Here is a 144,179-nt window from a genome sequence, read left to right as displayed (position 1 = left end):
AGAGATTTGCCAGATTGATCGGTTTTTGACATCTCACTGGGGAGCCGTAACTTCTCTCTGCTACGCACTAATTAATAGCTTATCTCTGTTTTTGTTGCAAAAAGCTGTCCTGGATTTGCATTCTAAAGATACACACAGAAGAGGGATTTCTATTCCAGATTTTTATTTTGAAAAATATTATACTGTTTTGAGACTACTCTCTTTTTGGTCTATTTTATTTTGACGAATCTGTTTCTTGACGATTGCCATTAATTGTTTCGATCCTGGGAACTGCATTTTGTTTACTTAACTATTGGAGAGATAAGGCTGTCTGCTCTGTTTATACTGTGATGTCACCAAGTTTGGAGTATTAACCCAATTGTTGCTGAAATAAGAAGTGGTTTTCCTATATTTTTCTTTTAAAATGGCAATTAAGAAAGTGGCTGAGAATCTGGAAATAACTATGTTTCAGAAAATAATGGATGAGATTGAGATAACGAAAATTGAATTGAGTAAAATGAAGCAGGAGATTAAAGATATAAGGGTCCCTGTGAGAGAGGTGACCCTGGAAGGGGTCCCTGTGAGAGAGGAGACCCCGGAGATTGGAACAGGGGTCCCTGTGAGAGAGGAGACCCTGGAGACTGGAATAGGGGTCCCTGTGAGAGAGGAGATCCCGGAGATTGGAACAAACGTGGAACAGGAACAAGATTTGGAGTCTATGGACTTTAGAAATAAAATCTATTGTTTGGAACTCAATGTTATCTCTGAAGAAATTAATGAAGATTCTAGAGATAAAGTTATCAATGGCATGGATTATCTTCTGGACTGGAATGATGTGATGGAGCCCAATATAGAGAAAATCTATGGAATTAACTGCAGCCATGTGACAATGGAAAAACTTTTAAGAGATGACCCAGTGTATTTTGAAAAAAAGAACAGAGATATGATTTTACAGCAGTATTTCAGCAACCTATTCAGAATGGATGGCAAGAAAATATTTGGGATAGAGGTAATTCCCATCAGACTCTTACTATATGACTATGACTTTGACAGCAAGATTATTATGGAATACTGATAATGGAAGATTGGATATTGAAATTACTGGACTTAACAAGACTACTGAAGATGGAAGATGGAAAATGGAACTAATAGAGATAATAGAACAATGGCTACTGAAATTACTGAACCTAACAGATTCTGATGTGATGGATTAATTGAAATGTTTATTTTGACTATGGTTATGACAATAAGATTATCATAATTAGTAATGAGATGGATTAATCGATATGCTTATCTGGAAAAAAAAAATTGATAGATATATTTCTTAAAGAATTGAAATCTCTCTTTGACTTTTTGTGGAAAGAATAAAGTAATGTTTATGAGATTTGATGATTAAGTAAGATAACTACTGGAGGAAAGTGATTTTATAATATGACTTAAGAGACAGGATTGCTATATATTATAGACTTATAACTGATTTGATCTTTGACAAATGGGAAGTCAATATTTTACTCTTTATTTTTTATTTTTGTTTTTTTTTTCTTTTTTTCTTTTTGTTTAACTATTTTTGATTTTGTTTTTTGTCTTTGAATGTTTTATGATTTTGTCTTGTATGTTTTATGAAAATTTGAATAAAAATTATTGAAAAAAAAAAAAAAAAAGAGAATTGTACTGCACTACTTCCAAAGTTGTTGAGCTGGTCCAATGAGTGAAACTGGGGGGGGGGGAATTAAAAGCCTTTTAATAAATCATTTAATTCATTTTCATTTCTCTTACCTGTTCTCTATAAATGAACACATTGAACTAGGAAGTCTTTGATGAATATTAGAATAATCTAACAAATTAACCTCACAAGCATGACACAGTTAGGCAAAATGAATTGGTGCTTATGATGAACGGAATTCCAGATCTGCTGGCCCCAAGGTATCAAGTGGTGTTTTGTTTTTAAAAAACTCACACTCAGCAGAGCAATGGATGGCTCTCCTTGATCTTCCTTTTGCTGCAATTTATTCTTGGCAAGAGAGTAATTTGGTACACATTTTTTAAAAATTAATTTCACACATAATTTCTTTAAAAGGCAATATTGAGAAAGGACATCTTATTTTCTTTCTTGCAATTTTCATAATATACTATGTTGAGCATGTGTCTGAAAATTTAACCCTTTCTGCTTAATGTCTAAGGAGCTTTGTTCAAAGAAGTTATAAAACACACATCATAGTGATGTGGCCACTGAGTCTAATTGTTAGGCCTCTCACAGTGCTCTATATAATGAGGAGAGAGAGAGATCTTTGACTCTACCAACAGTATTTTACTTTTGTTTTAGTACTTTCTCTGGCCCAATCTCCATGGTAGGACATATGCCTTGCATGCCGAAGGACCTATGTTCAGTCATTGCCATCTCCAGGGCCGGCACCAAAGGGTGTCCAGGTTGGGCCCTGGCTGAGGGCCACAGGGGCCGCTGAAAGGCCCCTCATTAGGGTGGGGGAGTAGCGCTCCTCTGCCACAGATCACAGGGAGGAAGCTGCCCGCCTGCCTGCCTGCTAGCTCACTGGCTGGCCGGCCCACTCACTCACTCACTCACTCACTCACCCTCCTGCTTGCTCACTCACCCTCCTGCTCTCCCTCCTGACCCCCGCCTACTCACCTCCCCCTCACTCTCTTGCCCACCCGCCTGCTCGGTAGGTAGGTAGGTGGGGCATGCGTGAGTGTGGGTGCCAGTGCCCAGGGCAGGCTGATGCCCAAGGGCCCCACATGCCTGGCTCCAATCTCCAGTTAAAGGATCTCAGGCACCAAGGCTGGAGAAGATACCTTGATGAAACACTAATGGTCGAAGGAGACAGTACAGGGCTAGATGGACCAATGGCATGGCTCAGTATACACATAAAGGCACTTTCATCTATACCTATATGTTTATCTTCATACACACACATGCATGCATGCATGCTCACACATACACACAATATTCTACTAAAATCTCTAATAATGGTGCTCACTTTGGAATGACTCATGTTATTCAAAAGAAATATGGTATCTATGTACCAGTTTTCCCCCATAGGCACAGCCTTCCATAGACATATATGAATGTATGTTCTTAGCAGCAAATATGTTCATCATCAGAGGCCAAGCTCTACCCGTGCCATGAATACAATCATACCCTAACATGAATGGAGTGAATGTAAAGGACTATGTAACATCATAAATCATTTTATAATTGCCATTCGCCATCTGGAGAATCAAAGTTTGGCAGTCTGGGCAGAGTAATCCTAAGCAGGGACAGGAGGGTAGAGTGAAGTAGCGGATGATCTGCTATTTCCAAAACCCCACCAGCTTTCACTACTATGGTGGGAGGTAGGGAGATGACAAGTTTCTTTCTTTTTGCCCCAGCAGATCTTGTCCCAGCCTTGGCATGGATGCTGAATTCACCCAGAGTTGTCATCCAAGATTCCTCCAGCACCATGCTCAAGACTGCTGTTGGGCAGCAGGGTGGGTGGTACACAAATAACATCCCTAATCTCTATCTAAGACTCAAAGTCAGGCCCTGTAGTTCTATTCCAAGGCAGAGAGAAATTTCCTGGTGAGGAAGAATGGACTGTGATGAATCATGGCAGCCCTGGCCCTGGCCATGTAGCCTGGATTGGTGCTGCACCAAATACCCAGTAGGGCAGAGCTGGGTAAGATCTGGCCCACCCATCTGTCTGACCCAGGTATTAGTAATCCATGCCAGGTCAGCATAGTCTTATTAGGTACTGACCTGTCATTTGCAACAGTACCACCAGACTACTGGGCACAGTGGAAGAGCATCCATCAGTACCATGGGGCCATGGGGATAGACACCAAATGTAAGGATCTGCTTACACCCCCCCCACACCACCCCTGGCCATGCCTACCTCTTCCCTCAGTCACAGAGATACTTGATATCACAGTATCCCAGCCTTGTTCTGGAACTCCCTCCCTAGGGAGGCAAGAATGGCCTCCTCTGTGCAGTCTTTCCGCCGACAGCTGAAGACTTTTGTCTTCCGGCAGGCGTTTGGAACTGAAGGTTTTAAGGGTAGTGACTGAAGAGGATGCTGTATGTTATTGTTTTACTTGTATGCTCCTAAACTGGGTTGCAGTATTTTAAGAGTAATTGGTTTTAACATCTTAATAGTTTAATCCTGTCTTAATGCTGATTTTATATGTTTATATGTTTTATATTTTTATAGATTCTTAATGATATGTACATATTTTTATCTGGAAGCCGCCGAGTTCCAGTTTGGAAAAAGGGCAGGGTATAAATAAAGATAATAATAATAATAATAATAATAATAATATTGTTCATCTCCTTCCAAACACATGCTACACACCGTCAATCCATCACTCAAAGCAATGCACCACACATGAAGACATTCATAATACAGTTCCCATCCAATAAACCAACCCACCTACGAGAGAGGGGGGGCAGCATGTACAATTTGCCTCTCTTGTAGGGGTGCTGATTCCCACTAGATGCAAATATTTATCAGTCAGCATAACCATAAATAAATATCTACAACAATATCCCAGTAAAAACCATAATGTTAGGGGGTGGCACCCTCATCGCAACCTTGCAGTGGAGACCCCAAAGGGGGGAGGCTTCCTCTTAGTGTCTTCCCTTCCAGGTTGACTCGTTGGGGTCAGCCTATCTGCAGCAGCCCACTGCATTACCACAATGTGCCTTTTAAGTTGTTTCAGGCCATGGAGTCTTCTACCAGGCCAGCCTTCATGCCTTCTGCCCAGCTGAGGCTCATTACTCCAGGAAGGCCAAAATCTCCACCTGCCTGTCCATGCTTACTTTCACCGCTAGTTGCAGAACTCTGTGTTGTAAGTGAAGTTGACTGCCATTGTGCTATGATGAGTACATGCAAAAGTGTGTAAATAAGTTCACAGCTGGGTCTAGTACGGATGCCTTTGCTGCCTTTTCTTGATAACATCCAGATAAGGATATTCTACTGCTAGAATAAACAATACCATCTTAAATCTATTTTCTGACCCTTTGATTTTTGTCTTGTTCTGAATTGATGATGTTGTCTCTTCTTTTTCTGACATCTGTAGAATAATGAAAGTTTGCCAACATGACTGTCCTGAATTTTCCTGTAGTATTTCTGGTACAGCAGACTTTCTTGATATTTCTACTTCCACCCCATTCCAGTGGAAATCCATTCCAGTTTGTGAACAAACTTCTTACAAATGTGACATGCAACGCTGAATGCACTAGTCCAAGTAAGGTCATGCTAGTAAGTGCTACTATTATTCCTTGAAGATTTTATATGATTTTTCTATTAACATAGTTGAACAGGAATATATCTGTATTCACATCTGATGTTATAACTGCTAAATCTGCCAAGGCTGTTGCGTAGCTAATTGCCTCTCATCCTGTATTAGTGGGGGGGGGTTGGGGGGGAAATCTGTAACACATCTGTCCTTATTGTTAATCAGCCCACCATTCCAATTTATTAAGGTAAATTTGAATGTTTACCTTGTCCTCTAGAGGGTTAGCTGTCCTTCCCAGTTTTGTATCAATGTGAATTTAATAAGTGTGGTGCATGTATCCAAGTTGATAATGAAAACGCCAGACTCAGGGATGACCTCAGTGGCATTGCTCCTAATACTTCCTTACAGGTTAATGTTAAGGCATTCATTAGTGCACATTTTTTTAGCTAGCTGTGTCTTCACCTTTTGATTATTATTCTCCTTGCCCATGCTTTGTGCTAAGTAAAGTTTATACAAATAAACAGAAGAATGGCACAGTTCTTCAACCAAAGAATCCATACAAAAATGTGTATATGAGTGAAAAGTGCTTACAATATATGTATATTAGTGAAATTAATGTACACAAGTGCATTCTAACAGAGGGGAAATGCTTGCAAAAAGGCTAGGCAAATTTTGCACCAACAAATTAGTATATTAGGAGAAATGCACATGCAAATGTGTACAAATTTCCATGAGGACTTTTTTTAAAAAAAAAATCACAAACATACATGGTAATTGGGCAAACTGAATTTAAGACTGGAAAAATGAGAAACTTGAGAGAAACAAGAACTGACAGACTGTTGCATCCCTACTCAGAAAAAAGACCCACCATATTCCATGAAGTGTACTCTCAGGTAATTAGTGTAGGATTTATGGCACTGGTTGGCAACCTACACCGTGATCTGTTTTATGCTACCCCCAACACCACCTGAAACTGCTCAAGTCTTTTCTCCTAGCAAAGTATCTTCTTCTTATGTGATTTCTCCTTATTTTTCCTTCCCGATCTCTATGTATCTATGTAAGTTGGACAGTGAAAAAAGTGGATAAGAGAAAAAGCAACTCATTTGAAATGTGGTGATGGAGAGAGAGCTTTGCAGATACCATGGACCGTGAGCAAGACGCATAATTGGGTGTTAGAACAAATTAAACCAGAACTATCACTAGAAGCTAAAATGATAAAACTGAGGTTATCATACTTTGGACACATCATGAGAAGACATGATTCACTAGAAAAAGCAATAATGCTGGGAAAAAGAGAAGGGAGTAGAAAAAGAGGAAGGCCAAACAAGAGATGGATTGATTCCATAAAGGAAGCCACAGACCTGAACTTAGAAGATCTGAACAGGGTGGTTTATAACAGATGCTATTGGAGGTGGCTGATTCATAGGGTCGCCATAAGTCAAAATCGACTTGAAGGCACATAACAACAACAAAGCACTTTATGTAGGGCTGTCCTTGTATCTGGTCCAGAAGCTGCAACTAGTGCAGAATGCAGTGGCCAGACTGCTTAGAGGAGCAGATTACTCACAACATGTTACCCTGCTGCTGAAAGTGCTGCATTGGTTGCCAATTTGCTACTGGGCCAGGTACTTGTGTTAATTCACAAAGCCCTAAACAACTTGGACCCAAAGTACCTTAAGGACCACTTGACTCCCTATGTTCCATCAAGATCACTGAGATCTTCTGAAGGGGCACTTTTGGTGGTTCCCCATACCCCTGAGGTTCGGTTGGCCTCCACCAGGGACCAAGCCTTTAGCATATCTGTGGAACTCCCTACCAATAGAAGTTTATCAGGAACCATCCCTTCTTTCTTTCAGGCATCTCTTGAAAACCAAACTTTTTAGACTGGCCTTTTAACATTATTTTCTTCCTTCCAACTAATGCTGTATTTGTTGATGCTTTTATTATTTTTTTAATGATGTTTTTATTGGTTTTAATTTTATAATGTCTTTGTATGTTGCAAACTGCCTTGATGTACCTTTATGAAAAGTGCAGCTTATAAATACTTTAATAAATATCTAATAGCCAGTGTTCCTAAAATTTCTCCAGCTAGCTCCTCTAGGTAGAATATCATTAGGCCACAATAACTTCAATTTTCAAGTACTTTTTAATATGCTTCTTTGTTATCTTGATCATAGTTCTCTAGTCTTCGTTGTTCCACTAAATTGCTAGTTGTCATCTCAGCTTACTTTGACTGCTTATATACTTTGTATGACAAAAGCAAAAGCCCAATGTCAAATAAATATTCCAAATTCACTGATAACAAAACATAATAATATATGCAGACATTTTTGGCAGTTGTATCCTTGTGTATCTTATAGTGTCAAGCTCTGTCCCTATAAATGCTACCTAAGTAATTTTTGCCAAAGGTAACTCCAGCTATAGGAATTCTATAATTAAACTTCCATTCTTTCCCAAGGCACAGTAGACCAAGGACAGAAATCAGAAGCTGCCTTATACCAGATCAAACAACGTGTCCATTTAGCCCAATATTGCCTCCTCTGGCAGCGAGTCATCAGGATTTCTGACAAAGGTCTTTCCCATTACCTTATACCAGATCCTTTCAACTGGAGATGCCAGTGACTGAACCTGGGACCTTCTACATGCAAAACATGTGTTCTACCACTGTGTTATGGTCCTTCCCTTTAAATACTAACCCCTGGCTCAAAATTAATTTTTAATATTTTTTAAAAATGAATCTTCCAATCAGGAAACTCAAGCTGTTTTTCAATAAACACAGATTAATGACCAAATAGTGGAACATTATGTAGGATTATACCAGAAATATCTGGTGCTGTTTAGACAATATGTGTACACATGTACAGATGTTTGGGTGAAGGACTACTGAATGTTGAATTTAAAAGTCAGCATCACAGACTGAACTCCTCAGAAATGTGGGGTACAGGTGTACTGCTACACACATGTTGAATGTACAGTGTTCTTACTTGAGCATAGGGAGACGTCATCAATGGTCTTCATCAATTTATTTATTCTTTTGTTATATGTGATGACATGTGTTGCAGTCAATGTGAAAAAATGTTCCACCATCCAGTAAATAAATCTCAATAATTTATTTGCAGCCCACCTAGAGCAGCGTATCGTTGGTTCATATTTGAGTGGGACTGAACACTCTAAGGCAGACGGGAAAGTTGTAAAGAGCTCTTGTTTGCTATTTTCCACTTTTCATTCCATTGATATTTAATGAGTTGTGGGCTGGTACAGTTTCAAAATAAAACTGAGCCATGGATCAATATTGTAGCATTGGGGAAAATGTCATGACCTTAGTTAGCACTACAATGCTATATAGCAAGAAAGCTGCAAATATTAAGATACGTGTGAAGAAAAAAGAAACAAATTGCTTGCTGCTAGTGTTGCAACGCATTGAGCAAGCGGGGGGGGTGTCATCATGCCCCATCAATCAGAGCCTGACCCAGAAGAAACATCTTCAGAGGAGGAAGCTGATTTACTATGGACATTGCATCCCAGCATGGACCTTGCAGTCACCACTGTGGATGTGGATCTCAAAAGGAGCTGACACTCTCTGGTGGGTACTCTGGGGAAAAAAGGTTGGGACATCAATTATCCTAGTATAATATATAGTTTGGCCCTGGTTCTCCATTTATTTCTTTGAAGTCCCACCTGAAAATGTGGCAGTCCCATCTTTTGAGTGAAGGAGATTGTGGATGGCCCTGCATGCTTCTTGGGAGAAAATATGAGGTGGTGTCCATAATACCTCTTTTTCATTGAAAAAATTCATCTCTCAACCGCCCAGCGGAGCTTTTTAAAATTGTCCGAGGGCTTTTACACTCTAGTCCTCAGAACATCATAGAACCATCAGAAACCCGCTGTAATGAGTTCACCCGGCACTTCCAAGATAAAATCTTATGCATCCGCCGGGACTTAGACTCCAATATTATGGCAGTTGAACCAAATGAGGTATCCAGAGCTTGGTCTTGTCCACATTTATTGGATGAGTTTCAGTTGGTACAGCTTGAGGACGTTGACAAGGTGCTTGGACTGGTCCGTGCAACCACTTCTGTTCTGGATCCTTGCCCCTCTTGGCTAGTGAAAGCTGGCAGGGCTGGAACAGCCGGTTGGGCCAGGGAAGTGATAAATGCCTCCTTGAGAGAGGGAGTGGTCCCTAGCTGTTTGAAAGAGGTGGTAGTGAGACCACTCCTGAAGAAACCTTCCTTGGACCCAGATAATTTGAACAACTATAGACCGGTGGCAAACGTTCCATTCCTGGGCAAGGTCTTAGAATGTGTGGTTGCCGGCCAGCTCCAGGTGCTCTTGGATGAAACCGATTATCTTGATCCATTTCAATCCGGTTTTAGGCCCGGTTTCGGCACTGAAACAGCCTTGGTCGCCCTGTATGATGACCTATGTCGGGCAAGGGACAGGGGGAGTGTAACTCTGTTGATTCTCCTTGATCTCTCAGCTGCTTTTGATACCATCGACCATGGTATCCTTCTGGGGAGACTCATGGAGTTGGGAGTTGGAGGTACTGCTTGGCAGTGGCTCCGCTCTTACTTGGTGGATTGTCTCCAGAAGGTAGGGCTTGGGGAGCACTGCTCGATACCCTGGACTTTCCATTGTGGAGTCCCGCAGGGATCGGTTCTGTCCCCTATGCTTTTTAACATCTACATGAAGCATCTGGGTGCGGTCATCAGGAGTTTTGGAGTGCGTTGTCACCAGTATGCTGATGACACGCAACTCTATTTCTCCTTTTCATCTTCTTCAGGTGAGGCTGTTAATGTGCTGAACCGTTGCCTGGCCGCGATAATGGACTGGATGAGAGCTAACAAACTTAGGCTCAATCCTGACAAGACTGAGACACTGCTGGTGAATGCCTTCTCGGCCCAGATGGTGGATGTCCAACCTGTTCTGGATGGGGTTACACTCCCCCTGAAGGAACAGGTTCGTAGTCTGGGGGTTCTTTTCGATCCATTCCTGTCCCTCGAGGCTCAGGTAGCCTCGGTGGCACGGAATGCGTTCTACCATCTTCGGATGGTAGCCCAGCTACGCCCCTACCTGGACAGCGACGACCTCGCCTCAGTTGTGCATGCTCTGGTAACCTCTAGATTGGACTACTGCAATGCACTCTACGTGGGGCTGCCTTTGAAGACAGTTCGGAAACTACAGCTAGTGCAAAACGAGGCAGCCAGACTGTTGATGAGGACGAGACGGTCCACACACATAACACCTGTTCTGGCTCGTTTGCACTGGCTACCTGTTTGTTTCTGGGCCAGATTCAAAGTGCTAGTTTTGACTTATAAAGCCTTACATGGCACGGGACCACAGTACCTGGTGGAACGCCTCTCCCGATACGAACCTACCCGTTCACTACATTCAACATCAAAGGACCTCCTCCGAGTTCCGACCCATAGAGAGGCTCGGAGGGTTGTAACAAGATCTAGGGCCTTTTCAGTGGTGGCCTCCGAATTATGGAACAGTCTCCCCGACGAGGTACGCCTGGCGCCTACACTTCTATCTTTCCGGTGCCAGGTCAAAACCTTTTTATTTTCCCAGGCATTTTAATTTTATTTATTTATTTATTTAATTACATTTCTAGACCGCCCTATAGCAGAAAGCTCTCAGGGCGGTGTACAACAAATAATATATATTTTATTAGCTTTTAATATGTACCAGATTGTTTAATTGTTTAATATGTTTGCCTTTTAGTGTTTTTTATGTGATTTTATTGTATTTTACTTACTGTTGTGCACCGCCCAGAGAGCCTTCTGGCTGTGGGCGGTATAAAAATTGATAAAATAAATAAATAAATAAGTAGGGTTAGTTAATTTACATTTGAAACCTGTCTCTCTAAAGCAGCCTTTCCCAACCGGTGTGCCTCCAGATGCTGTTGGACCACAACTCCCATCAGCCTCAGCCAGCATTGCCAATGGTCAGGAAAGATGGGCATTGTGGTCCAACAACATCTGGAGGCACACCAGTTGGGAAAGGCTGCCCTAGAGGGATGGAATGATCTGACAATTTTGTTCTTTCAGCTTCTCATTTTTCTAATCTTAAATTAGGTTCTCCACATTTCTGCAGCAATATGCAAGTTTTTTTAAAGAATCCTCATGAAAATTCTTCAGTATTTTAATTTTAATGTGAATTTCTCCAAATAAACACATTTTTGTATGCAATTTTCTTAATATACATATTTTTGCAAATAAAATTTCTGTCATACAGTACATTTTATGTGTTTTTTTCATTAATATATTCGTTTTTATGCCCACTTTCCCCTAATATATACATTTTTGTAAACATTGCTTGGTTGGAGAACCGTATTGCAAAATTCTGATAACTGCAGATTTCAAAGGATGGCTGTGTTTCAGTTCTCACATTGTTTTGGAAAGTGTGCATTTCATAAATTTTGTTTTAAATATGAACAGAATCAAATTTCTCTCCCATCCCTAATCACAAATATTCCATGTTTTATGTGGTATACTGCACCAACTAGATTAAATAAAATATATCTGGAACTTCCAGATTGCTACTGGAGATGAAAACACCTGGGGCAAACATATTTCATGTTATGTGGTCTTGCACTACAATTCAAACATTTTGGGATATGGTTGCATCAGAAATTAAAAATACATTGGGTTATGAGCTTCCCAAAGATCCAGTGGTGATGCTGTTTGGCTATCTTAAAGACTATAATAATAGAGGATATGGAGATAATTCATTTGTTAGCACCAAGAATGGAAATATGTCAAACTGGAAAACAAGGCAATCACCCTTCCATAGATACTTATTAAAATCTGGGATCTAGCATATATGGTTAAACTAACAAACCTTGTTAGGGTAAGGGAAGGTAGGCAATGTGAAAATCTTTTTATAGAAAAGTGGAGTTTATTTATTTCTTATTGGAACAATAAGGTGCAGGACTCAGTGAATCCATATTTATTGTTGGGAAATATTTAAAAATTCTAAATTAAGAGTTAATTTGTGGCTCTAATAATTAAATTCACTAATAAGCAAAAAACCTTGCAGTTTAAGAACATACCTATAGCCCGCAGGATTTCCGGGAAGGGTTGCTTTGCCTGTGCTGCCTCTGAGCCGAGCTCTTGTCTCAGAAGAAGCTTTTTCAGCTATAAAATTAGTCACAACACTCTTTTTGACTGATAAAGATTTTCTCCCGGGCAGGGAGAAACGTAAGAGATTAACCACAAAGCCTGTTTTTGTGGGGAGGACTGGATTTCATTTATTTATGAGAGAAGGTTCAAACTGCAATGCCGGACGGACTTTCATCAAGCTCTAGCTGATTACAGCGACACGTTTATCTTTTCTTTAAAGAATAACGGACTTTAACAGGCAGATAAGCATCCTTCTTTCTTTTTTCTTTTTTCACTTGATTTAAATTGGTGCAGCAAAATAAAGAGATTTGTCAATGAATCAGCTGTGAAGAACTTTTTAGGTGAGTTATGGCTTTTCTCTTTTACTAACGAAATTAAGGAGGAAAGAAATCGAAAAAGCTTATCTTTGTTTATCGCAAAAAGCTGTCCTGGAGGTGCATTCTAAAGATACCAACGGAAGAGGGATTTCTATTTCGAGGAGAGGGGGAAAATTTTTTTTTTAATTTTATTTTGGTCTATTTCACTTTGACAAATCTGCTTGTTCACGACGCCACCAATTGTTTTGATGTTGGGAACTAAGTTTGTTTTGTATTCCTGAACACATAGAGATAAGGCAGGCTGTATTGTCTACACTGATATAAGCAAGCCTGGAATATTAACCCAATTGTGGCTGAAATAATTTTTGTTTCTGTGGTTTTAAGAATGGCAGCCAGGAAAGTGATTGAGACCATGGAAGAAATTATGTTTCAGAAAATAATGGATGAGATTGAGATAACGAAACAAACCCTGAGACAGGGTAGACAGGAGATGAAAATTGAATTTAATAAAATGACGCAGGAGCTTAAAGAAATAGTGGATTCTGTGAGAGAGGAGTTTGATGGGATAGGGAAGCTACAAGCCCTGGAGACTGGAACAAATGTGAAATTGGAAAAAGATTTGGAGTTTATGGATGATAGAAATAAAGTTTACTGTTTGGAATTCAACGTTGTCTCTGAAGAAATTAATGAAGATAATAGAGATAAAGTTATCAATGTCTTGGATAATTTTCTGGACTGGAATGATGTGATGGAGCTTGACATAGAAAAAATCTATGGAGTTGGCTACAGATATGTGACAGTGGAGAAACTCTTAAGAGATGAGCCAGTGCATTTCGTAAAAAAGAAGAACAGAGATATGACTTTGCAGCAATATTTCAGCAACATATTCAGAATTCTTGACTGGAATGATGTGATGGGGCTTGACATAGAAAAAATTTATGGAATTAACTACAAATATGTGACAGAGCAGAGATGCACCCAGAGCAGAGATGTGACTTTACAACAATATTTCAACAACATATTCAGAATTGATGGCAAGGACATATTTGTGATGGGGGAAATTCCCATCAGACTCTTGTTATATGACTATGGCTATGACAGCAAGATCATCATGGGATACTGATTATGGATGAATGGATACTGAAACCACTGGATTTAACAGGACTATTGAAGATGGAAGATGGAATTAATATTGATAATGGAAGAATGGTTATGGAAATTATTGGACTTAACAGATTTGACTAGATGGATTAATTGATATGTTTACTTGAACTATGGCTATGACAACAAGATTATTATGGGATACTGATAATGGAAGAATGGCTACTGAAATTACTGGACTTAACAGGATTATTGAAGATGGAAGATGGAATTAATATAGATAATGGAAGAATGGCTATTGAAATTATTGGGCCTAACAGATTTGAATTAGATGGATTAAGCGACATGTTTATTTGGAGAAAAATTGAAAGATATATCTCTCAAGGAATTGAAACCTCTCTTTGACTTTTTGTGGAAAGAATAAAATAATGTTTATGAGATTTGAGGATTAATTAAGATAACTACTGGAGGAAAGTGATTTTATAATATAATTTTAGAGATAGGATTGTTATATATTGTAGACTGATAACTGATCTGCGACAAATCGGAAGTCAACATTTTATTTTATTGTTTAATTGTTTTTTTTTTGTCTTTGAAAATTTGAATAAAAATTAATGAAAAAAAAAAGAACGTACCTATAGCCCGCAGATCTTTCTATCAAACTTTAAAAAGCAGGGAAATTGGGCCGCTATAGTGAATGCACCAGGGGAGCAGGAGACCTGACCTCTCTGAGATATTGTACTGCCCTACAAATTGGTCAAAATGCAAACACAATTTGGATTGATCTTTCACAGTCCAATCCACTTCCTGCATAGCTTGGAAGAATTTGGTAACGTGCCTCTGAGCATATGGTGAGTGGTGGCAACACCTGTCATCTCCAAAGATCGAGAATTATATTTTTATATACGTTCTTAAACCGCAAGCTTTTTTGCTGATTAGTGAATTTCCCTGCTTTTTAATCCTGGAGGTAAGAAATGGGATCCTGACCAAGTTTGCTGAGAATGGATTGATCATTTGCTTGCTTATTGAGTTCAGTGGGATTTACTCCCATGCAATCATGCTTAGGATAGGTGAAACTGACCGCAGGGGATGGGGAGGGGAGGAGGAGGGGAGGGAGGGGAGGAAAGGCAGAGGGGATGACTGGGATGGGAGCAGGCAGGAGGGGGAGGGGAGAAGGACAGGTTTGATCATTTGCATGTTTATTGAGTTCAGTGTAATTTACTCCCGTGCAATCATGTTTAGGATAGGTAAAACTGACCGGGGGGAGGGAGGGAGGGCTGGAGTGGGCAGGAGAGAAGGAAGAAGGAAGAGGGGAGGGGAGAAGGAAGGGAGAGGAGAGGGGAAGGAGGGGGAAAACAGGTCTGATCATTTGCATGCTTATTGAGTTCAATGGGATTTACTCCTATGCAATCATGGTTAGGCTAGGAAAAACTGACCATGGGGGAGGAGGAGGGGAGGGGGAAAGGGAAGGAGCGTATTGGAGGGGGGCAAAGGAAGGAGGAGGAGAGGGCAGGGTTGATCATTTGCATGCTTATAGAGTTCAATGGTATTTACTTCCGTGCAATCATGCATAAGATAGGTAAAACTGACCATGGGGAGGAGGAAGGGGAGGGGGAGGGGAAGGGGAAGGAGGGGATGGGGAGAGGCAATGGGGGATGGAGATGGGGAGAAGCAAAGGAAGAGGGAGGGAAGGGGCAAGAGGGAGGAGAGAGGAGAAGGGAGGGTGGGTTTGATCATTTGCATACTTTTTGAGTTCAATGGGATTTATTTCTGTGCAATCATGTTTGAAAATGGAAATGGACTGCCTTTGTAAGAAAATAAGAACAGCCTGCTGGATCAGGCCAGTGGCCCATCTAGTCCAGCATCCTGTTTTCACAGTGGCCAACCTGGTGCCTGGGGGAAGCCCGCAAGCAGGACCCGAGTGCAAGAACACTCTCCCCTCCTGAGGCTTCCAGCAACTGGTTGTCAGAAGCATGCTGCCTCTGACTAGGGTGGCAGAGCACAGCCATCATGGCTAGTAACCATTGATAGCCCTGTCCTCCATGAATTTGTCTAATCTTTGTTTAAAGCCATTCAAGCTGGTGGCCATTACTGCATCTTATGGGAGCAAATTCCATAGTTTAACTATGCGCTGAGTAAAGAAGTACTTCCTTTTGTCTGTCCTGAATCTTCCAACATTCAGCTTCTTTGAATATCCACGAGCTCTAGTATTATGGGAGAGGGAGAAGAACTTTTCTCTATCCACTTTCTCAATGCCACGCATAATTTTATACACTTCTATCATGTCTCCCGCTTTTTCTCTAAACTAAAAAGCCCCAAATGCTGCAACCTTTCCTCGTAAGGGAGTCGCTCCATCCCCTTGATCATTCTGGTTGCCCTCTTCTGAACCTTTTCCAACTCTAGAATATCCTTTTTGAGATGAGGCGACCAGAACTGTACACAGTATTCCAAATGCGGCCGCACCATAGATTTATACAACGGCATTATGATATCAACTTCAATTCGACTGGCAACCCTTTGAATAGGTTTTTCATGGTAAATGGTATTCAGAGGTGGTTTTAACATTGCCTTTCTCTGACGCTGAGAGGTAATGACTGGCCCAAGGCCACCCAGTGAGCATCATGGCTGTGTGGGGATTTGAACCCTGGTTTCCAAGGTCATAGTCCAACACTGACCCAGGGGAGGGGAGGAGATTGGGTGGGTGGGCACTGGGCAGAAGTGAAGCCCCTTTCCTTTCCAAAAGCAAAACATTGTGAACAGTATCATTGCTTTTCAGCATTTCCCCCACATTTTTATTCTACAGCAGGCACATGTAGCCTCCCACACAAATTTAAACCAAAGCTGTCCCTGATGATATCCACAACAGGCCTTTATTTCACTTTGGACAGTCATGGCTTCTCTCAAAGAATCTTGGGAAGTGTAGTTAGTGAAGGGTGCGCAGAGTGGCTAGGAGACGCCTTGGTCCCCTTACAGGCCTTCAATCAGAGTGGCTGACTACTAAACCAGTCTGGCCACTGGAGCTCTATGAGTGGAATAGGAGTCTCCTCTCAGCACCCTTCACAAACTACACTTCCCAGGATTCTCTGAGGGAAGCCATGACTGTCTCAAGTGAAATGAAAGTCTGGTGTGGGCGTGGCCCACTGATTAGCCAAGCCCAGCAGCTGTGAGTCTGGCTTTTAGAACTCTGACAGTTGGTTCTTACTGAGCATGCCTGATGTTATAATTGGTTTCAAGCCAAAATTTCTTCAATTAATTAAAAATCAGCCAGGCATTTTTAACTTTTAAACTGCAGAAGATGAAAGATGATGGTCAGAGTATGGGGCAAGGTCATTAACAGGATTACAGGTACTCTGTGAACATGGCTGATTTTTAATGAATTTCAACAGATTATGAGAACAGAGAAAAAAGTCCAAAAAGGACTCTGGGTTTCCTCCTGCTCTTTTTAGACTTTGAACTCTCTATTCTCTCTGACTGTTTTGTGTATCATCATGAAAATTGACAGTGTTGTTAAGCAAGTGTTTCTGAGTTCACGACTATAGGTTTTGTAAGGTTTTGTTTTGAAATGAGGTTATGGGAAGCATGAGAATGGCATGGGGTTATTTTCAATTTAACATTGCGGGATGTGAAAAATCTACACTGGCTATAGTATACAGCCACTCTTGTGGCTGTATAATGAATGTGTAATAATGTATTGGAACTGTATTGTTATGTTATCAAATTATAAATTCGTGATAATGTATTGGAACTGTATTGTTATAGTAATGTCTTATTTTATATGCTTTTGTATTTTGTCTAATAAAGATTTAATTTAATAATTTTAAAAACAGAAAATTCTTCAGCATTTTAGTACAAATTTCTCATAATACATACATTTTTGTATGCAGTTTTGACTAAAGTACACATTTTGCAAGTAATTTATCCTAATATACTGCATTTGTGTATGTTCTTTTCACCAATATATTCATTTTGCATGCACTTTCCCCTAATATTTGCATTTTTGTAAACAAAGCTTGGTTTCAGAACTGCGTCGCAAAATTCAAATAAGTGCAAATTTCGAAGGATGGCTATGATTAGGTTCTCATAGTGTTTCAGAAAGTGCTAATTTGATAAATTCATCTTTAAATGCAAATTGAATCAAATTTCTCCCCATCCCTACCCTAGATCACCTTAGTGGCCTTATTAAAGGTAGCTTCATATAGCATGCATTATATGGAGGATACCACAATACAGCAAGTGCCACTCTATAAATGACGGTCCTGCCCATTTGGTAGGGGCGGGTTTGCCTACACCCTATTTCTAGGAAGGCTCGGGAAGGTTCCAGAAATTGTGTAAGAGGTCAGGTGGGGTATCTTGACCAATGGGTTAAGGGTTTTGAGCAGCTATATATAGCCTGCTCCGCTTTTAGAGCGTGCCTTTTTTGCCTTGCGGCACCCACCCAACCCTCCCTTGTCAGTATGGGCTCAGCTAGTCGCCTGTGGGGGCTGAGTAGGAATTTTTTTTTGGAGATTCTGATTTCAGAATCTCTTTGGTTTTGCCTACTCCATACTGCTTGGGTTTGATTCGTTTGGCTTGTTCCGGGTGGGTTGTGGTGATTCCGGTTTGGCTGGCGTTGGATTCGGGCAGGTGAGGTAATTGGGGTTAAAAATGGAGGTGGATGAGGCATTTGGGTAAAGGGCACTCCCTGGTGAAACATCAAGGCGTAATGCCTGGTGTGGATCCGGGGGGTGTCCACGTGGAACCGACTTGCGCATCATGGTGAACGCCTGTACGGTGGGGCCAGGATGCGGAGGTTGGAACCACAAACCTGACTCCGATTGCAAGGAGGGAGAAGTTGTCCCACATCCTTGTCTGGGGAGTTGCAGTACGATGTGACTGACTTGCCTCTGGGTTTGGAGGGTCTACACCCTCATAGATAGGTTGGGCCTCACCTGCCCGAAGGATTTGAGATTATTAATTGGCGGATTGGAATTTGATTGATTATGTGTTATATTTTAATAAATATAACATTTCAACCATACATGTGTCACGAGTCTTCCTTGGTGTGCTGGCAAACACTCAGTTGATGAGATGCCACAGCAAACTGCATCTCCCTGGGGCCTGCCCTGTTGAGAGCTCTCCCTTCCAAAGGTCATGGTGATGACACCATGGAAATGCTGGAAACACATTTGCTAAGCTACATTGCTAAGTGGCCCTAGGTTTGAGCAATACCTAAAATTCCCTATCCAGTTATTGAATAAAAATGGATATGCATCTCAGCAGACTGTAAAGAAACTTTTGGATGAATCAGTCCCTGTGAAAAGAGTTTAAATGTCCTTTTTGCAAGGAGAAGCTGCTTATCTTCAATACTATGGAGAATTGTCTTCTACGATATTATCTAAAATGCTACACTTCACCTACATGGGGGGAATATTGTTTTTTCTGTTTAATCAGTAACTTTAAAAGAATGGAAAGATGCCTGAGCAAGGATGGTGCTGAATACAACCTGAGTTATCTAGCTACAAATCAATGGATCAGTCCCCTTTCTTCTAAATTATTTAGGAGGGAAACAAACATAACAAAAGCCCCACTTATCTTTCTGAATGGGTGCATTTCTTTAAATAAACAGCTTTACCAGATAAGGCCATATCTTTTTGGAATTGTAATTTTTCCCCTCATGTGCAGAAAAAGCTGTCAAATATCAGCAAGCCAGATTTTTAATAATAAAGTTTGAGCTTCTCCTGTTTCTGATCTGTTTATTTTTCATATTATCCTTCCAATGATCTCAGGGTAGTGTATTTGAGGGGTACCCCCATTTTATCTTCATAATAATCCGGTGAGGTCGGTGGGCTGAGCAAGTGTCAGGACAGACGAAAGAAAGTACTTCTTCACACAGCACATAGTTAAGCTATGGAATCCTCTCCCACAAGAGGCAGTGATGGACACCAGCTTGGATGGATTTTAAAAAGGATTAGACAAATTCACATAGGAAGAGGCTCTCAATGGTTCCTAGCCATGATGGCTATGTTCTGCTTCCATAGGCAGAGGCCATATGCTTCCGAATACCAGTTGCTGGAAACCACAGGTGAGAGTGCTCTTTGCACTCAAGTCCTGTTTGCAGGCTACCCATGGGCATTTGGCTGGCCACTGTGAGAACAGGATGCTGGACTAGATGGGCTACTGGCCTGATCCAGCAGGCTCGTCTTATGTTCTTATATTAAATGTGACTGGATCAAGACCATTCTGTCATCTTCATGACAAAATTGGAGCTTACACCCTGTTTTTTCCTCTGTTCAAATCTAGCATTTTTTAAAGCAGTACACTATTGGCTCTCCCAGTGCCTTGGTTTTCCCAAAGCACACTTTTCCATTTATGTCAACTCCTGTTTATTTAGTGCAACTCAAAAGACTAGTCTCAAAGTCTTCCTAAAATATCTCCAAGACTCACAGTGGCAGTTCTGGGAAAAAATACTGAGGGACATCACAGAAACGACAAAGTGCATTTCCGGGGAGGTGAGCTTTGTCCCACATGTAAAATTTCTAAATGAAAAATATATGGAGGGGGCAAGTTGGGGGTAAGCTATCTGTTGAGGGTGCTGGCAGCCATCTTCCCCAGTCTGTTATTGCCTATGCATTAAATCCACTTTCCTTGCAAGTTTGTCAATTTCAATTTTATAGAGTCAATTTTATTTTTCATTCTGTTTTAACTTTTAAATGCCTGCTGAAAACTTTTCTGTTCCACCACGCTTATGCAGGCAATTAAGATGTCCTTTCGCAATAGTTGCCCTTTGTTTTGTATTGTATTTTTAATGTTTTTCCTGTATGGTTGTTGTTTGTTTTCTTGTGTTTTTAGCTTGTTGTAAACTGCTTTGATGTTTTTAATGAAATAGCAGCATATAAATATATTTATAAATAAATAAATAAATTTGGGAAATATTGCATTAGTGGGCTTTTTGGTTGGTGGACATTTTTGGGGTTTATGCTGATCCGTTTGCAGGTGGAAAGGATGTTCTGTTGAGTTGTATTATGGATGGTCACTTTTAATGTGTATTACTAATGTTGTTGTATGGTTTTTATTTGCATGAATTTTTATTGTGTAACTTGCCTTGAGACTGCCCGTGTGGAAAGCAACTCGTAAATTAAATTAAATTTAGTTATTTAATTAAAATATGTGGCAAGAGATGGCATTTTTCAAATCAGTTCCGCTTGTATGATAAATAATACTAGCCCCAATTGGAACCTGATTCTTCCAGTCAAATTAAATACGTTATAACATAGATTACTATGTGTGATAAATGACAAGGACTGACAACAACAGTGACAAGGTTTTCAATGTAGTTAGAGAGATAATGTCGCAAAATTAAGAAGAGACAATTAGGAACAACATATTGATCACAGAGAGGCACCCAATGTTTCACCTAAAGCCAAGGAGGGGCAGTGTTCCTCCTCAGGCGATGCATACAAGCAGTTTCAAGTAAAACGGGAAACATGTGATAGGACTACACAGATTTGTCCAGAGCGTTCCATAGAGCTCTAGGTTGTCAATAGATTCACTACAAAGCAAAACTCAAAGCAAGTTTGGAACTCACCTAGGTGAAAACACTTCAGGAATTTAGATGGGAGAAATCAAAAGAGTTTGAAGTGAGATTTGTCATATGTCCCTAATTTTCATGATGGTCAATTTGAGATATTGGTGGGACTTCCAGAAGGAAGCACTGGCTATTTACTTACTATACTTTTCAGACAAATGTTATCACCCAAAGTGGCTCACAATAATAAAGAAAATGAAAGACAGGCTCTGGCATTGGGCTTGCAAACTAAAAAGGCAAGATACACAAGGGGAGGGCAGGGCAGGGAAAGACTGAAGAGGGATATCAGTTTTCCAAGGCCAGAATGAAGTGATAAGCATTAAACAGGCATTTATATCCTGGTCAAGCTAGGCTGATCTTTCCTTGCTGGTGCTCTTGCTTATATAGCAGTTAGTGGCTCCTGTTCCTTTGGCAAATGGATGGGGCTAAAATGCCTTTTCCCTTTGCTTCTGCAGACTCAGGGCCATTGGCAGTTAGAGCAGAGTGTCCTTTTTGACAGAGATGGGGAAAACAAACTCCCTGAAGTTGTTCCTTCTTTGGCCAATGGATAAGGCCATGATGTTCTTCCTGGAAGGAGGGCCCTTATTTCCCTGGCCAGTGGCAGAGGCCAGGGTATGCTGCCCTTCAGCTCTACAGTCTGAGGTCTACAGGTATAGACCACAACAGAAGTTGAATTGTTAGGGGCAGATCAATAGGTTTCATCCTGAAATGACAACCAAAGTCATTAAGGAAAAAACCTGAGATGATTGCATGAAAGAGGGTAAAAGAAGAAAAGAAAAGGGCTAACTGATGCTATGTGGGAGCAGAAGAGATAAGGAAGAGAAGTCACCCAAAGAAAAGATGGCATAGTTTGAAAGACAGGAAGAAAACAAGTAAAGATAGTGTCACAGAGGCCCAAGGACAATGGGATTCAGATATTGCTGATACTGTTGAGGACATCAGAGTGGTCAAGGAGAGTGAAGAGGCCTTTAGAGCTGGGAGAATAAAAAAAACCATATTGAGAGATGCTTTTGTAGTGTGGAATAGGAGAATACCGGATTGGAGACAGTCAAAAGGGTGGCAAATGGCAAGAAACAGAAAAAAAAAATACTAGGCCACTCATTTAAGAAACATGAATCTATGAGAATTGGACACCATAAAAGGCTATGGTGCATATTTGGCTGTGCATGACAAAGGTTTTGAGGAGAAACTGAGGATGCGAGAAAATGAAGGAACCTCTTGAGCCTAACTAATCACTGAATCCTCAAAATTCTGAATAAGATGCTATATTGTTACTCCTTCAATAACCAAATTTCATTTGATGTTTTTAAACAAAAGATAACAATGTACCAGGAATACGATGTTTTCCATATATATTTTGGTACGTGGAATGCTTAATTCAGAATAAAAGCAGCTGGGTTTTTTATCCTTCCAACTCTATATTTATATTCATTGAATGGCAGGATTAAAATTCAAGTAACAGTAGGATTCCCACTTTGATCCATAGATTAGAAAAACAACTATTATTTTTTTAATCTCATAGCACTCTCCAGAACAAAAAAATATTCTGTAATCACTCAGTCACTGTATTTCTATCCAAATGTTGTACATCACTTGTGGTCGACTGTAGGAGAGAGGTGGGAAAATGTTTCTTTGTTTGAGGTACCAAAAGTAATTTTCTTCATTGTCCTTTTGAAGTCTTTGAAAGGTATCTGATAATTTGTATTATTTGTGGCATAAAAAATGAATGGCTTTTGACGGGGGGGAAAGTATGTTATACAAATAAGTCACTTTCTTAAAGATAATTTGAAGTGGAAAAAAACCAGGAAAATGTTACAGGAAGCATGGTTATACCAAATTATGCCCTAGGGTTTTTGGGTTTTTTATGGGGAAGAGCAACCATAAATCTACCCTTTACATCAGGAGTGGGGAACCTTTGGCCCTCCAGATGTTGCTGAATGAACTACAGCTCCATCATCCCTGGCCACTGGCCATGTTTGCTGGAGCTGATAGGGGTTGTAGTTCACCAACATCTGGAGGGGCAAAGGCCCTCCACTCCTGCTTAACATAAATGGTGTACCCCTTGTTAAAGTCAAGAGGGTTAACACTGAATAATAATAATAATAATAATAAACTTTATTTCTACCCCGCCCTTTTTCCAATAGGACTCAGAGCGGCTTTCAACTAAAAACAACACCATTAAAACATACAGAAATATACAATTAAAATAGAATTAAACTATGAAGAAAATTAAAAACCATAAAACATACATTAAAAACAGCGGACAATTTAAAATAATAAAATCATATACTGTAGTCACCAATCCTATGACATTTAATCTTGGTCGTTCTCTATCCCAAATGCCCGTTGAAATAAAACAGTCTTTACTTGTTGCCGGAAAGACGGCAAGGAGAGAGCTAATCGCACCTCACTCGGAAGGGAGTTCCATAGCCTAGGGGCGGCCACTGAATAGGCCCTATCTCGTGTCCTCATCATATGTACTTGCGAAGGTGTGGGGAGCACAAGAAGGGCCTCACCTGAAGATCTCAAATCCTGGACAGGTTCATGTAGGGAGATACGATCTGTCAAATAGCCTGGACATGAGCCGTATAGGGCTTTGTAGGTCAAAATCAGCACTTTGAATTGTGACCGGAAACAAATTGGCAGCCAGTGGAGCTGTTGTAACAGGGGAGTTGTATGGTCCCTGTAACCAGCCCCGGTTAGCACTCTGGCTGCAGCTCTTTGTACCAATTTAAGTTTCCGAACAGTCTTCAAAGGAAGAAGGTGGGTTATAGTGTATATCAAGTTATTGCAGAAATTGTCCCATCTATAGGTAGTCTGCAGATAATGTACATTCTTTTTTTCACATTCTCATAATGAAATATTGGTTTATTCAGAGTTTCAAAGAATATGGGTAAAAAGTTCCATCTTCACAATCCTCATTGTTAATGCCTTGGGAAGTCACAAGAGGCCAGATCTGCTGTCAATAAATGACAGCTGTGATTGCCATTTGATCTTTATCCAAGAGACTATGGTAAAGACAAGGAATACACAAGCTGATCATCTATATTTTCCACTGGGAAAGGAGTTGGAAGCTTGATTACTTCTATGTCACTGCATAACTTCAGGGGCAGCTATTTTCAGGTTACATTGCTGTTGGCAAAGAATGGCGAGAGAAGAGTTCTCATTCCTCTGTGCCCACGAAAGCAGTTTACTTTCTCTCTGGGCTGCTTCTCACATATGTGTTCATCACCGCAACAAGACTGCAACATTAAGTTGCCTGAATGAGTCATCACAGATAGAACACCACAGATAGAACTTTAATTTCACCACATGATATCTCAACTGCAACGCTTTTCAGACGAATCACTTTCACATTCAGCTGTCAGTTATCACAGGCACACAAATAAGTAGAAAGATGTGTTGCACTTTCTTTGCACAGTTTAAAATTGCCCAGACCATACTATGCAAGTATCATAGGAATTGAACACATACAAAGAACACCCCAGTACATCACTGCACTTCCTTTGGAAAGTGTACTCTCCTCCTAAGGAGACTTCCTCCCTCCTTGACTCTACTGCTCTACAAGTATAGTTTCTGCTTTGCCTATTACATTATTCTGGTTGGGGTACATAATAATCTGGATGTGGCGGTGTAATCACTTATGCACTTGTTCATTTGAACTGGCTCATAGAAATACTAATGGGAAATAAGAGAAGAGGTATAGGTTCTACAGAATTAAAAAACAACAAATATCACATGCACATTAAAGCACAGACATTAAATGAGTAATGCAAGTTTATTTTATCCAGCTGCATAATTTCATTTTAGTAAAGAATTTGGATTCTTCCTGTCTGGTGGTCATAGGCATAGCATTCTAACTCAAGAAGAATGTAGGCCCTCCTGGATAATATAAGGTAACTGACACATTACATCAAATCGTGGCTCTTCAAAGACAATTATTCTGTCAGTGTTATGTAGCTAGCCTTAGAGGTGAGCCAAATGAATATGCCCCCAAATTTGAGGTATTCTGGGGACTACTATAGTCTATTCACAGAGGGAATGTGTGTGCAGTTATTTTCTGCTTAAAAATTTAAAAATGAGCTGAAAGTTATTTTTCTCCCATTTTTATTAACCTAACAGAAGTAAAAAGTTAAATACTGAAACCTGAAATAATAACTAGGTAGGCCACCACCACTACCACCCCAAATCTCACCCCTAGATGATCAGTGTGAATAATCTGCATATATTGCCCTGCTTATCAGTGTTCCATTAGGCTATCCATTGGTACAGGTAATAGACCCTGGACTTCAAGGTCTTATGGAGGACCTTCTTTAGATGGTTGTGTATATTACTTTTGTTATGAAGCACAACATTTATCTTCTTCCATCACCGTTCCACTTTTTAATTTTATTTATTTATAAAATTATGTATATGCTGCCTCTTTGGGCATGGTCCACCCAAGGCAGTGGGATAAAACACAATAAAAACAGCGATGTAAAACAATCAGAATTAACATAGAAAGCGGCACCAGGGCTATTGCTAGTATAAAGACTTCACAGTACAGTCCTAACCATGTCTACTCAGTATTAAGTGCTGTTGAATTCAATGGGGTTCACTCTCTCTGTTTCTCTACATGCTTATTTTTAAATGCATAATAGTGCATCATAGTCTTTATATAATCACAACATAAGAATTGCAATTTACTTTAGTATTATGCTTTGAAATAAAATTTTATATAGCTTATCTATTTTATATATTTTTAACATCTCCTGTGTCCATGAACTCCAGAATTATTTATAAGCTGATTGCTTTTGCACCATGTTAAGTGCCCATTAGAGCCAAAAAAAGCATAGTACCACTAAGTGAATATGCGCAACGCTGGATCCAGTCCACCATAGTAACTACATCTAAACTATTACTATATAGCACAGTGCTTAAATGCTAAACCTGGCCAGCACAGACCTTGCTAATGGGCCAGTGTTTCCCAGATGTATCAATATGCTTTTGATACTGAAATGTAATTCCTATTTCCTCCCTCATTTGGTCTTATTCAACAGTAATAGCACCCCACTTCACTCAGAGTTGGTCCAAATATCACTACCTCCACATGTGTGCCACCAAAACACATTTTCTGCACTACACATATCTTGAAGCCAAAGGCAATTGTGTGCAGATGAAATGACCCTTGAGCTGATGCATGTGGTGAGAAGCTTTAAGAGATTACTCCTTCCATGTGGAGCATTGCTACGTGGAATAACTTTTGGACAATGCTCACACAGGAGTGGTAATGTTTGAGCTGGCCCTGGGCCAAGTTGGTGACAGTGCAGCTGTGAAAGTTTTCTCCTACTTCCTGCTACTGCTTCATCCCACCATCATTTTATATGGTGAATACAAAGGCTGAAGAGGCAACAGAAGAAGGGGAGGCAGGAACTTAACCTGGACCCAAACTCTAGTGCTAGCATCAATGCAGGGCACTCACCTGTTCCTGACTTTGCAAGTAGATCCTTTGCAACCTAAACTGGCCTAATTTTGCAGGAGGAGGAGGAGGATTTGGTAAACTACTTGAGCTTAAGCCAATTCATCCCCATTGGCTTAAACAGGTGCAGCAGGACGTCATTTCACTCTGCATTTTGGCACAAACCTTCAAATTTTGTCCCCCTCCAACCCATATGCAGATTGGAACATTGATATTCAGATAAAAACCTTCATCCAGACCAGGGATATATTTGTACACCAATTAGATTTCTGGTAACTTGCTCCCAGAGACCTTTTTGTGTGTGTGTTGTCAGCCCAAGTTTCAGCCCAAAACACCATCTTGTATCCTTTAGCATACCTTTTCATCAATTAGTTCTTTTGCCAGAGTAACCAGTACCAGGTGCCAGTGCATTTCTGGGGTATATTTGGACGCCAATGGCTTTTTACTTCCAGGCAGAAAATTGTATGAGTGACAGTTTGTGACGATTTCCTAGAAGAACAACCTTGTAGGTCTACTCATGTGTGAATTACACAATAAAAATGTGCCTGAGCAGAAATTTCTTTGGATCTTTTTGCTGGGGTATATTTGGACTCCAACTGTTTATTATTTCCAGAAGGAAAACAGTCAGTGGAAACTGGCTGAAATTTGGGGACTTTGTACAGACTAAAATTTGGGACAACTTCCTGGGCTCCTACTGGGAGGAAGGGTGGGATATTAATCTAATAAATCTAGTAAATAAATAGAAGGATATCCCTAAAGGTCTACTTATGTGTAAATTACACAATGAAAACTGCACTTGGGGGCCAAATGTATGCCAGGAAGTTGCATAATCAACAGACTGAACTGCACATGCGTCCATACTGTATTTACAAGGTGGTCTAATGGCATCCTCTTTCTTCCTTCAACCTTTTAAATGTTTTAAGCTGCTTATAGTAGCTCTGTGGACACATGAGGGGTGGATTCCATTTAAAATCTTTCCATGAAGTGACTATACATCATAATGTGAAGTCCCTTGCTGGGGAATTGTATGGGGGAAAAGATGGCGGCCTTCATGGAACTATGGGAGCAGCCATATTGTTTCCGTACAACAGTATTTATTTTTCCTTAAAAACTCCCCATAAACAGAACAAAATGGAGACAGGTTCAGGATGGATATATGGTGATCTCTTTATCCCTAGCTGTGAGTGAAAAATTAGTTAGTTGTGTAGCAGGTATAGGAAATCTGTGACCCTCTAGATCAGCCTTTCCCAACCAGTGTGCCTCCAGATGTTGTTGGACCACAATTCCCATCTTTCCTGACCATTGGCAATGCTGGCTGAGGCTGATGGGAGTTGTGGTCCAACAACATCTAGAGGCACACTGGTTGGGAAAGGCTGCTCTAGATGTTGTTGGACTCCAGCTCCCATCAACCCAACTCCCATGGCTAATGATCAGGGATGATGGGAATTATAATCAAACAGCTCCTTGAAGGCCACAAATTTCCCATCCCTGATATACAGTCATAAACTGTACTGAACTTTGACCACATGCACACTGTATGTTTATTCCACTATAATTCCACTTTAAACAGTCATGGTTTCCCCCAAAGAATCCTGGGAAGTGTTGTTTGTGAAGGGTGCTGAGAGTTGCTAGGAGATCCCTATTCTTCCCACAGAACTACAATTGCCAGAGTGGTTTAACAGTCAATCCTTCTTCCCAGGGAACTCTAGGAACAGTAGGTCTGTAAGGGGAATATGGCTTTCCTAACAACTCTCAGCGCCCTTCACAGACTACACTTTCCAGGATTCTTGGGAGGAAACCATGACTATTTCAAGTGGAATAAATGTACAGTGTGACTGTGGCCTTTGATGGAAATAAATCATTCATTCAGTCATAAACAGATTTATCTGGATATTAATGTAACTGATTATACACAGGCCAATAGTGTCCAGTTTTTGAACAGTTTCACAAGACAATACTGAGAAATAATCTGCAAACATTTGCAGATCAGGAAATAGAATATGGTTTTCAACGGCCTACATTGTCAGTAATTATGTCTAACTCAGGGAAATCATGACAAAATGTTGATGACAAAAGGAGTACTGTATATTTTGACAAGCTGGGATATTCCTGATCCTGATTTATGAAATATATTTAGCCTTAAAGAAACAGGCAACTCACACTTGGAGTCAGAACACACACACGGCAAAAACAGGAAAGGGGTTATATAGACATCAGGTAGATGAAACAGAGAGTCACACAGTGACTTCTGCTCAGTATCAGCTTATTGTCTGAGTCCTCAACAAGACAGGGTGTCCTGACCAGGAAGTGGCAGAGTGTTCAGCCCTTGTGATACAGAAGGAACTCCAATTTTCCAGGAGTGAGGCACAACTTAAATTCACTTTTGCACAATGGAATCTTGATATAGTTTCTTAGCTACAATTGCATACAGAGAACAAAGCCTTGCTTACAGTTACATCTTGATCTGATCATTATCATCTTGTGCAAATTGGTTCAAGAGATTATGAGTGTTATAGGTCATTTGTTATAGGTCATATTGGTAGGAAGGGGCCTAATTTGGCTTCAGGAGTTGAGTAGGTTTTGAGAATTTCCTTCTGGGACAGGGACTGCTTCTGAGTAATTAGGGCCAATTGGAGATGATGAGTCATAGATGTAGCTCTAAGGAGCCAGGTGGGAATGCTCTCCAAGATGATGACTGGTGTTCAAAATGGAACCTGAGAGACTTGACTCATTGTGCTAGTGAGCCAGAGACTAGCAAGCCAAAATTATATTCCATTCTCGGGCAAGGTAGTATCTCAGCTCCAGGCATTCCTGAATGAGGTGAATTATCTATGACCATTTCAATTCAGCTTCCAGCTTAGTTTTGGGATGGACGCTGTTTTGGTCACCATGCTGGAAAATGGACTGGGGGAGTATGTCCCTATTGTTCTGCTGGATTGTTGTGTAGCTCTTGATACTTGATACCACCAACTGGTTTCTTTCTGAGGTGCCTTACAGTAGTTCTAGTTCTTCACGGGGGGCAGCTTCAGAAAGTGATGCTGTCGGACTCAGATGCCTTAGTCATGGCCTATAGTGTCCCTCAAAGTTCCATTTTGTCCCTCCTATTTAATATCTACATGAAGATGCTAGAGAAAGTTCTGCAGGGTTTGGGACTTCAGTGATACCAATATGAGGATGGCAGACAACTCCATTCCCCTTTCCATCTCAATCCAAGGAAGCTGTTCAAGTTTTGAATGAGTGTTTGTTGTAATGGACTAGATGAGGGTGAATAAATTGAAGCTTTATCCAATTAAAGGCAGAGGTGTTCCTGGTCTATCAAAAGGCAGATCATAGAACAAAAGTTCATCATCATCAAATACTTTATTGCTTCTAGCCATTGGCCATCGCAAAACACATTTAAAAACACAACAGTAAAATTTGTACAATAAAATGCAATATGTTCTGTCTTGGGAAATCATGGCTGCTCAGCTTTGTTTGAATTGTCTTTCACTATTTGGGCTCTTAATCTCTTCGCTGCCATGGCAAAGTTTGTAACCGCAATGGTCACCTCCTTAAAATTGTCGGCCAATAGGTCAGTAAGTATAAATTCCTGTACTAGGCCCTCTCTAGGTTTTAGGAAGGGATCTAAAAATTTACGTCTCGGGGAATTGTAGAGAGGACAGTAGAGCATGTAATGGGGGAGGTCCTCAATCATATTATTCCCGCATATACAGAAATGTTGGTTTCTTGGCACTCCCTTATACCTTCCCTCTAAAACTGCTGAGGGCATTCTCTGAAACCTTATTTCTGTAAATGCTCTGCGTTTCTGTGGATAGGAAAGGGTGGAAAAATAAGCGGCGGGAGTGTGGTTTATTTTGAAGAGCGGGAACCAGGTCGAAAACTGAGAACTCGACACTTGGCATCTATCTTGAGACTCATCAAAATTGAGTACCCAGTTGTTCAGCTCTTTTGGGGTGAATAATTTAAGATCATAAGGTGCTAGATTGTAATGCTCAATTAAGAGTTTCATAGATTGTGCCCACCCCCCTTTTTGAATTTGTTCCTGCCAGCAACCTTTGACTAATGCGGAATTGTCCAATAATAGGATTTTCCTCCAGAATCTTAATGCTGCCAAGTCAATTTTTGCAGTTAATGAGTGTATTCCCACTTCCGTCCTTACATGTGCTGAAGGGGAGCTGCGTGGGAGGCCCAGGATCTGTTTTAGAAAAGAGTTTTGTAAAGGCTCTACAGTGCGTTTGAGGGCATGTCCCCACAATTCTGCCCCATATAGTAATTTGGGAATTACTGCAGTTCTATATATTTTTAGGAGGGGAAGGGTTAATTGGCCTCCTCTCGTATAGTAGAACCTTTTTAATTGGCCAAATGTTTTAGCACTGGTTAGTTTGATGGCTTCCTCTTGCGCTTTCCAGGTGAGTGTATTTGTAAAGACTATGCCGAGATACTTGAAGGACTTCACTTGTAGAACAAAAGTTCAACCCTTCTTAGATGGGGTTACACTTCCCTGGAAAATTCAGGTTTGCAGGTCATAGGCTAGATTCAGTCCTGAACCTTCATGGGCAGCTTTCAGTAGTTGCCAGGAACACTTTTATATAGCTAAGACTAGCAATCTAACTGCCCATTCCTGGAAATGTTGGATCTGGCCTCAGTGAAACTTACTTCAGCGGGTTCAGAATACTGCAGCAGGACTATTGGCCATAGTCCACTTACAGGGAGTATGTGCCTCCTTTGTTACAACAGCTTCTGGCAACCAGTCTATTTCTGGGCACAATTCTAAGTGACAGTTATGACCAACAAAGCTCTATATTATTTGGGATCACATTTTCTGAAAGCCCACATTCTTCACTATGAGCCTGCCTGGTTTTTCAGATCCAAGAGAGAGAGAGAGAGAGAGAGAGAGAGACTTATTTCTGTATGCCAACATCTGCAGCCAGGGCTGGTGCCAGAGGCAGCCAGGTTGGGCCCTGGCCAAGGGCCCCTCTTTAGGGTGGGTGGGTAGCGCTCCCTTCAGCAATCAATGGCAGCGTCAGCTCCTGACCCTGCCATAGATCAGAGAAAGGGCACTCCTAGGCACCCTCCTACTACTGCAGAGGCCTGCAACACCGGCCTGCATGCCCCACCTACCTCTCCCTTGAAGTAAATGCTGGCTATGCTGCAGGCGCAAGCCTGCCAGCAACAAAGATGGCAGCCGAGGTTTTCCTAATGCAGTGGCTCCCAACTTGGGGGCTGTGACCCCTGGTGGGCCGTGAACTAATCCAGAGGAGGCCATGAACAGTAAAGGAATGAATTATTTATTAATTTTTTTAAAAAAAGTCTTTACTCCCTGGATGCTTTCTGTCCCCATTGCCACTGCAGATGACACCTCCCCCTCCTCCAAACGAGAGGGGAGGACTTTTGCTGAAGCACCAGAGTGTCTTTCAGGCATGCTGAGAACAAGCATCTGCCTATACCACATATGGCAGATGCCAAAGCAAGCTGAGGGAGGTGCTACCAGGAAGAAGAGGGGATTACTATCCCAACTCCTATCTCCTCGCACTGCCGCTGATGCTGATGCCCTTACTCAGAGTGAGAGGAGAGGGCTTTTCGTGAAGCAAAAAGAAGCAAGGCTGCTTTCCCCCTTCCTTCCTGACAACCACCTGCCTGCCTTTCTTGACTTCTGCTTCACTGCCACCTCCTTTTAAAAATTATTCTTATTTGCAAGGCTGCCCAGATCTCTCCTTCAGCCAAAATGGAGCCAAGGAGCCACAAGGAAGCTCAGGACTTGTTCACCCCCCATCTCTGAGGCTAAGGGTGTATGCCAGTGTCCTCCCTTTCTTCCACCTAGATTCCACCCCCCAACCTCTCTCTCCAAGATGCTGCAGCAGTTGAGGGCTTCCCTCCTCCCCTGTGCCCAAATGCATGCACACCTGCAGGTGCTTGCAGGTGTGCTTGTGTGTGTGTGTGCTGATCTGTCTTCTGCTCCATTCTCATTCTCCAAGTGCAAGCTATTCATGTCATCAATTCTGATGGTAATCCCAAATCCTAAAAGCAGTAACCCCCCTCTTCAATCTATCCACCCTTTTGTCTTCACAATCTAGCATACAAGGACAGGACAGGTGTTTAGGATCAGGATTCCGTGGAGTCTTTCCTTGATGTTCCTCCCCATTCATCCCAGTTTGTACCATAAGGTAGGCAAATGCAAAACAAAACAGAGCTTCTTCACTGTTAAAACCCATGTACATGTGAGCCCCCAGACCCGTGCATACTGCAAGTAACCCAACATGTACTTAGATAACACAACCTTTTACTGGAGTTAAAACCACACGTTGCCCTTAAATGTGTGTGATCCACCCACAGCCCAACAAGAAAGCACACAAAGATAAAATAAAGGTTAATTTTATTCAAAGGAGAAATAGGGGGGGAAATATAGTGTTCATTTACAGTGATATTGCGAGCATGGTCTAACTGAATATATTCACACATTTGATAGAACTGTAGAGGTTATAAAGAGGCCCTGTGTGACTCACATCCAAGATTGCATAGACTTTCACCCAAGAGTAGGAGAAAGAGAGAAATAAAATCTAGAAATGCTGTGACTCAAAGTTAGGACTGAGGTTTTGTACCGAGCTCAGGAACCAAGCTCCACCTGCAATGTAACCTAGAGTGAGATAACAGAGATCTCATCCTTCCTTTGTTTGGTTGCTCTGTGCTATGCTGCAATGTGAATTTGTGGAGGCCCAAACGATGTGTTCCTCACTCCACGGAATCCTGATCCTAAATACCTGTCCTGCCCTTGTAGAGTTATACGTACTTTTGGGAGGGGGAATGAGTGACACTGCCTGCATGACCAGTGGGGAACAAAGAACATCCTGCAATGTGCTTTGAAATGCAAGGGCTGGGGTCCTGGTTACGCCAGGTGTGAGACAAATACATTTAGTTAATTTTCCTGTTGTTTGCAAGATGCTCAGTGCAAAGTCCTGTCATCATGGCCAGATACGTAATGTAAAAATCTTGTTCTTAAGAAATCTTATGGCAAAGTACTTAACCTAATTAACCTAATCCTATCATTGGGAGGACATATCATTATCCTCTGTATTTCAAAAGGCTATAGATCTACCTGGATGGCAGTGTTATTAGTGTGAAGCTCTTTTCCTCTGGAGATGTTAAAGATTGGAATTTTAGAGCCAGGAAGTCTGTGCTAGCCCCTGCCTGTCACATAAAACTCTTAACTATAAGGGGAGGCTGGTTTCCCCGAATGCGTTGCTAATTTTGCTCTCATGCCAAGGTCCTGTAGCGCACTGCGTGTGTAGGTGAGACGTGGTATGAGTCCAAGAGCCGTTTAGAACAGGAATAATACAGGCCAGGCAAGTTTCATGTAAGAGTCTTTACTAGGCAAAGGCATTAGAGACATCTTCCCCCACACTCGAGATCCTGCCAGTTCCCAGCTTATCACACCCTCAGCTAGCCACACTGACCTTGATTGTCTGGAACTCTGTTCTCACAGTTTAACCCTTCTGCTTCAGGTTTCTCTCTCTCTGCTAAAAACCTTGTCTGTGAGTCTCACAACCTGCGTCACTGACCAACAGGTCCACTGTAATGGATCAAGGAATAAGAAATCCAAAAATCATAGCTATTGCTGTAACATCACTTTTAATGGTTGTGTAGAAAAGGAATTTTCAGCAGTCATGTTTATTTTATTATTTATTTATTGACTAGATTTATATTCCACTCTTCCTTCCAGTAGGAGCCCAGGGCGGCATGTTTATCAAGTTCAGGTTTCAATAGATAAAACAAAGGTAATCTTGGACAAAGTGAAGTTTCAGCAATGTTAACTTTTTGGCACTTTGGATAGCTCCTTGAAAGTTCAGACTAAAGTGGATTCCCTGCCTCACTATCAGAGCCACCAATCTCCACGGCCTAGAAATGTACAAGTGGAAGATCAGCTTGCCCAACTCCCAGCTCCAAGGCAGAATAAAGGAAGATAACAGATAATTTCATCCTTCATTCAGTATGCCACCAAGATTTGTCACCACAGACCTTTATAGAGAGATTTCTTGCCACTTAGGTTGTTTTAAAGCTGTGAGAATGACACACATCTGCTTGCTTAAAAATGATCACAAAGTTAGTTTGCAAGAGCATAATCATCTTCTTAGTTGTCTCTTCTTATGTGACAGCCAGTTCACCTGCTCTTCAGCTAAACTTAAAATGTTTTTTGTTTACATATCTGAAAACACTGAAAGATAATAATATTTAGAAATGAAGGACTGTGAAGTCTGTGTTCAGATGCATTATTTATATAATTATCACGTAATTGAAGTAATTACAGATTGTAGGGATAAAACTTGTCTTTATATCTTGAGGGGAAGTAACTATGTTTGTCATACAAAAGCATGTAAAAAACAAAAAGTTGGAGATGGTGTCATTTCTGGAAAAGAATATAAGTTTCATGGAGAAAAGAAACATTGATGCTTTAAATTTTCATGGGAAACAAAGAAGCACTCTAAACATGGCTTGTCTGGGCTACATTGATCTTAAAAATGAATTAAGCAAAATTTAAGATTTTTATTCAATGTAATTTAAACCATTAGAACCACTCTTTGATGGTCTCATGTAAGTTTGAACGAATGACTTTCAGTCTTGCTAATGCAGCAGTTGCTAAACCTTTTGGGCAGGGAGCACATTTGGAACTTTGAGACTGTGTCATGGACACCATTCACAAACTGGCTGGTGTGGATATGAAGTATAACACGAACTGCTGCAACATCTAAAAGAGCAGAAAAAGAGATAGGGTCACAAAATAATGTGGGCATGCCCCCCCATCAGCCCCCTCCCCATCAATGGGAAAAGGCACTTACATCAGCCATCATGGTGTTCACTCACAGAGAGAAGTTCTTTCCATACTCTGAACAGTTCAGAACTGAAGGAAGAGAGGGTGGATGTTCTATCCTAGCATCCAATGAAACATGGGTATATTTAATGGGGGTGTTCCATGTAGGAGAGGCTGAGCCAATTCAAACAGAAACAGGAAGAGCAAACAGTCTCTTGTGCCCTTTGGATTTTTGAGGGGATCTTTAGTGAGATCTTTTGCGAGCACTGACCTGAGGTCCTGGCAGGTACACTGGTGCCCACAGGCACTGTGTTGGTGACCCCTGTTGGTATTTACTACTACTTTTACTACTAACATGCTCACACCATGTGATTCTGTGCATGTTTACTCAGAAGTAAGTCTCACTAAGTTCATTGAGGCTTACTCTCAGAATTGCAGCCTTGGTGGACCAGATTTTGTTCAAGGTGAAAAGCAGCAAGAGAGGAAAACAAGATGAGGTCAAAGTGTGAGACTGACAATGCCATCTTATAATAGAAGAAATATCCAATGAGTTTATGTATTTATTTCAACAATTTATATACCACTTAACACTTTAGTCTCTGAGTGGCATTCAATAAGCTTAGTCGGTTTAAACTATCCATAAAATCAGTAAATTTGCTTAAAATGTCAGCTGAAATTTACTAGGCACGGGAAGTTCAGTGGGACTGACTCTCAAGTATGTGTTATATGGGGTTGCCAGGTTCAGGCCCTGAGACTGATCCTGTATCTTTAGGAGAAGAGAAAGTCAGCCAAGTGCAGGTGTTCTTGCAACCCTGTAATGGGAAAAACCACAAGGTGGAATTCTCCCTCCCCCCTGCACAACTTTTAAAGATACAGAAGACCTCTTGGTTGCCAGGGCCAGCAATTACAAGGGGCGAGAAGATCAAGACAGTGGCCCTGCTCTGGGGGCTCCCCAATCAGTATTTGCCCTAACTTCCCTTTAACACTTGTAGATTTTGTTTCTTTTTTGAGAAGCTTTTGTGGGGAGCATGAAGCTGAAAAAAAGACACAGCTCACTCAGTGACCTGACGTCTGAACCATGCCTAAAGCAGTGTAGACTTTATGAGTTTACATTTCTTCAAACTGTTCCAAAAGACAATCTGCTTTTTTCTATCCCAGTAACCAATAGATTCTCCGCGCTGGCTGAGGCTGAGACCTTCAATCTTCCCCCCGAACCCAAAGATGTTCCTTCCCCTCCTTCCCTTCCTTCTGATGATAAGATTGCAGCTGAATTAACTCCCCCTGATACATTTTCCCTTGAGCTCATGGCAAAGCAGTGCTTAAATTACACTGGTCAACACTAATTTTATTGCCAATGAAGTTTGATCAATTTTAGGGTAACTTTGTGTTGCTGATTCCGAATATGGCATCGGTTTTGCTAGATTGGCTCTAATCTTTGAGATAATGGATGACCCCATTGAAAAACATAACAAATTCAAAAAATGTAATGGTCAGGCATAGCCTACCCACAAATGACATGGAAACCTGCCATCATGTATCTGTCCCATCTGCCTTGATACCTTTCCTCCATCACCTTTATATCCTGATGGAACCTCTCCCCTTGTTCCTCACTAAAATCACCAAGATTATCCGGAAATCTGTCTAAGTGGCTATGGAGATAGTGTACCTTTATGCTCATATTAGTACCCAAATGTTTAAAGTTAGCGAGCATGTTTTGCACCAATTCTTCATCATTGTCTGCTTTGTGGTTACCCAAGAAGTTCTTGACAACTGAGACATAACTGCACCAAGCAGAAGCTTCAACATAATTTATAAATTTAGTGAAATTCAAATCATTGATGAGTTTACGAATTTTAGGACAATCAAAGATTCCTGCTTTTCGTTTTTCCATAGTCAGTCCAAGGAACGATCTACAAACGTATTTGAAGCAATCACCATCTTTGTCCAAGGCCTTAACAAATTGCTTCATCAGTCCAAGCTTGATATGGAGTGGTGGGAGAATGATTTTTTTCTCTGTCAACCAATGGCTTGTTAATGATGTTCACTGCACCTACAGTCATGTGTTCCCTTGAAGGCCATGTCACTTTTTTCCAGTGATCTCGCTTTGCCCTACTATCCCACAAGCAGATGAAACAAAGGGTACTTCGTGTATCCACTTTGCTGCCCAAGCAAGAAGTTCACCATCTTTAGATCAACACAAATAGACCACTGGTGCTCATGATAGCAGAGCTTCTGCAAGACCATTTTGATATTTTCATATTCTTCTTTAAGTTTGGTTAAGTGAGCAATTGGAAGAGATGCATAGCGGTTACCATTGTGCAATAAAACACATTTCAAGCTTCTGGTGGAGCTGTCTATGAAAAGCCGCCAATCTTCTGGTCGATATTCTGGTAGTCCCATTTGGAGAAGAAGTCCAGGAATGTTATTGCAGTATACAAGTTCTTCATCTTGGCTGAAGTATGGAAGAAGTCTCTCCTCTCTTGTCCAATAAGCTGTTATGTTAGCTTCCGGCTGTAGACAGTTCTTTTCCATTAGCCTGGATGCTAAAAGTTCAGATGCTTGCTTTGACAGACTGAGGTCTTATATCAGATCATTGAGTTCTTTTTGGGAGAACTGCTCAGGTGTTGAAAAGCTTTCTTCATATCCACTTCCAGGGCTACCACCCGTGCTACACTCCACGTCCAGCATTTCTTCAACATCTGACAATGGAAGGTCAGGCAGTGAGGTAAACACTGGTATGGGAACATCTTCGCTGTGTGGCACAGGTCACCTTGCTGAGTCCAAATCAGGATACTCCCACTTATGTTTCTTGTAGCGATTGAAGCCTTTCACATTCACAACACAAAAATAACAATCATCGTGATGGTTTTGTGGCTCTCTCCACACCATAGGCACACCAAAGTTTAAATGTTTCCTTTCTCCATTTTTCCACTGTCGTAGGCACTCTACACAGGTGTGCAAACCTTATGGGGAGCCCAAGACTTATCTTGATCTCCAAGCTTCACTCCAAAATAAGCAAGATATGCTTGTTTTACAAAGTCAGTGATGTTTTTTCTTTGTTTTTGCAGAGTGTATTCGCCACCAGGGCCGGCTCCAGGAATGCAGGGGCCCTTGGGCATTAGCCTGCCCCGGGCCCCTCTGCTTCTCTTCTGCGATCCTCTGGATCACAAGTCAAGCTTCTGAACCGCCCGCCATCCCCAGTGCTTCACCTACCTTTCTCTGCTGTTCGCGCAGGGTTGCCATCAATAAAGATGGCAGCCAAGGTTTCCGTAAGGGACTGAAGCCTCTGCCGCCATCTTGGTTGATGGCATGCAGCGCGCGCATTGCTGCCATCAACCAAGATGGCGGCAAAGGCTTCAGTCCCTTACAGAAACCTCGGCCGCCATCTTTATTGATGGCAACCCTGCACGAACAGCAAAGAAAGGTAGGTGAAGCGCTGGGGATGGCAGGGGATGGTGGGCGGTTCGGAAGCTCGTCTTGCGATCCGCAGGATCATGGAAGGGGAGCGGAGGGCCCCCCAGGGGCTCCTAGAGCTGCGGGGTCCTCGGGCCAGTGCCCAACCTTGCCGCCCTTTGGAACCGGCCCTGTTCGCCACAAATGTAGCAGAATGCATTAGGATTGTTTAAGCAGACTCTTCGTGACGAACTCATATTCCTCTTCCAAAAGAAAAAAGTGTCAATATGATATTATATGCAATGGATAAACTTGCAATACAATGTTCAAGAGTAAAAAGACAGACCAAAGCCTGCTGCACATGTCAGCAGCTACAGGTCGTATTGGGGTACAATCGTCATTTGAGGGATATCCATTATCTCAAAAACTAGAGCCAATTCAGCAAAACTAATGTCATTTTTGGATTTAGCACCCCCAAGATACCCTAAAGTCATTCGAACATCCTTGGCATCTAAAAACAATTTTTTTTTTGTTGGGCTGTTATTGATATTTCTTCCTCTAGTTTTCACACCTCCTTCATCTTGGTCCAATCCCGCTTTCAGTATGATATGTTCTGCATATAGATTAAATAAATAGGGTGATAAAATACACCCCTGTCTCACATCCTTTCCAACTGGGAACCAATCGGTTTCTCCATTTTCTGTCCGTACATTAGCCTCTTGTGCAAAGTATAGGTTACGCATCAGGACAATCAGATGCTGTGGCACCCCCATTTCTTTTAAAGCATTCCATAGTTTTTCATGATCTACACAGTCAAAAGCTTTGCTGTAATCTATAAAGCACAGGGTGATTTCCTTCTGAAATTCCTTGGTCCATTCCATTATCCAACGTATGTTTGCGATATGATCTCTGGTGCCTCTTCCCTTTCTAAATCCAGCTTGGACATCTGGCATTTCTTGCTCCATATATGGTAAGAGCCTTTGTTGTTGAATCTTGAGCATTACTTTACTTGCATGGGATATTTTAAACCTGCAAGCAAAGAAAAAGTGATAGGTTTCCTCTTTTCCCTCCCTCGCATTTAGTTTATTTGGTAATCATAGAATAGTAGAGTTGGAAGGGGCCTATAAGGCCATCAAGTCCAACCCCCTGCTCAATGCAGGAATCCAAATCAAAGCATTCCTGACAGATGGCTGTCCAGCTGCCTCTTGAATGCCTCGTGTCGGAGAGCCCACTACCTCTCTAGGTAATTGGTTCCATTGTAGTATGGCTCTAACGGTTAGGAGGTTTTTCCTGATGTTCAGTCAAAATCTGGCTTCCTGCAACTTGAGCCCATTATTCTGTGTCCTGCACTCTGGGATGATTGAGAAGAGATCCTGGCCCTCCTCTGTGTGACAACCTTTTATGTACTTGAAGAGTGCTATCATATCTCGCCTCAGTCTTCTCTTCTCCAGGCTAAACATGCCCAGTTCTTTCAGTCTCTCCTCATAGGGGTTGGTTTCTAGTCCCCGATCATCTTGTTGCCCTCCTCTGAACCTGTAATAAATTTAAATGTTTCTATAGGACATTTTGGAATATATTTTGCAAAATAAAATTCTGGCTTAATAGAACTTCATGTAATGGCAGCAGTTCCCCAGAATGCACAAGGTACTCTTTTGACACTATTGGAAGTGTATAATCGGTTGAATTTCTCCCTGTCCTGGGAACTGAGAACACATCTGTCTTTTTTTTCTTCAGGGGGGAATTCTTAGTATAAAACTCATTGTTAAACAGAGCACCCCAGTCAGACAGCTGTGTCAGGTTGGCAATTTATGCCTTTACAAAAGGATTTAGTCAAACTATATTGTTTTGACACATTTCTTTTGTTTCCCTTCTTCATCAGATTTATGGAGCCATCCTTTTGTTTTAATCGTGACAAACTGGGGGAGGTTTAAAGTGTACTCTCCTTAGTTGCTTATTTTGCTGTTGTCACCTTGAGCATTTTAGAGTGGTTGCTTTGTAGACTGTAGACTTTCATTTTAAGTGAAGGGTAAATTGTCTAAGTGCACATTTTATGCTCCTCATGCTTCTCAATGGGAGGAACATGTATTTATTTAGTTTTATAACCAGCCTTTCCTACAAGGGTTCACAGTAGGTAAAAGTCTCAATAAAGGCAAGTTTGATTACACAAGATTGGAAGAAACAAAGGACAGAGCTTGGAAAAGTTACTTTTTTGAACTACAACTCCCATCAGCCCAATCCAGTGGCCATGCTGGCTGGGGCTGATGGGAGTTGTAGTTCAAAAAAGTAACTTTTCCAAGCTCTGACAAAGGAACATTTAAAATTATGTAACTGAAAGGAATCTTTGCTCATCCTGAGATGAAAAAGGCTTGCTCAAACAGGAAATACTTATATTGGCCCCATAAGATGCTCAAGACTGAGCTTTGATGAGCCTCAAGAGGAAGAACATATCAGCACTAGGAAGTAGGGTTGCCAGGTTCAGGGCCTGAGACTCATCCTGTATCTTTAAGTGAAGAGAAAGTCAGCCAAGTGCAGGTGTTATTGCAACCCTGTAATGGGAAAAACCACAAGGTGGAATTCTCCCCCCTGCACAACTTTTAAAAATACAGAAGACCTCTTGGTTGCCAGGCCCAGCCTCCTAAAGATACAGGATCAATCTCAGGCCCCGAATCTGGCAACCCTACTAGGAAGTGATATGGGTCCTGTTTATGCACTCTAGCCCAAGGCCAGGAGGAGGGGAGGAGGAGGAAAGAAATAGGTGACCAGTATAGTAGAATCTCATATGGTAGTCCTGCCTTCTTCATGTCAACATTTGTTCCATCCACCACCCTGGCAATAGTATGTTCAATGCTAAGTGTGTAGGGAGTCTCACATATGTACAGATGTATGCATGTAGGATTCTCTCCATGAAAATAGGAACCTAGATTGGCCAGAGTTCTCATTTGTGTGGAAGGAGGCCTCTATGTATACATGCATGCCCTTCATTCTGACACTAAACCTGTTGCAGGTAGCATGGCCAGCTCGCAGGCACAATCCCAATACATTTGGTATCTGTAGGGTTACCAGATCTCTGGTTTTACTCATTACTCAGACCTCTTTCTGAAGTAAAGGGTCAAACCCGTAAAGAAATTTGGATGCTAAAAGGTAGGAGCAGGACATTCCAGGCAGGGAGTTGCCAGCCCTACTTGGATATGGATATCTTTGCAGAGGATCCCTAGCCAAGCTTTACCAACAGCACAATCCAAACCATATCTACTGAGAAGTAAGACCTATTGAGTTCTATGGGGCTTAGTCCCTTAGTAAGTATGTTTAGAACTGCAGCTCTTCAGGGGCATCCATCTTTACTCCTGAGTGCTCCCATCTAACATCTCCACAACACTAGGCTCCTTTCTTCTTACAATGGCCTTCTGGTGACTGGCCTGGCCTGGCCTGGAGGGCACTTGAACCCTTTTTGCCAGAAGCTAATTGGCTAGATTAAATGTTCCATATCCAGGCTCCATCTTTTAGCTAAGATTTCTATCTTAATTTCCAAGTCAGATATATGTTTTTGTATGAATTTTATGCGCCAAGCAACTGTTGTTGATGTTGAATGTATCATGCTTAATGACTTCACTTGGACCCACCCCATGACATCACTTGGACCTGCCTCATGATGTCACTTGGACCCACTCCATGACATCACTCGGGACTGCCCCCAAAATCTCAGGGTTTGGGATGCTTGTGACCTGGCAACCCTAGGTATCTGTGCAGACCAAATGAATGGATAGAGCTGTTAGGTTCAGCTATTTGACTTTGCCAGTCAAAACGTGTGCAGAGGTGGCATATTTAAAGGCATGTTCTATATATGAGATAGGCTTAAGGAAAATGGTAAGGAGGCCTCAAGTTGCTTTGTTTAGGAAGCCTCCTTCCCTGCCTGCCTTCTCATCCTTTACAGTTTCATCTATACACCAACATTTCAGGAGCACAGGTGCCTGACCCAAATGCACAATGTGCCTCATAATGCCAAATGCTTCATTCCTTTACATATGTTCTGCAGTCTTTTCATTTGTTTTGTATTCTTGGCCAATCAACACTTAAAGAGAGGCCTGAACCACAGATTTGAAAGCCTTTACAGATACAAATTGCAGTGTCATATGTCAACTCAACAGAGGCATTACGATCAAGATTGGTCTATTTGCTTTTAAAATTAGCACCCATTAGTCTGACCCCAACAGGTTAGTGCTGCATAGGTTACTGTGTATTTGTTCTTAGCCTTTATTTGCCCTCAGAGTGGCAGATGATTTCAAATTCTCATTAAGGAAGTCTTCCTTTGACCCCTCTTCCTGTCTTGCCCACTAATGATGTAGCATGTGTGACATAGCTGCCTATGAATCATAAATCTTGGGAGTAATCCTGTTCGAGCTAACCTGCCCAAGTCGTCCAACAGTCTGATTAAAAAATGAGAATTTAGATACTTCAAGGAAGAAAATCAACTGGCCCCTTCATCCATAATAGCTTTTTTTAAAAGCAGATTTTATATTTCCATAATAAAGTAATTACTCAATGATATACACTCTGTATGCATTGCACAGTACGTTTCACTGAATTCAGTTTAGGAAAAAATGTGTTTTGGGGAAAAAATCTTAAAACCCTTTAAAGACCCCACCTCGCCTGTATTTTAGATCATGATTTCATGAGTTGTATGCATCTAAGCAAAGGATACAGTGTATTTAACAGACAATGGGCAGGGAGAGTCTGTTAAACATACTTTTGAAAGTCATCTCTCAGTTACATCTGTAGCCTGTACATTGAATATTTACATATACATTCATGTCTATTGTTGCTCTGCTCATTTCAGTTTTAGCTCATGCACAGGCTTTAATTGCGCTACTAGACATGATGTCTATATGCTACCTCTAGGAGCCAGCATTATGTATACTGTATGCATGCATATATGTAAAAGCATTTCTAAACTGCTCAATATTTTAAAATATCTAAGCTGAATAAAACAACAATAAACAGCAACATAAAAACAAGAAAACAATGGGTTGTATTCCACTATGTCCACGGGTATGGTCATCTGGAGTCCTGGGGGTCTTAGACCTTTCATGTTTTTGGGAGCCAAGTCCCAGCAGGGTCCCTATGTTGCCAGCATCCTATGAGCCAATCAGCATGAAAGGGGAGTGTATAAGCCACTGAGAAGAGTCTTCTAACATGCTTCCTTGTACTTTCCTTCTGTTTGGAGCCAATCAGAGTGAAAGGAGAGTCAGCCACAAAGAAGACTCTTCTTAGTAGCTAACGCACTCCCCTTTCATGCTGATTGGCTCATAGGATGCTGGAGAATACCACCCAATGGGAGGCATCCAACCAATGCATCTCATCAACACAAAGATTACCACTAGTGCAAATGGCCTTTTCCCCTCTCCTCCCCCATGTGCACCCTATGCCTTCCCCAAATCTGCTCTGGGGGTTCTGCAAATATTGCATTTGTCTACCACCCCATAGCTGAAGCTCTCTGAGAACATAAATAGAACATATTTACAGAATCATGGAGGGGGAGGGCGTAAGTCACATTGCACTAGTGGTAATCCTTATGCTGATGGGACCCCTACTTAGTGCTACATTGAATACAACCAGATATCAGTAAAATAGCATTATAAACACAAATAAAAATAAAAAGGTAAAAACAAGAATTCAGAAATAACAGGATTTATCTTATAAGACTAGGAAAGCCTGGGAAAAAAGAGATGTCTTCACAAGACGTCTGAAGCAATTAATAGATGATGCTTCATATATGGCAGAGAGAAGGACAATTGCCGTCATGTCCTGCTTGTGGGCTTCCGACAGACACCTGGTTGACCACTACAGGAGACAGGATGTTGGACTAGATAGATAGGTCTTTGGTCTGATATCGCATGGACTCTTCTTGTGTTCTTAACAGTGATTGACATTTTGCACACTGATGATGCTTATAAATGCTGTCTAATTTATATTCCATTGTTATATTCCATTGTTTTTGTCAGCTCTATGCCCCATCAATCATTTTGTTGATTTTCAGTGTTGCTGTTCTTTTATAATTATATGTTTTCTTGCTGAGGTAGGCATTTCATTGATCATGTTTTAATTTTTAAAAACTTTCCTTAACTATGCATTAGGAACATGAAAGCATCTGTGAGATAGGAATTCCACCAATATTACCAAGCAATTTCACTCCCCTAAAATGCACTGTGCTCTTCTTATTTCTGGTAATCCCCAGTATATACCATTTACTTCCATGAAACTGATAGATTTGCCAAGCAAATCATGCCAAGATGTACAATAATGTTCCCTTCTGGAATTCCTCACCACTACACAAAACGGATGCCCCAATTTGTTAATTCCCTCCTGCACTGGACCAGTTACAACCTCAGAAGAATATGAAACCAAAAGCTGCTTGAGAGGACTTGCCACCTGTCTTCCTTTACCTTTACCTTTGAGGCTTTGGGTAGGAAGGTCAAGGATTTTGGGGCACAGGTGGTCTTCTCCTCAATTCTTCCCATGAAGGATAGAGGACTACAAAGGGAAAGGAAGATACTGCAGGTCAACGACTGGTTACGCAGATGGTGTCGACGGGAGAGGTTTGGATTCTGGGACCATGGTCTAAGCTTCTTGGAGGGGGGACTGTTGGCAAGAGATGGGCTGCACCTCACGAGGACTCGGAAGAATCTCTTGGGCAGAAGTATGGCAAAACTCATCAAGAGGGCTTTAAACTAAAGCCTCTGGGGGATGGAGATGATAGCTTAAATACCGATCCAAAGACAGCGGGTTGTAAACGCAAGGATTTGAAGGGTACAGGAGACACTGGGAGAGAGAAAGGGATGCACGGCAAAGCTCGCGGTATATTAATGGAGGAATCCAATCAGGACAAAAGAGACTTCTGGTGTCTATATACCAACGCGCGGAGCTTGGGAAACAAGCAAGAGGAGCTTGAAGTCTTAGTGCATCAAGGCAAATATGACTTCATAGGAATAACAGAGACTTGGTGGGATGACTCCCATGACTGGAATATAGCCATTCAAGGATATAAACTCTACAGAAAGAATAGAAGCAACAGAAAAGGAGGGGGAGTAGCGTTATACGTCAAAGACAAATACACCTGTATGGAAATCCAAGAGAGCGAACAAAGTGGTCCGATAGAGACCATTTGGGTAAAAATAAATGGAGAAACAAATAAAACTGACATGGTAGTAGGTGTCACCTACAGACCCCCTGGCCAAGAAGAGGTGGTAGACGAGGCCTTTCTCAAACAAATCTCTGAAATCTCAAGGAGGCAAGAAGTAGTAGTGATGGGGGATTTCAACTACCCGGATATCTGCTGGGAGACAAACTCTGCGAAGCACAAAGCCTCCAACAAATTTCTGATGGTTCTTGCTGATAATTTCCTCTTTCAAAAAGTAGAAGAAGGAACAAGGGGATCGGCAATCCTGGACCTGATCTTAACTAACAGGGACGAATTGGTCACAGGAATTAAAGCAGTCGGTACCTTGGGGGAAAGTGACCACGTAATGCTGGAATTCGTGATTCTGGGGAAAGCCAAAGAAGAATATAGTCAAATATGTACCTTGGATTTCAGGAAAGCAGATTTTAGCAAGCTCAGGAAAATGATGGGTAGGATCCCGTGGCTAGATAGACTAAAGAAAAAAGGAGCCCAAGAAGCATGGGAGTTCATGAAGAACGTATTACAAAAAGTGCAATCGCAAACAATTCCAAAGAAGAAGAAAAACGGAAGACATCGGAAAAAGCCAATGTGGCTACACGGAAGACTGGTGGAGGAGGTAAAAATAAAAAAGAGCATGTATAAAGAATGGAAGGACGCATCACCAAGGAAGTGTACCGACAAGCGGCTCGGGCTTGCAGGAATAGCGTAAGGAAAGCTAAAACCCAGAATGAGCTGAGGCTGGCGAGGGAAGCGAGGAACAACAAAAAGGGGTTTTTCAGATATGTTCGAAGCAAGAGAAAGACCAAGGAAACGGTGGGACTGCTGCTCAATGAGGATGGCAAAATGTTGACAGATAACAAGGAAAAGGCAGAACTGCTCAATGCCTATTTTGCCTCCGTTTTCTCCCAAAAACGGAACAGTGTGCAACCTTGCATCGGTAGCAATCTCAGTAAGGGGTCGGGATTGCAGTTCAAGATTGATAAGGAGATAGTCAGGAAATACCTAGTTAACCTAAATGAGTTCAAATCTCCAGGGCCTGATGAACTGCATCCCAGAATATTGAAGGAACTTGCGCATGTACTCTCGGAACCTCTTGCCATCATCTTTGAGAAATCCTGGAGAACGGGAGAGGTACCGGAGGATTGGAGACGGGCAAACGTCGTCCCGCTCTTTAAAAAGGGTAAAAAAGAAGATCCTGGGAATTACAGGCCGGTCAGTCTGACCTCAATACTGGGAAAGATATTAGAACAGATAATAAAAGAGTCCATTGGCAACTATCTAGATGACAATGCTGTGATTAGTAGGAGCCAGCATGGGTTTGTCAAGAAAAAATCCTGTCAAATTAATCTCATCTCTTTTTTTGATCGGGTCACTAGCTTAGTAGATGGTGGAAATGCTATAGACGTCATCTATCTAGATTTCAGCAAAGCGTTTGACAAAGTCCCCCACGACCTTTTGATTAGCAAACTGGTCAAATGCTGACTAGATGGAAATACTGTCAGGTGGATTCACAACTGGTTGGAAAACCGTACTCAAAGAATGGTCGTCAGTGGCTCTCCTTCGGACTGGAAGGAGGTTTTGAGTGGAGTGCCACAGGGTTCTGTCCTGGGGCCGATACTCTTCAACATTTTTATCAATGACTTAGATGACAGGGTGGAGGGAAGCCTTATGAAGTTTGCGGATGATACGAAACTGGGAGGGATAGCTAACACAATGGAAGACAGGAATAAAATCCAAAGGGACCTGGATAGACTAGAAAATTGGGCTGAAATTAATAAAATGAAATTCAATAAAGACAAATACAAGATTCTGCATTTAGGCCACAAAAACAAAATGCACGGGTACAGGATGGGAAATAACCGGCTTAGCAGTAGTGCATGTGAGAAGGACCTTGGAATTGTAGTGGATCGCAAGTTGAACATGACCCAACAGTGTGATGCTGCAGCAAAAAAGGCAAATGCGGTTTTGGGCTGCATAAACAGAGCTATAGTTTCCAGGTCGAGGGAAGTAATAGTCCCACTATGTTCTGCATTAGTCAGGCCTCATCTGGAATACTGCGTTCAGTTCTGGGTGCCTCATTTTAAGAAAGATAGAGACAAGTTAGAGTGGGTTCAGAAGAGGGTGACGAGGATGATAGCCGGTATGGAGAACAAGTCTTATGAGGAAAGGTTGAAGGAACTTGGCATGTTCAGTCTGGTGAAGAGAAGGCTGAGGGGTGACATGATTGCACACTTTAAGTACCTGAAGGGCTGTCACATAGAGATTTGTTCTCTGCTGCCCCAGAGGGTAGGACTAGGTCTAATGGTTTTAAGTTGCAGGAGCGTAGATTCAGATTGGACATTAGAAGGAACTTCTTGACAGTAAGGGCAGTTCGGCAATGGAACCGACTGCCTAGGGAGGTGGTGGGATCCCCTTCACTGGATGTCTTCAAGCAGAGGCTGGACAGCTATCTGCGGGAGATGCTCTAGCTGTGGATTTCCTGCTGTGAGCAGGGGGTTGGACTCGATGGCCTACAAGGCCCCTTCCAACTCTATGATTCTATGATTAGCCCTTCAAGCTCATCTCAAAATCTATACAGGATATGAAGTATTTCAGGTTTAAGCCTCCACCGATTACTTGATTTCTGTAATGAAGCTGCTGTGCAGTGTATCAACAAAACAGTGTTTGCCAACAAGGAACTGCCTGAATAATCACCCGTGAACTCTCCATCCACCTCTACATAGATAGTTCAAATGCCCCTTTATGTAAGTAAATAACTGTGGCCTAGTTTATAGAAAGAAATGTACAAAAGGAGCAAAGATGGAGGCCTCTGCCTTTCACTTGATGTGTGTGGCCCTGGATAGATTGCTCTGTGGGTCTGGTCTAGAGAGGTTTCAAATAAAAAGCATGATGTCCTGGGTTTTAAACAATGATGTCTTCTAGCTTCTCGGCATTTGGGAAAAAAGCAATCAACATTGCTTTTATATGTAGACTTGCCAGAGGAAAATGTATGACTGACAGTTCAAAATTACCGACAGGGAGATAATTGTCATGGTTCAATATTTCAGGATCGGTACTCAAACTATCGTAATATGAGCATGTGATGAATTTTCTAGTACTAGAAAAATGCCTTGTAGCAGCTTAGGAAAATCTCTGGCTTTTTTACACACCAACCTTTATAGCACCATAGTGTTGTAAGCCATGCATAGGACAATTATTTATTTATGCATTTATTTAAAATATTTATACCCTATTTTCCTTTTCCAAAAGAAATATCCTCAGCATTTGTGCTATCAGAACTATCTAAGGGAAGAGCCTGATTTTGTCAAACTACTTGCACAGCAGAGTCATAAGGAAAAGCTTTAGGCCTGACCCAGGTGTGGTCAGGTGAAGAGAAGAGTGTGCACCTATTGCTGTACCCACAGGCTTCCCCCTACCATTTCAAAATTATGCTCCATGAGCTTTGAACTGCAGTGAACTGTTCACATTTTCTTGATTGCACACAGCACAGAAAGTGCCACTGTGATACTCACAGCACAATAATGTGAGATATTCTCAAATGAAGAAGTGTTCAAAAATCTTCTCACATATCAACCTGCTTGCTGCCTGATATCATCAGGAGAGGCTTTGTTAGGTGTCTTGCCAATATCAGAGGCTCATTGGCAGGAACATGAACAGAGCCTTCTTTGTTGCCATGTCCTGGCTCTGGAATACCCTGCTCCAAAATACATACCTATTTGAAATTTCCCCTATATAGGATTTCACTCCTGAAGAGTTTGTTGTTATTGCTCCAACAAGCCTTTGGAAATATGGCTTTTCAGGCTTTTGTGTTTTGTTCTCAGGGTGGCTTTGTTACCAGTGTCATATTTTATTTTTTGTGTGCTAGGAGTTCTGTTGTTTGGCATTTGATCATTTTTGCACTTTAGATTGTTCTTAGAACTGTTGTGAACCACCTTGAGGGCATCATTTAGAGGGACAAAGGTGGCACATCCATTATTTTAGTAAATAGCAGAGCAATCCTACAGCAATGGTGGTGATTCCATGGTGGTTCTACTGCCACTTCCTAAGCCTGGGGGGCTTGCTGGAGCGACAGGAGAAGGTGGGCCAATGGCTTTTTCTTATATTTTTCTGTTCCATTCTTTTTTCTCTCTCATTGTGGTCAGTGGGTGGGAGTCAGCTACATCAGCTCCAGGGCTGGCACAGATGACAGTTCCTTTGGGGGCATGAAGGGGCTTAGGATCCCATTGATCCTCAGCCACCCTGATATACCACAATAATGTTCTGTCCCTGCCCCAGCACCACTGACATTGCCAGTGGGGCATATATACCTCCAGAGCATTTTGCGAGGGTACCAGGGACCTCGGGCAGTATAAATGGCATCCCATGGGCCTCCATCTCTGCTCACAAAGCAGCACACAGCACATACAATGCCCCCTTGAACAGCAAAAACTAGATTCAACCAAGATACTTGAAGCCAACTTGGATAATCTTCCTCAATTTAGCATTCTCAATCTCATGGGAACATCCTGAAGGAAAAATAACAGGACCTGTGTTAAACACCAGGCTGCATGGTAAGCCACATGAGAAATTTCAAAAGCACTTTGTGATATTGCATAAGGTGTCTTCTGTTTAAAGGGAAAAAAGCTTGGAAATTCCACTAGGGGCAGAGACAAGCCCTCTAGACTTGACTGAAGTAACTCTCCTGATTATAACCAAGATTTGCAAGAGTTGTGAACATGTTAAGAAGTATGTTTTAAGGGCTTTTTATATAAGCTTATAAGCTTTTCCTGAAATGCTCCAGGCTTAATGCTCCAAGATTTTTTTTCAATCTAAAAAGAAGAGTTAAAAAGTTCAGGCTCCCAAGATTAATGAAGTAGTGGAGGGTCCTTCACCACAGGGTATTCACTAGTTTTTCACACAAGGCATGCCTCTTCCTACCCCCCCCCCTTGGCAAAGCATTGGTTAGCTAATAAAAATATGGAGTCTCCAATATGGAACATAGCATTTCTTTTGCATCCTGATGCAAATCCTGTTTTTGTTTTCTGTGATTTGTCTTTTCTTTGGGGCATTATCTTTATATAATAATAATAATAATAAAATTTTATTTAGCAGACGCCCATCTGTCCGACTGAATGGACACTCTGGGCGACGTACAATATAAAATACAAAAAGGGCTGTATAAAATACAAAAATACAAAAGGGCTGCCTGAATTTACATATGTGCTGCTGTGCACGTGTAGCCTGTACGTGGATTGAGGAAGGGGTAGCCAACATAGTGCCCTCCAGATTCTGTCTCATCATCCTTGACCACTGGCCGTGCTAGTTGGGGCTGATGGCAGTTGTACTCCAGCAACATCTGGAGGACACCACATTAGTTATCCTTGGATTAAGGCTATCTTCCCTAAGGTGATGCCTCCAGATAGGAGCTCCTGTAGGACCAGCCAAATGTGTTTATTTAAAAAAAAATAACAAATTGTGGGCCCTCAGGGAAGCACAAAAAACCTCTTGGCCCATGGACCACAGCTTACCACCCCAACTGTAGAAGAAATATCTACTTCTCAATGTATATAATTCTAAATAAAACTTTTTAATTATTATTATAAATGTATTATTATAAATCCCTTCTGCTTAAGGGATGAGGAGCTGAAATGGGCTGGTTTTCTTTCAGCTGCTGCACATCCTAATCTAATTCTTCTCACGCACTGTGAAGTGCTTTTGGTTCACAGAGAGCCTGGAGTATTTCCACAAGGAGTAGGACTCAGCTGATAGAGGCTCAGAAAAGCAGCCCGTCTGAGGCACAAGTACAAGCTAAATTGGAGTAGTTGGAGTTGTCTTGGATTGGGGCGCCAAAGGGGCATATTAAAAATATTGCTTGCATACACACACAAAACTTACCAGGTAAAAGTAAAACAGACAAGTAGGCATAGCACTAAAAAAATAATTCTCAGCTTTAACTTCTACAAAACTGTATTATTTGGGGTATTTTTCAGGGTGTTCCAAACCCTCTTCTGCAAATCTGTATGAATGGCAGGGCATTTTGTTCAGCAGTACTGATTTTCCAGTTCAATGTGCTCGATTGAAGGCTGGACATCTCCAAGACATCATTATTCTGTACCTGACACTATAGGAATTTTGAAGATCTTGTCTTCCACAACAAGGGTGGGGTTTTTTTGTGTTTTTTAAGATCCTCATTCTGGGTTCTGCAATATTTTCAAAAGTATCCAAACACTCATAGTGCATCCATCTGTCACACGATGACGAAGAGTTACAGGCATTGCCATGGGTATAAATGAATGGTTAGCTTAACATCTCCTGTTTTCAGTCATGGGAAACTGAGAAGGCGAAAAGGTCACTCTCATTAGTGATGAGTCTGTTGTTGCACCTTGTAAGTGACCAAGTATATATTTTAACCATATATTAGCATCTGATCTGGGGATATATCAAAACAGGCAATATATGTAGAATAACATCCAACATTCTTTTCTGAGAACATACAGGAACTTACCAAATCTTTTATTCTAAGGTTTCTTATGGCTTCTCCATTAAACAATAAGATATGAAATAAAATCTGATATACATGTTCAGTACGGGATTCTATGTGCCATGTTCAAATACAATTTTGACCTTTGCATCCATTTTCAAAAGACTGAAGAAAATGCACTATTGTAATATATGCTGCTTGAAATTTGATATACCAAAATCAAAAGTTGAGATCTTTTCAGATGTTTTAAATTCATTCAATTTATTCATGTGTGGCAAGGTGGCATCATAGTGACAGGCTCCACACCCAACATAAACAGAAAGTCTGGGAGGTCCCTGAGCTTGATCATAGCAAACTTTCTTGGAAAACTCTCAGAAAAACTCTGAGTTTAGTAAAAAGTTCTCAAAGAAATCATGGAATGGCCAAGCGAATTCCAAATCAAGGCAGGGGGAGCTTTCCCACTACTTTAAACACCTTTCTAAATCTTTTATTGCTGTTTTTTTGTTTTTTTCTGTTCTTGGGGTTCAGGATGGAAAGAATCACAATTGAAAGGAATAAGAAAAAAAATCCAGCTCCAATAGTTGAAAGCCTACATTATCTGAATCATGGTATCTCCTAAGTGCAGGTCACAGGTCACTCTAAACCAGCTAGCTCACAAAACGGGCATGAAAATCATCCCCTGTAAATTGTTCCAAGAATGCTTCTGCCTGTGGAATCTCCCTTTAGCTATAATTACTAGTCATTAATAGGCCAATGTTCCATGAATTTTCTAAATTGTCATTTCCATCTGTGTCAGATTTGTCATAGAATTGAATGCTGAAGTGGTAAAACAGTTGTGTGATTTCAATTAGGGTGCAACTGCAAGTTATATTTCTTAATGATATGAGTTAGTGTACTGTAGAGATGGAATCCTCTCCTTTTTCATTTTTAAGTGTGCCCCCCTGGATTTTTGATACTATAATCACTATTTATTCACGAGCTTCCACTGGTATCTATCTTTATTCTGAACTCTGTAATGATTATCTGTTTACATTCCTCTTCAAGTGCACTACAGAGCAGACAGATTAAGGCAGATAATCAAGTCAGTGTCTTGAATGTGTGACTGTGAAATTGGGACGGTATTCGATTGTTTTAGTTTAATTATTTAATTTAATTTAATTAATGTACAGTTTGCTATAGGGTACGGAGGCGGTTCTCCGGACTAATATTGTTTTAGGGTGGGTGGCCTGTTGACTGACAGTTAGGGATAGAGACATGTGCAAATCAGGGAGGGAGGTGGGGGTCCAAGTGATCGGAAGATTGGGCGGCAGGCGCTGGAATGGTGCTGTTGGCAGACCATGCCAGAATAGGGGAACAGGGGATAGATGCATTATACCCATCCCCTGTTCCGGGTCGGCCCAGAACCAGACGAAAACTGGAGGATGCAAGGTTCCTACCAACCTTCGACTGCTGTTATGTAATGCCAGGTCTGTGGCACAAAAAACTTCGCTCATCCATGATATGATCTTGGATGGGCGGGCAGACCTGGCATGTATTACAGAGACTTGGTTGGACGAGGCCTCTGCTCCCATTCTTGAGGCTATGTGTCCACCAGGTTTCCGTTATGCACAGCAGCCGAGGGTGGGAAGGTGGGGAGGGGGCGTGGCAGTCATCTACAGAGAGTCCTTGGTTTTTGCCAGACTCCCTTTCCATAGGACTCAATTTGTTGATTGCATGTACTGGAGGTTGGGCCCGAAGGGCAGTTTAGGGATCCTGCTAGTGTACCGCCCACCCCACTGCACAGCAGACTCCCTGGCCAAGGTGCTGGAGGTGATCTCGGCTGTACGGGCGTTGTCCCCAGAATTATTAGTGCTGGGTGACTTCAACGTGCATGCTGAGACCACTCTCACTGGAGCCCCTCGGGATTTCCTGGAAACCATGGCTTCCTGGGAACTGCGCCTTAGTAATAGGGGGCCCACCCATGTAGCCGGTCATGCTCTCGACCTTGTGTTTGTCCTGGAAGAGGAGAGAAGTGCTCTGAAGTTGGGAGTGGTTTATTCCACCCCTGTGTCATGGTCAGATCACTACCTGGTAAACATAGGCTTCTCAATGCCGCACCCCTTCCGCAGGGGTGAAGGACCTATTAGAATGGTCCGCCCCAGGCGCCTAATGGATCCGGATGGATTCCTAACTGCGCTTGGGGAATTGGAACCTGCTGAAGGTCGCCCGGTCGAAACCCTGGTGAGGGAGTGGAATGATGGGACCACCAGGGCATTAGACCGGGTGGCTCCGAAACGTCCTCTCCCCCTGAATAGAACTCAGTTAGCACCGTGGTATACACCACGGTTGCGTTCTCTGAGACAGGAGGTGAGACGACTAGAACGCCGGTGGCGGAAATCCCGCTCAGAAGATGTCCGGACACAGGTTAGAGCAGCAGTAGCTGCCTACCAAGTGGCAATAAAGGCAGGAAAGAAGGCTTTCTTTGCTGCCTCTATTGCGTCTGCGGAGTGCTGTCCCAGGAGGCTGTTCCAGGTGGTCCGAAGCCTGGTCGGTCCAGTTGCCCAGGAACCCTTGGAACAGTCAAAGGCCTCCTGTGACATATTGGCTAAGCACTTTGCCGATAAAATCAAACACTTATGGAGCTCGATCCCGTGCGCCGTGGATACAGTAAGTGAACCAGAGTTGGCCAGTTGCAAGCCGGTAAGTTGGGATCGGTTTCGGCTTCTCCCTTCTGAGGATGTGGACAAGGTGCTTTCGACTGTGAAGCCTACCACTTGCCTAAATGATCCTTGCCCATCGTGGCTCCTTGTGAGCTGCAAAAAGAAACTGGGCTTGGGGATTAAAGCTGTGGTAAACGCATCCTTGCAAGAGGGTGTGATGCCATCAGCCTTCAAGGAGGCAATTGTAAAGCCCATCTTAAAGAAGCGCTCCTTGGATCCCCAAGTTTTTAATAACTTTCGCCCAGTTTCGAACCTTCCATTCTTGGGCAAGATCATTGAGCGAGTAGTGGCCAACCAGTTGTCAGCACACTTGGATGAAACGGATTACTTGGATCCATACCAATTGGGTTTCAGGACTGGTCACAGAATGGAAACAGCCTTGGTTGCTCTGGTAGATGATATGAGGAGGGCATTAGATAGGGGAGAATTCACCTTTCTTGTCCTCCTCGATCTCTCAGCGGCTTTTGATACTGTCGACCACAGTATCCTTCTACATCGCCTGGAGGGATTAGGAATCGGAGGTACTGTATTGCAGTGGTTCCGTTCCTTTCTCTCCAATAGGTACCAACAGGTAGCATTGGGGGAGGAGGTTTCAGACCCTTGGCCTCTCAATTGTGGTGTGCCACAGGGTTCTATCCTCTCTCCCATGCTATTTAATATTTATATGAAGCCGCTAGGGACAATCATTAGGAGATTCGGGCTGCAGTGTCACCAATATGCGGATGACACTCAGCTCTATCTCTTGTTTAAATCTTCACCAGAGTTGGCTGTGGAGACCTTGTCCAAGTGCCTGGAATCCGTGAGTGGATGGATGGGAAGGAACAAGCTGAAGTTGAACCCCGATAAGACCGAGGTGCTACTCGTGGGGGACAAGAGAAGGTTGGGAGATGTTGACCTAAAGTTCAATGGGGTGAGTTTGCCCCTGAAGGACCAGGTCCGCAGCCTTGGGGTTGTACTTGATTCCAGGCTGTCCATGGAGGCTCAGATTTCGGCAGTGAGCCGGGCAGCCTGGTATCAACTACACCTCATACGAAGGCTGCAACCCTACCTTCCTGCTCATCAGCTCCCACTGGTGGTACATGCCCTGGTCACCTCTCGATTGGATTACTGTAATGCGCTCTACGTGGGGTTACCCTTGAAAACGGTCCAGAAATTACAACTTATACAAAATGTGGTGGCTCGATTACTTACGAATAGCCGCCGGTGGGATCACATCACACCTGTGTTGTTCGATCTACACTGGCTTCCAGTTGTTTTCCGGGCCCAATTCAAGGTGTTGGTATTAACCTTTAAATCCCTCTACGGTTTTGGTCCAATTTATCTAAAGGAGCACCTTCAACGCCACCAATTATGCCGCTCGACATGATCAGCCACACAGGGCCTTCTCTCAATCCCGCTGACAAAAACAGCTAGATTGGCGGGAACTAGAGAGAGGGCATTCTCAGTGGCGGCCCCCACCTTTTGGAACTCCCTCCCACAAAATCTACGGCACGCCTCTTCCCTAAATGTATTCCGTAAAGCCTTAAAGACCTGGCTCTTTCAACAGGCCTTTGAGATTTCCGGGGAGGGTTAATTGCTATGATTGGAATGCCTCGTACCCTGTATTAGTATTGTTCTCGCTACTGCATTGTTTATATGGTATTATTGTATTTTTGTATTGTGTTTTAATTGCCTACTTGTACGTCGCCTAGAGTGGCCATTGGCCAGATAGGCGACACATAAATTAAATTTATTATTATTATTATTATTGTCTTCCCCCCTGCTGCTTACAATCAACACATCATTTCCCCCTGCTGCTTTCTGTCTGTCAGTTACAGTCAACACCTCATTGACATCAATGAAAGGGAATACACATTTGAAGAGCTCACATAGAAAGTAGGTCAATAAAAGTATCACTCACAGTATCGATGATTTCAAAGTGAATTGTTTTAAAAAACAAATAGGAAAAGAAGAAGAATGAATCTGAAACCAGGCACGGAGAGTTGCTATTTCAAAATTCTCTCTGCAAAGATAGAGAATATTAGAAATAATAATTAATCCGATAGCAAATCTGATTATTGCAGAAACGAAGCCCATCACTAGTGTACTGTGGGGTATTGTGGTGCTGGTGACCAAGAAACAAATATGTGATCCTTGAAGTCCTTGGATCAAAATTCAGTTCTGTCATGAAGTCACTAGGAGGTGGCCTATATATCAGCATCAGCCTCCTTCTGCAATAGAAAATATAACAATGCTGATCAGATGTTGTAAAGATTATCACAGTAATGTATGTGAATCACAGAGCTTGGAAAAGTTACTTTTTTGAACTACAACTCGCATCAGCCCAATCCACTGGCCATGCTGGCTGGGGCTGATGGGAGTTGTAGCTCAAAAAAGTAACTTTTCCAAGCTCTGGTGAATCACTATATATTAAGTCTTCTATGTATGAGTGTTGGACTATGACCTGGGAGATCAGGGTTCGAATTCCCACACAACCATGAAGCTCACTGGGTGACCCTGGGCCAGTCACTGCCTCTCAGCCTCAGAGGAAGGCAATGGTAAACTACCTCTGAATACCACTTACCATGAAAGCCCTATTCATATTCATAGGGTCACCATGAGTCAGGATCGACTTGAAGACAATCCATTTCCATTTTCATGTACTGTATGTGAAGTACTGTAAAGCAGTGGTTCCCAACCTGGGCACCTGCCTCCAGAGTAATCCTGAGGGGGCCACGAACAGTAAAGAATGAATTACTTATTTTTTTTTCAATTAATTTTTATTCTAATTTTCAAAACCAAAATGATACAAAAAGAAAACAACACAAATCAATAACTAATACAATACAAAAAAATATACATATATATAAAAAAATAATATTGACTTCCGATTTGTCATAGTTCAGCTATAAATCTATAATATATAACAAACCTATCTCTTAATAGATTATAAAATCACCTTCCTCCAGCGGTTATCTTAGTTGGTTTCAAATCTCATTAACATCATATCATTTTAATATTCCACAAAAAGTCAAAGAGAAGTTTCCAATCCTTGAGATATATGTCAATCAATTTTTTTTCTAAATAAACATACCAATTAATCCAACTCATCAAATCTACTAAATCCACTAATTTCAAAACACTATAATTCAACTATAAATCTATAATGTATAACAGACCTATCTCTTAATAGATTATAAAATCACCTTCCTCCAACAGTTATCTTAGTTGGTTTCAAATCTCATTAACATCATATCATTTTAATCTTCCACAAAAAGTCAAAGAGAAGTTTCCAATCCTTGAGATATATATCAATCAATTTTTTTTCTAAATAAACATGTCAATTAATTCAACTCATCAAATCTACTGAGTCCAGTAATTTCAAATCGCTCTTCTGTCATTATCCATATTGGGTCCGTCTTCCATCTTCCATCTCTACGCACCCAAAAATCTTGCTGTCATAGTCATATAATAAAAGTCTAATAGGAATTTCCTCCATCATAGATATTTTCTCACCATCAAATCCAAACGTAACACTGAAGTATTGTTTCAAAGCCGCATCTCTGCTCCTCTTTTCCACATGATACACTAGTACATCTCTTGAAGGTTTTTCCATTGTCACAAAACAGGGATTAATTCTGTTAACTTTCTCCATTTCGAGTTCCATCAAATCCTTCCAGTCCAGGAATTTTTTTGAACCGATAATATCTTTATCTCCAGTCTCTTCAATTCCTTCAGAGACAGCGCTGTATTCCAAACTGTAATATTTATCTCCAGCATCCGTCACAACCAGGAAATCCAAATCTTTTTTCATGTCCATATTTAAGCCAATCTCCATAGATTGAACCTTGCCTTTAATTTCTCTTTCATCCTTTTTTTGTTTTCCAGATCTATCTTTATTCTCCTTTCTCATAGAATCCTGAGTTTCTTTCAGCTCCTGTCTCATTTCATGAAATTCAGTTCTCCACGCTTGTCTATTATTTCTCAGTTCTTGTTTTATTGAGTTGATCCCATTCATTATTTTCTGAAGCATGTCTAGAAATAAAGTCCCTTCTTGTATATCCATGATCTTCTTAATTGTCATTCTTAAAACCAAAAGAACAAAACTCCTTCAATTTTCAATGTCCCAAGCAAAGAGCAGTTTATTTCTTTATCCAGTTACAAAGGAGTTAATCTTTCCAACCAACTAACGTCACACGCTAGACAGTCCTTATCTCTTAAAAGCCCAGAAGTGCAAAAACAGCTTTTAGTTCACAGCGTCCAAACAACTAGTAGCAGAGAGAATGAGCAGATTCGTCAAAAAAAAAGTAGATCAGAAAAAATAGTCCCTTACATATATTACACAAAAGCCTTATAAATCAAAAAGATTTCTTATCTCTCCCAATCAGAAATCTCTCATCCGTTGTAAACTTTAAAACGCAATTTTCCATGTCAGCTTTTTGCAATAAAAAAAAGATAAGCTATTTATATTTTCTTCCCCCTTAGTTCCGTAAATAAAGAAGGAAAGTCTTACCTCATCTAGGTTAACCTAATTGCTGTTACTTTGACAAATCTCTTTAGCTGTATAGATAAGAAAATGATAAATGTAGACAGGAGAATATTTGCCTGCTAGTCCGTTAAAAAAAAAAACGGGTCACTTATCCAGCTGAGCTAGCATAAAAATCCTCGCTCTGTCTGAACTGCTGGAAGACAGACAATTCTGACGAATTCCAGACTCCAACAATCAAAACAAAACTATGTGGCAGATCTCACGCTTCTTCCTTATCCGGAAGAAATCATCTCCAGTCAGAAAAGTCCCTTCTGACTGAATTTAAAACTGGATAAGTTTCATCCAAGATGGAGCTCGTCTTAGAGGCTGCACAGGCGTAAGGATCCTCCTGGGAAGTCCAAGAATGAATTACTTATTAATTTTTTTAAAAAAAGCCGTTACTACCTGGACACTGTCTGCTCCCCATTGCCACTGTAGATGACACCTCCCCCTTGCTCCAAATGAGAGGAGAAGACTTTGCTGACGCACCAGAGCATCCTTTAGGGACACCAAGAGCAGGCATCTGCCTATACCACACATGGCAGATGCCAAAGAAGGCTTAGGGAGGTGCTACCAGGAAGAAGAGAAGATTACTATCACAGCTCCCGGCTGCTTGCACTGCTGCTGCTGCTGCCGCCTTTACTCAGAATGAGAGGAGAGAGCTTTTTATGAAGCAAAAAGAAGCAAGCTTGCAAGGAAAGGCTGCTTTCTACCTTCCTTCCTGAGAGCCAGCCAGCCAGCCTCCCTGCCTTTCTTGACTCCTGCTTTGCTACCACCTGCTTTTAAAAATTATTCTTAGTTGCAAGTCTGCCCAGACCTCACTTTCAGCCCAGACAAAGCCAAGGAGCAGTGAGGAAGCTCAGGACTTGCTTGCCCCCCTTCTCTGAGGCTAGGTGTGTGTGCCAGTGTCCCCTCTTTCTTCCGCCTACATTCTATCCCCCCAACCTCTCTCTCCAAGATGCTGCAGCAGTTGAGGGTTCTCCCCCTCCCATCTGCCCAAATGCATGCATGCCTGCAGAGGGTCACAGGAGGCTCAGGTGTGTTTGTGTGTGTGCGTGCACTGATCTGTCTTCTGCTCCACTCTCATTCCCCATGTGCATGCTGACCAAGTTATCAGTTCTGATGATCATCCCAAGGCCTAAAAGCACTAATCCGCCTCCTCGATCTATCACCCTTTTGTCTTCACAATCTAGCATCCCCACCACTACCACACTGCTGCTTTGTCATGGTGATGATTTTTAAAAAGCTCAGCTTGGCTGAGGCTGGGGTCCGCATATTGCAGCTGAAATGTATTTATTTATTTAATTATTATTGCATTTATATCCCACCTTTCCTCCAAGTTGCTCAAGGTGATGCACATGGTTCCCCTCCCTCCATTTTATCCTTACACCAACCCTGTGAGATAGGTCAGGCTGAGAGACTGTATCTGGCCCAAGGTCACCCAGTGGGCTTCATGGCTGGATGGGGATTTGAACCTGGATCTTAGCCCAACGCTGTAACCCACTGGTGTTGAGAGACAGGACTGTACATCTTCAGACTGTCAGGAGGGAGGGGGATCACAAATTGATTGGACCTTTGTGTTAAGAAAAGAAGGCAACACCTCCCTGTCTGCAGGGAGCTTTTTATGGAAATGGATATTTGGAGATGTGGTTTTGCCACGCACCATTTTTTCAATTAACAGAGACTAAAATTACAATTAGCGTGGAGGGGATCATGAATGTTTTTGAGCTTACAAAGGGGGTCCTGTACTCATAAAGTCGGGAACCACTGCTCTAAAGCATGGTTCAGATATAACTGGAAACCATGGTTATTGGCTACTTGACCAAACCTGTATGAGCCTTGGCACATGAACTCCCCTTTACCTTCTCTTCCTCTTTCACAGCTGTAAAGAGGAGGAAGAGGAGAACCACTTCCATTTTTAAACAAGCCACAGTTCCAAAGATAAGGAAGTGTAGTTTTTTAAAAACAAATGAGGGCAAGCCAGGATCTGAAATCATGGATTGACTCTGGCTTGTTCTCACAAACCATCATTTAAGCAAGCCACTGGTTTCCCCAAGTTCAGACATAAAACTTTTAAAGCAGGAACTGATGCTTGCAATCTCTTCATGGCTGCAAAAGGGGAAAGTATGCAAGGGGGAATGTGTGAGCCTAAGGCCTTCACAAACTTGTTCATGTAGTGTGAAACCATGGTTTCCCATTATGCCTAAACCAGGCTTATGACAAACTTAAGCATGATCATATCTAGGTTCCTACTAGACTGAGATTTGGTCCTATCTGAGATTACTATCATTTCAGCAGCCATTCTGGAGTGACATAAAGAAAAAGACATTGCTTTGAAAATATGACCAAGGTGTAGTTGTGATAACTAGTTCTAAATCAGCCTTTCCCAACCTTTGAGTGCCCAGATGTTGTTGAACTACAACTCCCATCAGCCCCAACCAGCATGACCAATGGTCAGGAATGATGGGAATTTAGCCCAGCAACTTCTGGGGACCCAAAGGTTGGGAAAGGCTGTTCTAAATGAAACCAAGAAAGGGGAGGAAAAGCAATAGGAATTTAAGCAATGTGCAGTTCATGTTAACTACTCTGAGCAGTGGTTCCAAAGCTGTCACTCAAGGATACACCACCAATCAACCTGAGACTCCTTTGCAGTCTGTTGGGAGCTGATGGGTCCTGTGCTTCTAGTGCTGTTCCTTGCTTCCAGCTGCTAAATCTCATTAAAAACGGCTAAAAAATACATTAAATACTCAACTAAAATGACTTTTCTATGAAAGCAGTTCTGAGTGTGTTTATTTCTGCCTCTGAAGCTACTTCCTTCCAGAAGCTAAATAAATAATAATTAATAACTTATTTATAAAGCCCTGCCATCACCAGCAAGGGGCTTACAGCACTGTACAACATCATCAAAACATGATCAAAACCTAATGAACAGCAGTTCACCTTCATTAAAATTCAAGCAATGGCATGATTACAGATGTGATAACATGTTTTTCCAATCACTGTATCTGTTCACACAACTGGGCTTAACACAGTATTGTCACAATTGGAGTAGCTTTTCAAGAATGATCAACTGCAGCCAAAAGGTATGTACATGTTAAAGATGTAGCAAGACTTTCCCTCCTATTTCTCCTCCCGTGTCATTTCACTGAGATTAACTATAGTACTTGGCAGTGCAGGGCCCTAAAGCACAGCTCATGTGGAGAAAACTGTTGTGGTGAGCTAGCAACAGAACTGGGCAAGGTTGACATACATGTATCTGAAATTTGTATTCAGTCCTAATCACTCTGTCACACTAGGATTCTGCTTTAGTTGCAGGGGCATAACTTTCTACTTGTGCTGAGACAGCTAAAACGGTTTCCTAAGCAGATTATAGAGCCATATCCATACACATAATTAAACTACATGTTAGGGGGAAAACCCAAACATCTCATCTATCACTGTATTGAGATCTGCACAGTCCACTATTTTTGTGTGTCCCCTAACTTTTATCAAGAGGTAAAGGATGCAATATTGTTTAACTGAATGCAAAAATGTAATGGTTAAAGCTATAGATTACTGTCAATGCTGACATTTAGAAAGTGGCTAGAGAAGCATACGTTATCTTTTTAATTTTCTGACAGACAGTTAGATTTCTTGAATTATGTATGGCTTCCCACAATGTCCTGAAGCAATTTACAACAAAAAATAAAATATAGCAATAAAAATGCATGGACATATACATAGTCAGAACAGAGACCATCTAATCATTGGTGATGACCAAATGCTCAAGAAAACAAAGACCTTTTTGCTTGGTGTGGAGACAATGACAACACTGGTGCCATGTGGGCCTCCCTGGGACCAGCATTCCATAGACGGGGAGCTATGACAGAAAAAGGCCCACTCTCCCATCATCAGTTGAAGGTGAACTGAAATTAGAACATCTGTTCTAAAGAAGACCTTTAAGATTTCGGGAGGTATATATGAGAGCAGGAGATCTTTCAGGTAATCTGGTCCCAAGCTGTTCAGGGCATTAAAACCAGCATTTTAAATTGGCTCAGAAATGGACTTGGAAACAGTGTTGCTGACAAAGCACAGGCATAATATAATCAAACCGCCCATCCCATTTAATTCTTGGAACTCTGTTCTGAACCAACTGCAGCATCTACACTTTTTAAAGACAAACCCATGTCTAATGTCTAAATAGGAGGTTACTAGAGCATCAGTAACTGTGGCCAAGCTATGTACATCCAAGTCAGTTCGTATAGGATGATTGCAGCTATTACTTTGTGTGTGTGCTCAGGACATGAGTAGGTTCCATTTTGTTGAGTAGGGTTTTCTTCCAATTAAGTATGTCTAGCTTAGTGACCTTAGCATGTACCCACATTGAATCATGTAATGCATGAGATGCATGCATTATACAGCCATGAGAGTGGCTGTATACTATAGTCAGCATGGATTTTTCACATCCGCAATGTAAAATTGAAAATACCCTCCCCATGCTGTCATTCTGATGCTTCCCATAAGATCATTCAAAACAAAACCTTACAAAACTTATAGTCCTGAACTCAGAAATGCTTGCTTAACAACCCTCTAAATTTTCATGGCGATACACAAAACAATCAGAGAGAATAGAGAGTTCAAACCGTGAAATGAGAGAGATAAAAACCAGACCCCTTTTGGACATTTTTCTGTCAGAGTTCTCATAATCTGTTGAAATTCATTAAAAATCAGCCATGTTCACAGAATACCTGTAATCCTATTACTGACCTTGCCCCATACTCTGACCTTCATCTTCTGAAATTTAAAAGTTTAAAAAATGCCTGGCTGATTTTTAATTAATTTAACACATTTTGACTTGAACTGAATGATAATGTTGGGCATGCTAAGTAAGAACCAACTGTCAGTGTTCTAAAAGCCAGACTCACAGTTGCTGGGCTTGCCTAATCAGGGAGCCACACCCACACCAGACTTTGATTTCACTTGAGACAGTCATGGCTTCCCCCAGAGAATCCTGGGAAGTGTAGTTTGTGAAGGGGGCTGAGAGGAGACTCCTATTCCACTGACAGAGGTCCAGTGGCCAGAGTGGTTTAACAGTCAGCCGCTCTGACTGAAGGTCTGTGAAGGGAACAGGGCATCTCCTAGCAAGTCTCAGCACCTTTCACTAACTACACTTCCCAAGATTCTTTGGGAGAAGCCATGACTGTCTAAAGTGAAATAAAGGTCTGTTGTGGATGTGGCCAGGGACAGCTTAGGTTTAAATTCGGGTGGGAGGCTTCATGTGCCTGCTGTAGAATAAAAAGTTGGGTGAAACCCTGAAAAAGAATGATACTCTTCACAATGCCTTCCTTTTGGAAAGGAAAGGGACTTCCCCTCTGTCCAGTGCTCATCCACCCAATCTCCTCCCCTCCCCCTTCCTCTCTCCCCCTCTCCTTCCTGCCCTCGCCCTCGCCCCTCCTCCAGGTCAGTTTCACCTATCCTAAGCATGATTGCACAGGAGTAAATCCCATTGAAGTCAAAAAGCATGCAAATAACCAAACCTGCCCTCCCCTCCTCCTCCCTCTACACAGGAAGTGGATTGTACTATGAAAGACCAACCAAAATTATCTTTACATTTTTACACATTTGTTGGGCAGTACAATATCTCTGAGAGGAGGTCAGGTCTCCTGCTCTCCTGGTGCATTTACTATAGCTGCCCAATTTCCCTGCTTTTGTTAGATAGAAATATATGTTGGCTATAGGTAAACTGCAAGGTTTTTTGCCTATTAGTAAGTTTATTTCATAGTCAGTATATCCAGAGCTTGGAAAAGTTACTTTTTTGAACTACAACTCCCATCAGCCCCAGCCAGCATGGCCACTGGATTGGGCTGATGGGAGTTGTAGTTCAAAAAAGTAACTTTTCCAAGCTCAGAGTATATCTCACAGGTTCTGTTCTATATGTTGGTATGTACTAGACATGCACCATCTGTATGGCATTAAGTCCCTGTGACATTAACAGGGGCTAAGGGAATCTTGTATCTGCTGTAAGATTTTGATATAATAATGATTGAAATACTAGCTGGTCCGCAGTACAGTCCTACCAAAAGCTACCACTAAAGCAGTGTTGGGCAAGCAGAACAAAAGAGAAATGTAAGACCCATCCTTGACCTTTTTTCCTCCAAGAAACATCAAAATCTTCACCTCATACAAACTGGTTAGACAAATGGGGCAGATTAAAGCTGTTGCTCGGATGCCTTCATACACTGTCTATTTAATTTAAGAATAATACAAAATATAAACCCTCAAATATTTCATAAAACCTTTAAAACAGCCTTCCAAAACAGCATAGAAACATATGGAAAGTCCTCTCATTTTCTTGCATGTTAGACAAGCACACATACATTAGGCAGCAGCATGTATGAGCAAAAGCCCTGGATGCTGTATGAAATTTGCTCTTTGAAGGGCATTTTATCACAGAAACTTCCCATATTATCTGTCTCAGAAAATCAAATGAGCCAAACCATCACTTGGGGGCACAGATTGTAGACAGTGTAGACTGCTGCCTGTGGCTGTGATGTCAATGGGGCAATGTATCTGCTCTGGAACTTTCAAGGAGCTGTCCAAGGTGCTTTCAGCAGATTCTCTGCCCCACTGACATCAGAGCCACCAGTCTCCACTGATAGTAGATGCTAAATGTCACAGGAGTTTTGTAAACCAGCAAACATTTTTCATCTCATGGAGACTGCGGTAGCCATGTATGGTCACAGGTTCCTCATACCTTTTGTGGAATATGAAGGGGGATACATGTAGGTTGAGTATGGGTAAACTCATTCAGTGTACCCAGGATCTTCAAAAACAGTCTCTGAAGACATGGCTGAAGTCTGCAGATTTTAAGATAAATGGGGGAAAGGGTGTGCTGATCTACATGAAGACCTCGGAAAAATGCTTCCGTACTTCAACATGTAGTAGCACCATTCTGAGCTCACTGCAATAGTGATAACTTGTATATGGGTCTTCTAGTGAATGGAAGATGCACCGTAAAGGAAAGGAGATCAAGCAAGAGGACACTAAACTCAAATTCATTTAACAACTCTTCCATTAGGATAACGTTTCATATGTTATCTTGATTTATTTATTTATTTATTAAATTTATATACCTCCCCATAGCCGAAGCTCTCTGGGCGGTTCACAACAAACAAACAATCAATATACAATTAAAACCATATGTTAAACAACTTAAAATGCGTTCATTATACCAAAAAATCAAAACATAATTAAACATAAAATAATTAAAAACCAAGTACACGGTACTAAGTGTTAAAATTGAATTAGTTAAAATTATTAGGATGTGACGATGTCAAGATGTCAGAAGTGCTACAATATTAAATATTAAAAATATTAAAATATTAACTATTAAAATGCCTGGGAAAAGAGGAAGGTTTTTACCTGGCACCGAAAAGATAATAATGTTGGTGCCAGGCATACCTCATCAGGAAGAATATTCCACAGTTCGGGAGCCACCACTGAGAAGGCCCTTTTTCTCGTTGACACCTTCCGGGCTTCTCTCTGAGTAGGCACCCGGAGGAGGGCCTTTGATGTCGAGCGCAGTGTACGGCCAGGTTCGTATCAGGATGGTTCTAAAAGAACTCCCAAACTACAGACCTGCTCCTTCAGGGGGAGTGTAACTCCATCCAGAACAGGATAAGCATTCACCATCTGGTCAGGAGAACCACCTACTAACAGCATCTCAGTCTTGTCTGGATTGAGCCTCAATTTATTCACTCTCATCCAGTCCATAATCGCAGCCAAGCATCGGTTCAGCACCTTGACAGCCTCACCTGAGAAAGATGAACAGGAGAAGTAGAGCTGCGTGTCATCAGCATACTGGTGGCAACGCACTCCAAAACTCCTGATGACAGCACCCAGCGGCTTCATGTAGATGTTAAAAAGCATGGGGGATAGTACTGACCCCTGCGGAACTCCATACTGGAGAGCCCAGGGTGCCGAGCAGAATTCCCCAAGCACTACTTTCTGGAGACGACCCGCCAAGTAGGAGCGGAACCACTGCCAGGCAGTACCTCCAACTCCCAACTCCATGAGTCTCCCCAGAAGGATACCATGGTCGATGGTATCAAAAGCCGCTGATAGATCAAGGAGAATCAACAGAGTTACACTCCCCCTGTCTTTCTCCAAACACAAGTCATCATACAGGGCGACCAAGGCCGTCTCTGTGCCAAAACCGGGCCTGAAACCCGATTGAAATGGATCCAGATAATCGGTCTCATCCAAGAGCGCCTGGAGCTGGTCTGCAACCACTCTTTCTAGGACCTTGCCCAGGAATTAATTCTCCTCATTCTCAGAAACTCATCTTGTGGGAGCAACGTACCATATGGACTCAGAGTTCACAGATGTCAGCCATGACACCATCTCCAATTTAAGGACATTTGGGGGGCTTTGAAAACTGCAGGATTTGCTGGAGAGCACTTTGTTACATTGCAATGTGTCTCTTCCTGTGAGAAATTAAAAAGGGGGCCCATGTTAACATCTGACCTGACCTGAATCTGACTCATGCATACTTCTTCAGAAGTGAGCTCAGCTTTGTTCAATGGAGCTCCATATAGGATTTAGGAGGAGTATAGGATTTCAGCCTTAGCATATATAGGTTGTATCCCACTGGTGCTCCTCTGACCAAAGACTTTTTGATCCACTGGAGCTGTCTGTCGGTGGAACAGAAAAGAGATACATACATTACATATGGTTCAGGCTACCAAGATGGACTGCCTTCAAGTCGATCCTGACTTATGGTGACCGTATGAATAGGGTTTTCATTGTAAGTGGTATTCAGAGGGGGTTTACCATTGCCTCCCTCTGAGGCTGAGAGGCAGTGACTGGCCCAAGGTTTTTGCAAATTCCGGGATTCTTCTGGAGCCCTTGCTGCCCTTGCACCCACAATCTGCTCTGGAGGGTTAGGGGGAACCCTTTGGAATAATGTGGGAACTAGCTGGGGGGACTGCAGAGAATCACCAGAAATCACCTCAACCCCTGTCCCACTATTGGAAGACTCTGGGGAGGAGCCATGGCTTAGTGGTGGTGAATCTGCTTTGTATAGAGGATGTCTCAGACTCAGTTCCTGGCATTTTCAGGTAGGACTGGGAACTCCCCCTGTCTGAAATCCTGCACAGCCACTGTCAGACATTGTAAACATTACTGAGCTAGATGGACCAGAGCTTGGAAGATTACTTTTAAAAAGTAATAAATTACAGTTACAATTACTTGGCCCAAAAAAGTAGTAATTATCGTTACAATTGCAATTGCTCTGAAAGTAACTGATTACTCTACTTTTTCTCAAAAGTAATCACTACAATTACATTTCAGTTACTTTTTTTAAAAAAATCCTACAGGTGCTGGCCTTGGCTGCTGCACATCTAAGAAGCCTAAAACAATATTAAAAATAAACACACACACACACAGGGGGTAGTAGAATAAAAAAAATTATCCATAAGATTAACATAATGGCATAACAGAATCTCACATCCCCCCAAGCAATGAAGATACCCCAACTCTTGAAATCAAATTTTACACTTGAAATGCTTTTATAATATGTTTCTGTTATGTCTCAAAAGAACAAGATGCTCAAAGAGCATGTCAGACAAGGAATGTCTTTTTACAGTCATTACGTTGCAACCAGTACTGAACAGGCGTTCTACTGCGGCGCTTGAAGGCATGCCTGTGTTGTGCTGCAAAAAACACCGCAGCACACGTGGAAAGCCATGGAGTGATGACACTTCCCTGCTGGGAGACCTCAGGTACCTCACCAGTTCCTCCTCAGCAGTGTCCACTGCTGACTTCTTGCCCTGGGGCAGAGAGTTAAAGAAGTCATCTTCTAAGTCATCTCCTTCCTGGTCTTTATCTGAAGACTGATCACTGTCCTCATTAAGTACACCCATCTTTATTTCAGCTTTCAACAAGGCTTCCATTGTGTATCTAAGAAAGAGAGAGGATATGTTAACACATATATGTTAGGAAACCATCATCTGCTCTTCATTTCCTGATGCTTGTCATGTCCCCTGGTTCAGAGTCCAGCCTGAGCCTGTGGATGATGACATGGAAGGTAGGAAGGTGACCAAGTCACCACACTCATGGGGCAGCACAGCAGACCCTTAAGGATTACCTGCAGCAACCCAAGGTTGGGATGAGGAGCCCCAGGAAGAAAAGGACCAGCCCCTGCCTACCACCTTAAGCCCTCTGATGCCTCCCTTGAGACAACATTTCCCTTGGAGTAATCCACCCAAAGGGCTTCCCTAATGTTCTTACTTGTTGGTATGGGTGGCGGCCTGACACGATTCCAGCCAATCTAGTTTGAAGCGAGGGTGTAGGCAGGCTGCCAGAAGAAGCCTCTTGTCCTCCCAGATAGCTGCAAACCACTTTCTTAGGGCTTCGTGCACACATCTCTGCAGCTGAAAACAGTATGTGTACCTCTCAGGTTTGTTTTCCAGTCCTTCTAACTTGCAGTCCAGATTGCAGAGCGTTGGTAGCAAATACCCCATGAACATGCCGTTCTCCCGTTGCAGGATATCTAGGGACTTTGCTAGTGGCTCCATAATCTCTGTGTATTCCTGTACCACTTCAATCTCAGCAGCTGTGATCCTGGACAAGGAGCAGCGGTCCGTTATGGCATGCATTTTTTAGTGGCACAGTTGACAGGAGCTCATGTAGTTGCTTCAATGCATCAAAGGTGGAATTCCACCTGGTCTTATTCGGTACCTTCAGATACACACCACATTGCGCACGGATATACTCAGCAATCTGGGCTGACTGGTTCTGCTTGGACCACAACTTGCTGCACTTTCCCATCAAGGAACGAAACTGTTTCTTGAAAGGACCAAGAAGACTACTTTTGGAGGAGTCAGAAAGCATGGCCTCTATGTCTTGTGTTGCCACAAGGTTGAGGGTGTGGCTAGCACATCTCTGGTGTGGTGGTAAAACAAAATCCTCTCCTGAGTCTGCAGCTTCTTCGTCTGCCTCAGGTCCTGTGTTCAGGATCTCACAGATAGGCACAAACTCCACCTCAGCCTCCTCCTCCTCCTGGTTATCACCATCATCGTCACTGGTGCCTGCAACTTCCACTGGTTCTTTGGCCATGAAAACTCTGAACGCTTTCACAAAGTTGGAGCCATTGTCTGTAGTAGTGCACATAACTTTGTTGTGGATCCTGTATTGCACATGTACATCATGCAGTGCTTTTGAAAGGACATTGTATGTATGGCGCCCCTTCAGACGCTTACAAGCCAAGGCCCCGACCTCACGTTTCAGGGTAGTTGGGTTGATCCAGTGGGCTGTTACCCCAAAGTAACTCTTCTTGCCATTGGTCCAACAATCTGCAGTGGTTGCTATATATGCCACAGCACCCATTGGGTTTGCAAGAGTTTCTCTCATGTGGCATGCTCTCTTCTCAATTCTGTCTCTCAGAGTCTTGGCACATATGATGGTGAGATCTTTGGGGAGTCCAATGCGAACCAGATTAATGAATGATGGTTTGTCCACAGTCTGAAGTGGTAATGTCTCCTCTACAATGAAATCAATGATTCTCCTGTCGAGATTGCTCTGGGTGAAAGGCTCCCTGCCAGATCCCCACCTCTCAAGGGTTGTCTGCTGCTGCTTCAGCATTTTGGGAGGAGGGGTGTCATGCATTGGTTCAGGAAGGCCACGTCTCCTTGCCTTTATTGCTTCTTCAATTGCTCTCAGCTTCTCAGGGTGTGCCCTCTGAGGAAGAAGAACAAAGCATGAATCCAAGAAAAAATGGAAGAGGAACTTCACAATTTAAACATAAATAGACAATGGACACTCTTTGAGGACCAGCATGACAAAGGCTTACCTCAAAATGTTGCTTCACATTGGATGAGGAGGAAACAGCTGATCTCAGATTTTTGATCCTTGGAAGGCAGTAATTGCATCGTACAACAACATTTTCCCCACTCTGGCTCACAAATGTACAAGCTTTCTCAAAGCCAAACCATGGTACTTGCTCTTCTGCAGATGTGGCTGTGGGCAACTGGCACTGCTTCATGCCCTCCTCCTCCTCATGCACAGGGCCTCCTTTCTGAGCCTCACTTTCTAGTTTTGCCTCCTCAGGATCAATAAGCTGTGACTCAAGTGGCCGCACTAACTGACTGCTGCTCTCAGCAGCAAAACCTGCAACAGGCATCTCTGTAATAAACAAGAGATAATGCTCCTATATGGGTGAACTTCAGCTGTGATGTGCCCCCATCTCTTCCCCATGCTGCAAGATGCCCCAGTCAGAGTGGAAGTAAGCAGGTCGATAGCACAATTAAAAGAGATCCTATTTGCATCATTTTTGCTCACTGAATAACCCTGCCTGGGCCAGTCTAACCTACTATCTCACAGGGTTGTTGTGAGAACCAAATGAGACTAGGGTTCAAATCCCCACATAGCCATGAAGCTCACTGGGTGACCTTGGGCCAGTCACTGCCTCTCAGCCTCATGAAAACCCTATTCATAGGGTCACCATAAGTTGGAATCAACTTGAAGGCGGTACATATATTTTTATTTTGAATATGATGATTATGATAATAAATATGCAGCATTTCAAATTAATTCTGTATGAGAAGCATTCCATGCCAAGCTTGGAAAACCAAGGATGAGGTATAAAATGTAGACAAAAATACTTTTGACAAAATGCCGTTTATCTTTTATATCTATATCTATAATTAGCAATACAGCTGAATGATGTATGTAAAGTATTTTTTCTTTCCCTTTTCTTTTTTATTAATATTTTAGTACTACTGCTAAAGTTCTGATGAAAGAATAAAGCATTCATTAGCCAAATTCAAATGATTAGAACACATCACATCAATTCCACTGAAGTTGGAGTTTTTGCCATAGAAAATGAAAAAAACATATAACCTATGATAGCCCAATAGACAATCAGAACTAATATAAAACCCTATTGCTTCTCATTTGCAAATCTTGCAAGATCTAAGGTAACTCTAGATCATGTGAGTTCAGGTGATGCATGTTATGTACATTTGTATAGATATTAGCAGAGATTGTCAAAAGTCTATCTCTCTCTGGGACTGGGAATCTCTCTCTTTCTCACAGAACATGAGTTTGAGAGCTGGGGGACTGAGAGGAGGAGCTGCAAGGACCCTACTTCTCACCTCATCTCTGCCAAGAACAAAAAAATCAGCCTTAAGCCATTTATTATACGCCTAATGATTTTTTATTTTTATTATTATTATTACTGAGACAGTTTTTGTCCCACATACAATTCAGTCTTGTGATTAAACAGGACAAAAATACAAATAAAAAGAAAGATGGAGTTCAAATAAATATACAATAAAAAGCTAGCCGGCATTTTAAAAGGCAGGAGTGCTCTGTCTGGATAAATACAGCACACAGGTAGGCATGGGAACAAGGGGGAGAGTTCAAAAAGGGGGGGAAGGAAGAGAAGTAGGCCAGAGCTTGGAAAAGTTACTTTTTTGAACTACAGCTCCCATCAGCCTAATCCAGTGGCCATGTTGCCTAGGGCTGATGGGAGTTGTAGTTCAAAAAAGTAACTTTTCCAAGCTCTGAGTAGGCCAAAGTTTTGGAAGTGCCTTGTGATTGATGGAGGGGGTGGCAGAGGCAAGGAGAGGCAGTGGGGGGGCCGAATGGTGTCGTGGGGGTGGGGTGGGGTGGCAGAACGATGCTGCGGGGGGGCACACACACACACACACACAAATCATCATTACTCACCACCACAGCTCTTCGCCATTCTGCTGCTGCCTTCTCCTCCATTGTCCTTGCCGTGGCTTTTTCCTCCGGCGTCCATTTTTTCCTCTCAGATGCTAGCAGGCCCTGCCTATTCACCTCTTCCCTCGTACATCCTAACACAGATCACGAGGGAAGAGAGAGTCTGCACAGAGGTCCAATCAGTGTGAGGCACATGTCTTGTGTTAACCAATCACAGCCAGGAGCTGTCTTCCCCTTGTTCCCGCCCCCAAGTAACGTCCAACCTAACGTGGAAATGTTAAAGTTGCAGCTGAAAAGTAGGGAAATTACTAGTCGTTCCGTTACTTGCCAAATGTAATGGAATTACCCACTCATTTAAAATTGTAACGAATTACAAGTAACTCGTTAAAAATAACGAGATACTTCTAAGCTCTGAGATGGACATAAGAACATAAGAACATAAGAAGAGCCTGCTGGATCAGGCCAGTGGCCCATCTAGTCCAGCATCCTGTTCTCACAGTGGCCAACCAGGTGCCTGGGGGAAGCCTGCAAGCAGGACCCGAGTGCAAGAACATTCTCCCCTCCTGAGGCTTCCAGCAACTGGTTTTCAGAAGCATGCTGCCTCTGACTAGGGTGGCAGAGCACAGCCATCACGGCTAGTAGCCATTGCTAGCCCTGTCCTCCATGAATTTGTCTAATCTTCTTTTAAAGCCATCCAAGCTGGTGGCAATTACTGCATCTTGTGGGAGCAAATTCCATAGTTTAACTATGCACTGAGTAAAGAAGTACTTCCTTTTGTCTGTCCTGAATCTTCCAACATTCAGCTTCTTTGAATGTCCACGAGTTCTAGTATTATGAGAGAGGGAGAAGAACTTTTCTCTATCCACTTTCTCAATGCCATGCATAATTTTATACACTTCTATCATGTCTCCTCTGACCCGCCTTTTCTCTAAACTAAAAAGCCCCAAATGCTGCAACCTTTCCTCGTAAGGGAGTCGCTCCATCCCCTTGATCATTCTGGTTGCCCTCTTCTGAACCTTTTCCAACTCTATAATATCCTTTTTGAGATGAGGCGACCAGAACTGTACACAATATTCCAAATGCGGCCGCACCATAGATTTATACAACGGCATTATGATATCAACTGTTTTATTTTCAATACCTTTCCTAATTATCGCTAGCATGGAATTTGCCTTTTTCACAGCTGCCGCACACTGGGTCGACATTTTCATTGTGCTGTCCACTACAACCCCGAGGTCTCTCTCCTGGTCGGTCACCGCCAGTTCAGACCCCATGAGCGTATATGTGAAATTCAGATTTTTTGCTCCAATATGCATAATTTTACACTTGTTTTTATTGAATTGCATTTGCCATTTTTCTGCCCATTCACTCAGTTTGGAGAGGTCTTTTTGGAGCTCTTCGCAATCCCTTTTTGTTTTAACAACCCTGAACAATTTAGTGTCGTCAGCAAACTTGGCCACTTCACTGCTCACTCCTAATTCTAGGTCATTAATGAACAAGTTGAAAAGTACAGGTCCCAATACCGATCCTTGAGGGACTCCACTTTCTACAGCCCTCCATTGGGAGAACTGTCCGTTTATTCCTACTCTCTGCTTTCTGCTTCTTAACCAATTCCTTATCCACAAGAGGACCTCTCCTCTTATTCCATGACTGCTAAGCTTCCTCAGAAGTCTTTGGTGAGGTACCTTGTCAAATGCTTTTTGAAAGTCTAAGTACACTATGTCCACTGGATCACCTCTATCTATATGCCTGTTGACACTCTCAAAGAATTCTAATAGGTTACTGAGACAGGACTTTCCCTTGCAGAAGCCATGCTGGCTCTGCTTCAGCAAGGCTTGTTCTTCTATGTGCTTAGTTAATCTAGCTTTAATCATACTTTCTACCAGTTTTCCAGGGACAGAAGTTAAGCTAACTGGCCTGTAATTTCCGGGATCCCCTCTGGATCCCTTTTTGAAGATTGGCGTTACATTTGCCACTTTCCAGTCCTCAGGCACGGAGGAGGACCCGAGGGACAAGTTACATATTTTAGTTAGCAGATCAGCAATTTCACATTTGAGTTCTTTGAGAACTCTCGGGTGGATGCCATCCGGGCCCGGTGATTTGTCAGGTTTTATATTGTCCATTAAGCTTAGAACTTCCTCTCTCGTTACCACTATTTGTCTCAGTTCCTCAGAATCCCTTCCTGCAAATGTTAGTTCAGGTTCAGGGATCTGCCCTATATCTTCCACTGTGAAGACAGATGCAAAGAATTCATTTAGCTTCTCTGCAATCTCCTTATCATTCTTTAGTACACCTTTGACTCCCTTATCATCCAAGGGTCCAATTGTCTCCCTAGATGGTCTCCTGCTTTGAATGTATTTATAGAATTTTTTGTTGTTGGTTTTTATGTTCTTAGCAATGTGCTCCTCAAATTCTTTTTTAGCATCCCTTATTGTCTTCTTGCATTTCTTTTGCCAGAGTTTGTGTTCTTTTTTATTTTCTTCATTCGGACAAGACTTCCATTTTCTGAAGGAAGACTTTTTGCCTCTAAGAGCTTCCTTGACTTTGCTCGTTAACCATGCTGGCATCTTCTTGGCCCTGGTGGTACCTTTTCTGATCTGCGGTATGCACTCCAGTTGAGCTTCTAATATAGTGTTTTTAAACAACTTCCCAGCATTTTCGAGTGATGTGACCCTCTGGACTTTGTTTTTCAGCTTTCTTTTTACCAATCCCCTCATTTTTGTGAAGTTTCCTCTTTTGAAGTCAAATGTGACCGTGTTGGATTTTCTTGGCAATTGGCCAGTTACATGTATGTTTAATTTAATAGCACTGTGGTCACTGCTCCCAATCGATTCAACAACACTTACATCTCGCACCAGGTCCCGGTCCCCACTGAGGATTAAGTCCAGGGTTGCCGTCCCTCTGGTCGGTTCCATGACCAACTGGTCTAGGGAATAGTCATTTAGAATATCTAGAAACTTTGCTTCTTTGTCATGACTGGAACACATATGCAGCCAGTCTATGTCCGGGTAGTTGAAGTCACCCATTACTACCACATTTCCTAGTTTGGATGCTTCCTCAATTTCATATCTCATCTCCAGGTCTCCCTGAGCATTTTGATCAGGGGGACGATAGATTGTTCCCAGTATTAAATCCCTCCTGGGGCATGGTATCACCACCCACAACGATTCTGTGGAGGAGTCTGCCTCTTTTGGGGTTTCGAGCTTGCTGGATTCAATGCCTTCTTTCACGTATAGAGCGACTCCGCCACCAATACGTCCTTCCCTGTCCTTCCGATATAGTTTATATCCAGGGATAACCATATCCCACTGGTTTTCTCCATTCCACCAGGTCTCCGTTATGCTCACTATATCAATGCTCTCCTCTAAGACCAAGCACTCCAGTTCTCCCATCTTGGTTCGCAGGCTCCTAGCATTAGCGTACAGGCACTTGTAAGCAGTGTCTCTCTTCAAGTGTCTTTGGCACTTGTGGTTAGGCCTGTGGTAATTTTGCTCTTCTGAATTTATATCCTGTGCCCCTACTCTCACAATGCCTACTTCTAGGCCTACCCCTTTTAACATTTCATCATTTTTTATCCCAGGGGGGAGGTTTATTCCGAACCGGACCTTTCTCAGCTCCTGTCAGGTTTCCCCCCTCAGTCAGTTTAAAAGCTGCTCTGCTACCTTTTTAATTTTAAGTGCCAGCAGTCTGGTTCCATTCTGGTTCAAGTGGAGCCCGTCCCTTTTGTACAGCCCTGGCTTGTCTCAAAATGTTCCCCAGTGCCTAACAAATCCAAACCCTTCCACCCGACACCATCGTCTCATCCACGCATTGAGACTGTGAAGCTGGGCCTGTCTGGCTTGTCCTGCGCGTGGAACCGATAGCATTTCAGAGAAAGCCACCTTGGAGGTCCTGGCTTTCAGCATCCTACCTAGCAACCTAAATTTTGCTTCCAGGACCTCACGGCTGCATTTCCTCATGTCGTTGGTGCCAACGTGCACCACGACCACTGACTCCTTCCCAGCACTGTCTACCAAACTATCTAAACGACGGGCAATATCCGCAACCTTCACACCAGGCAGGCAAAACACCTTGCGGTCTACACGCCTATCACACACCCCACTGTCTATGTTCCTAATGATCGAATTACCCACTACAAGGATCCCTCCACCCCCTGGAGATATATCCTCGGCACGAGAGGATAGCTGCTCATCCCCCAAGGAATGGGTCCCTTCTAAGGGCTCATTTCCCTCTTCCTCAGCTGGATGCTCTCCTTCCCCGAGACCATCGTTGTCCATGATAGCAGGAGAGCTATCATCGTTGGAGTGGGACACAGCTATAACGTCCCTGAAGGCCTCCTCCACACACCTCTCTGCCTCTCTCAGCTTTTCCAGGTCCGCCACCTTGGCCTCAAGGAAATGAAGTCGTTCCCAGAGAGCTAGGAGCTCATTGCACCGAGAGCACACCCACGACTTCTGTCCAACAGGCAGATAGTCGTACATGCTGCAGGCGGTGCAAAACACTGGAAAGCCCCCACACCCCTGCTGGCTTCTTACCTGCATAGTTTTGTTTTAGGTTTATTACGTCAATGGGTTGGAGACTGCGGTTTAGTTGAGGTCAGGGAACAGACGGGCAGAGTAGGGGGCCCTGGCCTCCTCGCCCTGCTGCTGAACTCGCTCTGCTGGTTAACATGCCTTGACGCTTTGTCAGCTGGGGCCTTGATGCTTCGTCAGCTGGGGCTCCTTCTAGCTCGTGGAGCAATGGTCTCATGTAATATAAGGCAGCTTCCTCTGTTCTGTTGGATCAAGGAGTGTTCCAACAGTGGAGGAATACAAATTGATACAAGCCATGGTAAAATATTCAGTCCAGTTGGATCCTATTCACATTTACGCACAACTAGGAATGGAAGGATCTGTCAATTTTGATTCTCTCAGTTTCTCATTTTTCCAGTCCTAAATTCAGTTCTCCACATTTCTGCAGCAACTTGTGATTTTGTTAAATTCCTCATGAAAATTCTTCAGCATTTTAATGTGAATTTCTGCTAATAAACACATTTTGTATGCCATTTTTTCCTAATATACACATTTTTGCAAAGCAAAAGTCTCTCATATATTGCAATTTTGTATGTTATTTTCCCTAATATATTCACTTTTATGCACACTTTCCTTTAATATATGAATTTTTGTAAACATTGCTCGGTTGGAGAACTGCATTGCAAAATTCAGATAAGTGCAAATTTTGAAGGATGGCTGTGTTTCGGTTCTCATATTGTTTTGGAAAGTGCGGATTTGATAAATTTGGTTTTAAATATGAACTGATCAAATTTCTCTCCCATCCTCTCCCACAACTATGTCCCACTTGAATCAACTGAACTTACTCCCAGAGAAGTGTGCAGAGTTGCTACATTAGCTACTGAAACAGTTTGGTTTGCCAAGTAGCCACAAACAAATGAACGCATAGCTTATCTGTGGGATTTACTAAATACATTTAACATGATTTGTATCACTGCAAATATCAATGCAGCAAAGGTCCTTCTTAGAATAAAGGTGAAATATAATCATAAGTGAGAATGCTCACAATGCATTAGGAATTTATAGAAGAGTGCGCTGCTTCCAAAGCAATCTGAAGTAAGTGGGGAAATAAGTATATGGTATGTTAAGTATGTGAGGCTTTCCACAATGAGAAAAGAGAGAGGCTGCCACATTGTGCTGATTTCGTGGGAAGCTGCCAAGGCACATGCAGTAAATTACTATGGTCTGGAATAACTTGAACAAGCATCTGTGAAAAGTGTGCTTGATAGATTGTCACAATAGTCAAATGATGGTAATATAACAATTGACTGTGGAGTCAAGCCACAGGGACTGTCTGCAAAACTGGGGACTGTTTAACTGGGGATTGATCATGTTGGGTAAATTCTCTCTTGTTTTGTGAAAAGGCCCAAGGCTTTGCTTTTCAGCTGAGATGTACTTTTCCAGATGGCTTAGAGAATACATAATGTAATCTTGTATTGTGTTGTCAGTGTGCGTTGTTTTTCTAATATTCTGGGAAACCCAGCAGTTAAGGGAAAGTTTTATGATAAATGTGACTGGAATCAAAAGCAAGGTAGGGCTGGGAGAGATTGAATGGCAGGGAAGTCAACTCGTTACAGCACTGAAAGGAAGGGAGATTGTTTTTAAGCACTATGTGAATTTCATGCGCTCCAACTGACTCTGTTTACCAAGGGTTAGGCTGGCTATTTTTGTCTTGCCTTAAAAGAGGCACCAAAAAATAACACACAGGTTTGCATAGGTGGGCCCAGAATACAAACCATATATTGAAAGCACATGAATTCTTCTAAAGAATCCTGGGAACTTTCATTTGTTAAGGGTGCTGGGAATTGTAACTCTGTGAGGGATAAACTACAGTTCCTAAGATTCTTGGGGGAAGTCATGTCCTTCAATGTGCTTTAAATGCATGGTGTGTATGCAGCAATAGATGCAAATGTAGAAATAATTGCTGAAGTTTATCTCACCAAATACATCTCACCATAGTGGGGAAGACTGTGACCAAATGACCAGTGTGTGCCTGCCATCCTGATGCCGTTGCTCTCCCTTCTCATGGGTCTTTTTTGTCATGAAACCAGACAGCCCTTCAAATGCAGGAGAGGGGCCATAACTCAGTAGCAGAGCATCTGCTTTTGCATGCAGGAGGTCCCAAGTAAGTGGGGAATCCCCAGCATCTCTACGTACTGCTGGGAGAGACTCCTGTCTGAAACCCTGAAGAGCCACTGCCAATCAGTGTAGACAATACTGAGCTAGATGAACTAATGGTCTGGCAGAAGGCAGTTTCCCCAAAGCAACTTGTTCTGTGAAGGAGGACATATGGCCACCCTACCAAGCACAGACCTCATTTCTCAGTTCCTATTTCTGACAAAACACTCATTCCAGCTGCCATTATTATGGCTTCACCTCTGTGACCAACATAATCACTTATGATGCTGAATGTCTGAGTTGCAGCTATTCCAGAATAAGGATAACCAGAAATTAAACATTCTATTAAACATTTCAAAATGTTTTTAAATCTGAAATCTTATCGTAAATGTCCAATGCACAGCCAGTGGGGGAAAGCCTTTAGCAAAGTGAATTGGGAGGGGATGCTTAGGCAGTGATCCTTGATGAGAGAAGATGGGTGCTACAAGCATGCATGTAAAGTGGAGAGAGAGAGAGAGAGAGAGAGAGAGAGAGAGAGAGAGAGAGAGATGTCATGCTAAGTAAGCAATAGGAAAGGTGAAGGTGATTATTTCATTGTAACCCATTATTAAATTATAAACACAGAGAGGTTTAAGGGGCCACCTGAGCCTTTATATTCAAGTCTAATCACTGTGACCGTCTGAAGGAGTGCTGTTCATTGTCCCCCCATATTACAGAGACATGACTGGCTTCAACTAGAAGTTGGACATTTAGTGTCGCTGGGCCCATGCTGTGGAATACTCTTCCAGCAGAGATTTAGCAGGCATCCTCACTTTTTACAATCAGGAATTTCTTGAGGACTTTGTTGTGCCAACAGGCTGCTTTTTAATCTTTCTTGATTAGCCAGTCATTTTAATTATTATTTTACATTGCTTTATGGTCTTTTATGTTTTATTGTACTTCTGCATTGTAGATCTACAGTATAAATATAAATTGTTGTAGACCAGCTTGATATTTTCTACAAGTTGGCAGTATCAAACTATTTTTATGAATACATACATACTTTAGCATTCAAAAAGTCCAAGAAAGTTTCTCCAAGAAGCTGCATTCTGCCAGTGTTGTCAAAGCTGTTAAAAACAGGGCAATGGCAAAGCCACTGTGCCAGCTTCAGTGTCACTTCTATTTAAAATAACCTCTCTTTTTTGCTATATTTCCCAGCTCCCTTCTCAAAAGGTTAGGCTAGTTTTCACTCTGAGAATAGCCTTGAAAAAAATATCATTGCCTGGGGTGGAAGTCGGGGGATAAACAGAAAAAGAGACAAACAGCAAGTAACGGCACCTAATAGCAGAACATTCTATGAGACAACAAAGAAATCAGAAAGAGATGAGAATTCTTCCACATTCTCCATTTTATTTTATTATTTATTTAAAGCATTTTTAGCCTGCTCTTCATTGCAAAAAGCAATTCTAGAGCACATTTATTTTATTTATTAGTAAGTTTATATCCTGGCCTTCCTCCCAAAGGGAGCACCGGGTGGCAAACAACAGTGATATAACACTGTAAAAAATCTTTAATTTTTTTAAAGAAACAAAACATATTTAAAAGCATCTTTAAAACAATTACAATACGGATGCAGACTGGGATAAGGTCTCTACTTAAAAGGCTTGTTGAAAGAGGAAGTTCTTCAGCAGGCACCAGAAAGATAACAGATATAGTGCCTGGCTAATATTTAAGGCAGAGGTCGGGAGCCTCAGGCCTGGAGGCCAAATGCAGCCCTCTAAGCCTGTCGACCCAGCCCTCATGACTCTCCTCAGGCCATAGCCCCTCTCCCGACACCCTTTCCACTTGCCCCACTTTACCCCACCTTAAGTGGTTTAGTACTCTCTCACTTCTGTGGCAGAGGCAATGGCACTCAAGGAGGTATCTGAGCAGGGCTAGTGTGGTGTGAAATGGGGAGAGTGGGTGTGGCCTGAGAGGGGACTTAGCTTATGGAGACACATGATGGCCAACCAGGGAGGCCTGGAGGACCACACTTTGGTGCTGAGGCCAAGGTTTCCCACCTCAATCTAGAATTGCCTAATGTCTCCCTGCCTTGCCAACTCTTCACCATGTGATCAGCTGTGCTGACCTAAGAAGTAAAAGCAGTCAGAGGGTCTATGCAGTTCTGACAGTTTGATCCTTTATTTATTTATTCTTTTATTTATAAGATTTATATCCCGCCCCTCATCACATCTGATTTCATGATGTGTCACAACCAGTGGAGACTGGTGTCTCTGATGTCAGTGGAGTAGTGGATCTGCTTTGGGCTTTAGTCCAAACTTTCAAGGAGCTGTCCAAGGTGCTGAAAGTTTAGGCAGAATACATAACATATTACAGCTCTTCATTCTGAACATAATATCACCCAAAGGCCTGCCCCCACCAAAGGCCTTCCATTGATAGCGAACATATACAAATTAGGGGCCAACTGAACCTCAGAGGGGAGAGTATTTCATAGCCAGGGTACTATTGCTGAGCCGGAGAAGGCCCTCTGGTGAGTAGTTACTCTCTTCAGAGTGGTCTCCCCAGCTGACTTGGGCCCAGTGACTAATAGGCAACCTTTGCCATACTTCCAGTGTCATGCCTCAAGTAAAGAAATCTATCTTCAACTGGAATGCAGGGAGATTTCAAAAGGCTATGCTAACTGCAAGCATTATCACTCCAACAGCCATAAAAACGTAAGAAGAGCCCTGCTAGATGAAGCAAATGGCCCATCTATCCCAGAACTCTGTTCTTACAGTGACCAACCAGATGTCCATGGGAAGCCCACAAGCAGGACCTAACCAAAGCAGCACTCTCCCCACCTGCAGTTCCCAGTAACTTTCATTGAGAGGCATACTGCCTCTTGCATTATAGAATGTAGCAATCATGGTTAGTAACCATTGATAGTCTTATCCTACACATTGATAGACTTATTTTCCTTTCTCTTTTCAATGGCTTGGGCTTTTACCATTACAAATGTTCGCCGCAATCATCTCTCTTCAGGGCAGGCATAATCAAACGCTGATATTTATTTATTTATTTATTGGTTCTATATAGTTGTTCATCCTTTAATGTAAAGCTTGGAGCAGTATGAATTGTGATTGATGGCATGGAATACCTACAAATAAAAAAAATCATTATTCTGTGCATTCCTCTTGTTAGCAGAGGCGAAAATTATTCTGTGAATTATACTGGAGGCATCTTAGTTTGAGCTCAAGGGAGCTAAATTTCAGCTCAGTAGACCTTATACTTTTTAATTATTTTTCCTTTGTACATCAGAATAAGTTTATAATGGATTCATTGAACAATATGGAAACCACAAAGGAATTATTTAAATACCTGCAATTCCCACTGTTATTAATCAAATACTTTTTCAGGTTTCTAGATAAACATTACCGCTTATGTTTAGAAGACTGAAAATAAGGATGAGATAAAAACTCTTCCTTCTTACAAGAAACATAGAATAATGCATAGGTCTCCATTTAAATATCTGTAAATCCTAAAAAAATTATTTTAATGATCTGGAATTTTGCAATGGTCTTTTGAACATTATCTAGGCATAAATATTTTTTCTATAAATAAAAAATATCTTAGATCCCAAGTTCCCCTCCTATAAAGCAGTGTGAGTAGGTGCCTCCAGACTGTCACTATTTTGTAGGAGAGATTCAAGTGCATACTAGAAATTTAGATTTGCACAATTAAAGTGGATTAAAGCACTGTGTTGTCCTAGTGCAACAAACCCAGTTGAAAAACAGACAAGACAGATTTTTGACAGTTCAGCAATGACTGCCACAGGTTCCCCATTCCTGTCATAAAGATTGTATTTTTCACATGTTCCACATTTCATTAGATCCAAGAGTGCAGCAGAGATAGCTCTAAGATTTTGCTGTACTTTGATTCTGATAAAGAGTGCATTCTCTTGCGCATTCTTCCTCTTTGGGATTTGGTCCAGAACTCTCAGTATCTTCAAGTTCTCAAAAAGTAGGCTGATAAGATTTCTCCAAGAGCAATCTCTCTTTTTAAGGAACCATCACAACAGATTTTGCCTTTAGGCAAAGTTGTAATGTGTTGTACATGAGCATTTTGTTATGCTTCCAACCTGTAATTAGCTCAGACAATGAAGACAAGACAAAACTGAAAATACAAGAAGTCCAATCAACAGAATCTATTTATTGCAACAATGCCGAGAATATTTTGTGCTGAGGTCAGATATGATGAACTAACATGTCTATTAGCATTTCAGAAAACAAATACAACACTTTTAGACAGTTCAAATAATGAATAAAATGTTAAGGAAAGACCAACCAAAATGTCTTGGTTTTAGTTTTGATGTGTCTTTATACCAAGGATGAGATTACAGATAGAATTTCAATCCAGAAAAAAAGCAATGCTGGAAAACAAAACAGTCACTGTCTCCTGCAGTGATTATGGAATACTGTTGTATAAAAGCTTAACAACCTTAGAAGAAGTGATTTGGGAAGTTTATTATAATGCAATTTGTATCATGTTTGGTAAGGGCATTAAGATCAACAAATAGAACCCAGTTAGTTTTGCAACGGCCTGATAATCATTGGCTTGTATTAACACGGAGGTGAGATTTTTCACTGATAGCACCAGTTGTGGAATGCTCTCCCTGCTGAAATAAGAAAGGCCGCAATGGTATTGGCATCCCACTGGCTCTTGAAGACACACCTATTTTGACAAGCCTTCCCCTAAACTCCTGAATCAAACCTCCTGTTTTAATAGTTTTAATTGCTGTGCTGTTTCAATAGGGTTGTTTATTGTACATTTTAATTATGGATGTTTATTTTAATGTTTTGATGAAATTGCTTTATTGTGTCTTTTAATTATGCATGGGTATATTTTATGATTGGTTTTATATTTTTAACTTGCTTAGAAGCCATTTGTAAGTAAATGGTATATGAATAAACAAACAAATAAATACTTGAATTGTAATCTGGTAGGCTTGACAACAGAGCAACAGAGGTTTGCATGCAACTGCTTTCTAGTTTGTGGCAAAAGTTTGTGGCTTCCTAATATGCCAAATTCACAATTATTTTATTATTTTGTATTTTGCCTTTCATATACAAAACTCCCCCTAGATGGCTCACAAAATTGTGTGTGCATATGTGATTTAAAACAGCCATTAATGGTGGAAAAGCCAAAACCATAAAATGAACTCCAATAGGGTTGCAGGTCTCCGATTTATACCCAGAGATTCTGGGTTTTTTGAGATACTCTCTGAGTGACTCTAATCTCCGGAGTCTTTGCTTTCATTAAAAAAAGATTAAGTTCCTAGGTGGTCTCATTCAATAGTTATACACCAAAATGTCAGCCCTCCCCCCCACAACTTCTGTTAAATGAGCTAGTAGTCAGCTTCTCTAATCCCCGCCCTTTCAGGTTTTTAGCCAATATGTGAAGTCAGAGTTGTGATTGACAAGGGATTTGTTAACTTCCAGGCAACAGCTAGAATCCATTGCAAGTCCTGAAGATAGCTTCCTTTTCCTGCTTATCTGCACATCACAAGTTGAATAAGTTTATAGCTTTCAGCAGCAGCAAGAGTGCCTTTTTTCTGTGTGCATACTCCACAATAAATGGAGATCTAGAACAGAAGATCACAGCAGGATCTTGGTAGGCATGCACAGTAAACAATATAAGTTATAATTATAAAAGTGTACATGCAGGGGGGGTTAAGTTCTTACAAAAATAGCATATACATTTTCTCTTTCAAATAATTTTTGAACCGAAACATTAAAAAATGTAAATGCATCTTATAATGCCATTACAATCTGTTATACTTTTCAAATTATAAGGAGTCAGACAAATTTAAATTTTCCTGGGCTGTTGAAGAATGCAGGCTCCTACTGGGAGGAAGGGGTGGATATAAATCTAATAAATAAATAAATAAATTTGTCTAACCCATAGTCTGTTTTGCAAACCTTCCTAATATGAAGTGTTAGTCCTATACTTCTGGGAATAAAGCTGCAACACTAATCCCACATACTTGGAAGTAAACCCCATTGAATTCAACAGAACTTATTAGACATGGTTAGGATTGTGCTGCTGGGACTTTTGAGTGAACATAGCAAAGGACTGTGTTATAAATCTTTCTCTTCCCCACTAATCCTATTTTTAAAAAGCAATTAGGCAGGGCTTACTTAGGTGTCATTGCTTTTACTTTGTAGGACACTAATATTTTTATATTTTTTTAAAAAAGGTTCTGCAATGACCAACATGTTTTGACAATAAAGTATTATATGGGGTGTATATATATTTACATCTCCATTGTGTGTATATATATATATTGAGTCTTTCCAACAACCCTATGAGGTAGGGGTGCCAATTGGATGCGAAGGCAGCTCACAACAAGAAATAAATCCATTTAAAATCCAATAGTCATAAAAACAAGTATAAAACAGTTGCATAACAGTTTAAAGTGGCATGATTCTGAATTTTGAGTTGGGTGAATGAAGTTCCTTATCACTTGAAGTTACAGTCCGGTTGACAGTTCTCTGTTGAGGTAAGCCTCACTGAATACAGTGGGACTTGCTTCTGAGTAAACACGCATAGGATTGCACTACAAATATCTTCACGGGCTGTGTAAATAATAAACATCTCATGCTTAAACAAATATTTCTTCATATTATATCTCAATGAGTATTTGATTTCACACTATGGTTGTACATTATTATTTCCTCTACATTTTAAATGTTCCCTTCTTCCTTGGGGTGGCCATGGTCTCCCTCTTGTTTTCACCCTAAAGGGGGTTGCCAACCCTGCTTGGATATGGGTATCTTTGCAGAGGAACCCTAGTCAAGCCTTACCAACAGCACAATCCTAACCATATCTACGCAGAAATAAATCCTATTGAGTTCTATAGGTCTTAGTCCCTTAGTAAGTGTGTTTATAATTGCAGCCTTCAGGGGCATCCATCTCTACTCCTGAGTGCTCCCATCTAATATCTCCACAACATTAGGTTCCCTTCTTCCTACAGTGGCCTTCTGGTGACTGGCCTGGACTGAGGGCACTTAAAATCTTCTTGCCAGAAGCAAAAAAGCTAGATTAAAAGTTCCCTATCCAGGCACCTAAGCAGGTGAGAAGGAATGATCCCGTCACTTTAGCTGGACCTGTGAACACCCTCATTTAGCTAAAATTTCTATCTTAATCTCCAATTAGAGGAATTTTTTTGAATGGTATGCCTCAAGCAACTATGGTTGATGCTTAATGTATCATGCTTAATGTCATCACTATGGCCTGCCCCATGACATCACTAAGTATTGTGCTGTGTGTAGTTGTGTTGCTTAATTTCGTTTAAAAGCAGCACCACAGCAGCAGAGTAACAGCAGATGTTGAAATGTGAGTGTGCCAGCATGTGCGTGCGTTTGCCTAAGAAAGCAGGCTTTTACCCTGCATCAGCATCACTGAGACTGGAGACTTAGTAAAATAAGAAAAGCTACTTTATTTATAGAAATACATAGTAGATAGAAAAGCATACCTAGTTCTAACTAACTAGCTAAGTTGGAGGTGTAACACCCAGGTGCAGGAGTTAGCCCCATGCTTGGAGAGAGCAGAGACAAAGGGATGTCTCCTCTCTCCTGAACAGCTGGAGGACAAAGGAGTGGAAAGGGCAGAAGGAGGAGGGGCAGGTAAGCTTCCCTAAAGATGTCACAGTCTGGCGACAGAAGGAAGTCAGTCAGAGCATCACAGGTAAAAAGGTAAACAAGCCTGTCCATCTGGAGGACCCTAGCTCTATCTTCCTTCTGGAGCACAAATAAAAGAACAAAACAGCAGTTGCTCTTGCCCCACTTCCAACACTAAGATCTCAGGATTTGGGATACTTCTGAGCTGGCAACCCTAAACTGCAATAACTGCACCAGTTGAAAAACTGCAGTTCCATCAGGCTTTTTAATGTAGAGTGAAGTCTAGATTGCAGAAAATTGACAGTCTATCTATTGTATTGTTGATTTTAATGTTTCTTTTATTGCTGACTATTATATGTAGTTATTGTTGTAACCCACCCTAGGGTCCTAGGACAAAGGACAGGATTTTAAAATAGAAATACATTTCAAAAGCTAAAATCCAAAACAGTGAAGTTAGTGTCTGAATTATTCTCAGTGGCCTTATGAAAGAAATGCTTATGCTGAAGGCCATCAGAGAGGGAGCTTGATGGGTTTTCCTGGTGAGTGAGTTCCACAAGGAGGGTGAAACCTCTGAATAGACCCCTATTGCACACTTTTCCCCTACACAAAAATTATCTTAATATAGTAGAATAGTAACCACTGGAAGTGTACATCAGCACTGTGTATGTCCCATACTATGAGTCAGATGGGGTGATTCAGGTAGTGTCCTCTGATATCCAAGGTGGATTACACATTTAACAAGGTGTCTTAAGACAGGTGAGGGATTCTGTAAGCTTCCTAGTTACTCTGTGAACATAAGTGTCCAAAAATGCTTTTCTTTTTTCCCTCCTGAGAAGCGAAACCAAGCTGACAATGGAAATGCCCAGCTTGGAGCAAAAGAAATTATGGTTTGTATCCAACACTGCTGTTTCATTCATGCAACAGACTTCCCTTTGTGCAACAATTTCCCCTCTTTCCTCTCCCTTGCAACTGCCCATACATCCTCAAAATCTGATCCAGAGTGTTTACTGGCCCTCTGGAGCAGATTTTGGGGGCAGAGGGAGAGGAGAAGAAGAAAAGCAAGCAGAACACTATTTGTAAAGCATTGGATGCAATCCTTTATTTGTTCTGAGTCTTAGGAATAGGACGGACCAAAAGCCCCTCTCCGTTGTGCACATTGTTCTCAATAATGCATTCGGTATGTGTTAATAGAGGCCTTCTGAAACATCACTGATACAAGAATGATGGAAGTATTGTAAGAACAAGGACAGGGCATCTATCTAACTTGGAACCCATGAGTATTCAACCACTCTCCAAAATTTGGGATTAAGAAATCACCTTCTTCCTTTCACTTTCTTAATACAATATTTTGGGAAAGGATTCAGTGGAGACTGGTGGTTCTGATGTCAGTGGGGCAGTGAATCTGCTCCAGGTTTGAGTCTGAACTTTCAAGGAGCTGTCTGAGTGCTTTCAGCACCTCCTTAAGAGTTCAGGTTATAACTTGGAGTGGGTTCACTACCCCACTGACATTGGAGCCACCAGTCTTCACTAGAATGACTGAACCCTCACAACCAGTACATCTGCACCCTCCCTTCATCAAACTATACTCCAAGGCAATGCACATGTCTTCTCACCTTTTTCTTCACAACAACCCTGTTAAGGGTTCCTCTTTCAATAAGTCTTCCTTTTTCAGCTTGCCTTTTAAGTAGAGACCTTATCCCAGTCTGCATCTGTGTTGGAATTACTTGTTCATATGTTTTTAAACCTCCTTTTTTTAAAAAAAATACATGTATTTAATGCTTTTAAAAATGTTTTTAAAGGTTTGTTTTAATATGTTTTAATGGTTGTTTTGTTTTAATATATTTTGAAGTCTGTTTTTATGATGTGTTAAAGTGTTTTTAGTGCTTTTGTTTGCCGCCCTGGGCTCCTACTAGGAGAAAGGGTGGGATATATATCTAGTAAATAAATAAGTTGGTAAAGCTGATAGCTAGTGCCTGGCCCAACATTACCAAGTCAGCTGAGTGGGAATTGGAATGTGAGTTTTGCTGGCCCTAATATGACATTAATCCCTATACCACAGAGGCTCCCAGTTTGTTTCCATGCCCATTTCAGGGGCTGATATTGACCTAAACAATGCAAAACTATCTGTGCCCAGAACATATGAAGAACTATCTTCTCCTGCCCATACACTTACAATCTATGCCTTAGATCAGCCTTCACCAGTCTGGTGTCCTCTAGATCAGGAACTCTTCATTGAAGTGGTCAGTGGCATGTCTATGAAGAACACTTAGAATTTGAATTTTATAGAATTCTATGGGATTCAAATTGTAATGCAATATAAGAAATAAAAGAAGCAATAAAACTACAACTTACAAATCATACAGCGTCTAGTACATTACAATTGTTACCACAGGCAGAAAAAAATCATTAAGTGGTCCACCAAGACCCTTAGCAATGTTCAAGTGTTCCATGGGGAAAATTTTTTGGAAACCACTACTCTAGATGTTTTGGACTACAACTCCTATAAGCCCCAAGTTGGTGAAGGCTGCCATAGATAGTTGGTGGAGGGTAGCCTTAGGCAGATGATGACTTGGTGACTGAATGGAAGAACTGAGGGGCATGTGCTTCTTCTCCACTACTCTATTGCAACACTGGCCCATGGTGAATATATGAGCCAGAGCTTTATCTCTCAAAGCTGCTTAATTTTGTAGCAGCTCAAAATGTATAGTGGTCTTGGACTGGGTCATTCACCAAGAAGTTTTTTGTACAAGTCTAATTAGTTTCAATAGGTTGATGTGAGGGTAAATACAAAACTGAAAAAAGGCAAACCTTGTCCAGGAACATTTATTTATGTTGTTACATTTATATCCCACGATTCTTCATAGAACCTAAGATAGCATACATATGGTTCCCAGGAGATCTCCTATGTGCAGACTGGCCAGTGTGATGCTTGTTTAGCTTGAGTAAAGTAAGCCTTATATGCCTTTAGACTAAGGATGGGGAAACCTGAGGCCTTCCAGATGTTGTTGGACTACAACTCCCATCATCCCTGGCCATTGGACATGCTGGCTGAGACTGATGGGAGATAGAGTTACTCATCATCTGGAGGGCCCACAGGTTCCCTGTCCTTGCTTTAGACAATACCCTAGAAACATAAAGGGCCACCTTTTATGTTCAGACTATTAGTCCACCTGTTTTTATACATGCTTTTAAATATTTTTTAAATTTTGTTTTTAAGATGTTTTATTTTTTAAAAAAATTACAGATGTTTTGTATTTCAGATGTTTTTAGTGTTTTGTTCTTTGTTTGCCATCTTGGGCTCCTTCTGGGAGGAAGGGCAGGATAGAAGTTTAATAAATAATAATAATAGGCCAATATTCATGGCACTGACTGGCAGCAGTTCTCCATGTTTCAGTTGTGTGTTTTCCTAGCCCTACCTAGGGATGCCAGGGATTGAATGTGGAGTCATCTGCATGCAAAGCAGTTGCTCTTTCAAAAAGCTACAGGAAGATTTGTCTTGATGTCTTACTATATACTCCAGTGAGAGTTGAAAAAACTCTACAATTACTCTATTCTAAATCACTTTTCTACATTTATTTTTATTGGTTTTGTGCCTTTTACCTTCAATGCAAGGATTATATTACTCTGTAATAAAACATTTCATAAAGTTATAACTAAACTACAGGGATATTGGAGTAAAAGGCCACAATAATGAGTCTGTAGTTTATTAAAACTGTAGTAAATTGGTTCTTATAATAGTAAGAGTGTAGTAATCACACTGAATAATGGCTGAAAGTTTTTTTTTATCAGCATGTTTACTGCCCTATTACAATAATTACTGTTCACCCTTCATTTTTTCATACAATGTCTACATTTGCAATGACAATTTTATTCTGGGGTTCTTTTTATTTTATTTTGCATAATTCTGGGTCTATAATAGCAAACTTTTAATGTAAGCTTTGATTCATATCTTTGTTTAAAAAAACACCTGTCATTAATATGATTTACCATTAGGCATAATATTAAAAAAGAAAATAATAAATCTAAGGCCATAAAATGAATAAATCTAAGACCATGTTTTTAATTAGAAATGCAGGCTTTTGTTGTGATACACAAGATATTTCACCATATGCCAAAACAAATTAATTGGTGTCTGAGAAAGGGTAAAGGCGATGCAATGTAAGATGTTTTGTATATTTTCAAAACAATAAATAAGTTATTCTGAACATTCTTGTGCTATGAATTAATAATTAATAAAGTTTAATAGTGTTATTGTTAAAACAACTGTGTTGGCTTTTAGGATATTTATATTGAGATTTTATTGGGACTGTATGGAATTATTAATAGTAGCATTAGAAGTGGGACCCCAGCAACAAAATGCTGTTGTGTTGATGTTCCTGTTCAAGATATTCCATTCCTTTTTCCTTCCTTCCAAGTCCGGTCATGGCATCATAAACACGCCTTAAGAACGTGCCACCTGGTTCAATGACCCTGCACACAAAGTTCAAATGCCCAGCCAGTTCCTGAAGGCAGAAAGGGAAACCTTCCTGGTATGTGCAACCTTCCAGATCTTGATCTGAAGCAGTTCAAGTTTGTCCCTGGGAAGCCAGCAGCACTGCACCTCAGAGTCAATCTCGATGCCTAGGAAGTTAATATAAGGGCAAGACCCTCCATTTTTTCAGTAGCCAAGGGAACCCCCAGCTCCAATGCCAGGTTATCCCACCAAGTTTCAGGTATACCTAAAGTCATATTTACTCTCCTGTATTAAGAGTTCAAGTTTGTTCTGTTTGTTTCCCATACTCTGGGCATTAGTATCCAGACATCAAAGATCATGTGATTAATGGCCTGGCTTCCTTCCTACATGTTTATGAAGACTATTACTGTGCCCCATTAGAGCCGTTCCCTCAGTTCCTGTTACGGTGCACAAGCCTTTGTTCCTCTTACAGTGCACAGCCAAGTCTATATCTCCCTCCCCCTTAGGATTCAGTTTAAAGCTCTCCTGATGATGTTCTTCATGCTGCAACCAAACACATTCTTCCTAGTCCTTGTGAGATGCAACCCATCACTTGCCAGCAGTCCATCTTTCGGGAAGTGTAGCCCGTGGTCCCAGAATCCAAATCTCTTATGTCGGCACCACTTTGTAGCCAATCGTTCACCGGAGTATTCTAAGTACTGGAAGGATGGATGACAAAACTATGTGGGCCCCAAAATCCTTGAGTTTCTTTGCCAGAGCTTCAAAGACTGACCTGATTTCTTTGTAGCTCTGCTTGGTAGCATCATTCATTCCCACATGGATGGGAAGAAAGTGATATCTGTCAGTGGGCTTTATGAGTGATGGCAATCCTTCTGACACATCTCTAATCCATCCTCCAGGCAGACAGCATACCTGGAGAGTCCACGGATCTTCTCGGCATACTTGGAGTCCATGGACCTTCTCAGCATGCTTGGATGCATTATGTCAAGCACAGTAACTATGCACATGTTCACCTCATATGTGAATTTTGGAAACTTGGTTGGCTGGAAAACTGCATCGCAAAATTTGGATATGTGAGACTTTTGAAGGCTGGCTGTGTCTTATATTTTTTTCAGAAAGTGCAAATTTGATAGATCCATCTTTAAATGCAAACTGGATCTAATTTTTCACATCCCTATTTGTCAGCTATTTTTGTTACAATAACATTGGTTTTTGTAGATCTCTTGTTTTGTATATCATCTTCTGGTACATATTCTGCAGATCATTCATTACAGCAGGGATGGGGAACTTGTAGCCTTCCAGATATTGTTGGGCTCCAACTCCCATCACCACATGTTCATCCAGAATGGCCAGCAGTCACGGATGATGTCTGGAGAGCTACAGGTTGCCCATCCCTGTGTTGCAGATTATCCCATGCATGCTGCAGCTGTTCATAGAGTGATTCTGCCTACTCATTTGATTAAAAGTTCCAGCTCTCTTACAAACACTCTGGACACTATGCAGCTTATGACTTACAGTTAGTTTATAGCTTTCTTACGGAATACAATGTACCACATTGACACATGTATAGACAATACTTTTTCCTCAATTTAATGCAAGTAATACCTGAGTTAATACATGTAATGAGATATTACCTCCTTCTCTGAAGTCATATTTTCAGCCGACTTCCGGGAAGGGTGACTTCGCTTGTGCCTGCTTTTGAGACGGGCTCCCGCCTCAAAAGAAGCTTATTCAGATATAAATCAGTCAGAACATTTTTTTTTTGACTGATGAAATTTCTCCCGGGCAGGGAGAAACGTAGAGATCAACCTCAAAAGCCTGTTTTTGTTGGGAGGACTGGATTTCATTAATTTATGAGAAAAGGTCCAGCCAGCAATGCCGGACGGACTTCCGAACAAGCTCTATCTGTTTAATGCAATACGTTTATCTTTTCTTCAATGAGAAAACAGACTAACAGGCAAGCACCCTTCTTTCTATTATTTTTTTTACTTGGTTTAAATTGTTGCAGCAAAAAGAGATTTGTCAAATTAATCAGCTTTAAAGAACTTCTGAATGAGCTATAACTCTTCTCTGTTATTCACAAAATTAACAGCTTATCTCTGTTTCTATTGCAAAAAGCTGTCCTGGAAGTGCATTCTAAAGATATAAACAGAAGAGGGATTTCTATTCCGAGGAACATTATATTGTCTGGGACTATTCTCTTTTTGGTCTATTTTATTTTGACGAATCTGCTTCTTCAGATTCTTCTTCAAACGCCACTAACTGTTTTGATGCTGGGAACTAAATTTGTTTTGTATTTTTGAACATAGAGAGATAAGGCAGGCTGCTCTGTTTATACTGTGATGTCATCAAGCCTGGAATATTAACCCAATTGTTGCTGAAATAAGAAGTGGTTCTTCTTTATTTTTATTTTGTTTTGTTTTCGTGGTTTTAAAAATGGCAATCAAGAAAGTGGCTGAGAATCTGGAAGTAATTATGTTTCAGAAAATAATGGATGAGATTGAGATAACGAAACAAACCCTGCGACAGGGCAGTAAGGAGCTGAAAATTGAACTGAGCAAAATGACGCAGGAGCTTAAAGAAATAGGGGATCCTGTGAGAGAGGAGATCAGAGATGAGAAAAGAAAAAATAAAGGGAAGATACAAGCCCTGGAGATTGGAACAAATGTGGAATTGGAAAAAGATCTGGAGTTTATGGATATTAGAAATAAAATCTACTGTTTGGAATTTAACGTTATCTCTGAAGAAATTAATGAAGATATTAGAGATAAAGTTATCAATGGCTTGGATAATCTTCTGGACTGGAATGACGTGATGGAGCTTGATATAGAGAAAATCTATGGAATTAACTGCAGCCATGTGACAATGGAAAAACTCTCAAGAGATGAGCCAGTGCATTTTGTAAAAAAGAAGAACAGAGATATGACTTTACAACAATATTTCAGCAACTTATTCAGAATTGATGGGAAGAAAATATTTGGGATAGAGGAAATTCCCATCAGACTCTTATTATATGACTATGGCTATGACAGCAAGATTATTATGGAATACTGATAATGGAAGATTGGACACTGAAATTACTGGACTTAACAGGACTATTGAAGATGGAAGATGGAATTAATATGGATAATGGAATAATGGCTATTGAAATTATTGGACCTAACAGATTTTGATGAGATGGATTAATCGATATGTTTATTTGGACTATGGTTATGACAATAAGATTATTATTATTATTAACGAGATGGATTAATCGACATGTTTATTAGGAGAAAAATTGATAGATATATTTCTTAAAGAATTGAAACCTCTCTTTGACTTTTTGTGGAAAGAATAAAGTAATGTTTATGAGATTTGATGATTAATTAAGATAACTACTGGAGGAAAGTGATTTTATAATATAATTTAAGAGACAGGATTGTTATATATTGTAGACCTATAACTGATTTGATCTGCGACAAATGGGAAGTCAACATTTTATTTTTTTGTTTAATCATTTTTGTTTTGTTTTGTTTTTTGTCTTTGAATGTTTTATGATTTTGTTTTGTATGTTTTATGAAAATCTGAATAAAAATTATTGTAAAAAAAAAAAAATGAAGTCATATTTTCAGCCACTTGAGTTAGTGATAAAGTTAGCCATAAAGGAATAAGTAGCAGTTTGTTCAAAGTAATGTAGGAAAAGTAAAGACTAAGACACATCTCATACTCATGGCCCACTTCTAAATAAGATTTGATTCACATGACCAGTTGCCCCACTCCACACAAAGCAAATGCAAAAGATTGCCTCACTGTAGAAATGTGTTACGATCTGTCTTATAAATCGTTGGATACTCATTTCACAATACATTTCAGAAGAGGATAGCAGGAAGATGACTGTTTCAATTGTCTCCCTATACAAAGTACTTAACCATGTTATATAGATCCTCAGTCAGATTACTTGTCTGATGTGGATGACAGAATCAGTGGGACTACACAATCAGCATAACTAGTTGCTATAGCACCCAAGTGGTCATTCCATAGCTGTGTCCTGAATATATTAGTTTTAACTGATGGAAAGAACTTGTTCACCCCTGCACAGGGTTAAAGTTACATTTTCCAGCAGTCCATTACAATTTGAAAAAAGAAACAAACACAATTCTAGAGGTTGACTATTCCCTGGAAGGATTTCATGCCTTTCAATGGTGGAAGCAGCTCTACATGTATATCCTACTATATGCTACTATGTGTACATCATACATGAGAGTACAAAGCTCAGGATTGGTCTGCAAAGTTCTATATGATTTACTCAAATAGATCCTACTGAAACCAACACAAATATATGCATGAATGAAGCCTGAGCCAAAGGGTTGTTTTTGTTTTGCCTTCTGAGTGTTGAGTATCTGAAGGTGGTATGCACTCCTACTCAGACCCATTGAAAGTACTGGATATGCCTAACAGGTTCATTTTCAATGGGTTTACTCTGAGTAGAACTTAGTTGAGTGCTGACCTCAATATTTCCCCCCAGAACTATTAAGATCTATGCTAAATCTCAACATTATAATAATTAACTGAAGTCTAAAGACATATGAGCATTTTGTAGAATAACGAAAGGGAAATAATATAGTGTTAAGGAATACAGCAGCTCAGCCTTTTTGACCGTCTCTCCCAGCATTGCCTGCTGTGAGTGGCAGCAGTTATCCAGGGTCTCAGACAGGGCCTTTCTCATCACCTGCTTCCTGATTGTTTTAATTGAAGATGCTAGGGATGGAGCCCACGTGGAAAGCATGTGCTGTACCACTGAACTACAGTCTTTCCTCTCCTGAAACCAAAGGAATATGTTCTGTAGCCATATGCTAAGTCACTACAAATCTCTGATACCAGTAAATGTCTTCACTCCCTCTAATGGTGTGAAGTGTGTAGCTAAAGAAGAAATACACATATTTGATTAGCCCTGGGCTCCTACTGGGAGGTAGGGAGGGATATAAAACTAGTAAGTAAATAAATAAATTAGAAAAGGGGAAACAGAAATGTATTCATTCTCCCCACAGCCCACTAAGTAAGTCATCTGAACCTCACCAGGTCATTTGCTCTGTGGGTACTCTGATCCCACATGTAATAATGTGTCACAGTAAGTTTTGATCCACGTCAAAATTAACAGTCACTCAGCCCACTTTTTGAAATACTGTCGTTAGTGCTACCACTAACAAAACACAGTTTTCTGCTCTTCCCATCCACATAGCATACCTATTAAAGCAATCTAGGAAATTAGTTTGAGATAAACTGTACTGCAATTTTATTCATAGCCTCCCTGTATCTCACACTGTTAATTTGCATCACAGCTCACTAAATAGTGCCTAATGTTTATTGCATTTAACTGAATGTATACGATTTTGAGGGTACGCCAGGGACCGATTATCATAATTATACATGTTTCTATGGAAACCCACAAGTCTATCAGTTTTGATTCATTATATTGTTATACCTTCTAGCACTTTCTAATTATTAGGTGCCCATTAAAAAAAAGCCTCAGTCTTGTGGTTACTATAGAAATCAGCTATAGACAGGCCTCAAGTTTTAACCCTTAGAGAGCCAGATTATTATTATTCTTTTAATCCAACATATTGAAACAGAGTCATTTAGGCTAGCAACTCTTCAGATAAGTGAAATCACACTTTCATTGAGCTTATTTGGGTCAAGGTAGCCTTAAACATTTCCATGAACTTAGCTGCTTAAAATATATTTTGGCAGAGAGCCACAGATTAAATGTAGCTATTTGCAAAACTCTTTTAGAATATAGTGGTTTGCCTCTACCCATGCCATATGGACAACTCTTTGCAACGACAATGATAGGACAATAAAAAGGGGTGAGTAGAGCAATTCACACATGTGTACACTTCTGTTGCCATTGATTTATTGTAATTCTTGTACTTTTATTGTATAATATTTCTTTGTGTGAATATGGTATTCACCGCTTTTTTTGGGGGGGGGGGCTTTGGGCCAAAAAGTGGTATATAAATAAACCATAAATATATAACAACAACAACATAGTTATTTATTGATACAGTCTTATCATAATGTACACTGTTTTGCACAGCAAACTGAGAAACCATTTTAACCAGTATATAACAGCACTGTGGGCTGTTCTTGTTTTTAATACAACTGCATCACTTCATTCTTATATCAGCTTTTCTATAACTTTTACCCCTAAACACTATGAAGATTGGATAGGGCAAAAACAGAGAGTTGTATCTTATGGTGTCATTGAGGCTTCCACCAGTGGAACAGGCACAGGAGCAATTTTCTGTGATTCCTCCTTTGCCCCCGCAGCTCCCACATCTCCCTAAATCTGCTCCAGAGGGTTGGGGGAGCCCCCAGAGGAGATTTATGGGGTGCAGGAGGCACTTCCTCCCTCTTCCACTGATGGAAGCCTTACCATTAGGTGAGCAACACCATTGGAGACAACCTCAAATGGTTTCATCTTCTCCTAATACTGCCAGTATTAGCATATTCAGTTAGAGGTGCCTTTTAATTTAGATCAGCAAACCTTTCCCAAAGTGACAGCTCGTCCTTCACGCTGCATGTCTATTTATTTTGGAAGTTAACACATCATTCAGTAGCTTGTGAACAGGCCTGATTGCTATGCTAATTGTATTCAAAAATATGTTGACACCAATAAAAACTAGTAAACTAGGGCTAATTCATAAAGTGAATAATAAAAAGTAATGGGGAAGCACTCAGGCTCCAGTTTCTGCAATCTGGAATCTTAGCCTGCAAATTTATTTTTTTCCTTGTGGGGAATGAATATTGTGCAATAATCACAGTGAAATTAGGTTTAACCTGACCGTACAATCTCTCTCTTTCTCTCTCTGTAATATGTTTAGGATTGCAGCTACACATCAAGCTAGAACAGTATCTCTCAACTGTATGAAGATCTAATGGTGTATGTTTCAAAAATATGTAAAATATAAGTAAAAAATTAGCAGTATTAAAATAGAAAAATTTGATTTAACTGCCAAAGAGTTCGAGCAATTCACCTTGGAAAGGTTTTGATGGAAATATCTCCCTGCATACCCCAAAAGAGCAGAGCAGGCTCTGCACATCATTACTCCATTTCATCCACATACTTTTGCGAAGCTGGTTTAACCTGACAGTATAATCTCTCTCTCTCTCTCTCTGTTGTGGATCTTTTTGATTCTATAGAGCTATAGTGTGTGGGTGTCGGAAGGCAGAGCTGGGGTCCCAATCCCGGGGAGCTGGATCCCGGAGAGTTGGGAGAAGAGTATTCGGATGGATGGCAGAGGGAAGGGGAAGGAACTTCCCCCCTTTGGAGCGAAGACGAAACAGAGGAACTGCCAGTGATAAGGTCGCTTAGCAACGGGGAGCCTGAGCCCTCCCTGGACATTCTCACGCCTCCCCCTCTTTCAGGCTCAGAGCAATAGGGGGAAGAGGGAGGGCTGCTCACAGCCGAAAAGCGGGGAGGCAGTTTACCATCAGCCCCTTCCCTATCCCCCATCCTGGAATCGGAAACTTCAGAAGAGGAGGGGGTGATGCTTCCCCCCTCACCGCGCACACGCAGACAGCTGAAAAGACAGGAGAGAAGGGGGGAAGGCGGGCAGTACCTGAGGGGCAGTTAAGGAGGAGCGAAAGATTGCGCGCCCGTTTGGCCCCTTCTTAAAGAACAGGCGGGAAGAAGTCCCTTGCTCTGTCAACTTTCTCCCAATGCCGCAGGACCTGTATCCCTGTATTGATTCATGAGAAAACACAGTCTTTGTTTGGACATTACCCTAATAAAACACGAATTAACTACAATCGTTGGTCTGGTTCCTGAGTCACATCCTGGGCCTGACAGTGGGGGGGGGAGGGTAAGGAAAGAAACAACGACCCTATACATTAATGCTTTCATAAAATAGTAAAAAATAAATAAAGGAAAACCTTTAGTATTAAATCATTGATCAGAGAGCAATATAGTGTTCTGAGGATTTTAAAATGCATTTGTGGAATAAACTAGAATTCATACGGTTTGGAGATCTTGGAGAAGATTTTTACCTTTAAGGAAGCTTTTACAAGAGAATGAGATATGGTCTGAAACCCCTCAGATCACTTTTACTCAGTACCAGGTTTACTAAGAAACAACACCTCTCTCCAAAAAATCAAATGACTAGCATAATGTCACACCATGGCTCTCGCACACACACGCAGAAATGGAAGTGAGGAAGAGAAAACGATGGGAGGAGAGGGATTTGGGGAGATGTAAGAAAATAAGAAGAGCCCTGCTGGCCCCCCTAGTCCAGCATTCTGTTCTCACTGTGGATAACCTAATGCCCATGGGAAGCCTGCAAGCAGGACATGAGCTCAAAAGCACTTACCTCCTCAGGATCAGCAGTATAGTGGCAAATTCAGAGGTGCAGGGTCCCTTCATGATAGTCACAGCCATGCCCGCCCTTTTTGTTGCTGGGTTGAGAATGAGATCTTTGTTAATGCCTTCTCCCACAACAACAGACATCCCTAGGAGGCAATGAGCGTGAAAGGGGAGAGAGTTGACTGCTGAAAAGAGTCTTTTCAGTGGATGACTCATCTCCTCTCACTCTGATTGGCTCCAGTCAGCAGGAAAGGACAAGGAAGCATGTTGGAAGACTCTTCTTAGTGGCTAACACACTCCTCTTTCATGCTGATTGGCTTGAAGGATGCTGGAGACATAGGAATCCCTGTTGGGATCCTGCTGGGTCCCTGCTTCCAAAAAAGTAAAGGGTCTAAGACACCCTGAGACCCTGGACAACTATAGCCCTGCTCATGATTCCCAGCTGGTATTCAGTAAAAGCCTCCGATGAAAATATGAATGGACGAGACCATCACTTCTAGCTAGGGATTCCTATTATAGGCACATTTATATAAGGGAGGGCTTTTCCCTAAAATAAAAAAAAATATTACTGTGCTATAGTCGGATTTTTGTTTTCTGTTGTAGGTGATGAGCATGTGGAGTGTAGGAGGGATTTTTGTGTACATCCTTTGAGCAGAGGTCCCTAACCATGGCTGGCGCCAATAGATTGCTGAGTTATTTATATTATCATTTTCCAGTGTTTCTTCCTGGTGCTTTCCCCAGGGCACTGGAAGGCCAATCAATAGGTGTGCTGTGCAAGGGGAATTGTATTAGAAACTATGTAGGAAGTAGGGAGCATGTGATTTCCAGAAGTCCCAAATCTGCTGAACAATGAGTGGAAACACTCCAATGTTAATGGAGAACAGTCAGTGCACACTGGCACCTTTCTTGCCCTGTGTGACTAAGCCACAGCTTAACATAGCCATCCCAAGCAAAATGGAGATTTTGGAGCCAAGGTGCTTAGAAAAATACTTAAAATGGGGGTGTGGGATGGGCTTACTTTCCTGGTATGTTTTGCCTAAATATAATATCATGTGTGAAGTCCCTGCTCCCCAGTTTATTATCTCTGTTACCTGCAACAATAACAAGAGTTTTATATTTGTATATATTCAACAGTAATTCCAATACTTGTCCTGTATTATTACCATTTAACCATTTTAATATTACTAAGGTAATTTAGAGAGGTAATGTAATCAAATAAAGCACAATGACACTAATGAGCAAATGAATATGCAAGATAAATTAGAATGCACATATGTTTATATTAAAGAGACACAATTAGATTTAGATTTTTTTAAAGTGTATAACAGTTCCCCTGGTCATTTATTAGACAGAAATAAACCTATTTTTGTCATTGATCTTTGTCCTCCAACATCATCTGGTTCACTGGCCAGTCAGGGGTTCCATCCCTTATTCTCATTTTGTGCTTCTTGTTCAGGACACTGCCAATTCAGATTGTTATGATTTCACAATCCACCACAGTGGGCATGTTTAAATAATGGTCTTAAAATACCTTACTGTGCACTGAGTTTTACCCAATGCTTTTGTTGTTCAGCATCACTAACAGCTTTAGAGGCTTGCTTTAAAGAAGAATTTGATGCCACCCAGCCCACAGGTATCTAAAGTGACAAATATTTACACATGATGGATAAAATGACATTTGGGAGACAGGGACTGTGGACAAAGGAATGCCACTTGGCCATGGGTTCCAGTAAGGGATGTGGAAGAAATTCAAATCAATTCACATTTAAAGGCTAACCTACCTAATTCAAAACAATATCAGACCCAAAACACAGCCATCCTTCAAAATCCACAATTCTCTGTTTTTGCAGTGCTAAATAATATGTACATAAATCATAATGCATATATTAGGGTAAAGTATACATAAAAATGCATTTATTAGTGAAAATTACATCAAAAAATCCATTACATTAGGGGAAATTGCTCTGTAAAAATGTCTATATTAGGCAAAATTGCATCCAAATTTGTGGACATTAGGAGAAATCCATAACAAAATGCAGATGAATTCTCATGAGGACTATTAAAAAAACAACACAGAACCAAACTGATGTGGAAGAAATGAATTTTAAATGGGAAAACTGAGAGAAACCAAACTTGACAGATTAGCCTGCCTAGTCCCAGTTCCTGTCAGTTATACTCTCCACCAATCCCCAAGTACTTTCCCACCAATTCTTCTTTTTGTCCCTAACACAACAAGCTATGGCTAAAAGATGCTGTTCAGGGATTTGTGTGTTCACATGCATGTCCACGTGTATGTACAGAGGAGGGGGTGACTGGAGAAGGTGAAGTGAAGAAAAATGGACAACTCAGACACAATAAACAAAGGAGAAAAGCCCTGCCTTTAAGTAGGAATGAGAGAGAAATTTGATCCAATTTCCATTTTAATGCAAACATATCTAATCTGCAATTCTTGAACCAATGTGTGAAGTGAAACGCAGCTGTCGCTCAGTTTTCTGAATTTTGTTCCCCAACCAATGTTTACAAAAATAAGTACATTAGGAGGAAAGTGTGCATAAAGTGCATTTATTAGTCAAAGTAATCTACTAGGGATGGGTGAGAAATTCAATTCCGTTCGCATTTAATGCTGAATTTATCAAATCCACACTTTCCAAAACAATGTGACAACTGAAACACAGACAACATTCAAAATTTGCACTTATCTGAATTTTGCAATGCAGTTCTCCAACTAAGCAATGTTTGCAAAAATGCATATATTAGGGGAAAATGTGTATAAAATGAATATATTAGTGAAAATAACATACAAAAATGCATTACATTAGGAGAAATAGCTCAGGGGGAAATGTGTACATTAGTCAAAACTGCATACAAGAATATGTTTAGTAGGAGAAATTCTCACTAAAATGCTGGAGAATTCCTCATGTAGAATTGTGGAGAACCAAATTTAAGATTGGAAAAATGAGAAGCCAAGAGAACTGAATCTAACAGATCTTTCTATGCCTGTAACCTATGCATACATTATAATGGGAGAAATTGCTTGCAAAAATGTGTTGTTAGAATTGCACAGTAAAATACTGATGAATTTTTGCGAGACCTTTTTTTCACACAGCAAAGGCAGCAGGATTTAATCCCTGCTCACCAGCTAACCAGCTGCAGGGAGCATTCTTGCACATCCAAACTCAGTGCTAACCAGCATCACGCACGCACACACACCGCATTGGCTAAGGTGAAGAGAGAGCGTTCCAAGCAACTGTGTTGGACACAGTCTCTCCCCTGCTTTAAAGATCACTAGAGCAGTCTTTAAAAGGGGCGGGGCTGACTGCTTCAAACCGTGCTGCTATACATTTTAAGACAGTCCTCACGCAGAGGCTGTCTTAAAACTAGTGCTCTTTGAAGCAGTCTCCCCCCCTCCCTTAAATATCACTCCAGCCTCCAGCGATCTTTAAAGGGAGGGAACTGCTTCAAACAGCACTGCAAACCTGATTCTTCATTGGTGTGTGACGGATCAGTACCTGCCAAAGCAAATATCCAGAAGCAGTCATTGGCTGTTGCAGGCACTGCTCCGTCGTGTGGCAATAAAGAAAAAGCGGGGCCTGCTTGCTTTGGCAAGTCTGCCCCACACTGATCCTTTTCAGAGGCTGAAAGGATCAAAGCAGAGTGGACTTTCCAAGCCTCCCTGCCCCCTTTCAAGCTCTTTGCACTTGAAAGGAAGGGTGCAGAGCAGACTTTGCAAGTGCAACGGATTTTGACAGGTGGGCAAGGCAGCCCACCAGTCAATCATGTGACATCATAGTGATGTGTATTGCCCCATCCACCTGTCAAGGTTGGCCCCAAAAGCTTCCCCTTCTCTGTGTTAAGTTGATAGAGCTCAAGGGTTGCCAGTGTGGTGCTGATGAGTGCCAGTGTGTTCACCAGTACCTCAGCCCTGAAGCCAGCCTTCCTTATTAGGTGAAACAGCCACATTTCTAGGTGGTGTGTTTTTTTGGGGGGGGGAGTCACATAGCACCAGCCAACCCCCCCCCCCAAATGGTCTATGTAATGGTCCAGTTAAATTTAGTATGAACACCAGGAATTAAGTGACTGGCATATGTTTCTGTTTCATAAGAAAAAAACATGTTAAGGATACAGTGAACAAAGGGATAAGGTGCTGGACTACAACCTGGAAGACCAAGGATCGAATCCCCACACAGCCATGAAGCTCACTGGGTGATCTTGAAAGCAGGATCGACTTGAAGGCAGTCCATTTCCATTTTCAAAACAAAAAAAAAAGTTTATGCTCTATAATGGAAATGGACTGCCTTCAAGTCAATCCCGACTTATGGCAACCCTATGAATAGGGTTTTCATGGTAAGCGGTATTCAGAGGGAGTTTACCATTGCCTCCCTCTGAAGCTAGTCTTCCCCAGCTGGCTAGGGCTTGCTCAGCTTGCCGCAGCTGCACAAGCCAGCCCCTTCCTTGTCCGCAACTGTCAGCTGGGGGGCAACTGGGCTCCTTGGGACTATGAAGCTTGCCCATGGCTGCACAGGTGGCAGAGCATGTTAACTCCTGAGCCACTCACTGTGGGGTGATCTTTAGCTGGCCCTTGACACCCAGGAGACATGAGTGGGGATTTGAACTCACAGACTCTGGACTCCCAGCCAGGCTCTCCTCCCCACTGTGCTATACCAGCTGTGTTTATGCTCTAACTAAGAAGTTAAAAACTCGTGTGGAACTTGTTTTCTCAAAAAAAAAATCAGTTTTAATCTTGTATCACAATGCCAAAAAGAACCAAAAAAACACACAAAACGCCCAGACTTAGAAATAGAGTAAGAGTACATTTACCATGCAACCATTTATGGAGAGTACTGCTGAGAACAATATGCATAACTTTCTTGTTGAAGTCAATGAGATTGAGTTCTTAACTTTGGAAAATATTTACTGCGTAATAGACTTCCTTTCATAAACTTATAAACATGCTTGATAAACATGCAGGAAGGCTTTCTGAGTTGTAGGTTCACAATACATCTTTTCAGAGAGAGAAAGAATAAAGCATAGTACCTAAAAATCATACTTCAGAACAGTTGCAGCTTTTGGTTTTTCATTTAATTAAAGTAATGTAACAATTTATCAAAATTAAGGTTAGCTGTCCTTTCTTTTTCAAATGTAAGAAAAATGAAATTTGCTGCCAAGCACACAATCCTGCTCTGCTCATCATAATAACTACAGAATAAACAAACTCTCACTTCTTACTTAAGGCAAACATGCTGGACGAGGCCTCAGCTCCCACTCTTGAGGCCATGTGTCCGCCAGGTTTCCGCTATGCGCAGCAACCGAGGGTGGGAAGGTGGGGAGGGGGAGTGGCAGTCATCTATCGGGAGTCCTTGATGTTCACCAGGCCTCCGCTCCCAAGGACCAAGTTTGTTGATTTCATGTACTGGAGGTTGGGCCCGAAGGGCAGTCTGAGGATCCTGCTTGTGTACCGCCCGCCCCACTGCACGGCAGACTCCCTGACCGAGGTGCTGGAGGTGGTCTCGGATGTGCGAACGTTGACCCCAGAACTGTTAGTACTGGGGGATTTTAACGTACACGCTGAGACCACTCTCATTGGAGCCCCTCGGGATTTCCTGGAAACCATGGCTTCCTGGGAACTGCACCTTAGTAACACTGAGCCCACCCATGTAGCCGGTCATGCTCTCGACCTTGTATTTGTCCTGGGAGTGGTGGGGAGTGTTCTGAAGTTGGGGGCCATTTCTTTTACCCCCGTGTCATGGTCAGATCACTATCTGGTGAATTTTGACTTCTCGATGCCACACACCCTCCGCAGGGGTAAAGGACCTATTAGAATGGTCCGCCCCAGGCGCCTGATGGATCCGGATGGATTCCTGACTGCGCTGGGGGATTTGGAACCTGGTGAAGGTCGTCCGGTCGAAACCCTTGTGATGGAGTGGAATGAGGGAATCACCAGGGCATTAGACCGGGTGGCTCCGAAACGTCCTCTCCCCCTGAACAGAACTCAGACAGCACCGTGGTATACACCTCGGTTGCGAAGTCTGAGACAGGAGGTGAGACGACTAGAACGCCGGTGGCAGAAATCCCGCTCTGAAGATGCTCGAACACAGGTTAGAGCAGCAATAGCTGCCTACCAGGTGGCAATAAAGGCAACAAAGAAAGATTTCTTTGCTGCCTCTATTGCATCCGCAGAGTGCTGTCCCAGGAAGCTGTTCCAAGTGGTCCGAAGCCTGGTCAGTCCAGTCGCTCAGGAACCCTTGGAGCATTCAAAGGCTTCCTGTGACAAATTGGCAAGGCACTTTGCCGATAAAGTCGAACACCTGAAGAACTCGATTCCGTACGCTGTGGATGCAGTAGTGGATCCAGAGTTAACCAGTTGCAATCCGGTTCAGTGGGATCGTTTCCGGCCTCTTCGTTCTGAGGATGTGGACAAGGTACTTTCAACGGTGAAGCCTACCACCTGTCTGACTGATCCTTGCCCATCATGGTTCCTTATGAACTGCAAGGAGAAATTGGGCAAAGGGATCAGGGCGGTGGTAAATGCATCCTTGAAGGAGGGTGTAATGCCACCGGCCCTCAAGGAGGCAATTATAAAACCCATTCTAAAAAAGTCCTCCTTGGATCCCCAAGTTTTGAACAACTTTCGCCCCATTTCGAATTTGCCATTTTTGGGCAAGATCATTGAGCAAGTGGTGGCTAACCAGTTGTCAGCACACTTGGATGAAACGGATTATTTAGATCCATACCAATCAGGTTTCAGGACTCGACATGGTACTGAAACAGCCTTGGTCGCTCTGGTAGATGATATGAGGAGGGCATTAGACAGGGGAGAATTCACCTTTCTTGTCCTCCTGGATCTCTCAGCGGCTTTTGATACCATCGACCACGGTATCCTGTTAGATCGCCTGGGGGGATTAGGAATAGGAGGCACTGTTTTACAGTGGTTCCGTTCCTTTCTCTCTGACAGGCATCAACAGGTAGCATTGGGAGATGAGGTTTCAGACCCTTGGCTCCTCACTTGTGGAGTACCACAGGGTTCTATCCTCTCTCCCATGCTATTTAACATCTATGTAAAACCACTGGGAGCTATCATCAGGGGTTTTGAGCTGCGGTGTCACCAATATGCTGATGACACGCAACTCTATCTCTCCTTTAAATCTTCACCGGAGTTGGCTGTAGAGACCTTGTCCAAGTGCCTGGAGTCTGTGAGTGGGTGGATGGGAAGAAACAGGCTGAAGCTCAATCCTGATAAGACCGAGGTGCTACTTGTGGGTGACAGGGGAAGGTTGGGTGTTGCTGACCTGAATCTTAATGGGGTAAAATTGCCCCTGAAGGATCAGGTCCGCAGCCTCGGGGTTGTTCTTGATTCCAAACTGTCCATGGAGGCTCAGATTTCGGCAGTGAGCCGGGCAGCTTGGTATCAACTACACCTCATACGGAGGTTGCAACCCTACCTTCCTATTCATCAGCTCCCACTGGTGGTACATGCCCTGGTCACCTCTCGATTAGACTACTGCAATGCGCTCTACGTGGGGTTACCCTTGAAAACGGTCCGGAAACTACAACTGGTGCAGAATGCGGCGGCACGCCTGCTTACAAACAGCCGCCGCCGCGATCACATCACACCAGTGTTATTTCATCTACATTGGCTTCCAGTTGTTTTCCGGGCCCAATTCAAGGTGTTGGTCTTAACCTTTAAATCCCTATACGGTCTCGGCCCAGTTTACCTGAAGGAGCACCTCCAGTACCACCAACTAAGCCGCCCGACCAGATCAGCCACACAGGGCCTTCTCTCCGTCCCACCAACGAAAACAGCTAGGTTGATGGGGACTAGAGAGAAGGCATTCTCAGTGGCGGCCCCCACTCTCTGGAACTCCCTCCCGTTCGATCTTCGCCATGCCCCTTCCCTGGATACATTTCGCCGAGCCTTAAAAACTTGGCTCTTTGGACAGGCCTTTGGGGTCCCCGGGGTGGGCTAATTTCTTTATATTGTTTTAAAATTGTCTATTGATGGCCCTGTACTGCCGCTTTTTAAAATGGTTATTGTTGACTGCATTGTATTTTATTATGTATTGTATTATTATGTATTGTTGAATTTAATGTTGTACGTCGCCTAGAGTGGTTTCGGCCAGATAGGCAACACAAAAATTAAATTTATTATTATTATTATTCTTTATTGCTGGCTGGGTAGAGAATACAAGTGAAACTGAAAAACAGACCAAAGGAAAGTCTAAAGGGTGGAATCTAACTCTAGCCCATAATACAAAGTTCTAATATTCAACTCTTTGGGCTGTTTTTTGTTTGTTTGTTTGTTTTTAGGATCACTTAAGTAATTATAGGGTGATTGTGATCATGAAAAATCCACTCTCAGACAGGGAAAGTCTTGAGTGAATAGACTTTTGGGGGATTTTCCAGATGAGGCTTTTGTTGTGCACTTGCACTACCTTATTCACTGAATTTTTCAGAAGGTCCTATTCTTAATTGCTCCTGTTCTTAAAACATGCTACCATTCTTTAAATGGAGGCTGTCATGGGCTGTCATGTCACAAATTAAAAATACATTTAAAAAAATTCCTGGGGATGATGAAGCACAGCTTGGGGTGTGTGTGCAACCATTTGCGCCCCATCTTGGCTACAGGGCTGCAGTGTCTCCTTTGGCACCCACGAAAGATCTCAGCAAATATTCTCTCAAAAATCCACAATGCACGAGAGACTCCTGTTCCTTTTCACTTCTTGTTTCCATTGGCTTGGCCTCTTTTACATAATCTGAAAGGTATTATGGGCTGAAACTGAAAGTGAAGCTAATACAAGTTCTTTTCTTAATTTTGGATGAATTTTATTGTGTGCACTGTCAAATAATTATATAATCTCTACTTTATCTTTCTGTTTTTAAAAAAGTGTTACTGGCTCTGGAATAGGTTCTAGAAAACTCTTACTATTTTAAATCCTCAGTATCAATCTTTTATTTATTTATTTACTGCATTTATATACCGCCTCATAGCCAAAGCTCCCTGGGCAGTTTACAACAATTAAGAACATTAAAAACAAGTATACAAATTTAAACCATACCAAATTAAAACACATAAAAATCAACAGGCAAGTTAAAACACATGCTGTTCAAATGCTGTTAAAATGCCTGGGAGCAGAGGAAAGTCTTGACCTGGTGCCAAAAAGATAACAGTGTTGGCGCCAGGTGCTGCTCGTCACAAAAATAATTCAATAATTTGAGGGCCTGAGAAGGCCCTCTCCCTTGTTGCCAGACTCCCAGCTTCCCTCTGAGGAGGCACCTGGAGGAAGGCCTTGGATGTTGAGTGCAGTGTATGGGTGGGTTCGTGTCGGGAGAGGCGTTCCATCTGGTATTGTGGTCCCAAGCCATGTAAGACTTTATAGGTTAAAACCAGCATCTTGAATCGGGCTTGGAAACATACAGGCAGCCAATGCAAGTGGGCCAGAATTGGTTTTATATGTTCAAAGTGTTTGGTCCCTGTTACCAATCTGGCCGCTGCATTTTGCATATGTTGCAGTTGCAGCATGGGACAACTGAAGCGAGGTTATCCCTGTCCAGATAGGGGCATAGCTGGGCCACCAACTGGAGTTGCTAGAAGGCACTCCGTGCTACCGAGGCTACCTGAGCCTCTGGTGACAGAGATGGTTCTAGGAGAACCCCCAAGCTACGAACTTGCTCCTTCAGGGGTAGTGCCACCCCATCCAGGACAGGATGGACATCCACCATCCAGTCAGAAGAACCACCCACTAACAGCATCTCAGTCTTGTCTGGATTGAGCCTCAGTTTATTAGCCCTCATCCAGTCCATTGTTGCAGTCAGGCACCAGTTCAGCACATTGACAGCCTCACCTGAAGAGGATGAGACGGAGAAATAGAGCTGTGTGTCATCAGCATATTGATGGCAACGCACTCCAAAACTCCAGATGACCGCACCCAACGGTTTCATGTAGATGTTGAACAGCATGGGGGACAGAATTGACCCCTATGGAACCCCATACTGGAGAATCCACAGGGCTGAGCAATGTTCTCCAAGCACCACCTGCTGGAGCCGACCCACCCAGTAGGAATGGAACCACTGCCATGCAGTCCTTCCCACTCCCAACTCAGCCAGTCTTCCCAGAAGGATACCACGGTCAATGGTATCGAAAGCCGCTGAGAGATCAAGGAGAATCAACAGAGTCACATTCTCCCTTTCTCTCTCCTGACAGAGGTCATCATACAGGGCAACCCAGACTGTTTCCGTGCCAAAACCAGGCCTAAAACCCGACTGAAATGGATCCAGATTAGGGTTGCCAGGTCAGAAGAATCCCAAATCCTGAGATTTTGTCGGCGGGTCCGAATGGTGTCATGGGGCGGGTCCAACAGATGTCATTAAGCATGATACATTAAGCACAGGTGCTTGGCGCATACAATTCATACAAAAATATTTATCTGATTGGAAATTAAGATAGAAATCTTAGCTAAAAGATGGAGCCTGGGTAGGGAACATTTAATCTAGCCAATTCACTTCTGGCAAAACGGGTTCAAGTGCCCTCCAGGCCAGGCCACGCCAGTCACTAGATGGCCATTGTAGGAAGAAAGAGCCTAGTGTTGTGGAGATATTAGATGGGAGCACTCAGGAATAAAGATGGATGCCCCCAAAGGGCTGCAATTCTAAACACACTTACTAAGGGACTAAGCCCCATAGAACTCAATAGGTCTTACTTCTCAGTAGATATGGTTTGGATTGTGCTGTTGGTAAAGCTTGACTAGGGATCCTCTGCAAAGACATCCATATCCAAGTAGGGTTGGCAACTCCCTGCCTGGAATGCCCTGCCCCGACCTTTTAACATTTATTTATTTATTTTATTATACTTGTATACCGCCCCATAGCCAAAGCTCTCTGGGCGGTTCACAGCAACTAAAAACATTAAAACAAATACAATTTAAAACAGATCTTATAAAAACAATTTAAAACACTATTTAAAAATTAAAATAGTATAAAACACATGTTAAAATGCCTGGAAGAAGAGGAAAGTCTTGACCTGGCACCGAAAAGATAACAGTGTTGGCACCAGGCACACCTCGTCAATAATTTTCTTTACAGATTTGACCCTTTACTTCAGAAAGAGGTCTGAGTAATGAGCAAGAAGATTCTCTACCATTTTCTGTCTCCCTTGTGGGCTGCTATAAGCTCACTTCATCAGCCAACTTAATTCCAGTGATTATAATTGATAGAGAGAAGCACACATGATTTGGTCTACCTTCATAGCCAGCAGCTTGGGAACAACAACAATTGCAGCCACACTACCCAGTATGTGAATTGTCTTTAACCACTATTGGACAAGAAACAAACAACAAGGTGCATCATCAGTGGGTTTAAGAAGGTTGAGCGGAGCGCATGGAACCACTGTTGTTGCTTCTATGGATGACAGGGAGTGAGGATAAAGGTAAATGAAATGCAAATAGAAAAAGAAAAAGACAGTGATGATTTCTTAAATGCAATACCATACCAACCACAACAAGATTCCTACGAGTAAGGCAGCATCCCACAACCAGTCAGGATTCCTAACCAAAAACCAAAAACATGAAAAATGAAGAAATATTTGTATAAGCATGACTATCAAATATGTTTATTATTTACACAACATGTAAAGATATTTATAGTGCAATCCTACATTTATTTATTCAGAAGCAAGTCCCAATGTATTCAGGGGGCTTACTCAAACAGGGACAAAACTGCAACCTCATGTGATAAGCAACATCATTCATGCAACCCAAAATTCAAAATCATGCCACTTTAAGCTGTTTTGCAACTGTTGATACTTGTTTTATGGTTATTGGATTTTAAAGGGATTTATTTCTTATTGTGAGCTGCCTTGGTTTCCAGACTGCAACCCTACCTCACAGGATTGTTGGAAAGATTCCCATATATATATATATATACACATACACTGGAGATGTAAAAATATATACACCCCATATAACTGTTTATTGTCAAAACCGGTTGATCACTGCAGAACATTAAAAAAAATCAGTATTAGTTTCCTACATAATAAAAACAGTGATACCTAAGTAAGCCCTACCTAATTGCTTTAAAAATAGGATTGGAGGGGGAGATATACAACACAAACACAATTCTTTCCTATGTTCACTCAAAAGCCCCATGAGTTTACAGCACAATCCTAACCATGTCTCTCAAAAGGAAGTCCTATTTAATTCAATGGGGTTTACTCTTGGTATGTTTACTCTGGAAAAGCAAGTACTTGATTAAAGCTTCATACTGAGAAGTTTGCAAAACACTGCCCTATTCAAAATTTAAACCAGTCTGACTCCTACACATAAGAGAGAAAAAGATTGGAAGCTTACTTATTCAATCTGTGAGATGTTCAGAAAAGCAGGAAAAAAGCATGTTTTCTGAGCCTTGGGCCACTCACTGCCTCTCAGCCTCAGAGGGAGGCAATGGTTACCTCCCCCCCCCCCGAATACCGCTTACCATGAAAACCCTGTTCATAGGCTTGCCATAAGTTGGAATCAACTTGAAGGCAGAGAATTCAATTTGACTCTATTGGTTTTTGGCTCTATAATTCCTTGTCAGTCACAACCCTGACTTCTTATTGGCTAAAAACCTGAAAGGGCAGGGATTAGAGCAGAATGTAGAGCAACTAAGAAGTCGTGGCGGGGTGACTGACGTTTTGGTGTATATCTCTGGAATCAGACGACCTAGAAACTTAATTTTTTTAAATGAAAGCTGAAAGTCTGGAGATTAAGGTGAATCACCTGGAGACCCGGAGGGGACCCTCAGAGTCTCTGGCTGAAAAACGGAGGTCTGTTAACCCTAAACCAGATAATCGGTCTCATCCGAGAGTGTCCGGAGCTGGCCTGCAACCACTCATTCAGGGACCTTGCCCAGGAATGGAACATTTGCCACCAGCCTATAGTTACTAAGATTTTCTGTGTCCAGGGAGGGTCTCTTCAGGAGTGGTCTCACTACCACCTCTTTCAGGTGGCCAGGGACCACTCTGTCTCACAGAGAGGCATTAATCACTTCCCTGGCCCAGCTGGCTGTTCAATCCCTGCAGGGCCGGCCCCAGGCATGCCGGGACCCTTGGGCATCAGCTTCCCCCGGGACCATGTGTGTGTGTGTGTGTACACATGTGTGTGTGTATGTGTGCACCCCCCCACCCACCTACCTGTCGCCTGTCTTTTAGCATTGCCATCAACCAAGATGGTGGCGATGGTTTCTCTAGGGGGATGAAGCATCCGCCACCATCTTGATTGATGGCACGTGTGCATGCTATGCGCGTGCATCTCTGCCATCAAACAAGATGGTGGCAGGGGCTTCAGCACCTTAGGAAAACCTCAGCCGCCATCTTCATTAAGGGCAATGCTAAAAGGCAGGAGACAGGTAGGTGGGGCGAGGGAATGGTTGGCAAGCGGAAGCTTCTGCCTTGCGATCCGCAGCTGCTGCCACAGATCGCAGAAGGTGAGCGGAGTGGACCCTCAGGGGCCCCTGTAGCTCCAGGGGCCCTCAGGCCAGTGCCCCACCTGGCCACCCTTTAGAACTGGCCCTGAATCCCTGCTAGCTTTTATTAGCCAAGAAGGGCAAGGATCCAGTACAGAAGTGGTTGCATGAACCTGTCCAAACACCTTGTCAACATCCTCAAGCTGTACCAACTCAAACTCATCCAATAAATCAGGACAAGGCTGTGCTCTGGATACCTCACTTGATTCACCTGCTATAACACTGGAGTCTAAGTCCTGGTGGATGCAAGAGATTTTATCCTGGAAGTGCCTAGCAAATTCATTACAGCGGGCCTCAGATGGATCTACCGTGTCCTTGGGGCAGCACATAATAGCCCCCAAACAATTCTAAAGAGCTCTGCTGGGCAGCAGAGTGATGATTTGATAGTGGTAGTATAGTATTGGGTTTTTTTTGCTGCCCTCACTGCCCCTAAATACAGCTTACCATAGGCAAGCTTTTGAATCTGGTTGACTTGGCTGCAGCTTCAGCCTCTTAATCTGTAAGCTACTCCTGTAATTGTGCCAACTTTTGTGCAATTCAAACTTTCTTGGAGAAATGATAAAAGCAATATACTGCAGCCATAAAATTGATGCTTCCCCAATGTTACCATATTATTGCCATCTGGACAGGCACTTTTGTGCTATACCAGTGGTGGCTGGTGGCCATTGGGTCTGGCAGGGCAGAAAGCAGGCGGAATCAGAGTCAATGACAGGCAAGGCCAGCAAAGGCTGCACTTAGACAGCAGTTTCATCCATCTTCCCAGTGTTTCCTTACCTGATAATATTCACGTTTTACTTTACTTTTTTACACAATGTAAAATCCACTTCTGGAAATCTAGCAGAATATAGTGGAAGTTTAGTATTTATGTCTGTGTTAATTGCTTCCAGAAAAAACCCATTTGCAACCCCATGAATCCAAAAAATTGCAGGAGTAAAGTGACAAAATTTGGAGTGGTATATCGGCATACAGTTCTTTCCCACTATTTTTATGTGGGAATTATGGGGAAATGAAAGTGTATATGTATAGAAAGGGTGGAGGAGTAGAGACATATCCAATGATGTTCATTATTGTGATACACCACGCCCACTGGTATGAATGAAATTTAGCACGACATGGCGGAATATCAATAAAAAAACCACAGTTCCTAATTCTAGTTCTGTTTCCTTCCTCCACCCTGCTGAGTTCTACAAGGGTAACACTGAGACTAAGGATGTGGAAGCTGACAGCCAGGGCCACCCATTGGACTGGTTGAAAGGAAGAAGCCAAGTAGGTTTGGAGGAATCAGGACTGAGGTTGGTGGGGCAGTATCCCATTTGTGCTGATGGACCGGCTTCCACTGGATATAGCACAACAAAACCGGGGGGAAATTGCGGGAAAACAGGACTAAGGAGATAGAAATGAAGCAGGAGAGAGACTTCTTGAATTCTGTGAAGGCAATAATTTGTTTCTTGTCTAAAGATAATATTCAACATTATTACTTGTGCTTTATGGAATGGTGGTAGGTACTTTCAATGGAAGAAGACAGTTTCAAGAGACACTGAGTAATTTCTTCTACATAGGACCAACTACAGAGCAGAGAGTGAGGGTTGCTACCCAAAAATGTGAACTGCTTTAGGCACTTGGGAACTGAGAAGAGTAATGCATGAGCAGAGACTGTGGAGATAAGCATGCTTGCTTCACCCCCATCACCCACTGTGAGCTGGAAGGTGACTGTCTGATTTTCAGAGCAACCTTTCATTCATGTATGCTCCCCATATGATGTCAAACCTGGATTTTCCAGAGTTCTACATCACACAGAAGTCTCCATGAGTATAGGAGGCTTCCTTGCTTCAACCCGTAGCCCTTCAAAGGCAATGGGAATGAAGATGCGAGGTTGACTTGTGTGGTCATCCTTGCAGATCCCTGCTTCACATCTTGCTTTTCCCAGTTCCTGAATATCCTTTCCACTAAACCTCTCTTGACAGAATTGGATGGTTCTGCTTGTCTCTAATTCCTGCTATTAGAGTCCAAGTTTAGACCTCTTAAACTGAGCAAAGATCCTAGCTAAAGAACACTCTACTAAATGATTCAAAAGCAAGATCAGGAAAATACCTTTGTTAGGACCAACGAGTGCTCAAAATACAGAGGTACCACAGGGAGGATATATCATTTGTGTTGTGTATCATAGCTATCGTTCTTAGAATGATTTAGTTCTTAGACTGGAGGGAGCTAGAGATTTGAGGGTCACATTAATGCCTTCCACCTTTTTGTGCATAATTCAAGCACTAAGTATAGTGAAAAATCATCAGCCTGCAGTTCAAAAAATGGAATGGAGAAGGGGTTATGCAGACTGAGGCTGTAAACACATTAGTCGCTAGATCAAAGCATTTCCATTAGACATACCTGGATCTGCCAACGCATTCCAAATCTCTATGAAGCTGAAATTTTAAAAAATGCACTTGAGCTGATCACCTGGTTTACAGGAAAAAGGGGTGGGGTTTGACTATTGTCACGTGCCCCCATTTTCAGAAGAGAGCGATGGAACAGACAGAACACTGAGTGTGTTTCTACCCTGCGACTGCAGTCCTAAACATATTTAATAGGGAAATAGGCCATATTGAAACACAGTGGGATTTTCTTCTGAGTAAACATGAATAGATAGCCTTAGTGGTTAGAAGTGCCTTTTACCAGCTGTGGCTGGCATGACAACCATGGCCATTCCTGGACTGGGACAGCTTGACCACAGTAGTTCAGGCATTGGTGACTTTGGGGTGAGATTATTGCAATGCACTCTGTGTGGAGCTTCCTTTGCACTTGATCCAGAAGCTGCAGTTAGTGCAGAATGCTGCTGACAGTAGTGAGACCCTGCCAACATATTACATCTCTGTTCAGAGATTTGCACTGGTTCCCAATTTGCTACTGGGCCAATTTCAAGGTGTTACAATCAGTATATAAAAACCCTTATGACCTTGAGACAAGTATACTTGTGGGATCGCCTTATCACATATATGTCCACTCAACTACTTCAATATGAGGAACTGGCACTGTTGCAGGTGCCACATAACACTCATTCAATTCAGCAGTTGCAAGAAATCAATCTTTTGGTGTGGCAGAACCTGGATGTCAGTCAGGCAACTTCTCTATATTCTTTCCAGATCCTGCTCACAACATTTTTGTTTAGTCATACCTATCCAAACATGTAGAAGTTACATGTGTTTTAATCTGCTTTTAACTTATTGTTGATCTTTAACTTGTTTTTTTAATGTTTTTAAACACCTGTTCCTAACTATCTTTTATTGATAATGTAAATGTTTTTTTTTGTAAACCTCTTTGAGGTTTTATTACAGTAAAGTGGTATATAAATTGTGTTGAATAAATAAATAGAATATGTATCATATATGCACATATATACATCCTGTATTATTTATATCTGATAGCGGCATGTAAGTGTGATACATTGAGTGCAAGGCCTTAAATACAGCTTTAGAGTCAATTATCGTTTTGTTAAAGTCTTTGAAATGCATTGCCATATTATGTTCTTTCCTGCAAGAGGAACATGGGGACATCACGGCAGGAGTTCTTTTTGACCTCAAACAAGTGTCTAATCTGTCCATAGGAAGGTGCTGTAAAAGCCAGACACAGATGCCCCAGGTACACAATTATTTCAGCCTGGAATACAACAGAATAATGAACTCTCTCTTCTCTCCTCTATATAAAAGCAGTATAATGCTAGCTCTGGCCAAGCAACTGTACCAGTGAAAATGCAAGAGTGCCTTCATACAAAGTCATTTGAAATCTCCTCTACTAAGAATGTGATAGCGCTTCAAATAAAACCAGAGTGCAATTTGTTCAGGTAAATTCCTCCTATTCAGTGCAATAAATATTTCCATGCCACAAAGGAATGTCTTGCATTTAAGGGAAAATATATTGACATCGGCAAAGAGAAAATGCAACTTTGCGCTAGATTTCACTCCAAAAAACCTTTAACAGCACCTCTCGTGTATCAAGAGAGACCTGAGTAGGGAGGGTCACAAGGAGGATATATTCTCTTTGCCAGATTTGTTCCCTGTAAGTTAATGTAAACACATAGGTTCTCTTGGTGAGAAGGTAAAGACTGAACATGTAGTCAGAGCAATAATTCCTTTTCTAATGGATTGCAAAGATTTGACATCAGCTGATTCTTACACAAATAAAAACGCCATTCTTCTACCAAGAGAAGGTTCAACGTTACTACAACCAAAGGCATTGCCTTAGTCTGATTTAAGAGAAAAACTCTGAAAGAGCAAAGGGCTATTTAGCAAAAGTCCCCTCCCCCACATTCAATATGCATCTATTGTTTTGCATTCTGATCTGTTAAAACTGATACTTAAAACTCCATGCTGGAAGCTAAACTACTGAGGGTTGTGTTATTCTTAACTCCAGGATTATAAAATATGATCCCATGAATTATTCATATTTTCTATTTAACGCAATCACTTTTTTGCCTGCATTAAGCTTCTGTGAATGCTGTCCTATGCAGCTACAGTTTGGAAGAACTTTACATCCTAGTGGGGAAAACACCTAGCATTCACTGTCAGTGAATTAGGCTCACTGTCAGTTTGGGTGGGTGTGGACTCATACTTTGTAATTTAATTCTTAATCTTATGTACATCCTGATTTCAAAGGATATACCATGCAAGAAAAAAAAAGCTGACATTGAAAATAGCAGGAGATATAGATGGATGAGATTTAGGCAGAATTGTGGAATCCATTGGGGATGTTGCAAGCAGTGAACAACTTGCAATATATAACAGTATTTGATCACATGATTATTCAGCTCAAGAAACTCTTTTAAACATTCATCAGCTTATCTAGCTAGCTAGTGATCCTAAAAGAAAAACAATCAAGACAAGGATTTGTAGGAATGGGGGAACTTAATTACGGTATTTGCACCAATTTTGCATGAATTTACCTTTTGAACAGAAACGATAAAAAGATTTAACCTGCTGTTAAGCAACCAGATTAAAAGACACTGGTTTCCTTTTCTAAAGATGCATACCTGTGATGTTACGGGTACCTTGCAGGTAGTAGAACTTACAGGAATTATTATTTTTAAATGCATTTGTTTGTTTAGTTATTCTTCAAGTGTATACCTCATCCTTCATGCCAAAGGCAGCCCACGTCAGCTAACAACATAGAAAATAAATACAATAAACTGTATTATAAAAACAATTAAAACAATGATTAAAGCAGCATGAATGAAAATGACAGTAGTTAATACCTCCAGTATTCTTTGTTTACCAAGTGCAGCAATAAAGTGTGTGTTAAGAGTCAAAATGTACCTCAGAATATGGTTCTACTATAAAACACTAACTGGCATGAAAGGTCATTTCGGATTCTAAAAGCCAAGCATAATATGGTCTGAAAATATTAGGACTAGGAGGTGATAGCAATATTGTTCACAGGAATGTGACAATCATTTGCTGTTTTAATGCTGCATTATGCAAATTGTCTTTTCTATCCTACTGTAGATACATTTGGATTCCAAAGGTCAATGGTCCAGTGAACATTCTGACACCATTTGCAATTGTACATCTGGTTCTGTACAACCGCACTAAAATGCCCAAATCAAACGTTTTTGGGGGGCTCTTGTGTCAATTACATATTCCAGCTTCCTTCCCTTTTATCTAAGATGGCCATGTTTGATTGCCATCCCTTCTCCCCACCCCCACCCTCACCCCCACCCTCACCCCCACCCTCTGGCAACCTCTGCTGCAACAAACATCCCAGGAAAGCACTGATTTGCCCCCATCTCAATAATTATGCATTTTTATTTATTAATCACATTTGCCATGCATTTTGAACTATCTTCTCTAATCAAAATTGTGAACTGAGCCATAAGATGTGGCAACCATGTCACTTTGTATCAGCTGCCTCTTATTTATTCCAATACCCCCTCTGACCTTCAGCTATAGTGTCATGTGCTCCTCTAATGGCTCTCTTTGCTTGCTTTCTCCAGCAGCCATTGCTCCCTAGAGATTATCTGCATGGGAAGATAACTTTAGGAGCCTCTAGGGCTCTACTTTCTGTTGGCTTCCACAATGTCTTTTAAAAAAAAGTGAGAAAAATCCATTTGTTCAAATCCAGAACATGTTTGTGTTTTATTTAAAGACATCCATGTGCATGGGGGGGGGACTCTTTAAGTCTCTCTGCAAAAGCTACCACCTAATTACTGCCTGCTGTGCAGCACGGTTAAACACAGTCAGTCAGAGAGCCTTAAAGATACAATATCCTCTCTCGTGAACTGTCTGCTTGTCAATTTGGAGTCACCCTCCTGCTTTAAATCAACCAACCACAGAGCTGTTATGAACAGCAACTGATTTTCCATGCACTGCTGCAAAACAGAAATCACACCGTATCCTGTTTTTAATGGCTACAGTTTTTCAACTGCATAACAAGGGGGTGCTGGCATTGCTGAGTTGGGCCTTATCAGGAAAAAAAGAATGAGTTCAAGAAGGAATCATGTGGAAACCTTGAAGTACACAAGTACAGTCCCAATTACATATGCATTGTGATGCTTGGTATCAATTATAGCCAAATAACAATACAGTATGTTCCCTTCATCATTGCTGGTAGACGTTGAGGGGCTTTTATTATTTCTTCACGACAGAATACAATAAGCTAATCTGAGATCTAACTAATATTATTTTGTTAATGCATATGTTTATACTCCAAAGCACCCCTAAAAGGATTATCCAAAGGAGAGCATTCCTCACCAAGTTCACTTAAGCATCCAGATGTGATGAATATGATGCAGTAGCTTATTTAGATCTCCTCCTGACATATCGTTCCTATGGAAAACATGAGAGAGAGAGACAGACAGAGAGAGAGAGAGAGAGAGAGAGATCCTACAACCTCCTGTGGAAGAAGGGGAAGGAAAGAGTTACTATTTCAGTATAGAAAATTTAGGTGCAAAGGAGTAGCATCTATGAACTATCAAATAATAATATAGATTTATTAGTTGCTTGATACCCAAAAATCTCCAAGTGACTTACAACAATGTTAAAAACAAAAACAAATTAGGGCAGCCAGATCAGAAGCATCCTAAAGCACTAAATTTCAGGGGCTGGCCCTAGTGATGTCACAGGGTGGGCCCTAGTGATTAAGCATCAACCACAGTTGCTTGGAGCATGCCACTCAAACAAACAAAAAAATCTCTGAGTGGAAATAAAGCTAAATGAGGGTGTTCCCAGGTCCAGCTGAAGTAGGGTTACCAGATCTCCAGCTTTCGGCCGGACTCTCCGGCTTTGGGGGTGTTTTCTGGCTCCCCGGCCAGACCATGTCCCCTGTCCCTGGATCTCCAGTTTTTGGCATGGTGTGGCTTGGTCGCCCAGCAGGGCTGGCCACAGGGCGGGAGATCCCAAGCCGCCCACTATTCCCCCACTCTACTTACCTTTCTCTCTGCTGTTTTTTTGGCACGCTCGCAGGTTTGCCATCAATCAAGATGGTGGCCGAGGTTTCCTTAAGGTGCTGAAGCCTCTGCCGCCATCTTGGTTGATGGCACACATGTGTGCTACACGTGCACATTTCTGCCATCAACCAAGATGGCGACAGAGGCTTCAGCCCCTTAGGGAAACCTCAGCCGCCATCTTATAGTATCATAGAATAGTAGAGTTAGAAGGGGCCTATAAGGCCATTGAGTCCAATCCCCTGTTTAATGCAGGAATCCAAATCAAAGCATTCCCGACAGATGGCTGTCCAGCTGCCACTTGAATGCCTCCAGTGTCGGAGACCCCACTACCTCTCTATGTAATTGGTTCCATTGTAGTATGGCTCTAACAGTTAGGATATTTTTCCTGATGTCCAGTCAAAATCTGGCTTCTTGCAACTTGAGCCCATTATTCCGTGTCTTGCACTCTGGGACGATCGAGAAGAGATCCCGGCCCTCGTCTACGTGACAACCTTTCATGTACTTGAAGAGTGCTATCATATCTCCCCTCAGTCTTCTCTTCTCCAGCTAAACATGCCCAGTTCTTTCAGTCTCTCCTCATAGGGCTTTGTTTCCAGTCCCCTGATCATCTTTGTTGCCCTCCTCTGAACCCTTTCCAGTTTGTCTGCATCCTTCTTGAAGTGTGGAGACCAGAACTGGATGCAGTATTCAAGATGAGGTCTAACCAGTGCTGAATAGAGGGGAACTAGTACTTCATATGATTTGGAAACTATACTTCTGTTAATGCAGACTAATACAGTATTTACCTTTTTTGCAGCCACATCACACTGTTGGCTCATATTCAGCTTGTGATCAACGACAATTCCAAGATCCTTTGCACATGTCGTATTGCTGAGCCAAGTATCCCCTATCTTATAACTGTGCATTTGGTTTCTTTTTCCTAAGTGTAGAACTTTGCATTTATCCATGTTGAATTTCATTCTATTGTTTTCAGCCCAATGCTCCAGCCTATCAAGGTCCCTTTGAATTTTGTTTCTGTCTTCCACAATATTAGCTATGCCTCCCAACTTTGTATCATCTGTAAATATAAGCATGCTCTGTACCTCCTCATCCAAGTCGTTAATAAAAATGTTGAAGAGCACTGGGGCCAGGACTGAGCCCTGTGGTACCCCACTCGTTAATTCAGCCCAGTTTGAGAAGGAACCATTGATAAGCACTCTTTGAGTACGATTCTGGAGCCAACTGTGGATCCATCTGATAGTTGTTCCACCCAGCCCACATTTAGCTAGCTTGCTAATCAGAATATCATGGGGCACTTTGTCAAAAGCTTTGCTGAAGTCGAGATATATTATGTCCACAGCATTCCCACAGTCTACAAGGGAGGTTACCTGATCAAAAAATGAGATGAGATTAGTTTGGCAGGATTTGTTCTTCATAAATCTATGTTGGCTCCTAGTAATCACTGCATTGCTTTCAAGGTGCTTACAGATTGACTGCTTTATAATCTGCTCCAGAATTTTTCTAGGGATTGATGTTAGGCTGACTGGTCTGTAGTTCCCCGGTTCCTCCTTCTTGCCCTTTTTGAAGATAGGGACAACATTAGCTCTCCTCCAGTCATCTGGCACTTCACCAGTCCTCCATGATTTCGCAAAGATAATAGATAGTGGATCTGACAGTTCTTCAGCCAGTTCCTTCAATACTCTAGGATGCAGTTTATAGGGCCCTGGAGATTTGAACTTGTTCAAAGTAATTAGGTATTCCTTGACCATTTGTCTGTCAATCTTAAGCTCAAATCCTGCCCCTTCTACTTCATGTTTCCCGGGAGGGTCATAGACCCTTTTTTGGGAGAAGACTGAGCCAAAGTAGGAATTGAGCACTTCTGCCTTTTCTTTGTCATCTGTTATCATTTTGCCTTTCTCAGTGAGTAGCTGTGCCACCATTTCTTTTCTCTGTCTTTTACTATGGATGTACCTGAAGAATGCTTTTTTGTTGCTATTAGCATCCCTTGCTAGCCTCAGCTCATTCTCAGGTTTAGCCTTCCTGACGCCGTCCCAGAAATTCCGTGATACCTGCCTGTACTCTTCCTTTGTGGCCTGGCCTTCTTTCCACTTCCTGTATGTGTCCTTTTTTGTTTTGGGGTCATCTCTAAGCTTTTTGTGAAGCCACATTGGCTTCTTCTGTTGTTTCCCCCCTTTTCTCCTTGTTGGAATTGCTTGCCATTGCTCTTGTAGAGTTTCATTTTTTAGAAACTCCCACCCATCTTCGACTCCTTTTTTCATTAGGGTGGCTTGCCATGGAACCGTACTTACAATTGTTCTGAGTTTATTAAAATCAGCTTTCCAGAAGTCCAGGGTGCACGTATGGCTACTCTCAGCTTTTGCTTCTGTTAAAATCAAGAATTCAAGAATGGTGTGGTCACTTTCCCCCAGAGTTCCCATAACTGCCATTTCATCCACCAAATCATCTCTATTGGTTAGAAGCAAGTCAAGGATAGCTGATCCTCTGGTTGCTTCTTCCACTTTCTGTAGGAGAAAGTTATCTCCAACACAAGTCAGAAATTTCTTGGAGGGGCTGTGTTTGGCAGAATTTGTCTCCCAACAGATATCGGGATAATTGAAATTCCCCATTTCTGCTACATCATGTCTCCTCAAAACATTGGCAATTTGCTTTTCAAAAGTTACATTTTTGTCTTCTCCTTGATTGGGTGGTCGGTAGTACACTCCAAGCACCACATTCCTTTTATTACTTGCCCCATTAATTTTAATCCAGATACTCTCGGTGGAACTACCAAGCTCATCTTCCTGTATTTCTGTGCAGGGATATATATTTTTAACATATAGTTCAGAGATTGGGGTGACTCACCTGGAGACCCAGAGAGCACCCCAAAAATCCAGAGTCTCTGGGCAAAAACTGTAGACTTGGCAACCCTAAAACAAAGATATACTATGAAAAAAAAAACAATAAAACAACAACACCCCCAGCAGCCACAGGAAGCTTTGGAAGCATACTAATGACAGACAACATCATCTCAGTCTATCAAAAAGGTAAGGGAAAAAAGGTAAGTCTTTACCTGGTGCAAAAAAGATGTCAGTGAAGGCAGACCTCACTGGGGAGTGTATTTCACAGATGGGGAGCCACAACTGAAAAGGCCCTCTCCCTTGTCACCACCCTCTTCAGAGGCAGGGGGGATCTGGAGAAGGGCCTCAGAAGGAGACCTAAGGGTCCAAGTAGGTTCAAATCAGGAAATGCATTCCAGAATATATTTGGGTCCTGATCCATAAAGAGCTTTATAGGTCAAAACCAGCACTTTGAATTGGGCTCAGAAGTGTACAGGCAGCCAGTGTAACTGGAACATGATTGGTGTTAAATTAAGCAAGTATTGAAACATTTTCTACAACAAACTGAGAAGTGATGGTGCTAATTAAAAGAGATCCCTTCACATCCTCCAATATTAATTTTGATGAAGTTCCACTACCATATGCCATTACTCTGGTAAGTTTTGAGAGCCAGTCCTGGAATGAAGAAACCTGATTTTGCCAAAGTGGCAAAATGGGGTACTTAATGCCTGTCTCCAATTTATGTGAGATGCTGTTCCTGGACTTTAAACATACTTTAAAGCATTTTCCCTTCCTACATGACTACAGGGAACCATTTTGAAATGGGTTCATAGCAGGAATGGGAGGAAGCCATTTGTATCTGCAAGTGTACATGTCAAAAGCAAGAGTGCTCACAAAGTTTATTTATTTATTTATTTTTGCATTTATATCCCACGTTTTCTCCAAGGAATGCAAAGTGGTGTACATGGTTCTCCCCCTCCTAATTTAATCCCCACAACAACCCTGTGAGGTAGGTTAGGCTGAGGGGCAGTGACTGGCCAAAGGTCACCCAGTCTGCTTCATGCCTGAATAGGGATTTGAACCCTAATCTCCCAGGTCCTAATCCAACACTCTAACCACTATACCACACTTGCTCATGTTTTGGCACAGTTCTGTCATTCTTTCTAGCCCCTTCATTCAATGGGTTGCATAAAATGGTGTCCCTCTACTGACAGAAGGCAATGAGGGAGAAGCAGTGAAAATCTCCTTCTGCATCCCACTGACGGAAGTCTCCATTGGATCAAAGAGCCTCTCACCAGTGGTGAGACTGCTAAGGCTGCAATCCTAGTCCTTCCCTGATATTGATGATAATTGGGGGAGGGGGATAGAGATGAGTATGCAATGCAGGCCCCTCTCTGCCAGTCTTCACTGGTGAAGAGAAGCATTGATAATGGGTTCACTGGGGTGGAAGCCTAAACTCCCACTGATAGTCTTCCCATTATCAACAGGCAATGGAACACTCCGAAACAGGATGTTTCAGGGCCGGGCACTGAAAACTTTGGATTTTCAGGTTTCAAAGCCCCATGAATCCCCCAAGGATTAGTCCCTCAGTTGTGCCAGCACTGAAGTTGGTGCAGCAAAAATGGGAAAACCCCAGCTCCTTCCTTATTATTGTTGCTGTTGTTGTTAGCATTAACATTAGCATTTATTGTCCACCTTTCAGCCAGAGGTCCCAGGGCAGGTTATAACAACTTTAAAATACAGTCTTAAAAACAATGAAAAACAACCAGAAACACAGGGTGGGTCGTAAAACCAGGGCTGGTGCCAGAGGGCGGCCAGGTCGGGCCTTGGCCGAGGACCCCTGCAGCCCAGAGGGGCCCCTGCAGAGCTCCTTCTTAGGGTAAGAGGGTAGTGCTCCCATTCTGTGATCCACCTCCTGACACTGCTGTGGATAGCAGAGAGGGAGTTCCCAGGCACCCCCCATACAGTCAGCTCAGGCTTTAATAAGCATGCATGCATGCCCCACCTACCTCTCCTCTTCCTGTGAATTTATTATTTATTTATGAATGCTGTGCGCACATGCCTGCCATCAACAAAGATGGTGACAGAGGTTTCCCTAAGGGGCTGTTGCCCCCACCGCTATCTTGATCGATGGCAGGCATGTGCGCACAGTGCACATCAGTCACAAGGTCAGGAGAAATAGGTGGATGCATGGGCAGGCTTATTTACTCTGTGCCGCCTGTATGTGGGGTTGGGCTATGGTGCTGTGGCCTGGGGCAGGTTGATGCCCAAGGGCCCAGTCATACCTGGTGCCGGCCCTGCCTAAAACTATACACCTCAAGTGTCAAAGGCCAGGGTAAAGCTGTACAATGAGGTTACCAGATGCACCTTGCTGGGGAGGGAATTCCACAGCTTTGGTGCTGCCACAGAGAAAACCCTCTCAAGGAAGATCAACTAATATATTGACCTTCCTATACCACAGTCTCCCTTTATGTCCTCCCAATGAACATAAAGCAGATGCTTAGTTCAGTGTTAAACTGAGCAACAGGAAATGTTTCCATGAGCTGATCTCCCTGGATGCAAAGGCAGGATATGTGAGGGCAGTGTATCATTGTAAGTGGCACAGATGATCCATCAAATACACCAAGAATAGGGAGGTGCTTCTAATGGTGTTCTATTCCTGTTCTAGCTCAAAGCAGGAAATCAAAGACTTAAGTCATAGAGAAAACTCAGCTTCACTTGAAACATGTCAATAGGGATGGGGGAGAAATTGGATTCAATTCACATTTCAAGGCAAAACTACCTCATCTGCACTTTCCAAAACAATATGCAAATTGAAACACAGTCATCCGTTGAAATTCACATTTCTCCAAATTTTGCAATACAGTTCTCAGGCCAAGTTGTGTGTACAAAAACACATATGCTAGATTAAAATTTGCATTTAAATATATATATATATATATTAATGAAAATGTTAACATACAAAAATGTACTACATAAGGGAAATTGCTTTGCAAAAATTATTATTATTTATTAAATTTATTAGTTGCTTTCTTTATAAAAATGAACCCAAGGCAACATACAATAAAAAGATTAAAGCCAATATAAAACTAACACAAATAAATGGTTTTTAAAAACACAATGCATGGATAAGATGGTGGGACAACACCCTTCCAAAAGAGGCTACAACATCAAAAGTCCTCCAAAAACCCTCCAAAAAATTAAGAGCTGAATGCCTGGGAGAAGAGGAATGTTTTTGTCTGGTGCCTACAGATAGATAATGATGGTGCCAAATGTGCTTCTCTGGGGAGAGTGTTCCATAAGCAGGGGGCCACCACTGAGAAGGCCCATTCTCATGACACCTTCCTCCACTCCTCCCTCAGAGGAAGCACAAAAGAAGGGCCTCAGATGCTGAACACAGGGGTCAGGTTGGTTCATGTGGGGAGAGGTACATACCTTGACGTATTGGGATCCTGAGTGCTGAGCTGCCCTGGGTTGCTACTGGGAGGAAGAGCGGGATATAAATCTAATAAATAAATAAATAAAATGTGTAAGGTTTTATAGGTAAAACCAGCACTTTGAATTCAGTCCAGAAGCTAATTGGTAGCCAGTGCAGTTGTGCCAGAGTTGGTGTTATGTGCTCAAACCATCTTGCCCAAGTGAGCAATCTGGCTGCTGAATTGTGCACCAGCTGCAGTTTCTGAGCTGTCTTCAAAGGCAGTCCCATGTATAAAGCATTGCTGTAATCTAACCTAGAGGTTACCAGAGCATAGACAATAGGAGTCAGGCTATCCCTGTCCAAATAGGGTTGTAACTGGGCCACCAGCCAAAGCTGATGGTAGGCACTCTTTGCCACTGAGGCCACTTGAGCCTCAAGTGACAGTAATGGATCCAGAAGTACCCCCAAGCTATGTACCTTCTCCTTCATAGGGAGTGTAACCCCATCAAGAGAAGGCCACATCCCCTCCATCTGGTCTAGGGAACCACCCACTAACAGCACCCCAGTCTTGTCTGGATTGAGCTTCAGTTTATTGGCTCTCATCCAGTCCATTACCCAGGCAAGACATTGGTCTAGAATAGCCTTTCCCAACCAGTGTGCCTCCAGATGTTGTTGGACCACAACTCCCATCTTTCCTGACCATTGGCAATGCTGGCTGAAGCTGATGGGAGTTGTGGTCCAACAACATCTGGAGGCTCACTGGTTGGGAAAGGCTGGTCTAGAACATCCACTGCCACACCTGGAGATGTAAAGGAGAGACAGAGTTGTGTGTCATCAGCATATTGTTGACAATGTACCCCACATCTCTGGATGACCCACTCAGTGGTTTCATGTAGATGTTAAATAGCATGTGGGATAAAATCAAACCCTGAGGAACACCACGGGGTCATCAATACTCCCCAAGCACCACCCTCTGAGTACAACCATACAAGTAGGACTGGAACCACTGCAAAGCAGTGCCATCCACCCCCAAGTCAAACAGCCGCTCCAAAACTATATCATGGTCAATGGTATCGAAAGCCACTCAGAGATCAAGGGGGATTAATACGGATTAATGATGTCTCAATTAAGCAAAATCGCATACAAAAATGCCCACATTAGGAGGTCACACTGAAATGTTCATGAATTTTCATGAGGACTATTTTTTTATAAATGCAAACTGATGTAAAAATGTGGAGAACTAAACTTAAGAAGGTGAGATAAACCAAAATTAACTGATTTGCCCATCCCTACCCGTAAGGTATGGTTCTGTGCATGTTTTCCAGTTTCCAGGTGTATGTTCACAAAGATGTAATCATAATGGTGAAGATTTCACAATATCCCTACACAGAGACTATTAAAATATTAGATGCATTCGCTGGTCAGGCACAGTGACTCTCAAATCCTAACCTCACTTACCTGGAAGTAAACCCCATTGAATTCAATTACTTCTGAGTCGACATGATTAGGATTGCAGACTATGACAACAAACTACAAATCAGAAGTCATTAGTGTGAATCTAATCTCTGTCACAAATATACTAGATTATTTTAGGCAAACCATTTTCTTTGACCCTCAGGCCCACAGCTGCAAACTAAGGACAATAATACTGTCCAATAGAGCTGCTGGAAAGACTGCAAGACAAAATGTAAAGTGCTTTGAACACTTAAAGCACTATAGAAATGCTATGGACCTCTGCATAGCTCACTCCAATGGATAGCAATACAGAGGCTGAGGCTACTATTGTACTAGAACTGTATGCCTGATGGTGGCTTGGAGATGGCTGGGGAGGATAAATATAATTTAAATATACATTCATTGCTTCTAGTTGCACATTTTAAGGTTGGCAGTACCTTCAGTATAATTCTGTCTAACCCTACATCATCCTCAGTTGTTGTGGGCAAACTCCCCACAGTTTGATTTGGAAATGGATCACTAATTACAAGGCATTTTAGAGAACTTTCAGGCTGGTGTGTTTGTTTGTGTGCTCTATTCAAGAGATCTGCATTGACTCATACTGTTGGTTGTGCTGTATTAGATTGATCTGAATTAGTCTCTCCCAGCTGTGTTTGCTGGGGTATCTAGTGGGGCATTAGAAAAGGCTGGAAGCTTGAAGAAGGAAATTGCTGTTAACCTTTAGGAGTGCCATCTTCCTTTTTAGATCTCTTGTCTAAATGAATACCAACTTGGAGTGTTTGAGAGCACTCGGGACAAATTGGGGATTGTCCTGGTATACCACCCATCCTGCTGCCCAGTAGCCTCCTTGCCTGAGCTGGAGGTAGTCTCAGACTTGATGTTCAGAAGTCTCAGGATGACTGCCCTGTGGAATTTCAACATCTATTACAGGAGTTCCTTCTCTAGGTCAGCGCAGAACTTTCTGGTTGCCATGATCACCATGGGGCTGTCCCAAATTGTCATTGGCCTAACATTGTCATTGGCTGTCTTTGCTGTTGTCAACACTGTGCAGTAGGCACAACTAAGTGTTCTAACATGTGTTCGGTCATCTTCACAGTGAAACTTTAGCCACCTGACCTCAAGCCATCATCCATACTTTTATCATCACACATAGTTCCCCAGTATACCAGGAACTGTTTGTTTGTTCACCGCCCTGAGAGCTACTTTTGCTAAGGGCGGTATATAAATTGAAATAATAAATAAATAAATAAACTAAACATGTTCCACTGTGTTTGAAAGGATGCTCAGGGGTTACAATTTCTGTGGCTCTTTGCATCTCACCATTCTATACAATGGTCCCAGCAGGATGGCCAGCTCTGTCCACTGGAAAATCCCCCAGAGCATTCAGGAATCTATTAGTCCCTGAGTCTCTGAAGGTAGAACTTCCTAACCATTTCCCACTCCCACAGATGGAAATTGGTACCATTAACAGACAAGTTCTGAAGCTGTACAGCTTCTATCCTCCAAAAGATTTGGGCATCAGTGGGTATCCCTGGAGCCTTAAAGATCTCCTTTTGGGGACATTTGTTTAGGTAAGTTAATTCATTTATGTTAGACTTAATTTAAAAGCTATTGGGTTGAATCCAATGGTGTCACTCAAGGGTTCCATTAGCAGAACAAGGAGGGAAATAGTTTTCAGTGATTCTTCCTCCTCCCTGAAGCAGATTTAGTGGGATGTGGAGAGCAGGAATCACTGGAAATACCTGGGCTGCTGGCAGAAGCCTTATTGTCAGCTGAGTGACTCAGTGAACACAGCCTATTTTGTATGCATGTACTAAATCTCATTTTTCCATTCTGGGATACAGAAGACCACTGAGGTAAATAATAATAATAATAATCAAACTATTTCTTTGTAGTCGACTACGACTTATGGTGACCCTATGAATCAGCGACTTCCAATAGCATCTGTCGTAAACCATCCTGTTCGGATCTTGTAAGTTCAGGTCTGTGGCTTCCTTTATGGAATCAATCCATTGCTTGTTTGGCCTTCCAAAATAAGCAAATTTGTTTGTGCTCTAGACAAGTACTTTTAATTTCAGCAACGTCACTAAAATGTCAGCACAAACTCTGGATCCTGTCTAGTTACTTGATCAAGTGGGGTATTATTTGGTTTGGGAACTGAGTCTAATAGTCTTTTATACAAGCCATGGATGTTTAAATGGTCCAAAGAAGAAATTAGGTATTTTGAAATTTCAATCTCCAAACACATAAACAAAATTGTAAAAGTTAATGTGAACATGCCATTACCCAGGATGACCTTAGATCTCAAACACTGGTAGGCATTAGGTTTTTGTCTTTGGGGCTAAGTTAACATAATGAAAATGAGTATTTTAACTCATTTGATTTGTTCAATTAGAGGTCTGCTTGTAAATGTCCAAATTATCCCCCCTCTCTCTCTGTAAAAGAAATGTTATGCTCTGGAATTTTCTGTGGGATAGTAAATTACAGCTTAGCTCATTTTCAAAACTACAGTTGTCAGCTAAAGAGGGATGCTTCCACTTTCCCAGCCTTTGCCATGTATCACACAGCCTTTTTTTAAACTTTCACAGGATCTTAGGTGGCAGCCCCAATGCCTATTTTAAGCAATTGAGATGGATTAGATAAGAAATCTGCAACCATTGCATTACAGCATGTAAAGAAAACAAAGAAATGATTCCTCGCTTACTATTAACTCTGCAAGAGCTTTATGGAGTGAACTGGCCACATATTGCAATTTGATCCATTTATTAATTTTGTTATTAATTTTATTTCATACACCTATATATCCCTTCATACCAAGACAATCTCTAAGTGGTATATAAATGTAGTACAAAAATAGCATGTGTTGCAAAATTACCAAATAAAACATCTCCCCACCCCAAAAAAGCAAAAGACCACAAGTCACTCATTTGGTATAACCCCAACTGAATATAGAGAGAGAAGCACATGATTGGAAAATTGGTTCAAGAAGACTTATTGTGACTTGGACTGATTGACTGAACTCCCAAAATCTCCCATTAAGTTTAAATACATACAATAACAGCACAATTCTAACCATGTCTACCCAAATGTAAGTCCTATTGAATTGAATGGAGCTTACCCTCAAGTGGGGCTATTTAAGATTGCAATCCTGGTTATTTAATTATTAAAATGTATACCCCCACCCTTCAGTCAAATTTCAGATTGGTTTACAATAACATTTTAAAACAGAATAAAATAGATAGAGCATACAATAAAACATACACACAAATAAAAGCAGCAAATCCATAAAAGCAACATAAAAGGATAAACCAAATCAGCAAAGGTTAAAAATCTGGGAGAAAGATTTCACCTGGCACCAGGATGGCATTAAGGTTGCTGCCTGATAAGCCTCTCTGGAGATACCAGTTTAGGGCACTACTAAAAAGAATCTTTGCCCAGATCTTTAAGCTGTATCTCATCTGGCAGCTCACACATCTGGACAAAGATCAATTTAAGTGGTGCCCTGCCATAACAGTGATAAACAGATAAGGACATCTGGTGAGCAGGGTCTGCATAGGCATATGCGGAGACAGGCACTCCTTCAGGTACCCTGGTCCCAAATTTTAAAGGGTTTTAAGTGGACCCAGCAATAGATTGGGATTCAATGTTGACTAAATCTAGTAGTAATGCATGTGATGGGGCAGTTCCATGGAACTGGCGTTCCTGCTTGCTTATCTGGATGGGGCTGAGGAAGGGCGATGGTGGGGAAACAAGGGTGTACTGGGGGAATACTGGTGCCTTGCTTCATAAGCAGCTTTGGTGCTGGTGTCGGGAAGGCAGCCCTGCAGCTTCATCCCACAACATGTGTTCCTACTGACTAAATGTTGACTAAACATTTGGCTGCTGTCATACCTGCTCAGCTTTTGGACCTTTCATCTGTTTTCTTTCCAGTTTCAGGTTTCCCTTGTGTATTTTTGTGTCTATACACACATCTGTCTTTATTACCTTTTCCATATTTGTATCTGTTATTTTTCTTTTCTTTTTTTTAAAAAAGAATCACTTGTACTAAATGTGCTATAACTGTTGTTGCTCCTGTTATATGATAAATAATATATTAAAACCAAATATACAGTAAATAAAAAGTGCCATGAATCAATAATCAGCAAGCAAAACGAGACAGCAAAAATAAAACAAAGGAGGGCGAAAATTAGGGATGGGAGAGAGATTTGATTCAGTTCACATTTCAAGCCAAATCTATCATTTTTGCACTTTCCGAAACAATAGGAGACCCAAAACATAGCCATCCTTCAAAATTTCCACTTATACGGATTTTGCAATGCAGTTTGCCAACCAACCAATGTTAACAAAAATGTATATGTTAGGGGAAAGTCTCCATAAAAATGAATATGAGAGTGAAAAATAACATACATAGATGTCTAGAAATTGCTTGTAATTATTTGTACATTAGTAAAAACTGCCTACAAAAATGTTTTTATTAGGAGAAATTCACATTAAAAAGTTTTTTTTAAAAAAATCACACATTGCTGCAGAAATGTGGAGAACTGAATTTAAAGTTGGAAAAATGAGAAAATGAGAGAACCAAAATTGACAGATCTTTCCATCCCTAGCCAGAATCCCAAGATAGAGGATTAAAGGGTTCTCTCACCACCCCCACACCCCATACTTTGTGTCTAGAAACCTGAACAGACACTCACAAATAGTAAAAATAATATGCAATAAAAATCCTTACCCCAATTAGAAGAATTAAGGGTGCTGTCGATACAATCCTCATATACGATGGAGAGATGAATTACCTGGAAATATATAGTTTTAATAAGCTGAATTTATATCTGCCAAGGGATTGTTAGGAAACAGGAGGGGCTTGTTGTTGAAAGGTTATCTTACTTATTCTGATATATTTGTATGTTCAAAACTCAATAAAAAATTAATTAGAAAACATAAAGCAGTACAAGACACAAAGTAAAACAAAACAGTAGATATGATAACACAAAAACGTAAGTCCAGAAGTCTGGTCCTGCAAAATCTCTGGCACAGGAACTGTCCATTGATTGCAAAGTCTAATGGAGAATGTGAGCCAAAGTCTTTGGCATCTCTGTGTTTGCTTGCTTCTTTTTACAATTTTCTTACTCTGCTGTGCAGTTCAGTCATATCACTTCATCTTGTTGGAGCCCTGCTTATTTATCACATTATGAGAAAATCTGTCTAATCACTCTTATCAGCCTTGAGATGTGGCAGGAGGAAGAAGACTCTGATATGGAAAAAAAAAGTGAGCATGCAGACATAGAAGTTGTTGATGCAGTTAAAATTGATCCGGAAGAGATTTAGTAAGGTCACTGCCATCTGATGGTTGCTGTGAGCTCTCCATGAAAATTAATTTGGTCTGGTTATTAGTAGTCATGTATTTTGGGGGCTAACTTCCCGTTTACATGCAAGCACATGTAACAGAATCCTGAATTTTTTTTCTCTTTGCAGAGTTCACTGATGTCCTCAATTTTTGCCAAAGAATGAGGGAACTTTTTGTTTACATTCTTTGAGGTTCTTCTTGGAGCCAGCACTTGTATCGTGCATAGACACACTGCATAACAAGGGGTGCTTTCACACTGCAGTTTATTCCGTTATTCTGACAGTTTCTTACCTGTTAATTTCAGCATTATATTTGACCTTTCACATGGCGCACAAGCTAGCTCCAGAATTCTGGTGGAATGTAGCGGACGTTTAGCGCTAATTTCAGTGACAAATGATACCACAAATAATCCATTAGCAAGGCTGGGAATACGGAACATCGCGGGAGTTTTCCGCTAGTTACAGCCACTCACGTGACAGGCATCCCAGCATGCAGTGTGGAACAGAGGGGGCAAATGAGCAGGAGCTTCCTTAAAACAGAGGGGGGAAATTAGCAGGAACCACCTTAGAGGGAGAAAATGAGCAGGAGCTGCCCCTGAGCTGCAGCCGTGCGAGCTGCATTAACAGCCACCAAAGGACTGGGGCCAAAGAAGGGTGAAGGGAGGTCCGTTATCAGGTGCTTCCCCACCCCACAGTCGACCAGAGCCGCAGCTGGGAGCTCCAGTATAGTCCAGCAGAGACGGGGAGAGCAAGGGTAAAAGGAGCTGCCTCTGTGAACTCCCAACGGCCACTGAAGCTGGCACCACCACCTGCAGCCCCCAAAATAAAAATTAAGAACAAGGAGAGCCACCTCCATGAGCTCCCGGTGGCCGAAATAGCAGGTGCCGCCGCCACCCCCCAACCCCCAGGGCCGCCTCCACAAGCCTCGAAAACCAAGTTGCGGGGGGGAAATACACCAAACCCCCTAAAATGAAGGGGAGGAGAAAAACTCTGCTCTGTTTATTGAAGCTCTGTGTGTCTGAAGACGGTTGCGCGAAATGCCAGTATAACAGGTGCTGCAGTGTGAAAGGGGTTTTAGAAATCGGGACAGAAGAGCTTCCTTTTTAATCCGTTAAACTAACGCAATCAGCCCCATGTGCGAAAGCAGCCAAGATTCCACAGGGTTGTCTCATATCTGCTCCTGTAGACATGCCCAGAGTGCCAGATGGGCACCTTCACTGTGAAAAGGTAGAGGAGGGAAGGTAGTGGAAACAATCTGAGGAAAGATGACTGTTTCTGTGGCAGCAAACCTTAAGAAAGAGACCAGAGAGGATCAAGCTGCATTGGATATGTGGGAAATGTAAAACAAATGGAGATTTCTATTGTTTGTGGGATAAGGAGAACAGATGGGCAATGAGTGTTTTGAGGGTTGATTGAATAGGAATTGATTTGGTGTGATCTAGATAAGCAATGAACAGGAGTATTAGTTGAAGGGCTAACATTTCAGTGGGTAATATGTGACAGACCTGCCTTGTACTCAGTTTTGTGGGCATGTTACTGCTCATTTGTTTTAGTTTGCTTGCTGCTAAATGGTGTTGTGTAGCAGTGATAAATATGGTATCAAAAGGAATGGCTTGTTTTTTGTTAGGGGCAGGGAACTCAAAGGTCAACTCTGCCTGGTACTCAGTTTGTGGCCTTGGGCAAATCACTTGTCTCCATGTAATCCAGCTTTCTGTTTTCAACAGTGGCCAGCTACATGCCTCTATGAAAGTTGCAGGTATAGCAAAATGCCTTTCTGAAACTTGGTCTCTACCATACAAGGAGAAAGCTGTCACACTGCAGATGGGTGGGGCTTTCTTCCCACATCTTTGTGCATAACTAAATTGTGTGGATTTGCATGTAATACAGTGTCAAGAACACAGCAAGGAGAGGGGGTAGTGTGTCCAGAGCTTACCACACTTCTATGTCCCTCTGAGTGCTTTCCTTTGGTGGCTACATTGCTACTGAGATAAATTATTAAAAGTTTTGAAAAGAAATAATTATTTTCTACAGCAGGGGTGAAGAACCTGTGGCCCTTCAGACATTGTTGAACTCCATTTCCCATCAGCCCCAGCCAGCATGGCCAATGATCAAGGATGAGAGCTGGAGTCCAACATCTTGAGGGCCACAGGTTCCCAAACTCTGTTCTAAAGAAACAATGATGGTTTGGATCTAGAGATGTCTTGCATGTACATAAATACAATTCCACTAATGCAAGGCAGCCCCCCACCCCAAATTCTCCCAGTTTCCCTGTCTTGTTGCACCTCACATGGGCTATCACACACCATTTCAGAGAGTTACTCAACCCTCGGGAGCAGTTTTTCAGGGGACAGAGCGGGCTGGGGTGGGTGGGAGCCAGGAAAGCCCTGTTGGATGAAAGGTGTTCTCATCCATCTCTGGGTCCCATTGTGCTTTTCTCAGAAAATTTGAACTTAGTTAAAGTGAATAAAATTAATACTGTTTCTGTATGTGATGGTCCAATAAATACTCCTTGTCAAAAGCTTTTTGGCTTTTCTGTAGGCATGACATCAAAATGGATGCAATCAATAGGAAAAATGTCCCTGTGAAAACCCCATTAATTTTATGGATTGCACCCAGTGCCAGAATTGGAATCCATAGCCATGTCACTGACACAGTTTGATGAGCTGTCTCCTAGTTAGCACTATATAGATAGAGGTGTTATTATGTACAACCACTGAATTTGAGATAAAACATATTTTACATAGAAATTCTGTGGTACAATTGTTCACTTGACATTAACTCAGTGGTTGATTATGGTGATAATTTTCAAATTAAGGCAAAATACTTTATTTAAATTCAGTGAGTTCCAGACAGTATTCAAAGAGTGAATCACACTATATTAATAGAAGATTGCCTTGGGAGAAACTAGTCAACCTGTCTAAATCTATTCAATGAGTCATATTTTAGTCTCAAATACTGAATTCTCACGCATATAATCTCAGTAAACCCATTTTTAAGACAAACTTCCAGAATAAACTTTAAAATATTGTGTACTTACTTAAATAAGAAATGCTCAGTAAAGAAATGCTATAGCATCAGTGTACAGTTGCCATTTAACAGGTGAGGGGAACTGGATCTGACTAATGGGCCAGATCCTTATCTCCATATACCCCATTGGGCCAAGTTTAACAGGTGGTTGGGGCTGCCCACTCTCAGTCACCTGATGTCACAATGATTTCAGTTGATCCATTTTTGCCCACACAGTTTGAATTCAAAGCGTGTGGACAAACATTTTGTGCAGTGCTTCCCAAGTGCTGATAATCAGCTGGTAGTTGGTGCTGGGAAGCCATACATGCAGTGCTTTCCTAGAGCTAACAATCAGCTGGCTCTTGGTACTGGGGAGCCCTGTGTGCTATACCAATCAAGTGCTGTAAATCAGCTGATTGACAGTACTTGGGAAGCCTTTCTGCAATGCTTCTGAAGCACTGAAAATCAGCTGATAGTGCTTTGAAAGCGCTGCGCAACAGGCTTTGCAGGCACCATCAACCAGCTGATTGTTGATATCTGCCAAGTCCCTTTCATCCAAGCCTTGCCTTTTCCTGTCCCACACCTGACCTTATATACGGCATCAAGTGTAGGGCAGGTAGGAGTTGCTTAACTGAAATGACCTTGTGAGCCAGAGATCTCCCACCCATGCCATATAGTTAAGATTTTGTCAAAACTGATATTAAGATCCATTTTTCATTTGATGCCATTCAGGCATTCATCTTCTTAATGAAATTAGCATGCAAGAGAGAAGAGCAGGAATGAGTGTGCTAGCTCCACTCCATTACCCTCCGCAAGCTGGAATGTGACTACCTACTACAGGGAGTCAACTCTACTCATGCAGGTTCCCCACACAATGCAGAATATCAAAGTTCTTCATTACATATGGAGTCTACACAATTTAACCCAGACTTAGTGTCCATTTAGCTCAGAAGATGAACACCTGAATAGTGCTTTCCTCACATAAGGCAAGTTGAAAAATTACTCCTAAACACTAAGGGGCGTTTACCCTTCCTTTTGGAAGCATGTGGGTCAGTTCCAAAATATTCAGCAATGGGATTGGAACCAATTAACCTGGAATTTTTTTCAGTAATCATTCTATGATAGAATTCCACAAGAATCCAAGATGCTTCAAATTCCAGAAAAATGGAATAAGAAAGGTCCTTGCAACCTTGCTGATGCATGTGGTTAATAGATGGCATCAAAAGGCCACTGCATGAGTACCAAATATGACACTCAATCTCTATAGGCAATCAGGCAAGGAAAGGTCCCCCTCCCATTTTTTCTACTTCCTTTTTCCTATTTCTGGTCCCATTCCAAGGTGCACTCAATTTCACTTATAGAATGTGTTCTGGTGGAACCTCTATGTGGAAGAACAAGAAATATCTATGTCGTGCTTTTTCTGAATGTTCAAGGAACATTATATTATACACCATCTCAGTAATCCTTGCAATAACCTATCCCCATATTACAATTGGGGTACTGAGTCTGGGAGAATGATTGCTTGCTTTAGTCCCACCTTGTAAACCTTTAACTGAAGTTAGATTTGAAACTGGTATTTCAGCCATCTAGCTGCACCCACTTTACATTGTGCTACACCATACAGGAGAATGAAAGTGCTCCCATAGGCATTTGTACCTGCGGTGTATGTGTGGATGTACATATATGTAAAAATGCAATAATTATAAAGCCCAGGATGACTGGAGACCAAAGTACCTGAGAAAGTGCCTTCCCCATTAGCAGCACTACAATCTGCAGAAGATGCCCTGCTCATGGTCTCATCCTTGGTGGAAGCTAGCAACAAGGTGACACAAGACAAGGGGTGCAGGAGAAATTCAAGTTTATTTGCATTTTAAGAAGAAATTGTCAAATTTGCACTGTTCAATGCAATATGCAAACTGAAACACAATTATTCTTTGAAATTTGCACTTCTTTGAATTTTGGGATGCAGTTCCCTAACCAAGCAATGTGTACAAAAATGCATATATTAGAGGAAAGTTATGTCTTCCATTGTTCATAAAAATGTATACATTTGTGAAAGTAATATATAAAAATGCATTATCTTAGGGAAGATTGCTTTGAAAACTGCATGTTAGTCAAAGCTCCACACAAAAAAGCAAATGAATTTTCAGGAGAATTTTTTTAAAAAAATGGAAATTGCTGTGGAAATGTGGAGAGCTGAATTTAAGGTTGGAAAAATGAGGAACTGAGAGAAACTGAAATTGACAGACTAGTCCACTCCTCCATAAGACAGGGCGTTTTTTGTGGCATCACTCTGTTTATGGAACTCCCTCCCAGGATATATTTGGTCTGCCCCAATGACTGACATACTTGAACACCAACTGAATGCTTTCTTGTTTATCCAGGCATTCAGACTGTGATTTGTTTTATGTCAGGAGCGCAGCCCACCTCTTCAGGTATTTATTGTTGCTGCTCTCCTGTATTTTTAGGGTAATGTTGTGATTTTATTGTTTTGATTATTTACTGTGTGAAGCCACCCTGTGATGTGGATTGGAGAAGCAGCAGGAAATAAATATATAAATAAATCAGCCAGCCAGCCAGCCACTGGCTAATTTATAAGGGCAATGCAGCCACAAGATCAAATACAATCGTCCACTCTTGTTATAAGCAGATTCCTGCATGTCTTTTGGCCAAGTACCAAAAACTGATCTACCTGCCAGTGGAGGGTTGGCTAGGAAGGACAACTCTTTCTCATATAGCAGATGGTGCTGCCATTGCTATACAGTCTGTGAAGGGGAGTCTCTCAAAAAGGCTGACTGCATGCCCATGCTCCACTATATATGTATGTGAAGAGCATGTCCTTGTTTCCTTTGCCTGCTAATTGCAGTTCACGAATAAGGAGAAGCCAGAGAAGGGGAATGTGCTCTATAACCAAAATACTGGGCAGTGAGAGAGAAGTGTAATATATAAAAAAAATTCATAGCACATCTCTCAGTTGTGAATTGAGCACTACTCCACAAATGCAAGCAAATCAAACACTAGTTAAGCCTTTAGTCCTGCCCCTATCCATCTTAAAATGAACTGCCTGTCTTTTTTAAAAGCATGGTCAGAGAGTACACAATGCTAGCTGTAGCTAAGCAGATTTGGATCTAATCAGTGCCTAGATTGGAGAATGCCTGGTACATCACCTTGAGTTATGTGATGGAAGAAAGATGAGATATAAATGTACTAAAAAAGTGGGTGGAGAACCTGTGGATGTCCAGATGCTGTTGGACTCCAACTCCCATCAGCCACAGGCAGCATGGCCAATTGTCAGGGATGATGCGAGTTGTAGTCAAACAGCATCTGGGGGGCTACAGATTTTCTGGCCTGTACTAAATAAAATAAATACATTTAAAGCATTACATGAGCATCCATGCCTCTATCTGATCTTTCGTCTCATTGTTTTGGAGCAGGGACGATGGCTTCCAGTTGACATCTTGTAGCAATCCAAGCAGAAAGGTGCACCACTGTCATCTCCTTCAAGTTGCAGAACTACTTAGAAACATAGGAAACATGCCTTGTCTTGAGTCAGACCTTTGATCCATCTAGCTGAGTATTCTCTACACTGCACTGACATTGGATGCACTGCCATTTCAGTCAAGAGTCTGTCCTAGCCTGCCCAGAGATGATAGGGATTGAACTTGGGAGCTTTTGCATACAAAGCATCTGCTCTATCACTAAGCCACTACATTTTCCCCTTTGGGGAAAATACAGACTTAAAGAACCACACATTTGGATTTAAAAACAGTAAGTGCACTTCCAGATCAGGCCCATTGCTCTGAAATGTTATGTGTATCTTCACTCTTTGTTTTCATCTCAGGCATAGTCTTGGAAGAATTGAACAGTTCCTGGTGATTTGATTTGAACAAGAGAAATCTGACATATCTAATGCTTTTGAAGTCTCTGGCTGAGGCAAGTAAGTGCCTCACTTCATTGTTTGCATTTTGGTTAGTAATTTTGGCAAGGTTAGACTCTCATGTCTTCTTTTTTCTGAAATAATGATCTTAATTAAGAAGTCAGCCATTACAAATTACAAATATTTAAATGAAAGGATAAGCTCAATAACCAATAAAAGTGCTGAAAATAAACAATTTTAGAAGTCTAGAAATCTTTTTCATTTTTTTTAACATGACAAAATGTTGACACACTTCCTACAACATCTGTAAGGAAAAAATATTGTTTAGTGGCAGGCAGCCATCTTGCATTTACCTAGCAAATTTGTTTCCAATCTTTTGGATTGGTCACCCTTACCAAATATTTTCTCTATCCTTCTGCAGTAATGAAAACAGCCACCAGATCTTTGTCTTTGAGACAGTTACATAATCTTACTATTCTCCCTCTACTGTATGAATGTGCTAGATGACAATTGGTGTGACAATGCACAAACATTTGGTGGAAAGTTCTAAAGGCTCATACAGCAAATGGCTGTTTTATTAAAGGCTTAGTGCAACACTGGAATTATCATAGAGCCAATCCCATAGTAGGTATGTGCTAGAATTCTGCCCAATTCAGATTTGGTACCGAATTTTCCATTAATTCGCTATGGTTGTAGATTGGATTTTCATGCAGTGATTTAAAAAAAATCTGCATCTAAAATATTGATATTAATATTGATATTTTTATCAATATTTCCTTCAACTTATTAATATTTCCTTTTAAAATATCAATATTTCCTTTCAAAATGATGGATGGACTGCCTTCAAGTCAATTCTGACTTATGGCGACCGTATGAATAGGGTTTTCATGGTAAGCAGCATTCAGAGGTGGTTTACCATTGCCTGCCTCTGAGACTGAGAGGTAGTGACTGGCCCAAGGTCATCCAGTGAGCTTCATGGCTATGTGGGGATTCACACCCTGGTCTCCCAGGTCATAGTTCAACACTCTAACCACTATGCCATATTAATATCACTATTTTTTCCAAGGAGGGGGGAATCACTAAAAGCAGCAGTTTGCAGACAAAGAACAAACTCAAATCAATACCAGCTTGCTAGGTAGACAAAATGCTTTTGAACCAGCACTGGCCAATGGATCCCATCCCTATCCCATACTCCATCTTACAATCACATGGGCAGTTCTAATAATCTCCAAGTACATACTTGGGGTAAATGTAACATGTAAACTTAGTAGTGGCCAGTTGGTTAGCACAGGTGGGGCTCTGTTGCTCTCCCAACACTGTGGATCAAAGACTTCTCTCAGAACAGTTTGTAAAACAAACTTAATTTTTTAGAATGAACAATTTAGATAGTCCATTCCTTGTTGTAGCTTCCCTGACAGAGTCTCTCACATTTTTAGGTACTCCTAACTCCACTTACCCGGGAGTAAGCCCCAGTGAACTCAGTAGGACTTATTTCTGAGTAGACTTTTTTAAAAATTGCAGTGAGTCCTCCAAAGCTCCCCCCTTTTTTGCCTCCTTTCAAGCTCATTCATTACCAGCAAACAGAAGCTCTGCTTCAAGCTGGTCTCCTTTCTCTCTTTCTGGCTTTCCCTCCATTTTAGCCTTGTTCCTCTTTTCCACTCCGCTCCATGCTCCAGCAATTGATGTTTCCTTGAGCTCATTTCTGATTGGCAGCTGCTACTGCTGCTAGAACAAAGCCTCAGGCTCTCCCTGGGGAGGAAAACTTATTGCTCATGATCAACTCTATGTGGACAGCATGCAGAGAGAGTCAACACGTGAACAAAATACCTCTTTCTTTAGGAGACTGGTACATGTGATGTAGACTCTTTCTCAAGAGCAGCTGAACTCAGGTACAGGGGGCTTCTACCTGGGTACAGAGTAACATGTGAATACCCCCATACATACACATATATTAGGAAATTTACAATCCTTCAGTCCTGTATTCCTGCAGCCCATTGTTCAATCCTTAATTCTGAATGATAGTTGCATTTCGGTTTGTGTGCTGTTCAGGGAAGTGTGAATTTAGTAGGTTCACATTAAAAAAAAACCCTGAATTCCTCTTCCTTCCTACTATCCAAGAAAAGTTTGATCTTTGTATCTCCCTCCAGGGGGAGACTGATGCTATCAGAATCTTCAGAGTGACATCTCTAACACTGTCAGCTTTGGGTGCAGGGGGACAGCATCTCTTGCTTGCAGGATGGGCATTTGCTGGGTGGAAAGGCCTTTTGGGATGTGGATAGCCCGACTGCAGTTATTCACACTCTGCTAATCTCCAAGATGGACTATTGTAATGCACTTGCCATTGAAGATGATCCAGAAGTTGCAACTAGTGCAGAAGGTGGCCTTTAGGTATCCTGAACTTATATTCATTTATATTTAGGGCTTTGGAAGTAATCAGAACTCTGAATTAGAGATTAATAATTTGGTGTGATTTGCAATTTTGGCTACCTCTCTACTTATCCCTGACTCTGTATCATTTATTTTAAAAGTTAAATAGCAACAGTCCTGATATATTCAAAAATTTTGAAACACCTTACCTCCTCCTCCAAATGAAATAAAATAAAATTCTACTGCCATGAAAGAGAAACATCTCTCTCTCCTTTTCTGTACCATTCATAATTTTACTAATTTTTATCACATCCTCCCTTGTTCATGTATCCCCCCCCATTTTTAGAACCCCAAAATTTTTAGCCT

This window comes from Rhineura floridana, chromosome 1, assembly GCF_030035675.1.
Source record: "Rhineura floridana isolate rRhiFlo1 chromosome 1, rRhiFlo1.hap2, whole genome shotgun sequence".
NCBI classification, from domain to species: domain Eukaryota; kingdom Metazoa; phylum Chordata; class Lepidosauria; order Squamata; family Rhineuridae; genus Rhineura; species Rhineura floridana.
The sequence above is the reverse complement of the archived record's forward strand: the minus strand, read 5'-3'. Positions refer to the sequence as shown.